At 41.3% G+C, this 144,179-nt stretch overlaps 1 protein-coding gene across 1 annotated transcript; it reads left to right on the top strand.

Annotated features, from left to right (window-relative positions):
• The first annotated feature begins 61,013 nt into the window (after window positions 1–61,013).
• UBE2E3 (ubiquitin conjugating enzyme E2 E3) lies at window positions 61,014–119,690 on the top strand. The gene is made up of 6 exons (XM_062640728.1): window positions 61,014–61,150; window positions 62,343–62,545; window positions 64,697–64,747; window positions 114,134–114,266; window positions 116,038–116,185; window positions 117,187–119,690. The coding sequence occupies exons 2-6, from the start codon at window positions 62,352–62,354 to the stop codon at window positions 117,282–117,284; spliced, it is 624 nt and encodes a 207-aa protein (XP_062496712.1). The 5' UTR covers window positions 61,014–61,150; window positions 62,343–62,351; the 3' UTR covers window positions 117,285–119,690.
• Window positions 119,691–144,179: the final 24,489 nt, after the last annotated feature.

Here is a 144,179-nt window from a genome sequence, read left to right as displayed (position 1 = left end):
ATTCTCCAGCTCCTTCAGGACGCACGGATGGATCTCATCAGGTCCCATGGACTTGTGCACATTCAGATTTTTAAGATGGTCTCGAACCAGTTCCTCTCCTACAGTGGGTGCAAGGTCTTTATTCTCACAGTCCCTGCATCTGCCTTCCAAGACTTGGGTGGTTTGGTCAGAGCCTTTGCCAGTGAAGACTGAGGCAAAGAAGTCATTCAGAACCTCAGCCTTCTCCAAAACCTGTGTAGCCAGTTCTCCCAAGAGCTTCCTGAGGGGGCCTACATTCTCCCTAGTCTGTTTTCTATTTGCTGTGTACCTGTAGAATCCCTTCCTGTTATTTTTAATACCTCTAGCTAAGTTTAATTCTAACTGAGCCTTAGCTTTCCTAACCTGGTCCCTAGTTTCTCGGACAACATCCCCGTACTCTTCCCATGCCACCTGTCCTTGCTTCCACTTATTATAAGCCTCTTTTTTCAATTGAATTTTCCTCAGGAGCTCCTTATCCATCCAAGGAGGTCTCCTGGCCCTCCTGCTGCACTTCCTTCTAGTTGGGATGCAACACTCCTGAGCTTGTAGCAGGTGATCCTTGAATATCAACCAGGCCTATTACAGATTTGAGACAATCATCGCCTGAATTTTTGCTGATGTTGAGACAAATTTGTTTTGTTCCCAAAAAATACTGGGCAGATTCAGTTTCACAGTATCACAGTATGCTGGAGATTGGAAGGGACCTCAAAAGATCATCTAGTCGAATCCCCCTGCCAGAGCAGGAACACCTAGATAATGTTACACAGGAATGTGTCCAGGCGGGCTTTGAATGTCTCCAGGGAAGGAGACTCCACAACCTCCCTGGGCAGCCTGTTCCAGTGTTCCGTCACCCTCACTGAGAACAGCTGCCATGATGCCAACTGAGGAGATTCAGCACACACTGAGTTGCATTTATATTTTAACTAATGTCCTCTATTCAGACTTCAATTTTTGATATGATTTCTAAAGGTCCTCTTTAGCAACCTTTCTAACCCAAATCCTTCTATGATAAACTCTAGTGCTTTGTAGTAAATCGATACTTTCAAATGTAATTAAACCCCCTCAATCTGGAGTTGTGAAATCCAGGTGTGCAACTACATACTTAGAGAACAAAGGATAAATACTGTGCCCCATTTTATAATTCACACTTTAAGCTTCCAGTTAGTAATAATTCAACATAGCTAAATGGTTCTCCAAGGAGCTTTGCAGATTACAAGGAAACAACGCAAAACAGTAGCCAAGTATCGAGATTGTGTATATAATAACTAATTTTACGTGTTCTGCTACTTCTAATGGCTCTCTTAGCCATGTGAAGGCTTGGGGTTTTTTTTGCCTGGGAGATCCAAGTAACCTATAACATTTAGCATAAATGTGTAAAGCAACCTGAGACAGAGTTGATCTGTCATGTAATCTGAAGCCATAAAACAGCTACTTGGTAAAGCTTGTGCAGAGATGAACTCAGCCTCAGAGAATAATCTAGCAGCAATAACATGTACTATAGTGAATGAGCACAATTTTAAACCAATTAGTATTATGACAGTTTGGCAAGTATATTGTGCAAACACTTATAATATTGCAGAGTGTTGCTTTAAACAGAGTGAAGGAAAGGGAGATAAAGCTGTCAGGTTTTGCACACATAGTCCATGAGAATCATAGAATCAACTCATTTGGAAAAGACCTTCAAGATCATCAAATCCAACCATTGCCCCAGCACTGCCAAATCCACCAGTAACCCATGTCACTAAGGGCCTCATCTACACACTTTTTAATTTAACATCTCCATGGATGCGATTCCACCACTGCCCTGGGCAGCCTGTCCCAGTGCCTGAGCACCCTTTGGGGGAAGAAATTTTTCTTAATATCCAATCTAAACCTCCCCTGTGGAGCTTGAGTCTGTTACCTCTTGTCCTATTGCTTGTTACTTGGAAGAAAAAAAAACAGCCATCTCCTGATCCCATCCCTCCTTTCAGGTAATTGTAGAGAGTGATAGAATCCTGCCTGAGTCTTCTCTTCTCCAGACTAGACACTCCCAGTTCCCTCAGCCTAACCCCCAGAAGGTTAGCAGAAGTAGGTGGCACAGCATTCTTTATTTCAAGTAATTTCAGCTTTGTGCTGAAGAGGTCCATCCCATGGTTTCCTTTTTGTCTCCAGAGCTGCTTAACAACTCCTAATTCTATTTGGAACTGGTCAGCCTTGCACTGAACATAGTGATCAAAGCAGTGATTTGGCCTCAAAAAAAAACCAGTAATTTCCCATTTTTGAATTCAGTAGTGCAGAAACAATACCTACTGCGAGACAAAGCAATGTTGTATGCAACCTTTTCAAAGAAGAGCTCTTTCTACCTCATACGGTAAACACATAAAAGTAGAAAAGCATTTTATGGCCCACAAATAGCACACTAGTGACCAGAAACTAACGAGTCATCTATAAAATTTACAAAAAAAGTTATTCAAGAACTGAATTCAACATACACTGAAGAGTACTTAGATTTTATTTAAAATAGGACAATAATAACTCACTCCACGAATTACATACAATTCAGTTCACATATCCATTGCAGAATGCACTGCAAGCCTCCTGCCAGCTGCTGCAGGGATCCCACATAAAGCCAGACTGAAGACCTGTGGTGCCTGCCTCAAAGAGCTTCAATACATCTCCACTCAAAGACAGAGACTGAACAAGAAAACGTTTCATATTGTAATCCAGAAGGTGGTAACAGTACCTTTGCAAAGCATGTAGAAAGGATAAATTCTTTGCATTGCTTCTGAATATCTCTTAAGGCATTTTTCAAGCATTTTATGAAGATTTTCAATTTAATTCTCTATAAATCAGGCACTCCCAACTGTGAGTAAACAAACACTGCTGTTATTTTCTGTTCCTCGAGCTAATTTTTATCTAGTAACATTCAACTTCAGAATAAAGTAATATTAGAATTAAATACACTTAGTACATCCATTTCAAAATTCTGCGATAATTAGTATTTGTAAGGTTTTATTTCAACATTTTTGCAGGTAACTTTTTCTGCCAGAAAGGATCAGATTTAGCTGTACTATATATAGGGAATATTGATATAATTTTCAGAGGCAAACAAGTCAGTCCTTGTAAAAGAAACAGTCATACAGAGCAGTAACACAAAAGTTAACCCTTTCAATGGAGGGTTACAATTTTGCAACTGATTAGTCTTTCAGAAATAAAAACTAAACAAAATATTAAATCCTGTGACAACTGAATTGAATCAAATCCAGTATTTAAATGGGAAAAAAAAAACAGGTTTTGACTTAGCCAAGCCCCTTCTCAAATGAGATGCATCTCCTTAAATAAGTATGGCTAATTTTTGCTTCAGATAATGCTGAATCAGATTTGTTGTCACCTTTATTTCAGTCAGCCGAGGGCTAAATTGCATTTATTCCATCTAAATGGAACATAGGATTTGACTATATACTTTTCTGCATATCAAGTGTCATGCACTGTTTGTTTCATAAAATACTGCTCGTCTTGGAACAATACTGATCAATATATTTTTCCCCCCAAAAGGAAAAATGTGTACAAATGAGAAGCTGCAGGCTGGACACAGCCTAGACTCAGGGTCAGAGCACACACATTTGCATGCACATGTGGAAGATGCAAAGGTATCTGCACAGCTCTTGGCACTGCACAGATTAATTCTCATTCTCAACCAGACTACAGACATACATTAATGCTTTCATTGCTGTACCCATAAGCACCAGTAAGGAGGGTCATTATGCCTAACCCCCTATGCCAGCCTTAGCTTAGCACAGTTATTTGTCAGATATATTCTGGGTTAGCACCATCCTGTTTATTCAGCCACACTATAATAAGTGGTATCTTCAATACAGCTGATTGGGCATTTCTTTTGGACATACCATGTCTCGTGTGTCTAAATGAATATGACTAATCACTGAAACCATTAAAGCTGCACAAACGCTCTTGAGTATTTGTATCATTGCATGCAATTGCTTTTGACTGCATTTTTAAGAACCAGGGTAGGCAATTTCCTGGTGTATCAGATGCTGGGATGGCAGCTCCCCAGGAACACCTTTTTAGCTTTCAGTGGGAAGCTCTTATTTCTCCCCACAAGCAGAACATCAAGACAGACAAACAAGATGCCTGGGACCTTGCATGCAACCTTGGGGCTGATACCACAGGGATTTTAATTGCTCCTGGTGTCATATTTGCTTACCAAGAACTCTTATAATAATTTTAACTTGCTCCTTTAATGCGATACCCTACTCACTGTGGCATGCAGTTAAAAACTAGTAATATTTCTAGACAGAGATAAGAAAGAGCTTCCATCTTTCCACATCCCACTTCGTTTCTATGGCTTTGCCTACTGGTGGAAGCAGGGAAACCTTGCAAACAACACAGATGCTCAACTGTCCCTCCTTCCCTCTGCACTGACCTTTCTGCAATACCACGTACAAGGCAGCCAGGCTACAGATTTGTCATTCTGCCACAGAGCACCAGGAACTGCTGCAGGGACTGAAACTGAAAATCCAATTCAGACTTACAGGCATGTAAGATATGGAAGAACCAGCACAGAGCTTTCGCTTTTTATTTGCCCTGACTTTTCCACCCCTGGGTCCTCAGACAAATTCTGATGGCACTGACCTATTTCAATAGCTACTTTTACCCTGCACTTGACTGTCACCCTCATCACAGGCTCACAAATTGATCTACAATTCCCCTTTTCTCCTGATAGACAGTAGCAGATTGTCCACACATCTCCCCAGCGAGGCAGGAAATTCTATAGTTTGACAGAAGGACAGGGGTATCCACACTGAACACCTTCCCATATTAAGCTTCCTTTATCTATACAGAGGATCCAGGTTTTCCCCCACTATTTCAGCAGATCTAGCCCATCAAGTTTCTCAGCGTGGTGCACTGTTATAGCTTTGTGGAAGTACACATACATTTTAGGCAGAGTAATCCTCACAACTCCTCTAACACGGGAAAATGTTATTCATGCTTCTCTTATTCATACTCAGGAAAATAACTTCTCTAACATAATGCTACACAAACCTGGTAAGAACAAAGCCCAATTACAGAACAACCTGTTCAGAACTTGAGAGCAAGGCTGATAAGCAGCCAAATAGCAGACTAATGGGTAAAATGCCTGCAGTCTGTTAAACGGCTAATGAAGGTATCCGAGACACTTGTAACATTTTAGAGGAAAATATAAAAAGGTGCTATTATGGCTTTAAAAAAATACACCATAAACTTATGGCATACTAATTTGTTCACTTAGATTGTGGATAAACATGTTGGCAGAAAATGATCTTATAGTACAAGTCTTACCTGGTTATATAGAACAACATATATAGAATGGAAACCAGTAAGCATGTAAGCACAGGAGAGGCAACAAGTCCAGGCTGCTGAACATTCAGATGCTGCTGCATGCATAACCATTTGTTCACTAAAATAGGTTACCATACTTGACCTTTAACCCATCCTGAATAAACAAGTAGACCTGCATAGTGGGGCAAGGCTGAGCATTGGGAAAGAAAGTGTGGAGAGACTCTGGAGCAGCATCTGTGGCCATAGGCAAACACCTCCTCCCAAAATTGTATTTTTAGGTGCCCTGGGCCTCAAATATTTAATCCAGAGGGAGACAGAAACCCTGGAGAAAATAACTGATATTAGCATTACAGCTGTTTTGATTCCCCAGCAGGACTAATTTTGGCATGAGCACAGTGCACAGTCTATCATGGTAAACACAGACCAAAGCTGAGGTATGTACATCACAAAAAACAGCGACATAAAAAGCAGCTGTTCACCACTTACTGACATTACTAACATTATTCACCTTAAATGATAAATATCCTAAGGGTTATAAAGCCTTCATTTGTAGCTTCTAGCCTGAAGCAGTGTTTCTCTACTTAATAGTGATAATTGTGCTCATTTTTTCCTGCTTGTTAGACAAACAAGTAGCAGCAGTGGAGGAAAAGTCACCACTACAAACCTTACAAAAAGCCTTGTGATAAACGGCACCAGTTAAGGTCATCAGCAAAATAACTCTGCATGCAGTGATGTTCTCTAGCTCCCCATCCAGTTCACTCCTATGAGATGTGTTGAAAACCATCTGTCCCATAGCAGTAGATATGAGGAAAGAAGAGCTGTGTTTTTTCCCTAAAACAAGGCAGAATGCACAATAGGCAGAGCACAAGTACGCCCCCTTTCCCTGATTTTTCTTGTGTGACCACAGGAACATCACTTAATTTGATCCTCAGTTTCCCCTCAGCAAAAATGGAGATAATTACAGAGGACCACTGTAGAATCCACTACTCTTGAAGACTGTCAAGCACTAAGCTGAACCAGCAGCAAGTACATAAGCCAAAGACTTTCGTGTTAACGTACATATAACACAGAGCCTGTTGTGACAGGACAAGGAGTAATGATTTTAAACTAAGGGACAGTAGTTTTAGACTAGATAGAATTTCTTTGCAGTGAGGGTGGTGAGACACTGGAACAGGTTACCCAGAGAGATGGCAGATGTCCCATCCCTGGAAACATTCATGGTCAGGCTGGTCAAGGATGATATTGCAGGGAAGTTGGACTAGGTGATCTTTAAAGGTCCTTTCCAACCCAAACTAGTCTATGATAATTTAAGTTGCAGTTTCACTGCCCTTGGCGTTTTTCCTTCCCTACAAGATAAACCACTTGGAAAAGGAAAATCAATTTAATACCTTGAAAGAGCTCAAATAAAGACTTCCCAATAATCAGCCCTTGCTTAGGGTCTAGTAACCCAGTCCTTTGATGTGAATAGGGTAAATGGAAAATGAGGCTGCTACATGCTGGCTTTGACATTAATTTGTTCACCCATTCAAAGGTCTGCATTTAGACCTCAAATAGAAAGATGACATATTTCTGTTACAAAATATAATTGAGTATTACAATTTTAGATATACCAAGTTGAAATTCCCATGCCTATAGATGTTACATACAAAAATAATTGTTAAAGACAACCGCTGCTGCAAGAATAAGTCACTAGAGGTTTGCTCCATCTACAGCATGTTACCCCTCCACCTGCTGGCAACCTCCAGCTTTGCCCATGACAGCCCATAGCATGGCACAACCCACAGACCCTGCAGGAATGGCAACACCAGTAAGGCAGTGAGGGCTGTTCAAAGCTGTTCTTGGAGCAACAAGCAAAATCCCAGCCTCACTGGAGTCAATGGGAAAACGTGTCATCGACTCCCACGAGGCTAAGTTTCACCCTTTGCTGAGGCTATGAAATGTAAACAGCCTTGACTTCTTTCCAACACCATATTGATATTTGCAAGCTGCAGGAACATGCACACATTCTGTACCCTGTGTCACTCAAACTGCATGAATTCTCACTGTTCTTTCAGAACAATTTCCAGAAGCACGGTGATATTTCTAGGTTCCAGTTCATATTGAAAAATTCTTTAAAATAAAATCTGATTTTACATTTATTATTCACGTTATTTCATGACATAGGTCAGTGATAACACTTAATACAACACATCATTGTACCAAGTCATGTCACAAGCTTTATAATCATAATGATATGTCAGATTAAGGCACACCTGAAACACGCTATTTTTAGAAGCTTTAAGGGTGACTGCTGCTACTTAGTACTCCTTGAAACTTCTTACCTCGTTTTCTAGATCAAAATATTTCCTTTCTCCTCTAATGAGACACATCATTAGTTTCCAGATCAAAGTATTAAAGTTTATTTCTAAACAGAAGAGCAGCTGCTTTCAATATCTTCGAGCTTCTAGTATTAAAACAGCCTTTCTGACTATGGGGCCTGTCAGGGACTACAGTTACTCAGTACCTAACCAGAAATAATGCAAAATATAGCAAGTTAACCATGTTAACCAGCTCCAGGTCTCAGCTGAGACACTGAGAAGTGGAAGAAGCAGAAAGGATCCAGTTCATTAGAAAATGATACCTTAAAGTTTTATTTAATAACCTGGAACTGGTCGCAGTAATTGTTCATCATTTTCACTCCACAGCAGAGAAGTAATTACAAGTCATGGGTTTCTATGTGACTGCTCTTCCAACACTTCCAGGGTTTGATTTATTTATTATTATCCAAGAACAAACTTGTAATATCAGATTTATGGGTAATGGTGCTGCAACCATTAGCAGGGACATCTTGCAGCAGACAGTCAGAGACCGACATGGTACCGGGCAGAGACCAGGAGTACCTGCTCAGATCACAGCCACACTCTGGCCACAGAAGTTTCCCCTGAGCAAAGGAGTTTCCAGTGCAAATAAGCTTCTCAGTGCACCTACATTTTCTGCCACAGCAGGCTACCATTTTCTTTCCATAACACAGGTCATCATTCTCAGCACTGTATGTCATTCTGTAACCATTCAGTTTACCATCTGAGATACTGGCATAGATTTATATGCTCAGAGTTTCACTGTAACACAACATATACACCTCTGCCCTGGTGTTCCCAGGAAATGAGCTCCCTTGGGAACGGGAATTGACAAAAAACTGAACTTAGTTCCTTTATCCATTGTAGGCTGTGAGGTCTCTTGGGTGTCTTTTGGCTTGTTCCCACAGTACCAAAATGAGGATAAATAATTCCTAACTTGTAAACTGAGCTACTTGAAGCACTGTATTTTGAATAAGTAGAAGTGCACAAGCCGTCCTCTGGCCTCTAAAGCCGCAAAACACTCTTTGTAGAAGAGTGAAAAAGTCATTCAGGCTAAACAGTGAAAAATCATTATGCTTTTGTGAGCAAGATCACGCATACAGAGGAAGTATATGCAGCAGGGCATGGCTTCAACTGGGACTGGTGCTTCTCTCATTGTCTGGGAGGACCCACAGCCACCAGGGCCCACAGGCAGGACAGCCCCACTGTGGGTCAGCTGGGAGGAACACCCTGCAGCTCCCAACACCCAGCCCCAGGGGACAGCAGCCACACTGCTCCCAAACACACTCTGTAAGCGGTCACGGTGACCTCCGTGCCACCTAGCCTGCAGTAAATCCTCATCAGCATTTACTCTGAGGAATTAAGGGATTACTTCACTGTAACTGCCCGAAATAAATACCCTGGAGAACACTTCTTTAATAGTTTACTAAAGAACAAGCCCAGTTTAGTTGATGCATCCCTAAGAGCTGCACAAGATTAACTAGTGGCCTCTTATTGCCCGCTCCCCCTGCAGAGGCCAGAGCAGGCATCAGCCTCCTCCTGCACCACATCCCATGTTCTCAGCCAGCCTCCTCACCAGCCTTCCCATGACAGCAAGCCTCCTCTGCATATGGGCACCAAGAGTTTCCTTTTGCTTTAGCCAGCAATCAGCCGCAAGAGCCAGGCTGTGCACATCTTTGTGTTAGTGCACTAAAGGGATAATCCCATAACCCTGAACAAGATTTAATTTATGCCAGAAGCCTGACAGCCCAGAACCACAAGAGATCAGAGAAGCGTGTGAGCAGGCATGGAAAAGGTTGGGTTCTTGCTGTCCAACTGCTTCTATGAATAGGCAACAAATTTACATGGCTGATCTTCCAAAGATAACCCTCTTTACTAAATAAATCCCATCATCTCAATCCCTGAATAAATCTAAACACCATCCCAATTTGCAAGACTATAGCATACTAAATTCTGGAGTACATTTACACATGTACAGAGAAGAAAGAAATAAGTGACAGTAGCTGCGCCCAGCAAACTGGGCAGCTGGGCACAGGGAAGCATTGGAAAGCACATGGAAATAGCACTGAGTTTGTCCAATCTGACACCATAACAAAGGGCTGCACATCCTGCTTCAGGTTCTACTGCAAGCGGGGAATTTTTGGACCAGCTTAGCTCAATTTGTCATGGAATTACCTAGTTCTCAATGTCCAGGTGGAGATCAGACAAGGGGTGTCCCTCAGGGATCCATACTGGGACCAGTACTGCTTAATATCTTAATGACAGACAGCAGGATCAAGTGCACACTCAGCAAGCTTGCAGATGACAAGTTGAGCAGTGCAGTTGAGGGACAGGATATCATCCAGAGGGACCTAGACAAGCTCAAGAAGTAGGCTTGTGTGAACCTCACAAGGTTCAACAAGTCTGAGTGCAGGGTCCTGAAACCAGGTCAGGGCAACCCCAGTATCAGTACAGGCTGGGGGCTGCAGGGATTGAGAGCAGCGCTACTGAGGACTTGGGGGTACTGGTGGGTGAAAAACTGGACATGAGCCAACCATATGCACTCTCAGACCAGAAGGTCAACTGTATCCTGAGCTGCAGCAAAACCCTCTGCAAGTCAAGGGAGGCGATTCTGCCCTTCTACTCTGGTGAGACCCCACCTGGAGTACAGTGTCCTGCTCTAGAGTTCTCAGCACAGGAAATACACAGACCCATTGAAGCAGATCCAGACAAGAGCCACAGAAATTATTAGAGGGCTGGAGCACCTCTCCTGTGAGGACAGGCTGAGAGTTGGGGTTGTTCAGGCTGAGGGAGAAAAGGCTCTGGGAGATCTTATTGCAGCCCTTGAATACTTAAAGAGGGGTTTTAAGAGTCATTGGGGCAAACCTTTTAGCAGGGCCTGTTGCAATTGGACAAGGGGTAATGGTTTTAAACTGGAAGAGGGGAGATTTGGACTAGATATAAGGAAGAAATTTCTTTTATGATGAGGGTGTTGAAACACTGGCACAGGTGTAACCTTACATCTTAAACTAACAGGAGTGTGTGTGCCTTTAACATAGTAGTATACACTAAACTGTTCTAACTTACTAACACGTAGATTGAAAGGAATGTTCAGCTGATGGGAAAAAGCACATCACGGGACTGATTACTAGGAAGACAGTAAATAAGACCAAGGATGCCAGCCTTCAAGATAGCAGAGTGGTGCTCAGCATGGAGCGAGACTGGAATAGAACAGAAGCAAAGACATACCAACTGCTAACGGCAAGTGTGTGCAAGCACTGAGGTCATTCAGTAAACACAGTGAGGAAGACTATCAATGACCACAAAAGACCCCCACTAAGCAAGAAAGTGCATGCGTAATTAGGATGCAAAATATTATAATTAGTTCCTAGAAGGGCTATGAATATTCATGAGCAGGCTAAATATAGAGCTGCTGTCAGCAAGTATCGGGTACACTCACCTTTGTGAAATGATCCTTGTGTGTGCCCAGCACTGCAACAAAGAATGCTGCTTTCTAAAACTCCAAATTGAGTCTTAAAGAGTTTCTCTGACCAACTTTTAAGTAACACAGGTTGCCCAGAGAGATGCCCCATCTCGGGAAACATCCAAGGTCAGGCTGAATGGGGCTACAAGCAACATGGTCTAGTTGAAGATGTCCCTGCTCATTGCAGGAGAGTTGGACCAGATGACCTTTAAAAGGTCCCTTCCAATCCAAGCCATCCTATGATTTTATGCTCACCACTCCACATTTCCATATACTGAAGGTACTGGCAACTTTAGGAAATGTTATCTTTGCTTATCTGGTTTGTTTGCTTGTTTTTTTCATCCAAACCAACATCACATGAAGCCTGAAAAAGTTCTAAGTATTGATTTTTTTTTCGTTTCCAAATCAAACACAGCTTACACCCAAGTGCTCGCAGAGCATCAGCTGAAAGCCCCAACCAAACAACCTCTAGACTGTAGAAATTCCACATTTATTACACAGATTCAGCACTTCATAAATTCCCCATTCTATATCACATTCAAGAAACATGAAAGAGGAACACAGTGAGGACACCTTGTAAATTTTCTTTGAGAAAATAATCTAGCCACCCTCTTGCTAGCTTTTCTGTCATCCCAGAGGTACTTGTCCAGAAAGAGCAAACAAAGCACGCAGTGGAGATACTTCAGCTGTGAATTCAGAATTAAAATTCAGTTATGAGTACTTCCCTATCATAGAATCATAGAATCGTCAAGGGTTGGAAAGGACCTTAAGATCATCTAGTTCCAACCTCCCTGCCATGGGCAGGGACATCTCACACTAAACCTTGTCACCCAAGGCTCTGTCCAACCTGGCCTTGGACACTGCCAGGGATGGAGCATTCACAACCTCCCTGGGCAACCCATTCCAGTGCCTCACCACCCCCACAGTATAGAACTTACTCCTGATGTCCAATCTAAGCTTCCCCTGTTTAAGTTTTAACCCATTACCCCTTGTCCTATCACTACAGTCTCTAATGAAGAGTCTCTCCCCAGCATCCCTATAGGCCCCCTTCAGATACTGGAAGGCTGCTATGAGGTCTCCACGCAGCCTTCTCTTCTCCAGGCTGAACAGCTCCAACTTCCTCAGCCTGTCTTCATACAGGAGGTGCTCCAGTCCCCTGATCATCCTCGTGGCCCTCCTCTGGACTTGTTCCAACAGTTCCGTGTCCTTTTTATGTTGAGGACACCAGAACTGCACACAATACTCCAAGTGAGGTCTCACAAGAGCAGAGTAAAGGGGCAGGATCACCTCCTTCAACCTGCTGGTCACGCTCCTTTTGATGCAGCCCAGGATACGTTTGGCTTTCTGGGCTGCAAGCGCACACTGAAGCCAGCTCATGTTCATTTTCTCATCAACCAACACCCCCAAGTCCTTCTCCTCAGGGCTGCTCTGAATCTCTTCTCTGCCCAGCCTGTAGCTGTGCCTGGGATTGCTCCGACCCAGGTGTAGGACCTTGCACTTGCCATGGTTAAACTTCTTAAGGTTGGCATGAGCCCACCTTACAAGCGTGTCTAGGTCCCTCTGGATGTCAGCATCCTCTGGATCCTTTAAATCAACATTTTCTCCATTTCAAGACAAACTTCAAACCAGAACAAAGTAACTCAATTGACCACTTAATGTCAGTCAAATGCCTTAAGGCATTGCCAGATTATTGCAGAAGCTGAAGGAGGCAGAGAAAAAGAACGCTTTTCACAAGGGGTTTTCTGTATGGCTAACCATGGAGAAAACCCTCATCTCCCCCACCTACTGCCCTTGCAGGGGAGGCCAGAAGTTCCATACTCATGCTTATTCCAGACCAGGTACCAGCAGAGGTGCACCTAAAGTTAAATCTCCAATTTCAAATTAAGGCTACTTAATCTGTCACTAATGGAAATACACAGCAGGCACGCAAACCTCCCAGCTGTTGCAATTTAACATGGAAAAGTTGAGACTTGCTGCTTGAATTTATGCCAGCAACCAAGGACATATGCAGGCTCTCTTGAGAGTCCATTTTAGCTCCTTCAGACAAATGATCAAGTCCTTGGCTAAACCCCATGCCAGCTGTTACTAACTATAACCATCAGCCAAGCCACAACCACATGAAACATCTCAACCAAAACCCAACAGTAACACAAGCAGAAGCCCAAGCACTCTCCCAGTACTAGGCAAGTGGATCTGCAGAGCCTTAAAAAAGGCAAAGGAGCTCAGCTGAATTTAGTGTTACCCTACCATATATGCACATAATTGTAATGTCAATACCCACACAAATATAAATAAACATTAAAAGACTGTGGCCAATTTGCTTCTTTCCACAATCATCAGGACATGCGTTGTGGTAAGGAACTTAGAATACAGCATAATAAAAACAGAAGTTTAACATCATGACTACAGATACTTTTTTGTGCAACTACAGTCTCTTCTGGTATTCACTCTTGGGAAGCTCCTGTGATATAACTTCCAGCCAGTGCAACATACCTGCCTGGTTTCCATAAAAATTAAGAAAAAAAGGAAAAAGGAAAAAGTCATTCCAAACCATTTAGGATAAGGGGAGGAAGCATTACACATCACTAACCAGGCTTCACACAGACCACATGGAAGCAAAAGCTCCAAGGTGCCCATTTCATCTACTTTGATGGCAGTCTTGAAACAAGAGAAGTTTAGGAATCTGCTGTTAACAGCCTCATTCACAACCATTTGCTGTGCCCCTTGAGAAGTGGCAAGCAAGTAGCTACAAACACCTTCTGTGGGATCTCAGAGTTCAGTACGGGTTACACATCTGTATTTTCATCGCTTTTCATGAAGTGCTTTAAGTGTTAATAATGAAATCGGCCAGAGACTATTAAATACTGACTGAAGTGACAGCCCTGCTGTAGTATTACAGTGTTCACACAGCAATCATTCTGCAGGTTAAGTTATTTTAGGATGAGTGGTGTTTAAATTAAATATAGTCCCCTGTGTTCTTGTTTCATTTAAAGTCAACCACAGAGTGCATGCCTGAACAATGTGCAGAGTCAGTAAGTTTAGCAGTCTCCTTTGTTTTGTTTTTACCTCTTGTGCTTTTGCCAGGCAAGATGAGGAATCTGAAAGAATCCTGCTGCAATACTTCACAGGCTTTCGTACCATGAACTAATACAGAGCATAAATGACACTAACTAACTTGGGAAAATCAGGCTTATGTAATTTAACCCAAATAACACACACAAACTGCACACCATCTTAACCATCAGCACTAGGCTTCAACTGAAGAAAATCTCAATCTAACCTTCAAACTTGTTTTCTGCAAAAATCTATTGCACTCTGAGTCAAAGTAAATAAAGACAGAAAATACCAGGTCTGCTCTACCCAGACATTTCTCTACAAGCACAGATAACAAAGTTATTGTATTTAAATAAGAAAGAAAAGCTTCAGCCTTTGCTATGCTGTTAATATGGTTGGACACAATTGTTTACCTACCAAAAAGCATTTTTCACACAAGTTATGCTATTAATGAGATACAACTACCTCTTTCCTGGAAAGCAAGCACACTGCAGTACTTGTAATCTAGCTATTTTTTAAGAGGGAACTATTTCAAGTTGCAGTTTACACTCCACTTTCCCCAGTGGCTTGAAAACCCAGAGCAAACATTAGCATTATATCCATTATTAATACTTATTCAAGTACATTTTAATAAACACTACATACATATGCATATAAGTACATGCTCTTTCATCAGCCTTTGAACTGCTCATAGCAAGACGTTTCCCAGAGTGTTTACTGTTCCTGCTATGCCACCAAGTGCATTTACTGTTAGCTGAGAGACAGCCTGGTCTGTAGGACTAGAAAGAGTAAAGAGAACAGTGCTGCAAGGCAGCAGGGAAATTGAGTGGGAAAATAAACCAGCAAGTTAGATGGAGACCTGCAGGATAGCCTCTTCACAAGGGCACTGACAGAATAAGCACAGCCTGCAGTGAGTGCAGAGGTCACATGCAGTTAGGGTTTATCTCAATTTAACATGAAATAGCAACACTCAGGATGGGGTGGGTAAGAGAAGCAGCATACTTAATAGTAATTTTTATTACCATGAGGACTAGTAACAAGACTAGCCTCCACACAAACAGTAAAAAGGATAAAAAAACCTCTCTAACATCTAAAGATATGCCAGCAGTGCAAGGACTGGTGCATTCAACTCAGACGAACTTCAAATTAGCCAATCCCCAGCGCCAGCAGTCTTCAGAGAAAAAACAGACCACAACAAAAAACCTTAACTCACACTCAGCTCAATACTACCAAATTCATACAGCTATAAGAAATCAAGCCAACAAACTTAAAACCAAGCACTTCAAAAGATATTTGCTTAGGAAACAGTAGTGGTATCTTAACATATTTCAAGTTGCCACTTCCTCTCATCATCCAGAGCCTGACAACCTCAGCAACATCAAACCTCAATAATTTCCCCTCCTAATCCTGTAGGAATGGGCCTACACGAAGTTGACAACAGCCCATGTGCTCTACCAGCTCCTGTGCTGCAGCCCAAGCCCAAGCCCCAAGCAGAAAGAAAAGCCATACGTGGCTCATCCCCTCCCGAATCAAGCAGCCTCCACACACTCATTGCAAACAGCTGAGAGGCAATAACAACCCCAGCAGCTCCAGCTACGAACCCAGGGTCAAGCCCCACTGAAGGCAGGCACACAGCAGGTACCAGAGTTATATCAATTTAATGGGGACATAAACATCAGACAACTGAGAACAAGAGAACTGCAAGCGAATGGTAGCCAAGCTAGGCAGATCAAAACTCTGTGTCACAAGTTTTACTAATGGAACAGTTTTACTGCACATTCTGATATTTTTTTCTTTTCCATCAAACTGAAGTGTGTGGGTTTGGATAACAGAACATATGTGACACTGCCGCTAGAAGGTACACAGGTCTTTAAAGTCTTTAAAGAAAGGGGCATTTGCATGTTCCCTGAAGGACAGAAGACAGTGAGTAAGTGAGTGGCCCAGGAGGTGCCAGGTGAGGGGTACTAAACACAGACAGGGAGCTGAGAAGTTTGTGGCATCTGAACACATATTAAATCACCTGTTTCATGAAAAAGGCCAGTCCCCCAACTCAACACAATTGACAAACTTTTACTCACCACCTTTTCTAAACACTGAACCATGGAAAGCTGGGCTTTGGACAATTAGGGAAGAAGGACATGAGATGATCCAAACAGCTACTTCACATTTACATGAACTTGTGTTTACAGAATATTAAAGCCTTTGGACATCATCTTTAGAAAAGATTTGTTTTCTGGATGCCCAATGTAACACCTTAGAAGGATCCTGCAGTTCTTAACAGACAAGCTTATCACTTCTAAAGCTAGACTTCTTTTAGCTGTTGTAAGCTGGAGGTCCCAAATCCACAGACAATTGTAAATCTTGATACACACCACATGTTACTGGAGGTTGCTGCACTACGAACACGGTCTTGTTGAATGCAATAGGTCTCCTCAGCTAAGGGCTGTTTAATTCATGCATAGACATTTGCAGGGTCAGGGGCCTGAGAGCTAAAGAACTCATGGGATATAGTATAAGAAAAACTGGAACTAGCAAATTCTTGCTTGAGTAGCATTTATGAAGATTTATACGTAATCATTAAGTAATAAGTGTTGTAAAATATTAGATTGTTACATGCTTTAGCTGCTCTGTATGAGAACATTTTACCTAAGATAGCTTTTAAAGTAGTCCATGAATATCCATGCTTTGCCATCTGCTTTCGAATTGAATGATCCCTCGAAAGCAGCACCATAAATATTTCCACAAATGAGTGATCTGTTCACATTACATCCACTAATGCTATCTTATGGCAGAGCAAACAAATAACTCGGATGTCACATCACTGCACACAGCAACAATAAGGTGCACTTTGACTGGGTTTTAGCACATTACTAAGAACTGCATCACTAGTTGTCTCTGAGGATCTAACCTGGCTTTTTAGAGACATATTTCTTGACAGCCTGTCAGGAAAGGCTGGAGATGCACACTGAAGGAGGAATACCTTTAGCATCTCATTTTTTCAGAGATGATGAATTCTAATCTGGGCTAACTCTCAAAAAGATCTGAACAAAAGGATGAATAGGAAGTAGCAAAAGAGGATTTATAAAACGAAGTCTTAAAGGCAGAATATACAGAAGAAATTTTTCATGCAGTGGTTATACAATCTGCAAGTCTAGTCAATATTTTAAAATATAAGAAATAAAATTTCCATGTGTATACAATTGTTAGCTATTTCAAAATGCTCTCATCAGCTTCTTGGAAGACAATGAGAATTATACCAGCCAAGCAGATGCACACACAGGGTTTGCTGAAGTTCATCGACTGAGGAAAACAGCTCTTCACTGATGTTATTACACTCCAGATCCCTGACTGATCTTCCCAGCAGTGTTCAGGCTGAAAAGGGGGCTTTGGCACAGGAGATTCCTTTATATTTGTTTTCTGCCCAGCACTGTGCATATCAGTGTGTCCAGAGGAGAGGGGTGCTGAGCCATGTGGGGAGCATGCCCACCTTCCACCACAGCTCCTGCTCTGCAAAGCCCCTCTGCCGTTTGGGCTTGATGAAATTAGTAGCTTTGCCCTAGAAATGGGCTTGTTCGGGTGACTACACACCCGAAAATAGATCTTGTCTCTGAGGCGGCAAGGCTGGGGAGGCTTTCCAAGGCCCCCAGTGCTGTGATGCTTTGCTGTGTCCACCTGATGTCTGCTGTTCCCCAGTGGGAAGCTCTGTGGAAACCCCTCTGTTGCTCCTTTCATTTTAAAGTAACCACTGAAGAAAACCACAGGGTGGGTGAATGATGTCACATACTTAAAGGCAGCTGAACAAAAACCAGTCTGGTCTACACTTGACATCCCATCACTTACTGAGTTTTTATTTCAAAAATGAATGAAGCAAACCACTGCTTTAATAAGTCTCTTTTGTTTGTCAGAAATAAAACATGAAGCAGTCGGAGCCGCAAGTGAGAAAATTATGAAGGAAGATGAGTTAAAGTGCAGTTAATGCAGTTTTTCTTATAGATGCTGCTCTTGTGACAGATGGCCAGGTCTTCCTTCCCTCTTAACAGGAAAGAAATGGCCCTGCGGGAGGAAAGTAAACAAAATTTCTAATAGATCTATAGTTTCAGCAGACAGGAGAGACACCATACACTCAAGTAACTAACAGCTCTGGCTGACTAACCTTAAAGCTGGTCTTTCATACAAGGATAGACCTTTTCTTCTATGCTGCTTCTTGAGAGTATCCTCTAGGGCTAGCCACACTTGGGAATTAGGAAGCTGGCTTCAACATCACAGCATCCAATGTTGTATCTAATTTTGCCCTTGGGTTCACTGGTAGCATCAAGGACATTACCTGTTGGAGAACAAACAGGAAAAATTAGGCACAGTGGTAGAAATAATAATACTCACATGATGGCACAAAGATCTATAGCTCCTAAAAAAATGAAGAATACCAGATGTTACTGTTCTTTCTAGTTGCCATGCAACCACAGCTACCCTGCTATGCCTCACCTTCCTAATCTCCTTAACAGCTAACTCTAAAACAAGTACAATTAATTCCCTGCTGAACAAGCCAGGACATCACCCAGTCCTGTGGTTACAGAAGTACTTTGACTGTTGGTATCTAACACTAAACAGACACAGCACCAGCACACAGCATGACACAGAGCTGTGCTTTTGTAAGACTAACACAAGTCATTGCAAACTATGGTCTTTCCTGTATCACAGGTTTTCACAACAGCTCCTAACAGATACTGCTTACGCAGCTTAGGAAACAGACCTTGCCAGTCCTCTGGTGATCCAGGCAGCCTCTTACCCTAGAAACCCAGATAGAAATGAACGTGCTGTGCTTCAGCTGAGCAGCATGTAGAGGCATTAGGACACATAGAGTATTAAGTTTCCTCTCTGTGCCCACTTACACCCTTTGACAATAACTGTATGAATAATGATCATATTTTCTCTTTCATGCGCAATGTCTTGGCTGATCTGCTTTGTTGTGGTTTTTAAACAAACAGCTTCTGGACCATACATGTGAAAGCACAATCATTATAGCTGTGCTAAATCAGATCACTTCTATTATAAAATGGATGGTGAACGGTAGCGTTTACTTCTAATAAATATTTGTATATATTATTTTATTTTTATTCTGAAAAGGTCTCATTTACACCAGGCACAACCCCATACTACTATCATTTCTGCATAGCTTCCTGACCACAGTGAAGAGCTGGTGAGCAGCCACAGAAATTACTGGAATTAGCACTGAATATGAAAGTGCTCCCAGAGTTTCTGATTCACCAATGAAGATTTTATTGTAATGACTATAGATTGCTCAGGTGACATGCCAGTTTTGTACAATATGGAAAAAGAAAAAAACCATGAAAGAGGAAAAAAGCTGTTCCATTTCATTTCCCTTGAATTCAAGCTCCAGGGAATAGCATGTATTTGCATATAAACTGTGTAGGAACAATAATGATGACATTTAGTATTTCAATAATTATGGCTTTCTGATATTTTTAAAGGTTTTCTTAAATGATAGATACTTCAGTTAAGCACATGATATATATGCTTTCAAGCATTTACAAGTGGTGATAGTTCTCCATTCATCTGCTGTAGTGAATATTGCATTGGAAAGAGAAGACACACTTGGCTGTGAAATCAGGTGGTATTAAAACCTTTCTTTTTCAGACCTCCTGTGACTGGCCTGCTCCCTTGTCAAACTTCTCATGGGTGGATTGCTACTCCTGCCTTCAGCCCACTGTCAGAAGTCACCACATCCCTCCAACATAACTGAATTTCTGAGGATGAGCTGTCCACTTTTGATATAGTGACCTTGACAATATGGTGAAAACCAAGAAAGAATTAAACAGCTGGGTTTGACAGGGCCAGGTCTTCAGATTAAGAAAAGTATATGTTGGCTGTGGTGCCAAGTACAGACCCATCTTTGGACCATGCTTCCAAAGATTTCGGACACATGGTTTGGAAACGCAGTACTGTGGCCAGCTGCGTCTGGTGGATGAAGAGGAGAGCAGGACTGACTGGTTACTCCCAAAAGATGTCAGTAACTGGATGTTAGGTACCTATTCACCTGTCAGTATGGGGCTTTTAAGGTGAGGCTGATAGGAAGCGAGTTAGCTTGGGCATGGAGTGTTAAAAGAATTTTAGCAGTCTGACAGGGAGCAGCCTCTCATCTATGCTGTGTGTAAGTCAAATAGATCCTACCCTTGGCTTCATGGCACAAGTGTGTACTTGTCCAAATTATGCTTTCATGAGTTAATCAGGTTTTTAGGATCTGCCAGTCTTGGTGCACTGTTATTCAAAGAAAGGTTCACAGAAAAAATCACATGCTGCCTGCATAAAAAGGTTTGCGTAGCTGTGCTCTAGAGCCAACTCACATTTCAAAGACAGAAAAGATCACATTAGGCTATAACTTGTCAAAGCCATGATTTCCCATTTAACGTTTCTCAGGCACATGGAAATGCACAAAAGATTTTTCCAGTGTTGTAAAAACTAATACACAAATCAGTTAAAATATTTTAACATTCTGATTATATACTTAGGTTATTAATTGCTAGTCCAGCCCTTCTCAGATCTTGCCCTCTTCTCATTATCTTGTTTTTGCAGTCGATGATAAGGGAGAAAGACAGACAAACCTGAATGGCATTGTAGCCAGGGGGACATTTAAAATATTGCCCTGCACCTGGGAATCAGGTTTAATTACTGCCGCTGTCAAAATGGTTTAATGTAAACAGGATTCCTGATGGATCACATTTCCTTACTGTGAACTATCACCCCCCAAACACAGTTCACTTTATGGTAGGGCTTAAAATGCAGGTATCATAAATTAGAGCAATGAAGCTTTAATGATTAAAGATGCTTCATCTGCTTTTAATGCCTCAAATTATAGAAACTATAACAAGCCTTCACATTAAAATTTAAATGGAATTAAGAGTCTGAAACTCTCTGTAAAGCAGGTATCATAGGCCTGATTTGTTCTGAGATGGTGCAGAGCTGAGCACAGACATAGGAGGGAGTCAGCTCCTACTTCCTTTCTTTTGGGCAGCTTGGAATTGGTCTGTTGGCATACACTAAAAAGGGACTGCAACTGCCCTAACCTGTATATCAGAGACAGGCTTTGATGTATCAAGGGAATAATGTGATTCCCTCAATTGTGCTTTCCCTCTCATATAATGCTGCTCTCTCTGGACACCTTCCTAACACAGAGCTAGAGAGCCTGCTCCGTGCTTGCACTTACTACTCTAATCCTCAGGGGTACCTTGAGTCCTTTAAAATAGCCAGCATACCTCCTGTATGTCTACCGCAAGAGGGTTCACTATAAAAATACCTGCACATGAACTTAGAGATTATTCTGATTACTCTGTTGGTTTTGATTTATGTAATCATCTTATCTTATTCACATTACTCGTGGTAATAACTTCTGAGAGCATATTTCATATTAAGCAGTGTTTGTCAAAAGCTGATTTAAAATTTGTAATTAAAACATTTGCTTCTACAACATATTTATATTCTGCTTATCCATTCAAGGTACAGAAACATGGATCTTACTTGACCAGGCACCAACAGGTAGGTAAGCTCAGCTTTCAGATGTGCAGATTACCTCAGAATTAAAAAAAAAAAAAAAAAAGGAAAAAAGAAAGAAAAGTAAAATTAATGAAATTATTTCATGTAGGTGGTACATGAAAGAAGAACCTCAATTCACTTTATAAATTATTCATGCAAATTATTCATTTGACTCATACAGAGAGAAGGTGCTTTTTTATACTATAAAATCTACTCAGACTTGAAACATGTATTAATAAGAAATAGTGCATGATTATAGTTGGAGATGTACTTTTAAATCATCTTTGTGAAATCTGAGTTTAACTGAAGACACTAAGTATACACTCTATTCCCTGATACAAGTAGTCACATGGAGAGTATGCAAGTGAAATGCGAATTCAACAGAAAACAAAGGCTGGCCAACTCCATAGATCACAAGTTTGCTCATTCTTTGAGAGAATGAGGCTAATACGAGAAAGCTAAAACACTCTAAGAGCATTCCTTGAGATTTCTGATTTGTGTTGTAGGACCACAGCCTTCTCTGCATGTACCACAGCAGGCTTTGCAAACTGTTTGTATTTCTATAATACCAGCTTGAACTCGTAAAACCTTTTGCTAAATCATGAAAAGTTGAAGTTCTGATCCTCCTAGTCTTTCTCCACGGTAACAATGGTACTGTGAACATTCCCACTGATTTATTGCCATAGTCCAGATGAGTGAAATTACATGTACACCTGCATGTCAGCAGCTTTACAAACACAGGAAGGAAACTCTTAGTTAATCAAGGTCAGTCTTCCAACACTGAAACATGACTATAAATAAACACCCTACAGAAACAGAGTCCCATATTCAAAACAGTCATTTTATTAGTGGAAAACTCTTCCAGAATTCATTACTATGAGAGTTAGGAATATTTTCCCCTAATTCCTGTTCTACATTCATTCATGTTTGTACCATTTTGTCCTGCTTCAGCATGTTAGGGTCAGGACATAACTTGAAGATGCTCCAAGTTTGACCATACCCCACTTTCCTATCTGAGATCCAACATAACACATCTCACACTTGACTAAACACCACTCTATCTCATAAAAAGTCATCTTCTATAACTAACATCCTTGCCTGATCAAAAAACTGTGCTAAATGAGAGAAACTGAAGTATTCAGCAGATCCAGAAACCTGTTCACATGTAACAGCATGGAGCAGAGAGCTGTAATAACCATGTTACTTCTATACTATGCACACTAACTAGTTTCCATGGTGATCTCCTATTTCAGAGAGCACACAAACACTAGACAAACTGAATAGCTGGCAAAGATGCCTAGATGGTGGCATGGTATTGGACATCCAACCTTTCTCTAGCGATGACAGGAGTAAACCCTTCAGACTTACAAGATCCATGTTAGACTTGGTCTTGCCCAGGGAGCTCCTGGTCCACTGTCTCAGCCATCAGAAATCAGTACTTTAAGTTCCCTGCTCCAGTGAACACGGATGTCAATGTAACATTGCTGTGCCTATTATGGGCTCCACTTGGACCAGTTTACTAGAACACCTATAGCTAGCCCTGGCAGCTACCTTGTGATTACACCACACCATGCACAATATTACCCATGGTCTGTTGACAGACCTTTGTGCTAACAGAGTCCACATTTCCTTTAGAAACAGAAATTTAAGTCGAATTTTTTATGAAGGTGAAAAGCAGGTGCAGTTTACCCTTTAAAATCAAAGCTGTATGTGAAATAAACTTAAAAAAAAAAAAAAATGTGGTTAAATTGAGATGCCAGAGTAACCTGAAATCACTCAGTGATTTTTTTCTGTATATTTGTTAAGATGGCTGATTTATTTGTTTTAAGCAGTGTCTTTTCTGTTGTGGCTCCTTTGCACTGGTGAGATTAAGGCCAGTATGAACTTTAAGTTTAAAGTCAGGCTCCATTCCAATAACATGACTGTCATTAAGAAGATTGATAAATTGATACAAAAAGAATGATATGCACAAAGATGTGTCCAGACTGCATCAGTAGGATGGCTGATATTTCATTCAGTTCCCTGGATTTTGTTTGCAGATACATATTTTGTTCAGAAGATATTGTTTTTACTTCAACTTATGAATAACTGCAAAATATGAAACTATCATTCAGAGAATTTAAAGCACTCATTATTTTCAAGTAAACTGTATAAATCAGTATGATAATAATCGTTCAGTTGTGATGCTATTGTATTATTTTATTACACTACCCAATACTAGCAAAAACATAGTTCAAAATCAGAATCTCACCAAAAAGTTTCTATTTTGAGCTCTAACCAGACTCTAACCAGATGACCCCCTGTCTTTGAACAATTTTTTTTCTTAAAAATATGCTTTTGCATATAGACATGGTAGTTGGAACATTTAATTATAATGCACATTATTAGCATAATTTACCCCACCTCACCTTTTTCTTTCTGTCAAGAAATCCCCCCTTCTTCCCTCTCAGATACATATCTATGAATTGCATGTCTTTTGTGTTTTACCTTTAAACTTTTAATCTCAAGTATTCAATGCATATATAAAATGCAGCTATGAAATCTGCAACTGACATCTCCCCAACCAAACAGGGTAGAGCAGAAAGAGGGAAGTTCTGTACCTCCGCTCCTTCCCTGCAGCTAAGCAGCCACCCTGCTCTTCCTTAAAGCAATGAAAAGGGATTTGGACATTGCTAGGGGACAAACATAGAGCTGTCATCACAAAATTAAAACACATAAAATAAATGTAGAACAATCTGAGAAAGCCTAGCCTTGACAAATAAGCTTTTACCCTTCAGTTAATTAACTCTGGGGGAAATCTTTGATCAACTCTTGTTTCTAAGCTTGCTGTCAGGTGGTGCATCTGCCTGTTTTCCTGAAGCGGGTGCGGGCTGATAGCAATATCTTGGGTCACACATCTCCAAAGACTTCTATTTTTTAAAAGAAGGCTCACATTGGGAAGGGACAGGAGGTCTTCTGAGACTAATGTACACTGTGTATATTTAAGTTGACTTGTAAGATTTTGCAAGACATATGTGTGCCCAGCAATGTGCTTCTCATCAAAGGTGTTTTGATTTATCACTGAAGCAAACATTTCGATGTCCTTTTCAGAAATAGAAACAACTGCTATAAAGCTTTTCCTAGAGCAAATTATTTCATGAATACCAAGCCAAGTAATTATTTTTGTGTTTTTAACTCAAAACTTCTATTCTGGGGGCGGGGGAGGGAAGAGAAATACTGGTTAGCAAACACTTATTACTTAAAAGAAGGATAATTGCTTTTCCTGCTGTGAGAGGGACTGGATACTTATATCTGGAAAATAGTTATTGCATCTACTTTCTCAAATGCTTCATAATTACACAGCAAATAAATGCAAACAACACTGCACACTGTGGAGTTGTTTCCATGCCAAAAAAAAAGTTTGGACATGCTCAAATTTTACCAGAGTAAAACAAGTCTGTATTTTTCCCTAGAGGACTCTGTTGTGGGAACATTCATATTACAAATCTGACACATAAATTCATATAATCTGAGTGCCTTCTGGAAACTGATCTGTATCCTAGGTTTGGAATTTATTACATATTAATTACAGCTGTGTGTTAACATACAGAATAGCAGGCTATCTGGTACTTTAAATTTAGTTAAGAAAAATCTTGTATGAAACATCAAAACATTTGGTTACTCCTTTACCAAGAGCCAGAAATGTAACAAAACACATATAATTTTTATCTGCATTTGAGCTCTGTCAGATGTTGGATTGACTGTTAAATGTCCATGATGCTTACCCAACTGCTATTTTGGGTAAGGGAAGAACAGAACAACAGTGCAAAAATATTACACAAAATCCAAAGTTAGCAACTTCTTGCAGCTAAAGAGAAGTCTTTGGAAGACCTTCCTAACCATTTTACAGGGAAAATACAGACAACTACAGCAATGTGTGGATAACTAATCCTAACTAAAGTCTTTGCACTATTGTTAAGTGAGGATATTTTCTCATGGTTCTACAGACCCTTGTTGAGAACAGAAGCTTTACACAGGGGTTTCATACTGAAAGTTACTTTTATAGGAGGCAAACCTGGTCAACTCTCACTTTAACAAAGAAAAATTCAGTTCTGGACATAGTATACATATATATATATCCATATACATACACAAATAGCTGGTGCAGACTACCTCTGGCTGTGACTGCTCAACAACAGAAACTTAAAACACCATATACCAATTCCAGAATAGATATTTTCATAACCAAAATTAGTACAGGAGCCAGATTTCTTGTATTTTTTGTGAGTGCTGAATATGACCCTTTCTACGGTCAGGCTATATGCTATAGGCTGCGTGGAGACCTCATAGCAGCCTTCCAGTATCTGAAGGGGGGCTATAAGGATGCTGGGGAGAGATTCTTCACTATGGACTGTAGTGATAGGACAAGGGGTAAGGGGTTAAAACTTAAACAGAGGAAGTTTAGATTGGGTATAAGGAAGAAGTTCTTTACTGTAAAGGTGGCGTGGCACTGGAATGGGTTGCCCAAGGAAGCTGTGAATGCTCCATCCCTGGCGGTGTTCAGGGCCAGGTTGGACAGAGCCTTGGGTGACACGATTTAGTGTGAGGTGTCCCTGTCCATGGCAGGGGGGTTGGAACTAGATGATATTTAGGTCCCTTCCAACCCTAACTATTCTATGATTCTATGGTCCTTGCTGTCAAACAGCAGTATAGTTAAAACACCATTAAAGAACACAGTTATCCATCCCCATTATATTTGCTGCATTACTACCACCTACCTACCCTTCCAGTTAAACTTAGGAAGTCATTTACAGAATAAACTTATTTAAAAAAATCCATAAGTTGTATTCTAATTAAAGATCAAAACTTATTTGTTGTGTAAATAAAATACAGCATCTTAAAGGCTATTTCTGAGTGACTGCTGAAAATCCATTATCTGTAACATGTGCAGCAGAAATTTCACATTCACGCTCCTCGTAGCACTAGAGGTCTGAGAAAAGTCCATTCAGTTCAGTGATCTATTATCCATGTTATTTGATTAGATGCAGCCAATGTTCTTTTATTTGGATACAACTCTGCTTAAAACATTTTTAAGCTTTCTTTGCCCTTTTAAGGAAAATATGAAAGATACATTGTAGCACAGTTGTTTATCATCCTAAAAAGGTATAGTATGAATCATTCAAGCTGAATTGCAAAAAAAACCCAACTGTTCACCACACATGAAGGGAATCAGTACTTCAGAATTAGAACTGTGAAATAATGGAACTTGCAAAGTACTTTAGCACCTGAAATGGAAACAGTAAGGGCCACAGTTCTGAGACACAGCAACACCTGAAAATACAGAAAGGCACCTTGTGGAATTTCAGAAGTCCCCAAGCATGCATTCAACACACACATTTCTGTCAGTATGGATGTCGTGCTGGACACATCTGCCTGCATCTTTAACTTCTGGTCCCTCTATTCCTTTGTTTCTGACATAATATATCTGCACAGAAATAGCTAATACAGAAAACAGGGCAACTTTTTACACCCTCCAACTCTGCAGTTTCTGCATCCTGGAGCTGAGCAGGCTCAGCCACAGACTGCTTTGAGGGAGCAGAGGGGCGCCAGCTGTGCAAAACACTCTTCCTCTGGCAGCATTACTTGCTGATCTGTGTACAGCACTGGCTCCTCCTCTCACAGCTAGCAACTCCGCAGGTTTTGCTGACTGTGGCTGCAGGGAAAACAATCACCCGAAACAGTGACTGTTTTGGCTGCAGTAATGTGGGAAGGAGCCCATTTATTCCTTCCACTAGGCCTAGTAATATGCACCTTAGAAAGGTACCGTCCCTATACAATGGATGCGAGCTTATTAGTATTTATTAGGCAGAATACAGAACAGAAGTTTGTTGGCAGTGTGCTATATTAAATATGGATGAAGTACAATGTTATCAATGAAGTTGCCTTCACTTCTGACTGCTTTCCATTGCATAGGACCATTTGCAGTTAAAAGCTATTTCTTCATCTGCCTTTGGAAGCCAGGATTGTGGACGCACTTATACACCCACTAAAATCAAATGGGATTTATGTAAAAAATTTTTTCACACTCAGGCTATTGATGACCACTGTGCTCACAAGAGGTGTACTTCATTTTATATGTAGTGCTTTATGACAGCATATAACAATAAGATAATATTTGCACCACTCAGACGTCAGACTTTAAGGCACAGTCCTCAAATAATATAACTCATAGATAAATTTGTCGGTGGCTGGGAGAATACTCAAGGACAGATTAATGAGGAAAAGAGTAAAACAGGTTGCAAAGGGATTTAAGGGAGAAGAATCTCAACAGTGATACGGAACCATAGACACTCCTTTAAAATTTCCTTTCAAAATGTTAATAAAGGGTATTAAGTACAGAAGTGCTCTAAGGAAACAAGGGAGATGCAAATATTAAGAACAAAGTAGCAGCTAACCTTCAGGTTTTGGATTAACGTGTTAACATTCAACAAATGTGAAAGTCCATCAACTTCAATCTCTATTCCTTTCCTTTCTCTAGGTCCACAGGGCATAGGACAATTTAATACTCAGACTAAGAGGCTTAAGCAATGGCTTTTACACAATTTTACTGCTTTTCTGTCATCAGGGCTACAGCTACAACTATTGCTACTACTGCTGAAGAAATATAAGTTCAGACTTTGCTGAGTGCTTTAAAGTACTGAGTACTTAGGCAGACAATGGAATCAAAAAATAATCATCAGTTTCTCCCAGGCAATGTAATAGAAAACTCTGACAAAATTCATCAAAGGGCAAGGTTTTATAAACAGATTAAATAAGATTTGATGGATATGACACAAGTGGACTGATAAAGCAGGAAGTCTGTAAATAGAAAGAATATCAAGTGAGAGCTATAGGATATCTGTTCAGTTAAAAAACATTTCTGATGGGAAAACAGACAGCACTGGAATGGAATTATTCTTAATTTTGTCAAAATAGAAGAATAAATATTTTTAAAGAAAAGTAAGTTCAGCAAAAAAAAGAGCAAAGTTAATTGTCTACTGATGGTATTTAAAGCTTTTTGGCAACTAAATTTCAAAGCACTGTTTACAGAGAGTTCCTCACTCTCATCTTCATTTTATAGGCAAGGAAATTGAAATACATGATCAGAACAAGTAGATTACAAAAAAAAAAATGTATCCAAGAAATCGCAAACACTGAAGAACAGATTGTAGAACCAGCAGGCAAATGGATATAAAGAAGACAGTGCACATGAAAGCCATACTAAGTAGCCCACATGGCTGCTATTCATCTATTATCCTCCGTACACATAATGAACTCCCTCAGAGCAAAAAGTTAGCCATACAAGTCTGTATCTGTTTCTCCTACTGCATGTAATTATTTTCCTTTATTTGATATAACAGATTTAAATTACTGCTGCATTGTCAGATTATGTTTTTCTGGCCTATTTTATCAAATGCATTGGCTAAATCTGTGTTGGCAACACTTTTGCCTGCTTGCATTTGATGTAACTGTCAGACATATAGGCCATTTCACCAGTGCATCCATAAGTATGTAACACCATTGCAAATTCCCAAATAGCTGCCAAGTGCACAAAAGATGTATTTTCAGTTCAGCAAACTTGCTACCATCACTTCTGCTTTTAGTTTATTATGCAAACCCAACGGCATTCAGTATTTCTGTACAGTTGATAATTGCTAATTATGGAAGGAAAAGTTATCTGATTGTCAACCATGGAATCAAATGAATTGAAAATATTCCATCGAGCATTTAACGAAAGCGTAGGAAAAAGACTGCCTAAAAATAACAATGAACATGTTCTTTGCGTTGAAAGATCATTGGCAGAAGTACATCACACAAAATTCAGATCCTTATTGCTTAATCATCTCACATTTCATTAGCCACAGCTGCCAATTGTCTTGTGCAATGTGAATTGCTTTTCATAATAATAAAAAAAAGAGAAAGAAAAAATGTTTCTTAGTCTGGAAATCGTTTTCACTAAGATGCAGTGTTGGAATGCAAATATTCATTTCTGAATTAATTCATGACAGAGGGCTTGGCCAACCTGAGCTAATCACACCCCTGGGGTCCTCTAATGCTCTGAAGCTGATTATCTCATGATTGTCACGCCCACTGGGAGTTCCCTTTGTTATTAGCAAATTCAAACTGTAGTTTAAAAAAAAATTAGAAATTGTTTTGATGCTAAGGTTGGGGAGTGAATAGCAGCTCTGGCTCTAATCCTTTGGCTGGCTGACAGGAGGAAATGCACTCTAGTATGTCTCATTGCTCCCTAAGAATTATCAGGATTCAGACAGAACCAAGAGCTAGCAAATCAGATAGCAAGACTGTATACTGATAAGACAGCATTGTCCATCCAAACTCAAAGCAGACATCAGTAATAAATACATGCAAATATCTTTTTTATGCTTTTTATTTAGCGTGTCTGTTTTGATGGCAGATTTGTATCAAGTCATAAAGAACTGTGTGCAACACAAATTGCAAATATGTAATATAACATATTTCACAGTGCCCTCTTCAAAATCAGTCTTCTATCAAGACTGTAGAAGCTGCAGAAGGAGCAGACAAGTTCACAGCATGCATGTGAAAAAGCTGGAAGTGAACCGGTGACATCCATCTCCAGCAGGTACTTCTCAATGCTACTTACTAGATTATATCAATAGAGAACTAAAGACAAAGTTTAAAGCCCATGGCTGGAGCTATTACACATGCAAGCCCTGCAAAACACAGTTCGCACATTCAGCCACATTCAGTATAAATTCTCCATGTGAGATAATTTTCATTTATGGAATATGAGTTTTGCATGCTCTGAAACCTGTGTTGTACAAACACTATAAAATTTGAATTTGTGTCAAGCTAGAAAATTGTGCAGGGAAGCTTGCACTGAGGGTATGCATTGAATTATTCATCCCTGTTGTTGAATTTGCATTGTTTTTTACCAGCATTTCCAAGCTGCTGAAATTCACTTGATACATTAGCTGTCTAACCACTGTGTTTAAGTGTACCACAGTGGCTTTTTACTTCCTAATCCAAAAACTACTCGTCTGTCATATGTGTAGGTTTCTAATAATGACTCTGTACCTTGGGTTTTGGTTTGGGTTTTTTCTCTTTTTTTTGTTTGGGTATTTTTTTTTGCTTTAAATAAAAAAGCAATTGCAGGTGGGCAGACACACAGGTATGGGATATGCAAGACTGTAAACTCCATGCATTTTGCAGCTAGTATATGAGAAAATGGCTGGTACTTGTTGGGTGTTCTTAGAAATATTAGTGTGACATATTCTCATGTAATCAATTTTGAATACATATATACATTTAAGGTTTCACTCAGCTGTAGAGTGTCCAATCTATATTACAATATGAAGCTTGTCATGCTGATCCCCTGAAGTTTATATTATGAGATTTAACACTCCTTCTGCATGAAAGCTTTTAAGATATAATACAATGTGTATTTTGTGAGAATGTCTACCGTGATGTGGAATTAATATAACCTGGCTCATAATGTTCCGGCAACATAAAGAAGCGTGAGATCTGCTGTAAAAGTTTAATCATGTGTGGTTTGCAATTAATTTTGCATGCAACATGAATATTATGCTATTAAATATATGTTCTTTCTTGAATGGACTGAGAAATTTTTATCAGGCAAGTTAAAATTTATTACACTTTGCATACTGAATACCTGTTCTCTGTCTCTTGTGAAGTTGGGACTGCATGCATGCTGCAATTCATATGAATATTTGCACTTCCTTCAGTGTGCTCTGGGTACTGTATTAAATGCTCCAAATCATATATGCATGTTAAGAAATGCTACAGAAATGCTACAGAATGAGAAATTTGCTCTGAGTTTACTATGAGGGTACCACTTATCTCTCCCATAAGACATTTGAAACCTGTGTATTCAATGAAATTTTCACTGTATACAGGAGATCAGATATTAGCAAGGAAAGGAAGGTAGCAATGGAGCAAAATCATTTGCTCAGTTCACGAACACAGAGACACAGATGCACACTCCATAAGATCTTGAAGATATTACAGACTTAACCAAAACTCTACCTACCTACCATTATAGCAAGATTTTTTCTTCAAATCCTCGTATGATTCTGCATTAAATTCTATATGGAAAAGTTGTTTTACGTAAGAGAATTTAAGTATACTTCTGTGAGAAGTTTTTAATGGGCTTGACAATCACAATGAAAGATTTATAAACTGATCCCTTCTGGAAATGTGTAGTATGTGCAATTATATTCTCAAGCCCAATGCTGCCAATCCTCAACATTAACAGGTCTTAATGTACATGGTATCTTCATACAGCCCCAGAACCCTATAGCAGACACTCATGGAAGACTTTAAGCTTTATTTTAAACAAATTACTCAAGAATTGAAAATGCAAGACCTTATGCACATAGATCAAATAAAAATCAACCACCACTACAGAAAACTTATTTATTTAGATCACTTTAAAATAACAGCAAAGCTTCTACACTGGAAATGATGGAGAAATATGAAATACTAAAGCCACTGAGTTAAAAGTCATGTATGTCAAGCAAGTTATCCAGCTATTCAAAATGATGATTTTAAGAGGCTATTTTTCCTATCAAAAGTTTGAGTTAAAAAGCTGGAAAAGCTAAACTTCTATGGTCAAGTAAGAAACTGGTAACAGAATACATGAATAATCAGAATTAAAAACAATATGTGTTTTACCTTAAGTAGCAGTTTGTTGTTTATTTTTTAAGAAGTTACACACCTGAAGCAAAGCAAACTATTTTTTAATCATATCTGTTAATACAGTGTGAAATTCCCATGGGGAATGATAACATCTAAACTACTGTCATATGACAGAGAAAACAATTGAACTGAAAGAACTGAATTTACAGTTGCAAATTGTAAGTCTTCCTGTGTACTTGCCAGTGTTTTAACTCTTCAGCTTTTATTGCAAAAAACGTTATTTTCCCTATTGCTTTAGAATCTGAATCTTCAAACTGTTTTGATCATTGAAGCTTGTAAATCACTCAGGAACTTTTCAAAATATTGTGATGCAAGCTCAGTTTCCTAGAGTATAGATGTGTAGAATATGTGTGTGTGCATACAGGCATGCACGTGTGTGAAAATACCTTCCTCACTGTGTCACCAACAAAATGAACTGTTGGTCTTACAAAGTATAACTGAGCTTTTCCTAATGTGACTATAGAGTAGAAAAGAGAAATGAGATTTTAACACACCACCACCCCCCCACCCCCCCACCCCCCCCCACTTCTTTTGAAAGCTATGTATAAACCAGTAATCTAGCATGGAGTGAGGAAGGAATTTTGATAGATTTGGGCAAAATACTTTTTTTTTGTTCAGATCTTTTGGAAAAACTTTGCTTAGCATCACTGAGCACTCAGTGTCACCAGTTTTGTATCCAAGACAACTGACCTGGAATCATCTCTAACAGCTCGTGAGTGAGCATGAAGAGATGCATATGATGTTCAGCCATGACATGTCACATTTCCTCACAACATGCCACATGTAGGGAAAAGTCTTGTGACAAAATTGAAACATGTCAAAACTGTAGCAGACTGCATGAGTCAAATGGAAATTGGGTGGTAAAAATGCCTTCTTAACCCTGCAAAAGCACTAGTCACATTTACCTGTATTTATTGAGGTAAAACAGAGGCCTTATAAATCAGGCCCCCTCTGTGTCAGAAATATGCTTTTTGACACTAAAGGAGAGGGAGAGCTTGATAGCTTATATTGCATATTCTGTAGGCAGTTATGTGGACCCTCTTGGCTTCTATAATATTTTGAAAATGCATTCACAATAATATTCTATTTCCACGCTAGTAGTGTCAGCGGGAGTCCTGGTAGTGTGCTATTTAGGCACATTGAGAAAATAATAGGATTTACAATAGCTGGCAATTTGTTTTCTACTGCCACAATGTCTGCTTTTGTTACAGTCTTTGTAGCTGTAAGAAATTTCTTTCTGGCTATTCTGTTCATCTTTTCCACAGAAATATTTCTTCAGTGTGAACTGCTTCAGTATGAATTGGAGTGGTTTTGCTGCCATAAGTTTTCATTATTAGACTAAATATAAATAGTGCAAATGTTTTTCCAGGAATAGTCATTCCCATTTTTAATGTTTACTAGTTCTGTTTGTGGACCTGATGGATGGTCTTACCAGCAGTACTAGCATACTACCTCAGAAGGCAGAAACTATTGCCAAATACTGGTAGCAATTTGGGGGGGGGGGGTATAATCTAAAAAAAAGAGAATAGATCTAAAAATCAGTTTTTATACACTTTTTTATACTTTTTATTTTTTGGGGGGTAACACTATCTGGACTAGAATGTTTGCTCTGTGAAGTATGCTTATTCAGTCAGGCAAAGTGATGAAGTTTAAGCCTCATCAAAACTAAGCAACAAACGTTCATATTAAGCACTTGCAATCGCAGGTTAGCTGGTTACACCACTTGCATAATTCAGTGAAAAAGAATACTGCCAATAGCGAACATATTAAATACAAGGAACAGAATCTGACATGTTAAAGATCTAAAAAATTTCCTCCAGTCAAATTCAGTGTACAAACTGTACAGTCAAATTCAGTGTAACATCCCCAAGAAAGACAATGTGAGATCTGGGTTTTTCAGTCGAATGTTTGTTGTGTTGTTATATGTTGTATGCCACAAGTGTATTTCTCTGCTGTGCTCAGGTTTGCACAACTGTTCATGTTTATACTAAATGTTAAACTCACTTCAGATATGTCAAACTCTATTGTAAATAACATCAGACTCAGGAAAATAATATGCTATATACTTTAAACATCCATAATAGAAAAACCTGTGAATTTCCTGCAGATGAAAAAGTCCACATTCAATTATGGAAAGAGATACACACAAATACTTTAAAGCTGTTATGAATTATGTGTTGCACATTGAATTAAATTAGGTTACACAGGGAGTAGGAAAATTAAAACATAGTAAACTCCCAAGATAAAAACAATTGAGTTCTTACTTCAGACTTTTGATATTTAGACAGTAATGTCCCACTGCCGTGTAAATGTCGCATTCGTATATAGTTACTTATATTAATATGTTGGTTAGAAATTATTAGTTTGTTGTTGTTATTATTGGTTTTATTTTTTTTTATCTAACCAACATATCCTAATATCCAACATATCCTAATATGTTGGTTAGAAAGTGGTTATTGTTTTTAAAAAACTTGCCAAGAAGAGCATTGCCTGATATTTGCTGTGTACCTGTGATGTAGTTCTCCTACCTGCCTCACACTGTCTGGATTGTCAACCTGCTGCATTGCCCTAGGCACGTAAATACACGAAAATAGGAATAACATGACCTATTAAGCTGCAACATTGCTACTTTAACTTACACAGCAACCATCTGGCAGATATTGAAAGGTGAAGGTTGTCCTTATCACTTCCAAATATTGGAGGGAGCCAAGCCTCCAGGTCTTCCTTCACGTGTTGCCAGACCATTTTGGGGACCTTTTCTTTCTGTGTATTTTAAAAGATTGAGGGAGTGGAAGGAATAAATAGTATCTGTCACATCTTGAATGGAGAACTATAGTCTGAAACTTTTTTGAAAGTACATTCAAATCCCATAGTAATTTGAGTGCTGCTCTAGTCACCTACCACACAAGGATAATAGTAATTAACTTTTTAATTGCTAACCACTTTCTTCAGGTTAGTCACTCAGAGTTGTGTTCCCACATAAGTACCCAGCAGAACTTAGTCCAATGCTTGGATCCACAGACCTAGTCTCAAACAGATCAAACTCCATCTACCGACTAAAAGACACTTGCAGCTAGTGCCTGACCCCTAAAGGTGTGTTTCATTTGTGGCCTTATCATTTGACTCATTGGTCAATTTTTCCATCTGGGGAGAGATGAATCCAGAAGAAGCCAAACAACTAAGTGTAAGGCTAAATTCAGGGACAGTCTAGTTAGATGAAGTTTAGAAGCTGCCTGATCTAACACCGAGGGACACAGCATTTGGTCCCAAGGCTGGGGTCCCAAAGGCACAAGAGTCTCAGAAGTACCCTCTGTGGACTAAGGTTAATGCACTTAAATATTCTGTCTTTCCATACTCAAATCAGGAGATACAAACACAGTTAGTAAAATATGATTATTAGAGGTTAATTTGCTGTAATTTTTTCTGCCAAATTACCAATTAATGTAGCTGGAAAGAAATATTTTACAGATCTATAATCAAGCCCAGAAAGAAATCGGAGCTTCAACTGGAGCCTCTAACTATTAATGTATTAAATTATCCTGATATATCTTCAGCTGATTATATCAAGCACTCTTCTAGAATTTGAGAAAGTAGTAATAAATTAAATGATAAATGACTATTGATTATTTTTAACTTGTTATCATCCTCTAGATTTTTATATGGATATTTCCAACTGATGCTGAGACATAGCGAATAGAGGCAGCAGTTTCAAACAAATACTTAACATTTGCATAATAACTGTCTATCAGGGTTGCATTTTTTTTCTTTATGGTCTGTTGCTAGGTAATGACACACTACGGCTATTCTCTTTAAGCATATATGTATGCATATGTATGTAATAGCAAGTTTCCTTCAAATGCAGAAAGACTGCCAACTGAAATGTTTTTCTTATTCTGTCAAGGATGTTCAGTGGGAGGTACAGAGAAGGAGGAGGAGTAGAAACTTACAGTTTTTAATGTTTCATTGCTCCTGTGGAGCACCAGACCCTACGCAGCTATTGTCAGAGGAACTCTTTTAATTTTTTAAGATAATTAATACTTAAATTAAAAGTTTTAAAAAGGGACCATTTTCCACCTTCTATTCCCTCCTTTTCACCTTCTGATACCCACAGAACAAGTGAGTATAAAAGGCAGCAGGTATGTTATTTCCCTTAGGAGAGAAGCAGTTGCTTCAAAGGGTATGAAAGTTTCTAGGTTTGCCTGTTTCGTTTAAAAACAAAAAATCACCTACATAGAATAGTGTTTGATCAACATGAATGTTAAACAGGGCACTCCTGAGTACATGGTTATAGAAGCACCACAAAACAGTTGCAAGGACTGTGTTTGTCAATGTTTAAATATCTGGAACTCAGAAATGCCATTGCAAACACTTTCTGTAAAGCTTGATTGCAAAGAAGTCTTGAAAATGCTACTATTGGCATACGAGCCATGGCAGTAACATTATCCTATACAAAGAAATATTGTTCTAATCAGCAACTTTCAAGGGGCTTTTGTGGTTGCAAAAGCATTTTGTCTATCTGTGCAAAACTGCTATCAATAGTAGGTTTCTTTAATGCAAAAAAAAATTACTAGTATAGATAATACCTTCTATGAAACCTAAAAAGTAATATTCATATTAGTACAGTAATTCTGATAAATATATAACGTCTTAATAATTTGTGGCATAGTATATTTAGTCATTTTACAGTATATTAGAGTGTTTTATTGGCTATTGCAAAGTTCCATTTCCTTCCAGATAATGCCCTGCAGTTTTTTCTCCCAATTACAGAAATATCCTTGAATGCATTCTTGGAGAGTCATAGGCCAAGCTACATAAAAAGACAGCTGCAGACCAGCTAAAAACTGACTTTTGAAAGTGGCCAGCTATCTGATCCAGTTTTCCTTAGCAAATCTGGCCCAGCAACGCAATCACAACTTTTAAGTCCCACAGGTTGGTGGAAAAATATCTTTATCTCCTAATTGTCGCTTGCTGTCCCCATAATCACCTTCCAGCAGGGAGGGAGAAGCAGGTGCAGAACATTACCCTCCCTTGAGAGAGATCTATGTGGGTCCAGGTGGCCATGTGGCATCAGAACATTTTTGTGCTGCCGTGGAGAGCAACTACAGTTGTGACACCAACAGCAAACAAATACAGAGCCCTCCTACACAGACATTACACTATTCTGCTGTCCTTGGCACAGCCCAAGCACATAGTTTTGGCTGTGTTAGGTCCTTGCATATAATCAGCTGGAGGACATAGATGTGTAATGACAGAAAATGAAAATGCAGAGGATTCTGAAATAACAGTGAATGAGTTAATTATATTAAAGGACAGGAATTACATACACTGTGAGTGAAGAACATGTAGGATGTAGCTGGATAAAGCAGTCATCCAGTTAAAATGGAAACAGTTTATGAAGGTTGATCTCTAAAATAAAATCCATTTTGCTGTCATTACAGCAAGCTGGGATGTCAAATCTGACAAAAAGATTAAGCAACATCAACTGAAATTTGATTTCATGTATAACAGGTCAAACTGCACATTGCAAATAGGATTTACTATAAGTTTAGTGTTCATGAATCATTTGTGAACAGATTTTCTTTATTCGTAGGCATACACCAAATCGCTTCTATGTAAGCATGCCACAATCTTCTGCATTGTTTGCAAATAGCTCATATTGACTATTCATAGCAAGTAATTGATCATTTATCTCACCAGCCAAAATTTCCATTTTTGAAGGAGGACTTACTTAGAATGTCCAAATAAAACAGAGAGAAAATAACAAAGCCAAAAACCAAACAAATACACTTTTGATATGGATGTCTGGATGAACACTTGTATTCTCTGAAATCTGTGACATTTTAGTAAATATTCATCAAGTGTGCAAATACAAAAACTGGACAGAAAAGTGAAAGTGAATGCACTCCAGTGTTCATTGATTAAGTCAATAATTAAGGACTGTTTTTTAGCTCTAATCCTAAGAATTTCACAGAAAATTCTGGTAGAATTATTAAAATTTTCCCAAAGGAAGAAAAAAATAGCATTGAATGTAATGAGCAGCCTCTGGATTAAAAATTAACTGTAATCTCACTTCATTCCATGGGGAAAACAGCACCATAAAAAAGCTTCATGAAAAAAATAAAATACACAAGGCAGCAGAATGTAACTCTGACAAACTCAGGCAAATCAAGAGACTCACAGAACCACAGAATGGTTTAGGTTGGAAGGGACCTTAAAGATCAGCCGGTTCCACTCCCCCTGCCATGGGCAGGGACACCTGAAAATTAACTTCACTGCAAGGTAAAATAATTTAGGCTCCATAGTGTAAATTGCATAGTTCATAGAAATGAAGATATAACCGGCATCTCTATGAAAATGGCCAGCCTCCTACAGGGCAACTACAGAGATTAGAGAAAGAGGTTGCAGAAAACCAACTGAACAAAGATCTAGGAAAACATGAAAGCAACTCCATGAGCAAAAGGAACTTTATCTGAACCAGAATCTACTGATAATCTGGGAATGATTAATTTGGAGAAAGCTTATCAGGCAAATCTAAAGAGTGTCAAAAATAGGCATAAAAGAGGTTTGGGTTTTTTGCCCTAAATCCTTTCTTCTTTCCCCATCTCGGTCCTCAGTCACAAAGATACATCACCTTAATGTTCTTAATTATGGGTCAACATTATTTGGAATCTTAACCTGAAAGCCATGAAAATGAAAACAATTATTCTACATATCAGCATACTTTTATTGTAATGTGTGATCAGCACCTTCAGAAATCGTGTGAAAAGACTCCCTCCAGACAAAAAAAAATTAAGCAAAATGATTAAATGTTAACAAAAATACTGAGAAAAGTACTAAAATGAAAAGAATGGCAACGTTTAATAAGTCTGATCAGTCAGAAGAACATTCCTGAAAAGGTGTCTTATTCTACAGAAGAGATTTAAATATGTTCTGGTTATGTGTAAAATCTCGCAAGACAAAATTAAATACATTTATCTTATTCAGTAGTTGTTAACTTTTTAAATAATAAGTAGACTCAATGAACCTATCATCAAACTATATTCTGACTGCACGCTTCCAGTACAGAAGAAGGTATATTTCTCTTTACCAAAGAGCTTTATGAATCTGGATAAATCAGTAAGTCATGACAATAACAGTTCTTGTCATTTTTTCCTACTTTTACCTGTTTGTTTTACTCTCTTACAGGTGAAATGCAGAGTACAAAACAGTAGAAGCACTGGAAAATTTGGAAAAGTAGCCTGGCTCACAAAACATGATATTCTAATGTCCACAACAGCAAAAATTACAATAGCTCCTATGAATAAAAGCCTTATGGACGATGGAGTTAACTCCTTCCAAGGGCTCAGGAAAAACTGTTTTTCTGGTCACTGTGCCCTTTTTCCTCCCTAAAGGACACAACCTCAAAGCTACGCTAGGCATTCAAAAGGTTTTTGTTAAGAGCATGAAAAATGTATTAACTTCTCATGCAGTGTGACATCTAAACTGCTGTTATTCATTATTATATTCAATAACAAGAATAGGAAATGCTACGCACTCCCCCTTGCCCAAACAGATCCTTCATCCGGAATTAGTGAACTGTTGTGTTCAATGGTTTGGTTCAATTCAATTCCAGGGGCTTATATAGGCACTAACACTCTGGGAGGAATAAGAATCAAAAGAAGAAAAAACCAGCACACGGCATAGAGGTAATAGATCATTTTGCAATTGACATTCTAACAGGGGGATGACATAGCCAGGCACTATTTAAAGCAACAAAACTATTTAGGGAACACTGTGCACAGAAGAGGATGTACAGAACTGAGTATGTAGCTGGTGCATGTAAATAGGAACCAAAGATAGAACCACGCTTTTCTGTTATCTATAAAACTCAGATAATCATTTTGCTTAGATAAAGCAAAGCAGTTAGATAAAAACAGGATACTCATCCTGCCTTAAAGCAGGCCAAAACAAAGGTGCCAGTGTCTTCAGACTCTGAAACTTCTTAAAAGCACAGACATCGAAGAATATTGCAAAAATTTGTACAGATTTTTTAAGGCATATTTATGTAGTTTTCTATTAATAAGGCACTATTATAACATTGCTATAGCAACCCTAGAGTTACGCTTGAGAAGACGCTTTCTAAGTCTTTCTACCCAGGTGCTTCTAACTTTTAAGCCTTTTGAAAATTCTTTAAAATGATCACTGATTCAGCTTAATTATTTCAAGTCTGTTGTTAACTCCGTAGCAAACACTTTAGTAAAGTTTCTTGGAGGGGAAATGTCATGCTTGGCGAATCACCATATATAAATTTTACACGTACATTAGGAGATACGTTCGGAAGATGGGGCAGTATTCAATGAAAAGGAAATGACAGGCAAAAGATGTTGAGACGATGAGTAAGGCTCTATATAAATTAAACATTATGACATCCTCAACACCTGTAGTGCTTCCTTGAGCAGAGATTAACGTACTAAGCAGTGCACACAGGTAAAAAATTAATGTAGGAAGCATACACAGCAATACAATGCAATACTAAGCACTATGTAAGCACAAGCTTAGGTTATTTTCGGAGATAATTTCTCCATTTGTGCGTACAAAACCTTATGCTAACATGGGACCAGATTTACTCTTTGGCAGAAATGCAGCAGAGATGAGACGAAAGCCCTTAAGCCTGTCACTGGATTCTTCCCTTCAACAGGTTGTTTCCACTCAAAAGTAACAACAGTTTTCATCTACAGCCCTAGATGCAGGGCCAGTGGATCAGCTCTGCAGCTCTTCTTGGCCACTAAGTGAAGCAGGTCTGCTTTGGCTCTCTGCTATTAAAAGCTAGACTGCTCTTAGAGGAAGGTGGACCTGAGGAGAGATTTCTTCTATTCCTCTAACTTTGAGAGGACCTTCTAGGCAAGGTGTAGTACTCTAGGAAGACCGCAATTTTTCCTTTCTGTATGTTTCGCCTGAAGACTGTGAACAAATCAGACAATCTCACAGCTGACGTTTTCATTTCTGGTAAAAAGAGAAAAATCAGATTTCCTCTCAAAAGTAAAACGCTTCATTTTTTTTTTCATTTTTTGAGCCAGTACTGGATCATCCTGTTCTGGTCACAATGAGACAATCATATCTGCAATCACAGGAATATATCTCCCTACTTCAGAACAGGATTAAGCTATTTCTGATAGATATTTTCCTCTAGCACTTCCTCAGAAATCCTCAGTGATTCCACAGTCTCACAAGACAACATGCCGTACTGTTGTACCACACTTCAGATTAGGAAGTTTTTCTTGATGTCAAACATAAATCTCTCTTCCTTCAATTATGTTGAATTTATCTCTTTGAGATAAAACACCATGTTCAGCAGGAGATGATGTGTGAATGATGATGTGGTGACTTGTAAAGCTACATCATCACTCCTCAAGTGTGATATTCTTACAGGACAGGTGGCTTATATTTTCACTAGAGATGATTTGGTTGAAAAAGACACATTCACCCAGGGAAAATAAGGTCCAGATTTTAGTGAAATCTAATTTGCTACTACTATTTTTTTCCCTCTTTTCCACAGGACTCAATATACAATATTGTATATGATACAAATATACAACCTTGTGAAGGGTTATTTCATTGCATGTTTTATGTTTTCATGTAATATAAATTAGACCTTGAAGGAAACAGTTTTTATTTTCATATTTAAAACCTTTTTTCCATGTGCTAAACAGCCTACAAAAAAATCTTTTCTAAGTAACAGATACACGTACTAGTAAAGAGCAGAATATTGTCAAATGTCTCTTTGAGAAAATCAAATGGCACGAGTTCCTTAGTTCCTGCAGAATACACCTAACAAAGACACTGCTTTCATAGCAATTACTGACAGAAAATGATGATCTCCTATTTTAGATAAGTTACAGATTTTATGTTTTGTAAGGTTAAAGGTTCCTAAACACAGCTGTTTCTGCATAATCAGAGAAGAAATACATATGGAAAAGACACCTACTGAAAGATTATGTTTCTTCCCTGCTAATTGAATGGTTTATAAAAACACACACTCTTCAGAAAGAAATGACCACATTTACTTGGTCAAATGCCTATTGTACAGCTCTTACTTGCTGTATTTTATAGTTCTGAATATTGATTAAATGGATGAGAATGGATGAGAAATGTAGAGAAGAATATACAGGCCAGAACCACTCAGTTGAGGACCAGAAAAGGATTTCAAATTTAGGGGACTAAGACTAAAGTCAGTTTTTACATCAGAAACAGGGAGTTCAATTTGCACATCGGTCCTCAAAGAAAAGAGTAACATAGGTTTGGCTGGGGCAGAGAAGATGTGATCAAACACAACAATGTGGAATGAATGTAGGATGTAGTGATCACAACCTCATTTTTAACAAGGGTACTGAAGTTGCTGTTGCTGAAGGTCTAAATTCATTAATTGTCTCAGCAGTTCAAAGGGATGACAACTGCATGCAACACTGCGAATGCAGTTAGGAGAAATAAAGAGGCTGGAACATCCCAGAAGCAGAGCTACGTTTCTGCATTGAGGCAATTTGGCAATTTAGTGACACCAAAAGCTGACAAAGCAGAAGAGACAGCTGACACACAGTGCCGCCGAGAACCCTCGGCAGTACAACAGCTCCTGGCAGGGAAATTGTAGCCAGATCCAGACCTGCTGCAGTGTAATTGCAACTCCATGGAAAACAACTGTTAAAAGTGTGTAAACTGTGTCTGAATTGAATCTTTTGAGTTTTATACCAGTTTCAGATGAGCCTTCTCATTTTTTTTCCACAACAACAGTTGATGTAAGTGCTATCAACAACATGGAAAGATGACAGGTAGTAACAGCCACTTTGGGATTCTTAAAAATTCTTCTGTGTTGCTCATGGAGACGCTGAATTGGTGACAGCATTATCTTTACATATGTTTCCTGGCTAAAATAAAAAGTGCTAGGGATTCAACTCTCACTGTAGTCTACCAGGAGCTCCATAACACAGTAATTTGCTGTGGGTTAATTTTCCACATGGAACATTTCATACAGCTCTTTCCATAGAAAAGGAATCCTCAAATGAAAAGCAAACTACTGAATAAAGATGGGGTCTGACGAGGTGGTAGGTGTGTATAAACAAATTGGCTGTATTTGTAAACATCTATATTCACCACTTAATTAACACTAAATCAGAATATATTTTTTCCACTCCTAGGATTAGTCAGGCCTTTTTCGTTGCAAACCTGCCCATGAAATTCTATGGTGTTCAAGAAGTTTTGCAGAGTCAAGCAGTTAACAATTAAATTTGATAACTATCCCCTTATTGTAAAGGATATATGGAAATATGTTTGCTGTCAAAAGCGCTCATTTATTATTTAAATGACAACCAGGGGACACAAGTATGCTGAAGCATGAAAACAGTGCACTGGAGTTAAAACACTCTGTTTCTTCCTCTTCTTCACACCTTCAAGTAAGACATAGGATGTTGCTATCGAAAACCCCTTCATACTTGAAACCAAGTCAGGTCTGAAACATGTTTAACATATTCTAGGTGAGGGAAAAGATAATAAGTAAATAAGGAAAGCCATTTATTTACCAAACCCCTGCAGCTACTGTATTACCTCAGTGCAAAATGCTTCCAAATAAGAATTGTGACATTCCACAAAGGTGTAAATGATTAATTACCCACAGGACACAGAGTGTCCAGCAGACTGCACAGGATACAAAATTCTTCCCATTTTTACTCAGATTCACTTTTAATTTTCACTAAATCCACCTAAGTACAATTTCCAACATTTTTTCATATCCTTGGTTTTGTTTTCTTGAGTACGTGAAAATCTCCCTCTCTCCTCATTAGTCTTACGTAATTCAGGATAAAATAGGGTGAGTTACACAGGTCCATCGAGATTCCTCCAGGAATAATTGCATAAAATTATCCCTACATAAAACAGGTATTTTTTAAACATGTTTTCTGACGTCGTCTGGTCAGGTATTTCTGGCCAGGAGTGATCGATCCCCTGCCACTTCTGTCGGACCTGTGCTCACTCACTGTAAGACGAGTCCATTCTACTATAGATCACAGTCACTTCTCATCACTATACCCTGCATGGCTACTTCACTGTAATTAATCTCTTTCCAAATAATTTAGGTATTTTATGGATTTCAACTGGAATGCTATTACTTATCTTTGCTCATTATTTCTTGCAAATGTTTTACACTTGTAAGTTCTGTATTTCTGAGAAATGCCAATATTAAGAATTCCATAGCACCGTGTTAAGACTGAAACACTTCATGTGTGAGTAAAGGAAGATTCGGCCTACCACTGTCAAAAGGCAACTAAAAGCATGCATTTTTTTCAAACATCCTAAAATACACTTTACGCACAGAAATGTTTAAAAACTATGAAAACCGTTTTTCTAACTATAACCATTGCCTACTATTCCAACACAATGTAGTGGTCAAAACCAGAGAAAATTCCTATCTCCAGTATTTATAGCCAAACAATACACACAGAGTAGATTCAGAAACAAGCATCACAAAATAGCAGTTCTGCCTATATCAGTATCCATGAGATCATCTGTCTGTTAGAGCTGTACATTTTAACTGATTGATTTTGTTACTGAATAATATTAACAATATACCATGACTTCACTTGTTATCGGACAGCAAAGAACACAGGCACAAGAGAAACAATTTAAAGGTTGGAACTGTTGGAAAAGCCAAAATCAAATATTGCATTTGGAAAGTCCACAGAGGAGAGCAGCCCAGATTGAAGCTCTAACAATACCACCTCTAACAATGTAATACCTAATGCAACAAGAGTACCACAGTGTTGATTTTCTACTGTCTAGTAAGAATGAGCACAATCTGCTTTCTTTCTTTTCAGAGGAACACAAAATAAACTCCTTTTCTTCTGTGTGGCCATCTTGTCCAATAAAACTTAAAACCATTTTAAATCCCTTTATTCCTCTCCCAAGTTTTGCCAAAGGCTTAAAATTTTATTCACACTAAAGGGTAAATATATACATTCATATAGTATAATCACAGAAATTATGTTTTCCAAAGAATCCAGGCATAAAACTGAATGAAGGATGCACTAACAAGGAGCAGTTGTTTTATTACGGTGAGAGGTGACAAGGCTGGACAAGCAGACCTTCAAATGGGAAAAGCTAACCTGGAATGAAAGGTCAAGTGAGGCAGTGAGCTGGGGGGCCAACCTGCCAAATAAGAACTAAAGGGGATGAAAACAGGGAAAGGACACTTGAGGAAACACGAGAGAGAAAATCAGAGAAGAGAGGGAAGAATAAATGGAGGACAACAGGAGAATGGATGAGAAGATGGAGAATAAAACCTGGTCTGTTGGGGAGAAAAGATTGACACTACTTTACACCTCGTCCCTCTGGAGGACATTGTCTCAAATTATTTGCAAGCACAAATTTATTTACCTTCATGGAAATTATGCAGGGAAAAAGAGGAGAGAATCTCAGAGGAGACTCAGTCCTTCCACTTCTGAGCATTCGCTCAGTGCTTCCAAGGCAAGGAAGTGAAAACTAGCTTTATCTAACAGCTCCAGATGTAGACTGCCCAGAAGTCAAAGTAGTTTATTGCTCCTTCAAGAGTCTAAAAATCACAGCTTCTGGAATTCCACTGGAATTCCATTGGAATCCGTGAGGATGGAGGCACAGACCCAGAGGTAGAGTGCAAGCTGGATCGTTTATTGAACAGGTTACACGATATTTATATGCTTCCAAGCAATTAGCAAAGCACATCTGTGTTTGCCTTACAGTTACATCAGGTGAAAGGTCTATCTGATTTTCTTATCAACATCCTCTTTCCAGTTCCAATGTCCTTGTTCCTTGCCAGTTCCAACATCTTCCAAGTACCAGTCAGGGACAGGTCACTCTTAATTGCCTACTAAAGTTCCTCCTTCCCATGGTCACTCTTAATTGCCAGCTTTGATACATTCCAACCCCCACAATTCCCCCTTCTTGTTTTTGCAATGTAGTATACACATCTTTCAAAAGCTCAAGATAACATTCACTGCATACATTGTAGTAAGCAAGGTAGAACGCATATAAGGGCAAAGAGAGCAAGCAAAATGATCATTCCTCCCTCAACCAAAGTCAATAGCCACCCAGTTATGCCCCAATCAGAGAAGAGTGATGATAACCAGTCTTTATCATCCTCCCTTAACTTCATTACACTGTCTTTTAATTTAAGGATACTTTCATGCATAGATTCTGAATGGCCTGACAAATTCATGCAACACATTCCTTCCAAAATTTTGCACCCATGTCCATGAGCTAAGAGGAGAAAATCGATTGCTGCTCTATTTTGCAAAGTCGCATGTCTTATAGAGTCAACATCAGTGAGCAATGCAGAGAGAGCAGATGCTGTAGCATTAGTTTGCTTAGCAAGCCAACATCCTAACTTATTCAATGTTGCCAAAGCTTGAGCACTAGCTACTCCGGGAGCTAAAAATGAAGCAGCTATTGTTTCACCTGGGTTCCAAAAATTTACTTTGTCATCGCAGCTTGGCTGAAAAGCGTGCTTTGACCTTCGGGAACACAATCCTGGTTTATTTATTATCATAGTGTTATTAGGGATAAAAATGCCTAAGGTCCCTACTGCACACAGGCCATCCTTTATATGGGATAGCACCCTTTGCCAGGCCTGATCTTGTGGCAACTGAGGCACGGACTCTGTTTCTGGCTACAAACGAAACCCCTTATTGAGTGAGCTTACAGGATTTTATGGTATTCTGCTTAGCGGTTAGTAGCAGTTAGTTCTTTTGCTACTTTTCCATCACAAAACAATTTTATTGATCACGCACTCTTTCAGCCAACCACATTACTGTCCACACACCTTTGCTTGAATAATTATTTCTAAACATAGTTCTTTGCTATCACTACTCGTTACAATATCACTTCCACTTCCCCTTGACTACACATTCTTTATCTTGTCTTAAGCATCCTCCTGTTTCCAAATTTACAGTCTTCAGAAATTATCTTGATGCTCTTTCTTCGGTTCCACCCAATGTTCTTTCTCCAGTTCTTCCCGACTTGTCCCGTTCACTTCTCCCAAGGTTTGTGGCTGATAAGAGTCCAGATGTCCGGGCTCTTGTCCAGGTCTGCTAGCGCAGCTTCTTGTGCAGCATTCCCTCCATCTCTCCCTTCTTTATAAACTAACAAAACATTGTTAATAGACTTAGCAACAAACGATTTATATAAGCAATTAAACAAGGAAGTTTGATTAAAATACACAGAGATTTTTACACAGGTTAATGCGATGTTAATAATGTTTTTCAAGCATGCACTGATGCCCTATTCTGATAGCAAACTTTCTAGCCAATTCCAGCTACTCTCCACTAACAACATCTGAACTCCGTCCTTTAGGTTTTGAATTGCATCACGGACAGACTCAGAATGATTAGACAGGTTCATGTAACACATTCTATCAAAGTCTTTACAACCACGTCCTTGAGCTAATAGCAAAAAAATCTATGGCAGCTCTATTTTGAAGGGTAGCGTGTTTGACTGAATCGTTCTCTGTTAAGAGACCATTGCTGTGGGTGAAAGACCTGCGGGGCAGAAGCTGGGTTTCTTCCCGCTTCTCACCGGGAGTGGACCCCGCACCGCCCCGCAGCGCGCATCTTGGCGGGCGCAGCGCGTACCCGCGACTGCCGGAGCACACAGAGGCGAGGGGCGGGCGAGTATCACAGCCCTCTGCCCGCGGGCAGCAATGGGGGGAGCCCGCCGGAGCCTGCTGCTGCTGCTGCCGCCGCCGGCGGGCGAGTGAGTGAGGTCGCGGCAACGGGGAGGTGGAGGCGGCGCGCCCGTGCTCCGCAGCTCCTTGTCCCGCCGCTGTCACCAGGCGCAGCCCCTCTGCCGGAGGGGAGCCCCCGCCGCAGCCTCCACCCGGCTCCTGCCGCAGCGCCGTTTAATCCCCGCCGTCCAGCCCGCGGTTCGCGTCGTGACGGACGGGATGCGGAGCATTCAGGTTGTGGGGCAGGCTCACAGCACCTTGATTTTCTGCTTCTTTTTTAATGTTTTTCCACATATCATGCGGGTCAGGGGCGTAGAGGTAGGGGTCTCTGTCAGGGTCGATTACTCTGGGATCAAAAGGGTCGTCTTTGCCTGCCTCAGTTGCTGTTGCAGCCCGCCGGCGGATATGTTCCCACAGATCGATAAGCACGGGAGGGTGTGTGAGCACCGGCAAAGCTTGTACCTCATGACAGCCAATGCCAGGATAAGGCGGGAATAGATCTGGCTCAGTTTCTGGGTCTACTGGCCCCGGGTCGAGAGGATCCGGAGTGTTCTCATAGACTGAGTGCCATATGGCCAGCAATTTGGGTGCTGCCGCATCATCTCTTGTGGCTGCATCCCAAAGGTAGACCCCAATCTTGTCCCATACTCCCTTCTGATAAATAGTAGTTGATGTCGCCTCTGGGGCATGGGCCGAGGCCCATATTAATAAGTCTTTCAGTTTATCTACATTTACAGTAACCCCTTTCATCACTAAGAATTTTACTAGTACTCTGTACACCGATTTGTGCTCAGGGGATACTGAGTTTCCTTCCCATGTTCCCGTTCCCAGCCGCTTACCTCAGTCAGAGGTATCGGTTAATTGCTGCAGCCTTTCGGAGTTCAGCTGGGCTCCTCACCGGTAGCCAAGTCATGGCTCTGTCTTGTCCCTGCTCGGGCGCCATTTGTGAGGGTGGAGGCACAGACCCAGAGGTAGAGTGCAAGCTGGATCGTTTATTGAACAGATTACACGATATTTATATGCTTCCAAGCAATTAGCAAAGCACATCTGTGTTTGCCTTGCGGTTACATCAGGTGAAAGGTCTATCTGATTTTCTTATTGACATCCTCTTTCCAGTTCCGATGTCCTTGTTCCTTGACAGTTCCAACATCTTCCAAATACCAGTCAGGGACAGGTCACTCTTAATTGCCTACTAAAGTTCCTCCTTCTCATGGTCACTCTTAATTGCCACCTTTGATACATTCCAACCCCCACAGGAATCCACTGAATTCCACTGAAAATCCACTGGAAGCTTATTGAGGTCTGTAACAAAAAGTGTGAAGGACTCTCCTGCGGAGTACATCCGATGTGGGAGCACAGAGGAATGATGTAACCAATGGAACCTGCAAAAGGAATAAAACCTATATATTTCAGGTGACACGTAGATAGCAGTGATCAGAGGCTCCGGTTGTCATTGATACTCCAAGGTGGAGAAGATGGAGCAAAAGAAGAATGTTGCCTAATGCAACTGCAAGAATGAGAAGCTGTTCAGCATAGATATTTGAATTATATTTGAAAATAAACTTCAGTAACAGAAGGTTCATGCTCCAGGATTGCCTTGTGAAAGGGGTCATAGTAAGAGTAGGTACAGAGCTCTGTGACAGCTAAGGAATATGTAATAATGAGTATGTAACCACTGACATGACAACTGGTTTGGAAACGTTATAGAAATGGGGATAATTTTAAAGATTAAAATTAACCTGATCTGAAGATAAACAGGTCTTTGGCTTTATTTAGTGATTTATTGTGGGATTAATGTTAATTCAAAACCTAGAAATGTAAGTGAATGATTATAATCCTTTCCTGACATTGGCTTAATGAACTCAAGCAGTCTCTGAGGCTTGGCTGTGCCTGGTGGGAATGGGGGGTGGGGGGGTAAGCACCACCACAGACAGGAGAGAGCGTTAGCAGTGCGCCTCTGCTTTAAAATTAGACATGTGCTTCCCAACAACTCTTCCTTCTCATTTTTAAAGTTGATTATTTTCCAAGAGACTCTGAACTGACAGTACCTGTTTTTTAAATTAACTTGGCTAGAATACAGGGAGGTAGAAAAGACAGCCCAGAAGGCACAGGTTATTCTGTATTTCCAATGGGTGGAAACAACAAGCCTTAACAATAAGCACTGATTAATGGTTCCGAGGACTCTGAAATATAAGTAAGAACAATTCTCATTTTACAGATGAGGAAACTCAGACACAGAACAGTTCTATGACTGCTGGGGTCAGAGTGTACCAATGCTATCTCATCTGTCAATCTCTGCTGCCCTTTCCCACAGTTATATGATCTTCGCTCAAGAATTAATAACCAATATTACAACAGGCTACAAGTCTAAATTCGCTCTTTCCTTTCCCCAGACAGGGTTTATCTAACATATTTCCTCTTCTCAATCTCCATTCTGACCTTTTCTGCTTTCCTCTTTTCTTCATTGCTGTTTTAAGCTGTGTACATGGTGGGGACAGCAGGACTAAAATAGCAAGTTACACTTTACTCGGAAGGCTGTGGAAGTTGTGATCATTCTTACCTGCTTCAGCAAGGGGTTCGAAAGTCTTCTATGTCTTCTACTATCATGAGACTTACCCTTGAGGTTAGGAGAACCTGTTCCTGAAGTAGAGGGCAGTAGAGAAGATTGTCTGAAAATAAGCTGCTCTAGCTAGTGACTTAGAAAACAAAGCTTTTAAATTTAATGATATTCTGAAACTGACCCAAATTCTGTGGAAGGCCAGCCTACAGAGGGAAGCAAACCTCAAAGATTCCAGACAGCAGGGTAACTATTAGAGAACAGGTACACCTGAAGACAGAATAGAAATTTCCCCTTTCTAGCGCCTGGTGGAAAAAGACTACTTATTCATTAGTTGGAAGTTCTGTTGTATGTGGAAATGTCAGGAAAATGGTCTAATGAACACAGTGCTGAACAAAATACAAGTCTGCTTCTTCAAATATGATCTTGACAATCTCGTTGCTCCTTTGTAAGGTGCTGAAGCATCCTGCAGCAAAGGGGGCTAGGCATCACCTAAAATTGTAAGTAGGCACATTGCACATTTCTAGGGAGTGCCTTTTCCCAGAAACCTGCCAATGTCTTTGCAGGATATTAAGTCTTGTGCCTGCTACATGATTACTGCCTGCCAAAGAAGGTTGACCTCTTCCAGTAAGTATGCTCACATCTCTCTACAGTACAGACTGTCCACAGTTCACTGCGTTCAGCCCAGTTTGAGTAAATTAATCCACAGCCTCAAGATACTACCGAGAGCCAAATTTCAGACTGAGGAAACCTCACTGACAGAGTTTTTCTGCAAGTTTATGTGAAAGTATTACATGACCTACAAACTATGCTACAAATTGGATTTGCTTTATTCCTGATATATCTGACAACACTGTTAAGGAAATGGAAGAAGAGACTGGAAGAAAAGTGAAATATTTTTACAAGTGGGGTTCACCTGTGGGAAGCCCCATGTTCTCAGAAAATAAAGCCCTGGATTTTTTCTTTAACGGATGCGTTAAAGTACCTGAGTTGAGACATTTTCAGTTTGAGGGCAGACACACCAGGGTAGGTAAGCAATTTCATTTTTCAGGCCACACCTATGTTTGTAACTGAGTTTGCAACCAACATATGCAAAGGTGGTTAGCTGAATGACAATCATGTGACTGATTGGATAGACAGTTTGGGAGTGTCTGAGTACAGTCTGTGTGGATACCAAAGTGCTGTAGGAAACGAGCTTCACCACCATGTAAAACCTATGAGCACCAACCTTGGGAATCCTCTCCTGTGGGGTGATCTGAGAGCTGGCTTGAAGTTAGATAAATTCAAATGATACCACTACCACTTGTGGCTAAATAGCATAGCATACTTTCTCTCCTTGCTGTTTAGAACAGCCCAGCGGATTGACTTTGGCTATTTGATCTGACCTGGTGCTATTAATGAAGGTCAGGGTGGAGCTGTAGATGAGCTCTGAGGTGTAAATTCAACAGTTCTGGACCTTACGCTCAATAGCATGAGTTTTCTGTCAGTAAGGTACAAAAAGAAACAGACACAATAATTTCACCTATACTTATTCAAGAGAATGGTGCATTTATTCGCCTCTTTAGGTTTTTTTTGCATCAACGTGTAGTAAAGGTCAATGCTAATGGAGATCTATATATCCAAATATTGTGGAGTGGTAGATAGGTGCTTTCTCCAAGCAGTTTCTCATTTTCCTTTTTTTTTTTTTCTGGGAGCTTATCACCTGGTATAAGAAACCAACAAAAATATTGTATCATTAAAAAAAACTTTGTTTGCTTCAGGATTTCACACATTCTGAGTCACTTTTCCCTGTCACCAGAGTTTTATAGTTATTAATTTGATAAAGTGAATCTTAATGTCACCGTATTTCTTTACTGAAAGACGTACCAAACAAGAGTTTCTGCCAGAAATAAATTAGCACCATACTATTTCAAAGTTAAGGTTGAGAGAGATAATTAAATAGGAAAAATGTGCTCTGGAGACTTAAAATGCACACTGCAAAATGTCCATTATTAAATGGATATGCTTTAATCAATTTCGACTAATGAACCATTGTGGTTCTACATCTCCTTTATCTTTGTTTTGATGCTGAGACAGGAAAGTACCACACCAGTATGTCAGGTATTTATACTGGATATTAGAAGGTGTCTTAAGTAACATATTGATGGGAGTTACTGACTTCTTTTTTTAAACAATCTGTTTATGTGCTGGCATTTAAACATTTAACTTTAAATGCCCGTATCCCAGTTCAACACTAAATTAGATAAATTTGATTCCATTGACCAAAATATTCCCTATCTTAATATTTCCACTAGTAGCATTAATACAGTCTACTATCATTACTATTTAAAAGCATGATCAGCCTGACAAAAGCCAAAAGTTCATTCTCAGACATAGCTGAAGCAGGGACAAAAATAAGCAGATCTCAGGAATGATGACCTCCATTTAGCTAATTAATTAAAACAATGTAAGGTAACTTAGGAATAAGAACACCCCTGAGAGATTTTTTCATGGCTTTAAAGATCATGGATACAGTACAAAGTAAAGTAATCTTTTGATGTTAGATGAGTGGAAGCAGCTTCATTGGCATATTTTTTCTGCTGTTTTGAAGTTAGCACCATGGTCTTATTTGTTCTGGCACAGCAGTGTTCTCTATTTTTATTTAACCAAAAAGCACTCTAAAAACATAGCATGTTAATATTCACATTAAATATTAGTGAGAACATAGCAAAGTGGTAATAAAAGATAACTTAGAAATTCAAGTATGAACAGGAAAAGCTATAGTCAGACTGATCCAAGCAGAGCTGGCATGAATTGAGCTTACATTTCCTGGTCTTCCCCACCAGTGTTGCGCAGAGACAGGCGCATCATTTCAGCTTAACTCTGGTTGGAAACGCTAAAACTGTTTAAATTTAGGCTTTAATTGACTTTCATTGTGCTAATTATACTGCAAACTTTCACCTCAAGCTCCTGCTCCTCCACACAGTGCCATAGATAGCATATACAATGATATACAGCATATAGTGCTCATGAATAGCATATACAGTGATATACAAGTGCAGTCATACACCCCTTCTACCTGAAGAGATAGAGTAGGTTGATTTACATATTTATTAAACATTGTAAGTAGAAGCACGCACTGCAGTGCCACATTGCATTGTGAAGGAGGGCTCCAGTAGCAGCTGGGATTACTGCACTGGAAAACACACAACAGTCAGTCTGTTGACATACATGTGAATAAAGGTAGGGAAGTGACACAATGGGTATTTAAGACAAAAGCAACTTGAGAAATAACCGCATTCAGCAGTGCAGCTGCACTCTGCAGGGGCACGGAGAACATCCTTGATCTCTCATACTCTGCTGGGAGTGGAGTAGAGACAGTACACGTGGCTGGCCAGGAAGGACACTCATCTATCTTCTGCTACCCCGCCAGCCTAGCAGTAATGAGGAACTCCAGAGGGAGCCTGGTTCAGTTCTCACTTGGAAGGAGGATGTTGCTCAGAAGCATAAAATGGAAATGCTTGTTATAAAAAGAATCAAAAGCTGAAAGAAGAGTTTACTGTTGAAACCATAGGATGAGACTAAAATCAGACTGGTCTCACACCTGCTAATCATAATTTCTTTCCTGAACAAAGATTTTTGACTAGCAATACTAAAAGAGATACTTGGAAGATAGTCACATCTTGACATCACACAGATAGGGGTGATAAAAATGCCTGTAACACTAAAAGCACCTCATTTCTAAGTCTGCATCACTTCACCTCTCAGACACTTCTGAGTATTTCAACATGCTCAATGACAAACATAAACCCTCCACACAGCCTGCAGGATTAAACCCGTTCTTGCCCTTCAGTTTTTGCAGTGTATCTCCAGGGCCTGACTTTCCATCTCAGATGGCTTTAGCTGCAATTATTTAAAACACCACCACCCAGGCTCACCACCTCTCTCTCCAGCAGGGAGGCAACAGGGCAAATATGTGGAAGCTCTTCAGCCAGGGCTGATCTCCCCTCTCAGCCCTCATCACCACCGTGGAGATCCAGTCCTGACACACGTTACTCCTGCTGCGTCTGCTATGGGAACTCCCACTGACCAGGGCACAAGGGAGACTGCTGGGAGTTGCAACACCTACTCCTATAGCAGAGACTGCCCAGCAAGCTCAGGAGTCCAGGCTGTGGAAGATCAGCCCTGCCCAGTTATTTGCAGCAGTGATTTATCATGATCAGGCCCTGACTTGTCTTTCCTGTCCCTTTGTGGGAGGTTAGGACTCCTACAGACAGAAGGGAGTGGATAAATGCAGACAGTGATGTTCCTAGGCAAAAAGCAAGATGCCACAAAGCTACGCCACAGGAGTCTTTGGTAATCCTGATGTCGGTATGCTAAAAAAGGTATTGCTTCTTTATTGTAGAACAGGCGATCAGCCAAGCTGGCCTTTTATCCAGTGCAGACATGATAATGGGAAATATGTATGGGCCTTACCCTATAATTAGGGCGCATTCAGAAGTGTCCCAGGCTTTCCAGGCAGGCAAATGTAAAGCACTGTGACTCATCACTACAGGGTGTGACTGCTCTTAGGGATTTGTAAGGTTTTCTTTAAATGCTGATCGGTTCCTTCCTCTTTGATGGGATGTCAGAAACCAGAATCTGAAAAGCCTGTTGGGGGCCTACCTGTCAAACTGCTGATAAGCTACATAAAGCTGTTTGTGCCAACAGTCACCAGCTGTAAAGGTGAAGAGAATCTCTTACCCAGCTAACCCCAGGGAAATAGGTCAGCCAAGCTGAAGCAGGGAGGAGCAGTCCAGGATCTTTTTTGTGTTTTCAGTAACACCCTCAGGATGGACCCATTCAGTAATGCAAATATAATTTTTTTTTTTTTTTGTGAAAAAAACTTCATTCTGCTTATAAATAATGCCTGCCCCATGTGCATGTTTCTTTTTGACCTCAACTCAGCCAAGTGAGTTTGACTTCATAATCTTGCCGCCTTCTGGCTGGCATGAATGAGGATATTAGCTCTATTACCAGCAGCCTATTAACCTTCTGCTTTCATTCAAACTTTAGTCTTAAAAGGAACCAAATGGTTCAATTTAAGCAGTCTGCAGAACGCATGAAGATACCCGCTTGTGTATGTACTTACAGATAATTCAATCTGAGACGGTTTAGGGGTGGAATACCTCTTAACTGTAACAGTGAAATGAGAAGTTTACTAGGCCTTCAACGTTATTCCCTGCAACAGCTACTAATTTCACAGCAGAATATCACACTCTGAAAATGACAGCATTATTTTACTATGCCCCATGTGCAGAAAAGCAGCAGATTCTCACACTGAAAATTTTTTGAGAATGCTGGTCTGCCAGGGTTGTATCCGTACAGACAAGTTCTCCCTAACTTATGATTTACACATTATACTGTCGGATATACACCACAAAGTCATTTTATGGAGTTTATGAAGCTGCTTAGAGACCTACTGTTCTCACACTTTGCTAGGGGTAAAAGTCTGCCAGTATCTGCATTAACTATAGTCATTGACTATAGTCAAATACTCATCATACTGTGCTAAAAATTAAATCTGTCAAAGCAAGCTGGAACTACCCATATACATACATCAAGGATATTTTTTCAATTAACATTTCAATTAAAATTTCAAGGGAAAAAATTATTTTAATGACATCACTTGCAGATGAATACTCACTGAAATAATGCTTATTTATAGAGGGAAATCCCCTTACAAAATATAAATTACTACTGTCCTGTAGACAGACAGACCCCAAACCAATTTTCCCTATTTAATTTTTCTCACTTTTCCTGTAGATTTCCAAGTAAAATGAAAATCTAAAAGGTTAAAAATAGATTAATAAAAGCTACTTTAAACAAAAAAGTATGGATTTTTTAAAGCACTGATACTTACTTGACACTGGATTCTTCTGAATGACTACAGGAACTCCAAAGGAGCCACTGTGCTTTCTTTTCTTGCATCAATAATCCATACACAGGGAAAGAATTTAAACAACAGAATACAAGGACTCCAGGAGAACACTGAAATAAGACCATTTTCACATGACTTTGTGCTTCAAAACCACACTTTTACCTGTTATGGTATTTAAGTGCTTAACATTAATCTATTAAAAACTAGTGCCCAACTGATCACTTAGCCTTTTAGTGTATAAAAACCAACCAGCAAATACAATGTATACTATACAGCAGAACATTCTATATACTTCACAGAATTACTATGAAAACTAATTAACATCTGCAGTGCTTTAAGTATATTTTTATGGATTTAGACACAGTAGTGCTCATCATGATAGGGAACCCTGGCTAACTAGCTAACTCGTGTGTTAAAATGGAGCTGGTAACTCCTCCTGGGTCCAGAGAAAGTAAAGATATCCTGAAAACTCCTCTAAGCATCCTGATTCCCAGGCCTCATGACAGTCTGCATTACAGCAGTCTCAGGACTATTGCTAAGCTACAACAGTGTCCAAGAAGTCATTCCTCAAACAAGCACAACTGAAGCACAGCAGCATTCTGGCTCTTGCCTTCATCTCTGCACTCCAACTCCCTGTCCTCGCCTTCATCTCTGCCCCCAACTCCCTGTCCTCCTTCCTCCACCATATTCCCGTGCCAGGATTTGTAAGGTGGCCATACAAAACCAATAGATGGCCTAAACACCAGCTAACAAAGGGACCAGGAGGTGGCTTCCTGCAGCTGATTCTTGCCCATTCCCACCTTTACTTTACTTCTCAGTTTGAGGACAAAATAATTACCTCTGCTTTTCTTGTGAATTCTTGAGGACACCAATTAACCGAAATGTAGTAGGAACATTGTTCTTTAGGGATAATTTTCCATTCATAAACCCAAATGAACCTATAGCATCACAATGTGAAAATAATCCTATTTATGGCAGTGATTTTTAAGGCATAACAGGATGAGCTGCAATTACTGACCTGTAGCAGGCTTCCTGCACTTGCTTCTGTAAGTCACTACACCTCTTCCTGGCCCAAAGCTTTTGACTAATCTACTTTCCCAGCTCTTTCTGTTAAAGTTGTTAATTATCCTGGGAAAAGGCAGGCTGGATATTTGTACTGGATCTACCTTATAAGGATGACTGGCTGCTACTATGACACTAGTTGCTAAGAAAAACACAATCTGAATTTTACCCCACCTACTTTAAAACAAAATAAATCTGTTCATTTCCTGGTTCTGCAGTTTGGGCCCGTCTAGCTGTGGTGTTGCAGCAGAGCTCCAACAGGTGCTTTAACACCACAATTCCCACAGTATGGGTACACACATAGAATAGAAAGACACATTGCCAGGGGAAGATATATTTACTGTCAGGAAACAGTGATTTTGTGATAAAGAAGATGGAGTACATGACTGTAAACATTAAGTAGTATTTTCAGTTGAGCTGCTCTTAATAATGAAAAAAGTATGCTGGCCTTATTTTACCATCTGTACACCCTTAAAATGGTAGGGGCAAGAAGATCAAGCAGTGATTTTTCCATCCCTCATAGTTTTCCTGTCAGAAGCAGAAAATGCCTTTCACCCTAGTGCTGGTGCCAGGCATCGAGCTGTTTGCTATCACAGAATTTCATGTCAGATGGAGGAGACTGAACTGTGAATTCCTAAACCTAGAAAAATATTCTATGTCTGTGAAGCTCAAAGCAGCTGCTAAACCTCCACATGCTGAGAGTAACTTCATACCTGTGCTCTGACAGAACAGGGATGGAGACGTACCCAGAAAGACACTGGGCTTCTGAAAAAAAAACATCAACCACCTTTGGGAGCAAGGCTTGTAAAAAAAACCCAAACAAAGGCAACTGACTGGGGAACAAATGCAGGCCTCACCCACTACTGAGTGTCCAGGACAAGTCTGGAAGGTCCTTAGGAAGGCCCTGCACTTCACAGTACCAGCTACACTTTGACCATTCAAGTACCCAGTAAACTGAAAAAGTAAAGCATGGGTGCATGGTGGATGCATCAGTTAAAATTAACCAATGTCAAATCACAAGGGATATGAAAAGCCAGAGATATCATGATATGTAGCTTTGCAACACTGGCTATTAAAATCAGCATTTCTCCTTCTACCAGTACTGTACCCCTCAGCGCATTACTTTACTTTTTCTACGGTTTACAACGTAACAAACATACCCAAGGAAAATACCACCTCACAAAAAGAAAGTGTTATCCTTTGAGACGTGATGTCAAATGAATGAATATTCATTCAAATAAACACCTGTTATATCCACACACTGCCGTAGTAAATCTGTTCTAATAAGGTACAAAAGGCTGAGAATAAATAAAATCTAGGCTGGTTTTTCAATTAGTCTCTGTTAAAGAGGCTTGCTTTATTTTCACTTGGTATCCTGAAAGCCACAGAAGCCACACAACACGTAGCAGCTGACATGGTGTGCAAACCTTAACCAATCTACTCACTTTCGTTCTGTAGACGCACACTCTCTTAGTATGTTTTGGTTTAGGACACCTGTGTTAACTTTCACCTGAAATGAAAAGAAAAATTTAAACACTTAATCCTGACTTTCAAGACAGGCTCATCTTGAGCACCATCAATGGAACGGGGCAGGTGAGGGAATGAAAAAGGTTCTCAGTGCTGACTGATAGGTTTTTGATATTGCCATGCTTCCCTTTTACTAATTATGCCCAGATTGCTCATCATGCCAGATACTGTTTATGCTAGGAATTTTCTGCAGCATACCTCAGGGGCAAATTGCCTGTAGTGGTGATCTGGGAATTCTCTCTAGCCTACTATAACAAACAAACCTCCAGTATTCTCCACATCACATCATTCAACTCTCTCTCCAAATCTCCAGCAGCATACTTTTCAACTGAGCTAACTTCAGCTGCCCAGAGAAGGGTATTCCCTGACACGCCAGTTGTTTATTCCCTCTAGAGCATGATATATACTCTCTGACCCCTTGATCCTGCACAAGCTAAAAAAACAGAGTAGCTTTAAGTCATTAGACTGTTGGTAGTGAAAGCCCTCGAGGTAAAAACCATCCAGGCGAAAGCCCTTGTGCTGGACAGCAACATTAGCCTGAGATTTCATGCAAATTGCACAAATATTTACAGTAATTGTTAATTCCTTCACTGCTGAAGCCAGCTCCACACTACCTCATCCATGTTTTGCAGACAGAATGAATCCTTTTTGCAAACGCATTTTATTGCCAGCTCCAAGTTTGGAGTATTTACATTATTTTAATTGGTGCATTGCTTTTACTGCACAACACAGTAGAGGTGTACAGCATGTAAAGCTGTTCATGAACACACTGGAACGGCACATGCATGATGGGCCAGAAAAGAAACTTTATCTCCACGTACACCACCTTCCGCACAGTTGTGACACCTACCACAACTGCTAATACTGCTTTTCCTCCATAAAGCATTCAGAGCACTGGCTGCCCAAGGAACAACAACTAGTTGTGTTTTAAACCCTGATTCCCATGAGGGCAACTCTCCTGCAGGGTCCCCTCAACCCACACGGGCCATGGCTGGTGGGATCCCCATGGCCGCCACTTCATGCCTTGGGCTCCCGCAGGGACGCCGCGCCAGACACCGGTTTCTCCAGCTCCCACATGTGAAGATGTGCCAGGAACGGAGACGTTTTGGAGGTGACTGTGAGAGGGCAGCCATGGCGGGTGCAGAACCACCACAGGTCCCACACCTCTGCGGGTGGCCCGTGCCTGTCCCTACCCCTACACGGGCGTAAGGCACGAGGCGAGGTGCGAGGCCAGCAGCTCCGGAGGCCGCACGGCGCCCAACGGGTGCAGCCAGCGGCAGGTACCGGCCCGGTGCTGCCCCGCAGGGCCGGCGGGCTGGAGGCAGGCGCCCACCGGGACTCGGAGCAGTGCCCGGGCACCAGCTGCGGCGGAGGGGGGCAGAGCAGGCGGGCACGGACCGCTCCGAGCGGCCGTCGAGGCCCGCCCCCCCCCACGCGCCGCGGCTTTGTCCTTGCCTGGCCCGGAGCACGCGCGCCCCGTGCCGCGGCGGGAGAGCGCCTGCGCGCGCTCCGGCGGCCGCGCGCGCCCCCCCCCCCCCCCCCCCCCCCCCCCCCGCATCCCCGCGCCCGGAGCTCCGCCGCCGGCTCCGCGGCTGGCGGGGGCGGGAGGAGGCCGGAGGCGGCCGGCGCCCCCTCCCCCGCCCCCGCAGGCGCGCGCCCGCCGCCCCCCGCCCCGGCCCCCCGGCCCGCCGCGGGAGCCCGCGCCGCAGAGCGGGGCCCGCCAGCGCCACCCGCCGGCCGCGGGGCCGCACCGCGCCTCCCCCCGTCCCCCCCTGCTCCGGCTCTCAATGTTCCACACTGCCCGGCCACAGAGCCGCCGCCGCCGCCGTATAGCCCCCCGGCCGCCTCCGTCCCCCTCCTCGGGCGCCGCGGGCCCGGCCCGGCCCCCCGCCATCCCGCCTCTCCGACCCAGCAGCGGGACAGGACGCCGGCGAAGGTAAGGGAGAGGCGGGCGAGGCGGCTGCCGCGGCGGCTGGGCGAGCGCGGTGGGGGGAGGCGGGGAGGAGGCGGGGGGGCTGGTAGAGGAGCTTTGTTCTTGTTTTCGGCGCTCGCTGCCTGGCGGCGGCCGGGGGCGCGGAGCCGGCCCGAGTTCACGCCTCACTTGGTGCACACGCACGGTGCGGTGCGGGGCCGGGCGAGCCGCCGCCGCCCGCCGCGCCGAGCCCAGCCGAGCCGCGCCGCGGCTCTCCCCACAAAGCGCGGCCGGGTGGCCGCCTCCAGCCCTGCCGCAGCTCCCCGCCGCGCTCCTCCTCGGCCCCCCCCCGGCCGCCGGGGCAGCCCCCTCCTCCCCCACCCCGCTCCTTCCCCCCCCCCCCCCCCCCCCCTCCCCATCGGCGGAAAAATGTCGGTCTGCCTGGCGGAGCTGCGCGGGGAGCGGCGGCGGGGAGAGCTGTGCAGAAGGTGCAGTTTGAATTATGCTTCTTCCCCCTCCGGCAGCTCGGCGGTGGCCAGTTCTCGCTGCTGGCCATGTAAATAACCGGGGCTGCTGCTGCCCGGCTTGTTCTGAATGCAGCTTGGGGTTTTTCTCTTAAAAAAAACAACCAACCCAACAACAACAGCGAAAACCCTGAGTCGTGTGTACTCTCCCCTCCGCAGCCCAGCCCTTTAAATGCCCAGAGCAAGTGTACATTTCCATCTGAAATCAACCCAAGTGTTGCTGGCAATATATTTTCTCGGGGAGAGGGGGAGAGAGAAGGGGGATCTGGCGTTTGGACCCAATAAAATGCTCTGCTCCAGTGTAAATATTTACAGGGTATTAGTGACTTTTTAAAAAACATTTTCAGCGAGGTCTGTTATTTACCATGTGTCATAAGTTATTAATGTGCATTGCCTAAGTACCCTGCTAAATCTGTCTCATGCCTTAGAACAAAGTCGACAATTGGCATATTGTTTAAAGTATGAGAAAAATGCGAGTGGGCTTAAAAATTGGAAATATCAGTATTTTCGGAAGTGTAAATATCACTCAGTAGCTGTCAAACTGCAGCCCCGGGGGATGAGACAAAGAAGTGTATTTCTCTAGTCAAACAGAGTTGTCACCAATTCAGGTGTTCTCTGGAACTTGGGGAATGGCAAGAGGGAGTCCTGCCTTTGTATTAACTCTGCCTCTTTGCTTCTCCTTCCCCAAAAAGCTCCCCACGATGTCCAGCGATAGGCAGAGGTCAGACGATGAAAGTCCCAGTACCAGCAGCGGTAGTTCGGATGCAGATCAAAGGGATCCACCGGCACCTGAACCGGAGGAGCAAGAAGAGCGAAAACCATCTGCCACCCAGCAGAAGAAGAACACCAAACTGTCCAGCAAAACTACTGCTAAGCTGTCTACTAGTGCTAAAAGGTAAAGGGAATGCTCTGTACAACAATCCGTAGGACTTTTTACGTGGTGTTTTGGGACGCGGCACTTGCGTTGCACTTCTCAAGGTGAAGGGGTTCTTGTAAAGCTGTGCGGGAAAGAGCAAAGTACCGACTTCTTGTAGTACAGGAGCCTGCCAGGTGATATCTTCATTAATCCAAGTCTTACTGGGGTAGTAAAATTACATGGACTTGTCATACGTCTTTGGAGGAGTTGTTTGAGAACTTGGTAACTTACAGGCTGGCTGGGGGGGCACCTAAGTATGTCTTGTACTGGCAAAAATGTGGGAAAGAGCATCAGCTTCGGCTATCTTTTTCGGAGTAAGGTTTCCATGCCTGATTGGTGTTGGGTGGATTTCTCCTGGTGTATTTTATTATGGTCTGTAGACTGATGTCAAACAATGCTCTTTAATTAAAGAAGTCACAAAAGCCCAGTGGCTCCTGTGGGCTGCATGACTGGCTTTTCATGTCAGTCCACGGGAGAGCCTTCTACGCCTTGAAGTTTGTTCTGCAGTTCTTTCAGGATAAACTTTGGCAAGTTTTCTCCCTTAGGATCTGTACCTTCAGACTATGGCGTTCTACAGGTAGCCTCTACCTTTAAATATCAAAATATTCAGAAACCTTGTTTAAATATATCTGTTGCATTTTTATTTGCGTATAAGGTCACTGGCAGTCCAGCTCTCAAGACACACACTGATAATTTTCTGTAAGTAAGTTCAGCCATGTGAAATAGGCAAACTTTAAATCCCTTGATTCCAGTGCTCTTTGGAGATGAAAGATAACTTTGCAGTCCTTTCTCTGGAGTTGCTTTCCTTTACAAACGTCCACAAATATTCGATAGCAAGAAAAGCTGTAGAGTGGCCATGGTAGCTTTAAGTTTTGCTTATTTCATGTGAAGACTGTGGTTCAAACTTTTAGAAACACTTTAGTAATTATTTATTGGACTAAAATTCAGTAAATAGTTTTTTAATGTGTTAAAATTGCTGCAGAGTATGGCTGGGTGGCTTTGATGACTTTTGAGATTGTTAAAGAAACCCTTTGAAAACAGGACTGGCTAAAGAAAGAGCTGCTATGTAGGCTTTGTAATTTGTTAGTACTTACCTTTTTTGAAAAGCATGAGATGCAGGATTTCCAGACTGAGTTTTTCCCTCTTGCCTTTTTTTCACTGAATTGTTGCAAGTCTAATTCTGTACATCTCAAATAGTTTGGTAGTCTGACTGAATTTACTGGTAGTAGGGCAAGGGTGTGCAAAGCAGTTATGTTAGCTTGTATTTTAACACTTGCTATTCACACAGAATTTGTGGTCTTGCTCATATAGCTCCTTTGCTGAAGAGAAGTCCTGTCTGATTTTTTAAGAGGAATTTACCATGTGTCTTTTGAAATTGCACCTCTTATATACCTGAATAAACTGTCAAATTGACAAAAAGTTTTCCATATTCCTCTTCTGGATTAACAGCTTGGGAGTGGTTTTAATAAAGTAAAGCTAAGCACAGATTATGTCAAGTTATTATTTCACTTTTAGTCATGTAAATACAGCTACTGTATAAGGTTGGGGGAAGAAAGGCAGCAGAAGGTGTGGCGAGCAGCAAAGTTGATCCAGAGGAGATGACTCCAGTAACAGAGACAGCTGGCAGATCTGGAAATCCTCTGTTTTAAACACACTGCAGAGTAGTAGGTAAAATAGTGTGCAAAGTGTGTGCCTGGTGGCAGCGCGGTTCACGTCCTGAGCCGCAGTCACAGGTCTGTAGCGCTGGCTTAAAGTCATTGTCAAATCTGCCTGTGCAGTTTCCCCCCTCGCCTCATTTGCATATTAGCTTGAAAAGAAAATCTCCCTGGCAAAAAGTGCTCGGATGAGGAAAAGAGTTACTTTTCTGGATACTTGTGGGAGATTCCTACCCAGCTCAGTTGGAAGCGTTCTGTTTACGCACAGCGTGGAGCAGGAAAAAAGCTGCAAAGTTTCTCAGCTGTGGGATTTGGGTTATGCCTCTGAGAACAAAGAGGAAGCAGCCATGTTAGCATTACTGAAGGCAAAGCCAATCTTGCATTTAACTGCATGGTGGTAGAGGGCAGTGTAATTCCCTGATTTATTCTATAGACTATCTCAACTGCTTTGTGTCTGTTCTCATTTCACCAACAGAATCCAGAAGGAGCTAGCTGAAATAACCCTTGATCCTCCTCCTAACTGCAGGTATGTAACAGCTTCTTAAATTGTGGACGGTGGTAGGAGATTAATGTGCTCAGGCTAGCAAATGGGAAACTTAGTGTTCACGGCCAGTGGCTGTTAGACAAAAAATTGTGTGCAGCAGATGGAACAAGCATAGGGAACCTTTGATACTGAAGTTTGCTATTTTGTTTGCGTGTTGGAGGTGTAATGGTTAGTGATTGATGTACACAGTAAAGTGTATTCACTTTGGTTTTTGTAGCTTGTCACTGCCTTTGTGAAACATTAATTTATATGAACTTCAGAATACCCTGAAGCTTCAACTTAATGCCTGCATGTAGTTTGAACTGGCTTTTTGAGTGCCAGGTTTATAGAGTTATCACTTCGTTCTGAAGTAAGGGTAAAGAACCATATGTGATTTTTATACACTTAAGTGTGTTGCTTAGCAGTTAGATAAAGCATTGCCTTTAAATTTACATGTCTGTTGGTCAAAGGGGTAGTCTCTTAATAGAGACTATTTTTAAGGAAGTTCCCAACTTGGGAGATGTTTCTGTTAGGTTTTAGGAAATGAAATTGTAAGCTTGGAAGATTGAGTGTTTGAGTGCTAGATAAAGTGTCGGTAACCAGAGCTCGTGATCTGTAGGAAAGTTAAATGGTAGCATAGCTAGCTAATTTCTTTAAATCTTTTGCATGTTTTACTGTTGTTTAAAGGATGCATAAAAGTTCTCATTAGCTGTGAGCATCCGGTGTTCAGATTTGCAGTAAAGCTGTTTTGATTTGATGCATCTTGGTAAGATTTCTGACTGCAAGGTATCTTGAGATTAATAGCTCCTGTGTAACAGCAAGCCTTGTACATGTGTGAAAAATGCTGGAAGTGCTTTCTGATTTTATGTCGGAATAATTTGGCTTTCCGAATAGTTGGAAAAGTTTGCTGCAGGTTTTACAGCAAGAATTGAGTGAGATGTGAGTTGTTCTTGTGTCTGACTAGTCCGTGGAAGCAGGGACTAACCAGAGCTTATTGAATTTGTGGTAAAGATGTCTTACCCTGAGGTCTGTGCTGTAGATTGCCTGTGGCTGTCTGATGTATTTGCATGCAGGGTCAGGGGCTCTACCTCTTCAATAGAGCCAAATGCCTGTTGGGTTTATTTGCTGATTTTTCTCCTTGGGGAAGTGGGAGGTATTTTGTTTTTAAATAGCTGTTTTAATGACTTTTAATAAGTTAATGGAATCTAGTTCTGTATTGGTCATGCACTTTATACTTGGACCCTCAAAGAGGGGGCATGGTAGGAGAGAAAATATTTAAATGAAATAGAACACCAACACTTTGCCTTATAGTTGCTAAAAAGGTTAATTATAGCAGTTTTGGATACAGCAAGTTGCAGCTCGGTTTTTAGAAAGAGAAGCCACCCCTCTCAAACTCTCCATTACCATCTGATATTTAGCTCTCTAGGAAAGTATGTTCCTCTCATCACAAGAGTATTGCAGGGAGTTTTTCTTGTGAGCTGGTACTACCAGATGCCCAGAGATGCTGTTGAGAATGATGAAAACCCCCCAATGTGCCTAAAATTACTCACATTTCTCTCCTACAGAGCGTAGGGGAAAAGATTATTTTTTTGCCAGTGAGGAAGTCAGTGCTACTGTTCCCATAAGTATTTTTTTAAGAGGAGTTTAGTCCTTTTACTCAGTAACAACTGTATGATGAATGCATTTTTACTTTTTGAAAAATAAAAGGTATTTACGATACCTGTTGGCTTCTGTAACAGAAATTCTGGGTTCTCACGATGAGCAGTTTAAAGAGAGTTTCAGTGCCTGAAGGATTACTGTTACATTGGAACTGACTTGTTAGAAGGAGCCTTTCTGGTATCAGGAGGTAAATGCAGCTGTGTGTTATGTGCAGAGCAGTTGAAGGTTGTAACACACTTTCTTACAGGGTGTAGTAGCACAGATAGGGAACAGACTGACACAGCAGGCATATGACACCTCTTCATTGCTCATCATGCAACAAGCAGCAGAACGCTACGTCTTAGATTTCTTGTAAAAGAAAAAGAACTTGTAAAAAAATATTTAAAAGCCTGCATAACTTGGACACATTCATGTGTGCTTTAGCAATAAAAACCCTTGTGTCGTAAGTTCTCCCAAAGAGATTTCTTCTTGTGGGCTTGTTGCTCCTCCAGTTCTAGAGCACAGCCTTATCATTTGCAGTCCACATTTGCAGGCTTCACAAGAATACAACTGCCAACTGATGCTCTTGGAGGTTGATGGTCCTTCTGGTTACTCAGTTACATAAGTGAAAAAAAAATTACCAATATTTAAAATATGATAATGGCACATGTAAGACATTAAATGTTACTTTAACAGGATACAGTGCAAATACTGAATACTGTTGGACTCTCTCATATCATGTTAAACACTGATGGCTGCTGCCAGTTCTCACCTGCCGGTGTAACTGCATGTAGAGTTGCTCTGTTGGAGTGATCTGAGGCTGATTTAGCTATTTAAAAATGACACCGACTGGTTGCACTGTGGTTCTCATGCAGAAGAGGTGTAGGTTTCCGCAGCACTTACATTTCCCACAATTGCATGTGTTGCTATAACATTTGTGTTATAAAAATGCCAGAGCCCCAAGAAAGCCCCGTTTCTGGGTGTGTTGAGCAGACCTGGGCTGCACATTAGCTTGTATTTTAGGCACTGGGGGAGCAGAATGACAGGCACAGTGGAAATGTGTAAAAAGCAGGTTTTTGCTTGCTTGTCTCAACAGTTGAGATTAATTTCGGATTCTGTTAACTGGACAATGAACTGTTAGAAAAATCGTGTTGTCATGCATCATGTTGTCATGTTTGTGAGCCGTGAATACAAGCTGCATCTTTGGGGTACTGAGTATAAAACGTAGTAACTTTACGCGGGTATCTGTCCTCTTTAACATACAGTAATTCCTGTGACTTTTATATGATTTCAAAAATAGAACACTGAAAGCAATAAAATTGTATTTGATCTTAAGCCACTAAGGATGTTGAAAGGAAATTACGTATTGCTTGTGCCTCACGTTTTCTTCTGTCCAAGAGAAGAGCTTGAAACGAGTCAGTTACTGTCCAACACGCACGGTAGCACTAGGACAGATAGGTAAACTGAGGATGCAGGTATCTGATCCTGTTTTTTCTTGCTTTTGCTGGCTTAACTCAAAGCGTGCTACTCGGTGCAGTGTGCTGTATTTAATTTCTTTTGTGCTTTTAATAGCATAAAGCAAAGCTAAAAAGGTCTTGGCCCTATTGCTCCTAGGCAGCTCAGTTTCAAACCATGGCCAAGCACACATACTTCAAGGTATGGAAGTGTGCCAAACCCCACCGTTACACATTCTCAGGAAAATGCTGCAGAAGTCTTGCACGTAATGCATGGTAAATCTGGACTGCAGAGATGCTGTTAAGTAGGCTTGATATATCTGAAATAACCATTTTCAGTTCACGGTGTAAATCTGTTCAGATCAGAGATCACTGTTCCGTAGTTAAGGTTATATCTGAGGCTGGTGTTCTGACCTGCCCGACCTGGAGGCTGCAGCTCAGGTGGAGCAGGGCAGAGCCAGCTCCGATGCTCCTTGTGTTTCCTGGCTTTTAGGGCTGGCACGAATGAGGCCGTTCCCAGGGGTACAGTGATTTATAGCAGCTTCCTTTAGCTGTTCTTGGCTGCCCTGCTGATCCACAATAGCAAAAAAATGTATTCCCAGTCTTCTTTTGCTCACCACTCCTCATTTCCATTCCAAAATTAATCATTGTTCATCTTCATGGGAAAGTTTTTAAAGTTCAACGCAGTATTAAGTAAATTTAGTAACACCCATGCCAGCTTAGTTTATAGTTTACAACCCATTTTACAACAAATCCAGTTTGGTATAAACTGTGTAGGAAATCAAAGCAAACACCAGAATCAGTGTATCCACTCAGAGCTTAATTCATGTGGTTTAAAAAGAGGTGAGCTCAGATAGTGCATCTTTCCCATACAAGTGGGAGGATTTAAGCACTTTGTAATCTGTTCTGTCTGCTTTAATCTTTTCTGTTTGTTAAATTAAAGATCAGACATCAGAAAGCAACTGGTTAAAAAAAAAAGAAATAAGGAAAAGGAAAAGAAGAAAGGCCAGATGAAACACGTGCCTTAGAGCACTGGTCAGAGAGGCAGCTTTCCTCCTTCACAGCTGCTGGGAAATGGGAATTCTTACCAAGGGAGAGCTGCTTGGATCGTCCCAGAGGCTCCCTGCTCTGCCTCATGCTCTAGCTAGTGGGTGCCTGACCTGATAGCTCTGTTGAAAAGATTTTCCTTAACAGGGATTACTGTCTCGATTACTGTTTATTTTCAGGCCTTGTATGCTAATATATACTAATGTGATTCCTTGAGCAGTACTACAGAAGGAAGCAGTTGATGGTTTTGCTGTTTGTAGCATTTCCTAGGCTCACAAGTAGGTCGATAATTTATGAGTGGTTCATTTTAAAATTACTTATTTTAAAATAACACTCTGAAGTATGTGTACTGAGTACAATGGGAGCAAGACATGTAGGGGGTTTGTTTTAACACAGGATTCTTCTGGTTCCTAAGGACTGCATTTGTCCCTTTCATTACTGCCACATCTTGGGCTAATTCTATGCTGTAGAGTGTTGCCAGCCCAACCCCACAGTCTGGAGTTTAACACGAAGAAAAATGCCTGCAAAACCCTGGCAGACGAATGCTATTACTGGTTTAGTTATGGACCCATGAATCCAGATGTTTGTAACTGTCTCACTGTGGTTATTACCCTATCAGTGGGGAAGCACTGCGGCATGTATTTAAAGCAATATTGCGAAGGTGTTCTTCACACCAGCAATTTAAGCTCTTTCAGTTGAACTGTCTGAAACAATGAGGAGCAACGAACAATTGTGCCAGTGGTGCAGGCTCTTCCACGTGCAGAGGTAGCGCTGGGTTTGAGCTAATGCAGCCTTATGTTAGCAAGGAGGGTGCCACAGCTAAGCTGGTGGAAGCCTTCCTTTTGTTAACATACTCTGTCTACAGTAAGGTTATAGGCAAATGTTTACTCTGCAAACAGTTGTGCCTGTTGAAGATGTTACTGCACAGCTGTGGTTTGCTCCAGTTCTGCTGTAGAGGTGACTACTCCAGTCAGTAAGTGAAGCAGATTCATATGATTACTCCATAGTGCTCCCCGGGGGGGGGGGAGGGGGGGTGGAGGGAAGGGGGAGAGAAATAATAATAATAATAAAAAAAAAAAAAATCATCCAAGTTTGCTTAAACGGTTTAAATAGGTGATTCAAAAGAGCTCTGCTGGCTTTTTCCTCCCTCCCTTCAGAGTAGGCATTGTTCACACAAAGCATTTTGTCAGGCACACCAGGATATGAATAAGTCAATCCATTCCTTTGTCTCTCAAATGTAATAAGTTTCCATCTCTCCTTTGTCAAAGCCAGGCATTAGTTCTGTTGCTTTTCTGAAATCAGTAGGAGGAAGAATATTCTGAATGCAGTCGAATACCAGGCCCCTATACTGTAGCAAACACATGTGCCTGAGTCTTCACATGTACCGTTTTTTTTTTCCCACTCAAGCTGTTGACTTTTCCGATCAATGGCAGTCCCCCAGTTCTGTGTTTATTCTGTTAATTTCTCATTGGGCAAACCTCTTCAGATTGCTAAATACCGAGTCTCACTGAGAGAAAAAAAAAAGATGTCAGTTTTGCTTGTTTTCACCTCCGTGGTGAAAACACCAACTGTGAATGCTAAATATTTCCCTATAGAAGGAGAAGTTGATTAAGGTATGTAAGAGACAGTGTATTAAGAGTTACGTGTAAAAGTGCCTCTGCTGAAGCTGTATGAGCAAAATCTAAAAAGCCTCACCCAAACTCCACTGGATAGTGTATCTTCTGATAGTTACATTGTACTTTTTGTTGTCTGCCCAGCACTATCTCACCGCCGGGTGCAATGCAAGAAAGCTGAAGCTTGCAGGATGGTTTTGAGAACACAAACCCACACAATTATTTCTCATACTTCCTTCCCTCTACATAAGTATGCAGTTACAAAAATATGATGAAGAAGGTTCTCCACTCCTGTAAGAACATGTTTGAAGTAGCTCTTAAGGGAGTATTGAAATACTACTTTTTAGTATTGTCCAGCTCCAAACATCATCCTGTGCTTCTTTCTAAAGCAGTTCCTTCGTTGTTAGTTGCTGAATTAGTGGCTCGCAGTGATGTAAAGACATGTTTAGCTAGTGATAGCCTTGATGTGTCTAGAATTATTTCTACTAAGCATTTTCTTCCATTCTGTTTTTTCACTCCCTCTTTCCTACCAGAAGAGTATAGTCTAGGTCAGAGTAGGAAGGAGTGGTATAACTGAGCACAGCAATCCAAAGTCTGGTATTTCTGTATTTCTGTCCATTTGTAGTAACAGCCTGATTGTGCCATCTTTATGTGTGCAGAATGGCTTTTACCTTATTTGCCACTTATTTGCCAATGTGTCGCTTAAGGAGGAGGAATGAAACAAATTTAGAAAGGCATTTCAGTAAAACATTGAAGTGTTAAGTAGAGCTCGAGCGCACTGTTATTTAACATGTTTTTATTACAAAAGAAAAATGCAACAGTGGCAGATTGTGTAATTCCTGAATGTTTTGAATTGGGAGAATATTTAAATTGCTTTCTTTTCAGTTGAGACTAGATGGCACATCCACTAACTCAAAATGCCTGAAGTGTGGGGGGGGGGGTTGTTTGTTGTGTTTTTACCTGCGCTAGTGTCAACCTCTTGCAAGCTAGAAACCAAGCTTTTTTTAACCAAACCCCACACAGTGAATTTCTTATGCAAGTAATCTTAGTAACATAATTAAGACAGGGTTATGCAACACAAATCGCCACCTCTACTCACAGGAGTAAGTTTTCATGCCTGCAGATTTGCAGGTTAGGCACTTGTGTAAGCAGTATTCACAGTGCTGTTAGACATGCTTTTAAATATCTCTGTTAGTCAAAAGGTTGTGTAAGTCTTACACTAGCTCTCTTCAGCATTATTGTCAAAGAGCAAAAACAAAATCATGGCTGTCTGTCTACCATACCGTTGTAGAAATAGTTCATACACTTTTCACTCTGCTACTGATGGTAGAGAACTGACCCTCATTGTGTCTGTGTGGAAGCAACAGAAGAGCCCAAGCAGGACCAGGTTCTTAAACAGTTCTTTTAAGTGGTGTTGTTCAAAAAAGTGTGAAACTGCAAAGCCATGTGTCCTTAGATTTAAGGACAGATCTGCTTTTCAAATATGCATTTGTATAACCGCACAAAGGCCCCTCAGGCTCTGTAGTAAACTGATTAAAATGTACCATGTGTGTATATATATATATATATATTTCTTTTTATACTCAGACTCTGCACTGCTTACCACTGCCAGCCTGTCATACTTAGTTTGAGATAAACAGTATGTGTGTCAAGGTCTTAGCACACTGAATGCTTCCCCCTCAGACTGATTTGTCTGTGTGTATCGGTTACTCTTCTTTGATTTTATCTTTACTTTTACAGAGTTGGGACACCTAGTTTTAGTTCAAATTAAGAAAGTGCAAGTTTAAGAGAATTAGCTAAACTACATTAAACCCTTTATTTAAAATGAGTCAACTACTTCATACAAAACTGATGTGTGGAGATTTCCTGGAGCTGGTGTAACTAGGATTTGCATAGATATGGAACATTTCAAAACAGGTAGTACAGACATCATGAAAAAATACCTTAAGCATGTTTTCTGAGTTCAGAGCTAAGGCAGGAGCAAGGGTATCCACCTGCCATCTAGATCAGGATCAGGCATACCACTAAGTTAGCCAGGAACGATGCTGTAACCTTAAAGTGATGCCTTACTTTGAGCCAGTAACTGCTAGTGATAAACGAGTCCTAGCCTGCTTGCATTAATTTGGATTAATTCTCCCTGTGCAGAGAGTGCGCTATACTCTTATCTAGTTCAGAACTGTGGTTGGAGCAGTTGTTAATTTTATAGCACTTACTGTGAAACAGACTGGCCAGATCTGTCAGGAGCTCAGATACAGGTTTAGTCGACAGTGTTGAAACTATTGTTGTAAGCATCACTTTCAGAAACTAAATGAGGGGAGAGATTGCCTCGAAACACCGCAGTGATCTGTAGTTACCAGTGGGTCACTTTCAGCTTGGAAGAACTTGTATAGAGGGCATGTAGAGGACCATCCTGCAGTCGTTAGTAATTGATGTTTTCATTATTGACATGGTCATTGGGCTAGAGCATATAAATATTGCATTTGCAGGTAACAACAGGGAGGAAGGGGTTGTAGGCACACTGGAGGACAGGACGAGAGTGCAAAGTGAGATGGGCAAATATAGGAAATTACCTTAAAAATAGCATGTTATTTAATAATGAGAACTGATAGGCACGGCACTTTAGTAGCATAATCAGCTGTACATGTCCATGGGAAAAAAAAAGAAGACTGGATGAGAAACAGTTCTTCAGAAAAGGGGTAGCCACTCTGAGGATCATGTGCTTTCCAGGAGTATACAGTATAAAGCTGCAGCAAGAGAAATAAATAGAGCAGCAGTCACGATAGGGGGATGCATTAAAAAAAAAAATAGAAAAGAAATGCTGGGGACATGGTATGTAAAGCCATCCCATTCTGTTCAGCACTAGAAAAGGCCAGCTGGAGTACCTCATCCAGTGTTAGGCACAACACTACAAAGCAGTGTGGGGTAGCAGGAAACAATACAGGTTAGAGGAAAGAAAAGAAAGAAGGAAAGAAAGAAAGAGAGAAAGAGAGAGAGAAAGAAAGAAAGTAATCTTTGTGTATAGAGTTGAAGAAAGTTGTTGCAAAGCAGAACAGGCAATTGTTGCTTGTCTTGCCAGGTGGTTATGGAGAGCAACTTTATCATAACGAAGACCTAATTTAGATGTGAGGAGTACCTAGCTATAAAGACAGTATGCATAAGGAGGTTGTGGATCTGCATCACCATTGTTTTTTAAGAACAGAGTTTAGACAAATGACTGGTAGATGCTTATGATACTTAGGTACTGTTATTTCTGTCTTTAAGCAGGAAATGGACTAAGTGATCTCTTGGGGACCAGTTTGATCAAGCTATCTGTGATACCAGATTTAAATGACAATATTAAAGGAAAGCTTATCAGGAAGTGATTTTCCCCTCATTTAAAAACTATTTTAATCAGGGTTTTGTAGTATAATCATCTGGGAAAAGACACAGTTTCTATGATTACAGGCAACAACAGTAACAGCAGTTACTGGGAAAGTCACTGGAAGTGCACAGGTTGTGTGCTGCTATCAATTAAAAAAAGCAAATTACTAATGATTTTTATTTTTTTTTCTGCTGATTCCCCTCCTCCTCATTTTATCTTTGTTTTCCTTTTGGGTCCAATCCTACTTTCCTTGCACAAAGTTGTCACGTGCTGCTAACTAGAAATAAGCTAGCAAATGTCATAAATTCTCCAGAGGTATATCAACTTTGTGAGAAAGTAATAGCGCAGGTTGTGCTATAGATCCTGTTTTTTTATACTTCATGTACTCTGTGCTCGGATTCTCTGCTTTTGTTCCACAGTCACCTCTAACACTGAGAGAAACAAAAGCAAGGGACATTTTTTTTCCTGCTTCATTGAGGCAGTTTGTAGTACATACGCGAGCCCTCATGCATCTGTGCACAACACCCAGACGGATCCAAGCACATCAGAAAAGAGTTGTATAGCATACTGCCTCTGACCATGGATCCTGTCTCTAAGCACCTTCTGGAGTCAGGCCTCAGAAGATGGTAGTGAAAATGTAAGCAGCCTGGCAGGTTTCCAGCTGATGAGTTAATGCTGCTATAAACTTCAGTAGTTCCTCTCTGAGGCATGCAGAAGGGTGCCGTCTCTGGGAACGCAGCCAACGAAGGCAAAGAACAGACGGCAAAGCTAAAGGCCAGCCTCAGGGAGTCACAACACGATTGTCTTTGAGGTGAGTTCCTCCCTGGCCAGAAACCCTGCATGTAGCTGCAGCGGCTGGGCAGGAAATCAGTAAGCACATTAAGGTACATGTTCAGTGTGAGGTCAGTGTGACTTGTGGATGCGTGATTAGCATAGCTTGAGCAAAGGTGGTGATGTCCAGCACTCATGCAACTGCTCATACTACTGGGGGTTCTCAGCAGTGCCAGGTCAGTTCATTGAGCTTGAAGCTGCAGTGAGGCAGTTTAAGTTTGAACTCGAGTTATCACTTCACCCTAAAGCCTAGGCATGGAAATCACCAAAATATTGAAGACAGAGTAAATCAGTAGAGTGTCAGGTCAGGTCACATTTTATGGGACAAACGGAAGGCAAACATCAAAGAGAAATACTGGTGTTTTCCTTTCCATAAGGGAAGGTTAGCAGCAGATCAGTAGCTATGAAATAGGAGGTATGTTCAGCTGATGGTGATTCTAGCTGTGAAGCTCCAGCTATTGTAGCAGACAATGGGCAGCCAGATTCCTCCCGCACACAGGCACCTCTTCTGACAAACAAAGGACTTGTCTACTGTGCAGTCACTGCCTGGGGTGTTCATGCTTTAACTAGCTTTTGTCCTTCCCCCTGGTATCTCAGTATCAGACCTCATCCAGGCTGGAGGATCCACGGGACAAAGTGAAGTGGTGCAGGGATGGTTAGTTGACATTGAGCTCTGTGTTATTGTTGTACATTGATGCATATCCTAACTTGTTTGTAGGTACCTAAGGCACATCTGTATCTAATTAATTAATATCAAGGGCAGAAGCATCACAGATTAAGTGACACCCCCTTTTGCAGACACCTTGATGGCCCAGTGGACCAAACCCATTATGCCAAACCCCAGTTTTGGTTTAGAGTTTCGAACTTCAACATCTTTAAGGGTGGGGGGGAAGGGGTGGAAGTTAAAAATTTGGTTTAATTTCTAGCCTTTAAAGCAAAAGCAAAGAGAGGTCTTAAGAGACTAAGGTCAACTTGTAATGAAATCTGAAACCATCACTGTATTCCTATGGAAGCAAATTTAAGTGACCTAAGTTATTCAGCACAGCCTACTGCATATTAAGCATAGTCTGAATGATTAAACAAATTTCTTATGCAAAAGGTAGAAATACTACACAACCTAAAATTCTACAAGTGTGATTAAGCAGTAATCACATCTGAGAGAGTGATCTTCACATAATAAACTGAAGCACAGTCTGTGGCTGTGAAAATGTTTGCTTCTCTGGAGTAGATATTTTGTATGATACCCATATGAATTTTATGCAGCCAGGTAGTGCCTAGCTTCACATTCTTCTTCCTCCACAGAGTGCTGGGATTCCTGGGGTAGTCTGAAGCCAGAATTCCAGCTGATATACTTACTTATACCAGAGCAAACACACCATAAGTTAGTTTTTTAAAAAAGGAACCAGTTACTAAAAAAAAAGACATCACCAAAACAGAGCAGTAAAGAGAGCAGTGATTTGTTTGATAATATACAGTACCAGATTTTAAATGGATCAATAGATGCAGAAATCAGTTACTTTCTACATGATCTGAGAACAAATACAGTGAAAGCATTTTTCTTTCGGGTGTTTTTTTTGACTCTTTATTTTTCATGGTAATACCCCAGACTAGCTTTTTTTTTTAAAGTCTTTGGTTTTTGTTAAGCCTTCTTGGGTATTTTTTTGTCTTAGGAATAGAAGAAGCAAAGTAATTTCTTATCAGTTGGAAGGCAAGCTAACAGTTAGGATCATGGGTACTAAAGCAACCACTGTAGGCTGAGTTGTTCTCTTAGATATAAAGGTCATTCTGGGCAAAGTTCCCCTAAGTGTGCTTTCCTAGAAATTAGTGAAGGTGGGGTCAGGGATGGAGTAAATAGAGATGTGAGCTGCAGTGATCAGGTAAATCTTTTGTTACCAATTTATCTTCTTTCTGTACAAAAACCAAGCTCTGTAAGAATATGCCATGAGTTAGACTTTGGTACTTCTCATCTGGGCAGAAGGAACTGGGAACTCTTACTTCCTGTGAATTGCAGTTGTCTTGTGTGATTTTTCTGTGCTTTGCATACAGTGTCTAAATAAAGATAGAAATAGCTATTTGTTGAAGGTCTAATAAACTTAATTTGGCCTGGCATTGTGTGATGGTGATCCTTAGATGGTGATCTGTCATGCTTTAATGGAAATGGAAAGGAGGAGCTGGTTCTGCAAGTTGATGCCGAGGTATAAAAGCACCCGTGAGAAGTTTTGAGCTTTTTGTGTGGAACTATGAGATTACTACAGCTTCAGTGCTATTACCAAATATGTAAAGCTGTTTTCAGTAGTAGGTTCTTTTAATAGGTGTTAGAAAGCTGAGAGTTAAAAACCCAGTTTGGGTTTTGTTTTTTGTTTTTCTTTTAACAGTTAAAAGGGTTGCTTTGCTGCTTTATGCACTTTCTGTAGGTGGTTGCTGGCTAGAGAGATGGAAAAGGTGTCTTCTGCTTTAGCTAACCTTCATCTTTAGCTTCTATCCCGTCAGACACAACCAGTGAGAAATCACATTACTGTTGGTTTGTTAATACAGTTCTCCAGTGTTTTCAGATTCTCCTTAAAGTTTCTTTCTATCCCTTTCCCAAGGGGAATTGGTGGTTGCAACAAACTGTCTGGTGTATGGGTTGTGGAGGTTTTCTGGGTCAGTGCTTTATTTCACGTGGTGGGTGCAGAGAAGCCTTGTGGCGCACATTGGTGCTGTGTACCAGCCACATCCCAGTCTCCGTGGCCAGGTGTGTCACTGCTCTCCAGCCTAATTCAAATGCTGGAGAAGACAGTCAAAATGTGAATTTTTTTGTTAAATCTTCACAGCAGCACCTTCTGCTTTGCATGGAATGGCGTTAATTTTGTACCTGGTATGCTCGTATCTGGACTGATGCTTGATGACAGAGTGGAAGCACATGAAGGATTGAGTTGGGGGGGAGGGTTGTGGAATGAGTCAAACGTGTTTGCTGGCTCCTTCTGTTAGGTGTTCACTAGTGAACAGGTATGTGCTGACGTTTTAAGTCCACACTGTGCTTTTACTAGAAAAATAAAAATTCCTTGGATCCTTGTCCAATCTAAGCATGGAGGGGGGGAGTTCTGTAGTCTGAGGCAGACAAAGCTTTGCTAGTCTAGAAATCATAAGCCAGAATTAATCTGTCCTTGCAAATAGTTAAGCTGTATGTAACATTGGAAAAATACGTCTTTGAACTTGGGATGCAGCTTTCTGGATTTCTTGGCTGCTTGGTTTACATGGCTGTGAGCATGTCATATTGTTGAGCTCCCTGGCAAGGCACTGCCAGCTGAAATAGCCCCAGTCCCAACAGGGTGGTAAGGCTGTGCACTGGCAGCTCCTTCCCCTCTGAAGGGTACCAGTACCTTCTGCAGGCAGCCTAAGCACAGGACTGAGCCATTCAGTGAATGAATGTGACTCCTCATTCTGCTGGATGCTCTTTAGGCCATTTGCATCTCTGAATTGCTCTTGTGTACTGCTCTGTGTTGTTAGCTGAGGAGCAGGCTGTGCTTGATACTTGTGCTGTAAATGGCTACGACCCACTTTTGAATCAACCAGAACTGTAAGAGAGATTTTGGTAACTCTCTGTTTTCTGGCAAATGCAAATTTGTTGTGTTTAACTTTTCTTTACTCCTGTATTCAGATTCTGACCTTTGAAGAGTAAATGCAAATAAAGTCTCTTATCTGAATCGTCAAACTCAGCTGTGCTTGCACTCTTCTTTTGTTATTAAACATGGGAGCAAGGAGACAGGAGGGACATCGAATGTACCTCTTCCTACACCTGAGATAAGCTGGATACCTCCCTTCTAAAATCCTCCATCCAGGCTGGGCAGCTTTTTAGTAAAGATGAGACGTGCTCACCAGCGTGATAGCAGCTGGTTTCAGGAAGTGGGAAGAGGAGTGCTGTTTGAAAAATGCTGCTGCACCAATAGAAATACCACTTTGGTTGTCCACTTCTTGAAAGTGTGTGAAGAAGAACAGGTAGTTACGAGAGACTATTGCCCTAGGTCTTAGTGCAAATCCATTTATACCCAGAAGCGTTCCAGGTTTGTTAACTGTGGAAGACCAATTGACTTTTGAAGCCTGAAGCATAAAGAAAGGCAACACTGAATTGTGCAGTGAGCAGTCCATGCAGTGCACTGAATGTTATTTCTGAAAGTAATTCTGTTGATCTGAAGTCAGTTGCTGATCACAAAATGGAGGGATTTTCTGGTTGGTTTTGCAGTAGATGCATGTTATTAGCAAAGTATGCCTGACAAGCGGCATCCGTGAGATGCTGTGCTGCATTTGCTTGTGCTTTCCGTATGCAACATCTCTGGTTGGTACAAAGTCAGCTGGCAGAGTGCAAAGCACCATGAGTCATCCTGGCACTGCTGGAGTGTGTCACTACAGTCTCTAAGCTGGGTGCAGCCAGGACCTTGACTTTTATCAGGTCTGTATGCAGAACAGAACAGAGGAACACATCTTTGTGCTCTTCTCTCCTAGGCTAGGTGTATAAACTGGAGTACCTTGAGTGTTTGAAATTCCACCAGCTACACATGGTCCCAAGAAGCTGAAACCTCTGTTAGGAGCAAATGTGCGTTTGGGGCAGTCCAGCTCTGCTCCAGAGCCAGCAGCACCAGCCAAGGGCACCTCTTTCTTCCAGCGAGGAGCAGTGGTTGCCCAGCATACTAGTGGTGTAGCCATGCTTTGCTTGTAGCAATGACTCACAATGACTGTACTAATGAGTACTGTCCCTCTTGGTCTGTCAGTTAGTAGTTTCTTGCTTTTTTTTTCTAACCTCTGAAGTTTTAGTATTGGAATCTGGATTGCCACTGGAATAGAAATTTGGGGAAAAATATCTTCTCAAGTGAAGTTTGAAAGATACAAGCTTTCCTGTAAAACCTTCATGTCCTCATTTTTGGTATCTCAGTGAGTTGTTCCTGGTTTTATTAATTCTTCTGGCAGGTGGAGTTAATTTATTTGCGTATTAGTCTTCATGCTGCTGGATGAATTATAGATTTAATTATGGTCCAGGTGCTCAGAGCTTTGTTGTTCTTCTAAATGTGAAATATAAAGAAAAAATAAGTCTGAGTAATTTTTTGGCTTGTTGAGTAAATGTAAACATCAGAAAACTGTGCCAGAGTATAAATAAAGAGAGGATTTACTCTGCAGAGAATGTTATTATCTCTACTCCAGGGTACTCTGCTTTGTGGGGACGATTAGTGCACTGCATTATAGTGGGACTCACCTTTTTACAGCTACTACTTGTGCAGCAGAAGATAAAAAGCTTTTACCTACAATTCCTTGTATTTTCAGACAAAGTTTCTTTTGCAATTGCAACTGATTACTAGTGGCCAAAGGTTGAATGGAGTTAACATAGCCATAACAAGAAACACTCCCTGATTCCCTGGTAGGTGTAAGTAAGCTACCTACTTGTAGTGTTCCTCTTCATCTGTGCTACTAGATCTTTCCTTTTCTGTCTGGCACAGTGTTTTTCACAGTCCTCAAACAGTCTCATGCTGCAAAGCTATTTATTTATGTTTGTTTGTTTCTTGTCCTAAAACAATTTTCCATCATACTTCCCCTTAATCTATATAAATATTTACTTTTTGGATTACATTTAATTCCATGAGAACTCTTTTCATAACTGGCTGTTCACGGTCAGGCTCAAATAAAAAACCCATGAAAAAAATTCTTTTCTTTAGTGAAGTGTCATAGGATAGTTAGGGAAGGGGCAAGTGTATGAGCTATGTTAATTAACTGGGACTTACTTCTCTTCATTCCTCTTTGTTTTCTACATTCTTAATTAGTGCCTTTCTGCTTTGTGGCCCTGAGTCAGAGAAAGCACACCATACCTTTCCCACCTTTTCCAGGAAAATGTGTGTATGTTTAAATGGTTTTCTGAAGGGAGTGTGAATTAGCTGGCACTAAACATCACTTGGCAGAGCCTGTGGAATAATGTGCCTGTGTGTCTGCTACAATACTGGGGACAAAAAAATACAAAGACTAGGCTTCTTTAATATATTTTATTATTATAATATGCCATTTCTACATGCAGTAGTATGAAGTTTTTAGATGAAAATTGACTAATTTATTCTTGAAATTGTCCCCCTTTGCTCCTTTTAATTTGGGGGTCAAAAAAATTCATACCGTGATTTCATTTTTCTTCTTAGGGTTCATAACAGCTACCCTCAGGAGTCTGCTGTTCCTCTCCTCAGACAGAAGTAACGTATTTGATGCATCTCCTGAGGAAGCAGCCAAAAGTTCATGTTCCGTCCTCATCTTTAAGCTTTTTCATTTCCTTTACTGACACTTAAATGAAGTTACTAGCACAGCCATTAAGGATAATTCTGTAGAAGTAGATTATGTAATTATTACAGTTGTACTGGGTTTAGTATGAAGTCAAGTCTTGATGCTGATTCTTCAATTTGGCCCAGTACGGCAATGCCAGTTTGCCCTGGTTGTTAGCTATGAATGAAGTGTGTGCATGGTGTTGGAATCTGAGGTGGGTAAGGAATTTGCTTTGGGGAAATCAGCATGTTTTAGAGCACTTTGATAATTGATATGAGGTAAGAAATGAGATTAAATGGAATGAACCCCTTCTCAATATGTCTGTATTTTTTCCTTTTTCTTTGATGCTCAGTGCTGGGGATTGTTTCCAAAGGTTTTGATGGTATTACTTTATTTGATTCTGGTTCATTGGTGTTGATGTTATGAAGAGCTGTGTAACCGACTTCTTGGTATCACTGATGCTAGTGGGCCTAAAAGTGGATTCTTGTAATTTTTATAAGCTCTGTTGTACACTACAAGTTTTGGTTAGGGATGGTGCACATGCAATTTCTTTATTTGAATGCATCTTTAATGTGGCTAAATTTAGAATAAGATTAGGAAGTAAACTCTTGATAGGGATTTTCCTGCTACAGAGCCTAAATTTAGCTGCTCTTTTATATAAGCATAATTTTAGATCATGAAGTACCTGCACTTTGTGGGAGGTTAGTGAATGAATGGACTGGGGGCTGACGATGTATAGGCTTTCAAGTCCTTTATTCAAGAAGGAAATGCAGCTGGTGTCAGCATACTAATTTGGTGGCATGCGTTTATAGGAGGCTTTGTGTAGCTGCTGGGTGTTGTGTTAAAACCATGTCTTCATTTGGTACATTTGTTCGTTTGTTGTGTCCTTAGGTTATTTAATAAAACATGTAGTGAAACACTAGAAAAGCTCCCGGACTTTGTCTTCCAAACAGCTATTGCTGTAAGTGTTAAGATTCTTCATATCTTAAACAAAACAGTCTTCTTTACAGCAGAAGTGTGATTCTGCGGGGTTATTTACTCATCATGTCTTGCTGTATGTTTTTATCTTGAAACTGAATAATATAGATTAGGGCTTTTCCCAGTGTTGAAAGTCAAATCGAGTGCACTGTAATTTCTGGAGATAAGAATGCTACTATATAGAAACCTTATTAATGTGAAAAACATGCAGGAAACAATTCAAGACAGTGCCTCAGATTCCCCTTGTGTCTAAAACTGACAGCCTTTGTGGGCTTCGCTCATGTATTTTTGTGTCTGGTTCTATATAACTGCTTATAGTGGCACAGCGCATTAAACAAGGTTGGCTTTGCACCACTGAATTGTAATCAGTCTGATCTCATTATTACTCCTAAATCTTGGTTTGCTGTAAGCACACTGTAGATGCTCCCTGCTTAGTGCTCAGGAACTCTTTCCTTGGAAATTGTGTGCCTTTTTAATGTGTCATGGCTCAATTATCACATTTGGTTTTGGCTGCCAAAATAGCCATATATATTGTCTAGCAAGTGACAGCCTGGGCCTTTATCTCTTCCTGGCTGTTTGCCAGCTGTTTAATTGCAGCCCTGTGTTTGCTGTGTGTCACATCTTATGGTGGTCTATTATACCCAGCTAAAACAATATTTTGAAAATGTTTCAAATGTAAACTAATTCTGTGAGACTTTACATCCTGTTATTTACATGATCTGCTGAGGATGTAATGGAGGTCATTTTTTCCCCTACAAATACGAACATTTGTACCTCCAGTCATCTCGTGAATTTCCAGGGCAGAGGGAAGACAAGACTGGGATGCATAAATGCTCTCTTGTCCCCTTGAGAGATGTAATTAAAGCTGTACACTTTTCATGCAATTTTTCATTTGTGTTTTCTAAGGCATTTTTAAGCCAAGTATTCTCTTTGTTTTGCCCTTCAGAAAAGAGCAAGCACACAGAAACTGGGCTGAGATCTCAATGGGAGTAGCAAAGCCTATGGGCCATATTTCTGCTCAAGCAGATACTTGGGGTGAAGACAGTGTTGGGTTTTGAGTGAATGGTGTCTTAGAGAGGCAGAGAATGATGCAGGCAGCACATTTGGTTTTGCAGCCGCCTGCTTTCTATCACGAAAGACTTAAGGCTCCTGTTCTTCATGGCAGAGCTGAACTGCTGATTTGTGTCCTACAGCCCCACACCGCCCAGGGGATGGATAGAGCTATGCAGTGTGAAACCAGAATATTAGAGGGCTAACCACTCCGCTGTGCTTCAGTGTGCAGAGAATCCTTGGACTAAGTATGAATCCAGTTTTCCCTGCTCCTCTTTGTACAGCTTTTAATCTCTTGCTCACTCTCTCTGAAGAGCGTATGTCTTGGAGAGTTTCAGCTCCTGGGTGAGATTCCTATCTGGTGCAAATTCTTTTAGCTTTGAAAGCAGTTAATGTACACTAGCTAACATTCCTGGCTATGTAGACTTTTTTGGCAGAAGCTTTGCTTTTCCACTGCTTAAAGAGGAAGTCGGGATTTGGTCTATTGCTTGTTTAATAGGAGGAATAACATTAACAAGAATGACATGATAAAAGTCTTGGGAAACGGCTTTACAGTTTTAGGTCAGAGGAATACAGAGCAGAAGAGAGCTTAAGAAAGATCCAATTTTTGTGCAAAACACTAGATTCATAATTAAGTAGTAAGTGTTGGCTTTTAAAAAAGGAAAGAAAAAGCTAGCCTATAGGCAGGATTAAATCTACAGGATTTTTTTCTTCTTAAGTAGAAGGGAAAATATCCCATCTATCTTAAGCCATGTAGCATGGTTGAAGAGGCTTGATACTAAAACGGGCATTTTTTAAAAGGAAATAAAATTGTTAAGAGCACTCTTAAACCTGCTTTCTGGAAAGTTTAGCTAGGAAATTTGTGGTAAACAGCCCCCCCTCATGCACACCTTTTTCAGAAGCTGACCTATTTAAGTAAGTTTACAAAGTGGGTATTAAAAGATACTTAGGAGAGAGCTGTGCATATATACAGCTGGAGTGTGAGTGATTGTGGCAGTTCTGCTGTGCTGTCACTGTGTATCTTTTCAGGAAGTGCATCAAAATAGTGGCTAGCATTGCTTTGTTGTAGCCGATCCACATAATTACAGGAGTTTACAATGTGACTAGTCTATCTAGTGTCAAAAAAGGCCACTTTGTCGTGCCTGACTTTCTGCTTGACTGAACTCCTCCCTGGTCCATTAAGCTTTTGTGTAAGTGCTGTATTGAGTGTATTTTGCATATGAGTTTCTTATGTATCTCAAATCACTGGTGAATCTGAAGACACCATCGACATAAGTTTTGTGGTCTACAGATAAAGTGGGTGCTATGTATGTGCTGCCTGGTTTGATAAGACAGGTGTACTTGAGTGCTGTTGACATGTAGACTCTAGGCAGCCTCTTGGTGTAGGTGTTTACAGGACTTGTTAAGAAGTTGTTAACTTCTGAAGAGTAGTTATAACACTCAGTTATAGATACTGTCTCATTGAAAATGATGGCTTATGTGTTAGACATGTTCACTGCTAGTTAATGGTGGCTTTGGGAAAGTGAAGTGCTTTTTTACCATCTGAGGTCCTCAGGTAGCACTGGGAGTTAGATACAAGGAAGTTAAATCCCAGCAACACTTACACAAAGCCCAGCACTGGCAAGGCAATGATGTCACTTACTCATCATGGCTGAACATTGGGTAAAGGAGGACAGGATCAATAAAGGTCACAAGAATGCACAGCCCATACTCCACTACAGACTGATGAAGCCCTGAATGCTGAAATAATGAAGTATTGATCAAAGAAATTGGTGGCAAAGGGAGGTGAGAAAAGGTACCTGTGCCACAGTGGCACTATTGAAAGGCACAATGCGGTGCAGCCAAAACACAGAGCCCAGTGGCACCTGGGATGAGTGTAAACTACCTGCAAGTGCTGGGGCTAGAGGGTTTTGTTTGGCTTTCCACACACTGGATTCCTCTTCCTTCTGCAAGTCCTGTTTCACAGGCTGCTTTTATTCTCAGTTTCTGACTTTCTGCATCTTGTCTTTTTCTCTCCCATCTTCACAGCTGTGAAGTGAAAATAACTGGGGCTGAACGCTGGCTTTTTTTCAGTGGGATATTTGTTGTATATTTGTAATGACTTCCTTTGGTGATTCAAAAAGAAGAAAAATGAGATCCTCTCCAGGAATGTGCAGCATGTGCATGGTTAAAGCAGGCCTTGAAAAGGGACGCTTCCCTTTCTTGTCAAATTGGCTTTGGTTTCTCAGATCCATCACGCTGGAATGCAGCCCTGAAATGCCAATTTTCTTCTAAGGAGGAAGCAGAGCCAATTGATTTAAACTTCTAGTGTGTCTGCTGGCAATTTCCACCAGAAGCTAATTACAGCTAGCAGCTATTGCCAGCAGACAACTGAGTGAGTGGTTCCACCTCTTAAAGAAGAAAGTTCAAACCTGCACAGGGTTTCTTTCCAGTTGAGGTTGTAAGGTCCGGGGTACAATTTTTCAAGCAGGTATGTTACACACACCAATGGAAGTCTTCAAAAATTCGGTAAATTATTTTATCATACAGCAACCATCTGCAGCTGTTACCCAAACTGGAAGGTAATTTATTAGGCTTTTCACTGTATCCCTGTGTCATTGGAAGACTACGTGGTGTGCATGTTTAAATTCTGATGTGATACGAACCCAGCTTGCTTTCTGTATTGTCAGTTCTGTGAATTACTTCAGGGTAAATAAAATGGTCCGGACTTTTTTGCTAAATTAGTCCTGTGGGTTTCAAAGTGCTCAGAGGTGCTGAGAATTTTGTACCTCCTGAAGCTGTAGTCCCACTAACAGAATTTTGCAAGAGGAAACCTTTTTAACACAGAATGGAGCATGGTTTTTGTTTCAGCTGGCATCACTAGATGGCGTCGCCTGGTAGTCTAACAGTTGAGAGCTGGAAAATAGCTGGAATTTATGTAAATCGATGGAGTAATTAAAAAATGCTTCAATCTTTCAGTGTGTATGCCTTAGTTATTTTTTTCTTTGGAATCATGCTTCTAATTGTTCAAGAGAGGGCGTCTCACTGAAGTGTTACTGCTTCATGTATAGCTCTTAGGCAAGCAGTCTGCTGTAGTTTCTGCTGTGGTTCTGCCCTCGTCCTTGGCTTGCTTGAAAACTTCTTGAAGTCATTTGCTGAGGGACTGAGGCTCAGCCAGACCCCATGCTGCTGTTTCATGCATGGTTCTCTCTGTGCACAATTAGTCTCTTCTAATTGTTTGCTGAAATATTAGCGGAAGGACTGCTTGGAGGATGCTAGATCAGACAGCAACAAAAAGCCATGCCAGCATTACTTCGTGGAAAGCTCCTGGGATTCATATTTATCTAAAGTATGATGTCCACTGTTATTACACTCAATGTGAAGTCAACAGAAGTGTTGTTTAGGGGTTATTGTGTTTGTTTATTTTGTGTTTCAAACCATGTTAGTTTTTTTTCTGTCTGGTTTCCTCTGTTCTGTTAATGGTCAGTCATGCTCCTGGCTGCAGCACTGGCATGATACCACAATGCCTGCACACTGGTCTCTGACACACTTTTTCCCAGGCAAGGCAAGAGGAAGCCTGTTTTTCATGTCAGCAGCATATTTATCTGAGTGCAGAAAGACATCAGGTTTCTTCAGGGAGGATGGTAAGGAGAAAGATGAACTCAAGCAGTTTTCAGTTTAACTCCATCATCTGCCTCTTCTAAAAAGCAAGTGTGAATTTGGCATAACCTACTCCCTTTTCTTGGTTCACCAGCACTTTTAATTTAAAATCTCTTGCTTAAAATTATAGTTATTTTAAAATTCTTTCTTAACCCATTGCAGGTGTCTTTGTCAGTCTACTGAAAACTAAAGAATTGTTGGCAGGCATTGGTCTAACTCACTTGTTTGGTTTCTTAGTTTAAAATAATGTTTCTTGTTAATGTCAATAAATTTGCCTGAAATTCTACATTTAGATGTAGCGAGTGTGCATACCTCTTGTTGATTGTACACTTGTACTTACAAAGCAGTGGTTTTGAAGATTTTATAGTAGGGTTTTAGTTGCAGGATAATGTGGCTGATTTACATTAAGAGTTTGAACACCTATAAAGCAGTATCAGATTTTGCAAAAGAATGAGAAATAAAAAAAAAAACAAAATTAAATAAACCAAAAACTAGTAAGCATGTACCAGAACAGATTTAGGTGGCACTACCTGAGTGTTTAGCTAAGAGATTTGAAACTACGTGCTATACCTTATTTGAATCTCTTTCTGAACACCACTGCAATGTATTTCTGTAGGTTAATGTGGTGCTGGGTGAAGCCTCACTTTAGAGAAATGGCAGATAAGAACTTGGGGGAGAGTAAGGTTGTTTGAGAACTGCAGCAGGATGCTTAGCAGCCTCCTCTTGTCTGCCCTGGGGGGAGTAGTATAAGAATACCACAACAGAAACCCCCTTAATCTTCTTCTACATGTCCATATGATTTTAAGTCAAAATGAATTGGAGTACCTATGAAGTAATCAGATCACTTAGGGCTAATTTTTCATCACTTTATACAGGGTAATTGATAATAAAGATACAAAATTTGGTACAAAAGAGCACTGGTGGGAGAGGTCTACATTGATTTCAGCACTCCAGTGAGTGAAGTGTGGAAGCATGTTCTTACCTCCCATTAAAGTCAAGGGGTTTTAAGCACATGCAGAAACAGTTTCCCGAGCTGGGTCCAAGGGAAGGGAGTCAGATAAGAGGGGTCAAATGCAGAAGGAAAAGGGGAAAGTAGCATAGTGGTGGCGAGTCAGAAATCACTATTGTGTTCAATATTTTCACAGGAGAAAGCTCTACTTATTGCTGTGCAATGCACTGCTACTATTTTTAACACATCTCAAATCCTCATCTTTAAAGATGTCTGATCCACCAGTGGCTCCACTGTCAGGTCAGTGTATTTGGAAAGCGTAGCCTTTGGTGCCCAAGCAGGGTGAGGAGAGAGAAAGCGGGGGAAGTGGGACCTACCTGCTGTCCCCTCACCTTTGCCAGCTTTCTTTTGGCAGTTTCAGGGATATGCCACTACAAGGAGCAGTATTTCTGCCACACCTCCATGCCAGTATGCTATTTGTAAGCAGCAAGAGGCAGAAGTGTGAAGCCAGTAGTTGTCAGGAACTGCTCACTGCATTGCTGTTAGGTAGGACTCATGTTTCATGAGCAAAAAATCAAAGTACACATTCAGTGCCAGGGCTTTTTTTGCCTAATTTTTACCTGAGGGCTGAATGCTCATCTGATCCTGTTTATTTGGGGGTATTCAGCACATAATACTAAATGTGCTTGATTTTTTTTTTTATTTGCAGGTCACCTTTTAATGGAGCTGTAAAAGTAAGTGTAAACTGCACCTTCTTTTGTCATCAGTAAGTGCTGAAGGGCATAATGCTCAGGGCAGGAGTGTCTCTGGGCTCACAGGTGGGAGAAGGGTGGGCAACCCCTAGCACTACCCAGTAAGAGGGCTGAAAGGTAACATGGGCTTATGGTCATTTGCACTGTTTGTACAGGCCTCCTGAGCACTGCAAATACCTTTTACTTTTCTTTTTTTGGGATGCTTGTAAAGGGGACCCTGTTGTGCTAATCCTAACACAGCCTAACACAAAACACATTCACAAGGACAGGTTTTGTTCTAAAGAGTTTACTCACTATAGCTAATGGTTCTCCTGCTTGGTTGAAAAAGAGAGCTGGATGGCTTGATAACCTTAAAGTCAGCCATAATTAGGAAATACAGCTCAGGCTGTTATCCCACATACAGAGGTAGCACTTACCCCTTTCACAGTGTCTTACAGGAGATCTTGGTCCTTGGTAGAAACTGGTTAAGTACATTTTCCACATGGTGTGGGCAACTCCTGGTTGCCCTGGTCCCTATCTGTGATAAAAAAGTGTGATCTGTGTGGACTTCGCACATATACCAGAGATGCAGGTGTAAGCCAGATGAAGCAGTCAGAGATCTCAAAACTCTTTTCTTGATTTGCAGCTGTGGAATTCATTAGCAATGCACATAAATGGGCAATGACCCAGATACAGGGGAGCAGTACCCTGCAAAGACTTTGGGCTGTAATCTGAGAGGGAGGTGGAATAAAAAGTCAGATCAGGAATCAGTGTCTTTCTGAGCTGTCCTGTTGCAGGAGTAGTTTATAACCGTTAGCGACTGCTGCTGCAGATCCTCCTCATTCACTCCCTTCCTTGGCAGTTCCTGTTTGAATAGGCGATGTCTGCATATCCGTGGTGACAGGAGATGAGCCTTGGGGTGCTTCACCCCAGAAGATCGGTCCCTTTCAGCCCCCAGGCAGGAATGGGCAGTGTGTGGAGATGGCCGCCCAGTGGCAGTACTCTGTGTGTCTGTCTGCCTGTCAACGAGACGCCTGCTGGGTGCTCAGCAGCGCCGTCCTCTACAGTTGTGATCTGAAATCAGGATTTCTCATTTTCACAAGAAACTTTGTATGTTTATTTTAAGCCACCACTTTTTTGGGAAAACCCCCCAGCTGTTTGACTGTGGTGTTTCCAGGAGGATAGGAAAAGTCCCAAATAGAAACAAACTTAGTTTTAGTGGTTGTGAGGAGCAGGTTTGAGGATCTGTGTTACAAGTGGCTGCCATTACTGCAGAAGTTGTCTTTCTCTATGCAGAGCTGAGCTGTCCAGTGTAATATTGCAGGACATCATCTGGAGTGGATCTGATGTCTTACCTCAGTGCCAGGCATGTGAATTTTTCTGTTTGCTTTGAATCAGTTAAAAAGAAACAAGCAACAAGCAACTTTGGTTTGCACGCAGGGCCTGAAGGAGAACTTTATGAGATTGCAGATGATTTCATCCCACTTCTGTTGTTCCATAACAAACATGGGTTACATTTGTTGGGTCTATTCAATGAATACAAAGTCAGATGAAGTGCAGCATCTGGGAGCTCAGAAGGGCCTCAGCCATTTTGTGGGCTGGGCTGTGGTGAGCAGCGAACTCTTACATGGACTTCTGTGTGTATTGTAAAAGCATAGACCAGGCCTGTGGGTCTGTCTGGATTTGCTGTCTCCTCTGGGAGCTGATCTCCATGTGCACTGGGGTGTGTGTCTGGCAGCTTAGGAAATGCATAGTGGGGCTGAGCATCAGCAGCGAGCTCCCTTTCCCGTGGTGAGGAGTGTGAAGTGCCGGTCCTGAGAATCCATGCTGCAGAGTCTGCAGAAGGCAGAGCTTCACATAGGGGTGAATGCTGTAAGGGAAAACCAGCTGGCCAGGCTTCATCTCAGAGGCTGTCACGGAAACGTCACTGGATTCTGCAATGAGCTGTATGAATACACCAGGGACCATTGCAGCCAAGGCAAGATGACCAGTGCCCCTGAGAGATGCCTTCCACGTCCTGCACTTGTGTGGCGAACACAACAGGAACCGCCTGCGGTGGGAAGGCTGTTCTCTTGCCTTGTATGTTCTAGTGCAAAGAAAAATGTTCTTTTTTTGCATAAAAAGAAAGCGTTAGAAAAACCAGAAGGTTTGACTGAAGCTTGCTGGGAGGAAGCAGGAAACACTCATGATCGGTGTGGGGACAGAGTGGTTGGTGTGGGACATTTTGTGTGTAGGGCTGCCTAAAGAAGCTTGTGCGAGAGACTTTCCTCTGCCTGTCCTCAGCTTGGATGCACTGTGGCATAGGGGTTAGGATTTTTCAGGCACTGCTTGAATTAACTCCAAGCAGGAGGTTGAGGCAGCATGACAGCTGTTATCCCTCCCTTGGAGACCAGGAAGTATCAGCATGCCACCAGACCTGCTTATGTTACATGTACTAAACACACTTGGTTCCTTTCTTCTGTCTGTTTTTCATCAAAAGGTTAGAGCACAGGCTGGAAGAAGAGGGACTTTGAAGGGCAGGGCCCTCTGCCTAATTATGCATTAGGCACTTTATAATAAACAAATGAGCTGGAGACTGCCTCTTATGTGGTCTAATTCCTGTTGTACAAACCTACAAAGGAATATTGGTGTTCAGTTCCTGCTTTCGCTTGATGTTCATGGGTGCTCTGCTCCTGAGCAACTTCTTTGCCTGGAAGCCTGCTCTCAGCCAGGGGGGCACTCTCTCACCATATTGGATGTGAGAAAAGGAGCGGGAGGATGGCTGTTTCCAGGGAAAGTACATCTCCTTAGCAGTAAGGGTTTACCTGGGAGAGCCAGGTACAAGCTTGGGTGCCTGTCAGTCCATTCCAAAGCTGTGATTTTGCAAATGCAGGGCAGTAAGAGGGAGTGCAACCAGCAAGAAAAAGTGTGAAGAAGCACACCCAAAAGACCTGTTTGTTGAGATGTATCCGCTAGGAGTAGCTTGGGCTAGCTGGGGCCCAATCGTTTCTTTACATCTGCTGACAATAATACGAAGGCAGCAGTCTGCTGCAGAAGGGAAGAGTAGATTTGCAGCCTTCTCCTGCTTGGTCCCTGGCAAGGTGTGTGCTTTCAGGAATTGGAGAAATGCTTCCTTAGCAGTAGGCTTGACAGCTATTTCAGGACCAATCAGGACCAAATGAGCATGCTTTCACTTCCAGTTTTGTATGGTGAAAGGCACCCCACCCCTCCAGCAATCTTATCTTCTGTGTGTTCTTTCTGGCAGCTTACACCATGGTACCTCTTTTCCTTTAAACACGTATTGCAATCCTGCTTTTGGCTGGGTGGTAAAAGCAGGCGGGTGCGGGCAGCATGGCTCTGCTCTGCAGTTAGCTGTGATTGCAGACCATGTCCAGGAGTAGCTTGTGCTTCAACTTGTTTCTTGACCCATTCTCCAGACAACTTGTTTTTCTGCACCATCCCAGGGTTTCTGGGATCTCCTATAACCTGTGGCTTTCAGCAGGAGGCTTCACAATACTGTTTTCTTCTAAACACGCTTCTTTCCGAGTGTGTTTAGTACCAAATTGTCCAGAGGTACTGCTGGCATTTTTGGCTGGCTTCCCAGGTCAGGCATGAAAATAAGCTCAAATCATCACTCTCTTCCTTTTGCTGCTGGATGGTCAGGTTGTAGCTTGCCTGAAACTCTCGCTTCCCTAGAGAGACCTCTGGGGGATGATGGGAAAGGGCTGAGCAAGGACCTCTGTGTAAGTCGAACAGGAGATGGAGGTGTCCCCCCAGCTAATAACAGTGAAAAATACTGTGGGAGAAGCACCATCTATATTTGAATTAGGAGGACAAGGTGCCATTTAGAGAGAGAGGAGGAAAGCACAGTTTAAGCATATTTAATACGTATTTGAGTTTAAAAGCATGTCATGTTTATAATCAAGTAGGGAATTCAAATTTATTAAAGTATGCCTTCAACAAGGAAATGTTGCAAGCTGAGGGGTTTGTGATTACTTTGTTGGCAGAGGGTGGACTTTGGTGAGGCTAGTACAGGACTGACATGAAGAAGATGGATTTGCTAAAGGGTGGGTGATGCTGTGCGGTCTCAGACAAGGCACAAAAAGGTAAAAAAAAGAAATGAGGGAAGTTAAGAAACTATTGCCAGCTTGTGGCATCCGATGAGTAACCCCAAACAGCCATACTGATACTGTAGCTTTAAAGTTATATAAATATATGAGGTTGAAAAGGCAGATTTCATTCAGTAGACAGGATAATGGCAGTCAAGAGAAATAGTTTACATTTTTATTAGGCATTCTCATTAAGGGAATGGGAGAGCAGGATTTATACTCTTCCCATCTCATAAGGCTTGTATGGATGTTTCAGTACTCAGATGCTTAAACATCTCAAACTAATGAAAAGATCATTTCAGGGCTCTTGAACTGCTTTATAGCTTGTGATAATGGAAAAGATGTGTTTATTTCAGGAAAGATTGTTTAACTGGTAGAGAAATGTGTTCTTGAGCACTATTAGAGCAATATGCCAGTGGTTGTCATGCATATGTAACACGGTAGCTGCATCTGTGAATCTAATCTGTTTTACCAAGAAACCCAAATAATAAGATCATGGCTTTTGCCTTTACTCAAAAGAATAGTGAATTAACCTGGAGCAAATCTGTATTTCATGCTCAGAGATTGTATTTTATTCTAAGAGATTTTGTATCTCATTAGGAAAGATTGTAGAGGTTCTGAGATATTTTTCTGTAAAACAAATACGAAATCTGAAGAAATTATAAATCGATTTTTATCTAAAGCACTGGAGGTCTGTTTCATTTTCAGTTTTATTGCCTCTTTTTACGCTATTTATTAATTCATTAGCTATACTAATTCATTAGCTATACATTATTAATATTAATTATTTCTAATTGTTAAATATTAATTATTAATGTTAATTCATTAGCTATACATTGAAGTATTCTTTATACTTTTACTGTATGTTTGTAGATAAAAGCACAAGTTGTTGTCCTTTCATGAATTTTAAATTAAGTAGATTAGTTCTTACTAGCATTTTTGCTGGCTAAAATTAATATAGTGTACTGGTATGTAACAGATCCATTAACATCAGTGACATTAGTCAGGCGAAGCTGATGGAGAACAGAATTTCGTCAAAGGGACTGGGTACACTTGTTCATTTTAATAATGCTCTGCATAGCTAGTGCCAGCAAAATTTTTCCTCTACCAACTATATATACTAACCAGTACATACCCTGCGTAAGTCCTGTAAAAAGCTACAGATTTAAATAGGTTTCCTGAAATCTTTTCTACCTCCTCCATTAAATTGGGTAGGAGCAGCTATCCAGAAAGTATTTAAATAGAAAAATGTTCTGAGTTCTGGGTCTTCATTGGTCAGCAATTAACAGCTCAAGAGCTAAATCTACTCATCAGATTGACAAAGGCAGTGGCTACTTGTAAGAAACCAGTTCTTCCGCTAAATCACCCTGGTTCCCTAAGAACTAGTCTAGGTTTCCAGTAAATCCTCAGGAAAAGGGAGAATAGAAAATGCTCCTGTAATATGGTCTGCACGGGATGTTTCTAAAATTGTTCCAGACAACATAAACTCTATCACCTTAGGACCAGAAGGTAATACTGTGTATTACGCTGATCCCATTTAGCATTTTGAGGCTCCTTTTGGTTGACCCCTCGCTGCTGGCAATTGTGACGTTTCCCAGATAATAAAACCAAGCCACTGTCTGGCTTTCCATAACCACCGGGAAAGCGGTCCTCTCCTCTCCACCGCTTCCCATGGACCCCTGCTGACAGCTCTTCAGCAGTCATGAGAATTCCCCCTCCCGAGTTTGGGCCTGGGCACACAGATTTTTGTTCATTTTTGACATGCTTTGAACACTGCTTTCCTAAGTAAGAATCCAGATTGCATCCAGCTGCTCCGCACTATTTTTTTCTGTATATGCGTTTGTTCTGGAACAGCCCTACTGAAAGGAACAGAGGAGTGGGACATGCCAAATGTATCTTTGGTGACTGAACAAATCCCTGCCTGATAACATGTTTCAGTTTGTTGTTCAACAGTGGAGTGCGTCTCTTGACATTTCAATGATCATAATTAGGCTTCAAAAGTTAATGTTGTGTCAGCGTGCAGAAGAGAAGTTGAATGTTGTGGAGTCAAATTTAAGACTTGGTATTTGTCATTGCTGTGTGCGTGGTACTTTGTCCGTGCCAGGACAAAGACATCTGTAACCTCTCCTCCAACAGGTATTCCCATCTAAGATCAATAATGGGTCTACTGTAGAGCACCTTGTCCATCCTTTCGGTGCAGGATATACAGGGCAGGTCCCCAGAGATGAGGAAACAGTACTGACCCCTTTCCAGACAGACTTCTCTTTAAAATACCATGTGAGCACCTTCATTTGATGACAGTTCCTTGAGATGCAGTGAGTCTGCTGACACAGTCTGGTTTACTTTGTCAAGTAAGCAAATTACTTCCTACCTCAGCAGAGTTTATTTTTGGTGTTTCTGATAAAGGACTTTTCTTTGTCTGTCAGGGAGAGCTGGTTTAGGGTTAGATGCACCACTGCTGGGATCACATTTTTGTCTTTTTCAGTAATACTGAAAAGTTTTGAGTCTGGGTCCTCAGCTAAAGTAAAAATAAAGTGTTTGAGACAGCTGAATCCAAAGACGGCAAATGTCTCTGTTGTTTATGTGTTCCAAATAGTAATAATAAAGACAGTTTTATTTATTGAGATAGAGGGAAGATGAAGTGATTTCTTTACAGATGAAAGTCATTCTCACTCTTGGGGGTCTGCAGAATAAATTCTTCAATCCTGTGTCTTTTTAATGAATTGACGTATAGTGTCTCAAGCCCTGCTTTAGCTACAAGTTGCAGAAAAATAACAAACAGCAGTGTCATGTAGCTAAAAGAAAGGATGAGCAGGGAAGCAGTCTTATGCTTGGCAAGTGTATAAAATGTAACGGTGAGGGGACTGAGAGCAAGCAAGCAAACAAACTCAGAGTGGTTGGTTGAGAATTTACTGTGAAGAAGTCAGAGGTTTTTTATGTCTTACCTATTTTTTTGGGGTTTCTTACAAAAAGAGGATTCAGAGTACGAAACCCCAAAGGAATGAAGCTGCTGCTGCTTGGATAGTTTTACAGATGCCCAAGTGTAAAAGTTGCAAACCTGGATGTTTATACATCTGCAGATTTTTGTCAAGTGGACTTCTTGCAGTGTCTCTAAAATTGTACATACAATTGCCTTCTACTTTACAGTCCCTTTAAATTAGTTTGTTTCTCAAATTGCATCCCAACCAGAAGGAAGTGCAGCAGGAGGGCCAGGAGACCTCCTTGGATGGATAAGGAGCTCCTGAGGAAAATTCAATTGAAAAAAGAGGCTTATAATAAGTGGAAGCAAGGACAGGTGGCATGGGAAGAGTACAGGGATGTTGTCCTAGAAGCTAGGGACCAAGTTAGGAAAGCTAAGGCTCAGTTAGAATTAAACTTAGCTAGAGGTATTAAAGATAACAGGAAGGGATTCTACAGGTACATAGCAAATAAAAAACAGACTAGGGAGAATGTAGGCCCCTCAGGAAGCTCTCAGGAGAACTGGCTACACAGGACTTGGAGAAGGCTGAGGTTCTGAATGACTTCTTTGCTTCGGTCTTCACTGCCAAAGGCTCTGACTGCACCACCCAAGTCTTGGAAGGCAGATGCAGGGACTGTGAGAATGAAGACCTTGCACCCACTGTAGGAGAGGAACTGGTTCGAGACCATCTTAAAAATCTGAATGTGCACAAGTCCATGGGTCCTGATGAGATCCATCCGTGCGTCCTGAAGGAGCTGGAGAATGAAGTTGCGAAGCCGCTGGCCATCATATTTGAGAAATCATGGCAGTCAGGTGAAGTTCCCAACAACTGGAAAAAGGGAAATATAACCCCCATTTTCAAGAAGGGGAAAATGGATGACCCAGGGAATTACAGAGCAGTCAGTCTCACCTCTGTGCCTGGCAAAATCTTGGAGCAGATTCTCCTGGAAGACATGCTAAGGCATGTGAAAATCAACAAGGTGCTTGGTGACAGCCAGCATGGCTTCACTAAGGGGAAATCCTGCCTGACCAATTTGGTGGCCTTCTGTGATGGGGCTAGGGAGCTGATGGACAGGGGTAGAGCAGTTGATGTCATCTACCTGGACTTGTGTAAAGCATTCGACACTGTCCCACACGACATCCTTGTCTCTAAATTGGAGCGACATCAATTTGATGGATGGACCACTCGGTGGATAAAGAACTGGCTGGGTGGCTGCACGCAAAGAGTTGTGGTCAATGGCTCAGTGTCCGGCTGGAGACCAGTAATGAGTGGTGTCCCTCAGGGATCGGTGTTGGGACCGGCCTTGTTTAACATCTTTGTCGCTGACATGGGCAGTGGGATTGAGTGCACCCTCAGCAAGTTTGCTGATGACACCAAGCTGTGTGGTTCGGTTGATACCCTGGAGGGAAGGAATGTCATCCAGAGGGACCTTGACACACTTGTGAGGTGGGCTGATGCCAACCTTATGAAGTTTAACCATGCCAAGTGCAAGGTCCTACACGTGGGTCGGAGCAATCCCGGGCACAGCTGCAGGTTGGGCAGAGAAGAGATTCAGAGCAGCCCTGAGGAGAAGGACTTGGGGGTGTTGGTTGATGAGAAAATGAACATGAAGGCAGTGTGCGCTTGCAGCCCAGAAAGTCAACCGTATCCTGGGCTGCATCAAAAGGAGCATGACCAGCAGGTCGAAGGAGGTGATCCTGCCCCTCTACTCTGCTCTTGTGAGACCTCACCTGGAGTATTGTGTGTAGTTCTGGTGTCCTCAACACAAAAAGGACATGGAACTGTTGGAAGAAGTCCAGAAGAGGGCCATGAGGATGATCAGGGGACTGGAGCACCTCCTGTATGAAGACAGGCTGAGAAAGTTGGGGCTGTTCAGCCTGGAGAAGAGAAGGCTGCGTGGGGACCTCATAGCAGCCTTACAGTATCTGAAGGGGGCCTATAGGGATGCTGGGGAGGGACTCTTCATTAGGGACTGTAGTGATAGGACAAGGGGTAACGGGTTAAAACTTAAGCGGGGGAAGTTTAGGTTGGATATAAGAAGGAAATTCTTTCCTGTTAGGGTGGTGAGGCACTGGAATAGGTTGCCCAGGGAGGTTGTGAATGCTCCATCCCTGGCAGTGTTCAAGGCCAGGTTGGACGAGGCCTTGGGTGATACGATTTAGCGTGATATGATTTAGCGTTGGGTGTCCCTGCCCACGGCAGGGGGTTGGAACTAGATGATCTTAAGGTCCTTTCCAACCCTAACGATTCTATTATTCTATGATTCTAAATTGGTGGTCCTATTTTTGCCTATGTTTTCATGTGGTCTTAATACATCCTGTAATATTTTCTTCCATATATATCTGCATCATTCTTATAGTACTGGCATTAGTTTGATGCCTTTGCTAGGAAAAAAAACTACTATTCTCCAAGACTTTTTCTTTCCTATGAAGGTTAATGATCATATAACATGTAATTCGCTGTACCAGTGGAACTGCTTCCTCATAGCCATTTCAGGGGCTATGCTAGTGGTGAACATGGCTCAGTGCGTAAGCCCTTGCTGTTCTCTGGTATTTAGTTATTTTTGACTGGCAGAAAGCTGGGTATAGGCAATTTGCTCTATACGTTATAGATACGAAATACTTGTCTTTCTAAAAGGTGATGTCTCTAAAGTTGTGAAAAATTATTTAAGTTAGAGTGCATAGTCAGGTAGTTAAAGGGAACTTTAGGAACTTGTAGGAGAGTTTAGAATTAACGTTGTCATGTGTTATTTAGTGTTTCTTAGTTTATGAATATTTAATCAATCTGCTCCAATATTTCCTTGTCATTTTCTTTTTCTACTTCTATTCTTATTGAAATACTTCTAGACTAAAAAGAAATATTTCTAAGGAGAAATATATGTTGAAATAGGTACTGTTAACAGATCAAAGTATTGCAGGTAACTAGCAGATTTGCATTGATATAGTTGTTTGAGATTAACATGCAAACAGCTAGAGGCATGTCTTATCCTCTTCAGACTTATAGTAAAAACATGATAGGTTATTTCTACATCGTTATGAAACAAGCAGAAACCAATTAAGTATTTTGCCATTCAGAAGGAGGATCATTGCATTCATTTGACTAAAAATCCAGGAAGAAAAAAACACTCTAGTTTTCAGTAGTTTCTGTTTGTTAGTGTTTATCTCAGGCACACTCAGAAGAAAAGTCCGATAAATAAAACTTCAGTTTTAATGTAAGTCTAAAGTGAATAATACAATCTGTGTTGGAATCAGTGATGATGAAAGATATTTAGGCATTGCTGTCTGTCTACCTGTTTAATATTTTCAACAGGTATGAAGATTAACTGTGTCATTTATAACTAATATTTCTTCCTTGAGTTAGATTGTCAAGGAAAACAAATTTTGTTTTCATGAGATGAAGATTGTCTTCATTGTAAGAAGAGTTGCAGTTTGAAGGAGCACCAGGGGCGTATTCAAGGGAAGAGGAAGAAGATCTCTTTGGGACCGGATGGGAGGCATTTGGCTGAGCCAGCTGGAGGGAAGGAGGTAGAGCAAATGTAGGCACATTCTGGGAGAGACATGGCCAGTCTCTGCTGGCTGAGATTTTAGCAGAAGATATACATGAAACCTGCTTTTCTGAAGGCAGGTTGAGAAGGCTGTGAATGGAGTGGGAAGCTGTAGAACAGCTTGCAAATTTGAACTATGAGGAGGCTGGAAACGTACAGTCTGCAGAAGTAGTACGTTAATTTTGTGGACCTAACTTGTTGAAATTAATCAAACAGCAAGTAGATAAAGATGGGGAGAAGTCAGTGTTTGAAAGTTGGGATTTATTTTCCTGTTGGATGCTTTCTGATGCCAGATAGACATCTGTGTTTAATATATGTGCGCTTGGCATTTGGAGTTTACCATGTTGTTTTGAATGCTGCCCTTACCCGTATCTACTTCACCTTGGGCCTTGACTCCAAGCTACCATGGTTGGAGCAGTGCCTGGAGACCATTCAGAAGCTCAAAGCCAGCCTGTGTCTGTTAGGCAGCACTTTGTTGGGAATGCCAGCAAAACTGCCTCCTAGCTGTTAGATGGATTTGTGGTGGAGCTCGACCTTCAGAGCATTAGAGATTTTCAAGGCCCAGGTGTTCAAGAGATGCTTCTCTCTGCTCTATACCTGCTGTCTGGAGAGGATGCTCAGGTGTCTGAGGTGCATCCCAATGGCACCCACTCCGCAGAGTGCAGTGAGTTCACCCTTTTTTGTGCTCCTCCACAAAGTTCTCCTAGATCAGACTGGGGGTCTGGTCAAGATTTGTAACTGTGATATGATTGAGCTGAGTAGATTAGTTCATGACTATTTTGATGGTTAAGTGACTGATGTAATTCTTTGTAGGAAGGCTTGGCATAGCCACTTTGTTGATCTGAGAAGCACAGAAATGCCAATCTGTAGAGTAGATAAAAAGCTTTAAAAATTGAAAGAAGAAAGCTTAGAAGCATTGTCAAGAATGTATCATAATGATATGCTCCACATCATGTTGCTAATCACTGTCTTTATGCCTTCAGTGGTTTAGTGCCTTGTGTTTTTAGTGCCTTGTGTTAAAGGTGGACTGCTGCTTCTTCCATGCCTCAGATTGGTCAGCGGTTAATGAGGTCGTGCCTGGTGCTGGAGGTCTTTCCAGGGCAGCTCTTTAAAGGAGGTGCCTGCTCTGAACTGTTTGAGAGGTGCATGAAAGTGTTGTAGATTGACTGTTTCAGACCATATTAGGAGATTTATCTTTTCACAAAGCTATGCTCATAAAATTACTGCAATAATGACTGGAATTTTTTAACATTTGAAGAAAAGAAGCACTTGTGTTTAAGGAATTCAAGATCTCATGGGAAGCAAAGGGCCGTCAAGGAAAACAGTGTAAATCTTTTTTTTCTTTTTAACAGAAACTTAGGGTGGGCTTCTTTAGAGCTGACAAGAGTGACTGTTCCCACTGAATGCAGGAAAAGCATATGGAAAGAGTCAGAAATTATTGGTGTCATCACTTCAGCATCGACTCTCAGCACAAGAATAGGGCCAGATTTTGCAGCATTTCCCTTCCTAGAATATATTATAAACAATTTATTGCTTTTAGGCTGGTTGGAAAAAAAGAACCCACTGTTGCTGCCTTAGCATTATACATTTGGCTCTGACATGGCATACCCTCTTGGGCCTCGAGCTCATCACAGTTGTGTATTTGAAGAGCTGCAGTCTTTCAGGTACTGCAGCTGCACCTCTGTAAATGGGGGCAACTCTTCTACTCTGTTGTCCTGAATTCTTTTGAATGAATGAGGCCTCTTGCTTCCTTTTCTCCGAAGGCACAAAGGATGTAACTAACCTGTGCTAGAAGGATCCAGTCCTCTCTCTGATTTTTGCTGCTTGGGAGCTGTAGAAGGATCATGCCATTCTGTGCCTGCCAAAACGAGGGGTTCATGTAACCATAATCCTCCTGGATAGTTGTCCGCATGTGAACACAGCCACAAATTCTATGTTTGCCACTTCTCTTTTTAGCAACAGAGGTTTTGTAGTTAATACTAGTGTTTGCTTGCAACAGCAGCTCAAATGAAGATTGTGATTTAAGTGTCACTTGGTTTGGGGCATAGCTGCTCCTTCTATAGTGACAGTTCCTATAAACTTGATGCTTCCTGGGTGCTTTTGTAAGTATAATCTGCTAAGAACAGTATTTTAGCTACTTACGTTAGTATTTTGGAGGGGGGAAAAGATGCTACTTGTAGCAGATGATCTTCAACTACCAAGAAATACAGTGCATTTTAGGCTTATTATTCAAAATGCATACATCTAAATACATTTAATACTGAGTGCTGAAAAAGGTTATTTATTTTTACACCACATAATCTGCAGCATCTACAGGGTAGGATTTGTACAAAATAGAAGTGAAGGTATTGCTTCCAGTTTTAGTCACGATGGAGTCTTTCAAGCGCAGGTAGCATCCAGCAGCCTGGGTGTTTTGCGCAAGGTGAAAGTTCTTGTTTTGTTTCTTTTGGTCAAAGGGGTTTAAATAAAGCAACTTTGATGTTAAACAGGACATTACCACTATAAAGCTAGAAAAAAAGCTGTGTGTCTCCTACTCCTCTTGGCCTTGGGCATAGGACAGGTTTCCCAGGTGGTTCAGAGTCATCTTTCCTTCCGTAGTATAGTCAGCGCACCGTCAGGCATTCGCTGTGCCATCAGCTGCACCTATGGAGATGATACAGCTGCCCTCTGTGGTGATTCAAACCCCTTCCAACTCTGCCAGCTGGAGGATTCATGTGAGTGGGGTCTATATTCCTGCTTTATACCGAACTCATATAGTTACTTGTTATGGATCCTACTGATACATGTTAGAGAGAACTGTCAGTCTCCTGTGTCAGTATTGCTGCAGGAACAAAAAGAGTCAACTGATTAGATCTTCACTCTTTATCTTTTTGACTATTTCTCCCAAGAGGAGGCAATCGAAAATCATTTCCATTAAATTGTAGACTTGAATGCTCAATGTTCTGCAGAATATCTCTGCATTGCCTCTAGCAGTTACTCGAAGTAAAATATTGTGGACAGAGCAGTTGCATCAGAGCAAATGTCTGACTTGGTGCACTTCTCTTTTCAGCCCCCTTTTAGATTTTCTTTTAAGTTGTCCTCAATAAGAGCAGCATTTGAGTGGCCATACGTTTGACAAAACACATAAATAATTACGACTGTTACTTGTATTCATTTTTGTAGTTCCAAAGCTATTTTAAAGAAACAGCTCAAAGGACTTCTTCCAGAATTAGTAAATTTTCACATAAGTCTGGAAATGTCTGTAATTTTGCTCAGATCTCCAGAAAAGTGCATTTAGTTCATTAGTTTCACGCTGAACTGTTAACGTTTTAGGTTGTTTTATTAGGAGAGAACAAAGAACTCCTGGCTTGTTGAAAATTTGTTACACAAAAATAAGGATGAAAAGGTTCCAAAAGAGCTGATGTTAAGCATTGCAAACTGGATGAAGTTGTGCAGATTGGAAAGATTTACAAGACATCTGGTAATTAGCTCCCCCTGCCCTGCGAAAGCTGCTGCTGCTTGCGGTGGAAGGGGAGCAGGAGGGAGGTGAAGCGTATTCCTGAGAAGCGAGATCTTTGTGTTCGCAGATTATCAGTGGGCTCTTGAAAAGTCTCCAGATACCTCTTTGGAAAACTACCTCCTACAAAAGATACGCCTGGCACCTCTCCCTCTGCAGGGTTGTCTCCCCTGCCGGCGCTTGCCTGCTGCAGTGGGGGAGGGTGAACAAGCTATCAAAGAGCTCATTATGGCTTTCCCCGCCTGAGCCAATCTGTCAGCCGGCCCGAAACCAGCTTTGCTGTGCTCCCCAAGAGACGGCGCGGCAGCTGGGAGTTGCTGGAGTGCGACCGGCTGGAGTCACCTCCCTCTGCCTGTCCCAGAGTGCCGGTGATGCTTGGGACTGCTGCTGGAGCGGGGCACCTGGTGAGTAACCTTTTCCAGGGAGGTGCAGCAGCAATCTCGGCTAACGGGCCCAGAGTTTGATTCTTTCCTTATTATTATCTTTATTGTTGTTACAGTTATTAATTATTGCTATTACTACTGCCACCATTATTTTCCAGTACTATTTGTTAAATTTCATTAAGGGAGATTTAAACAAGAAAACAAAACTCTCCATTTGGATTCATTTTGTAAGTTGTCTCTTGGGAGCATCCCTTTTTCTATAGAATAAAGTGTGGTGTGTGATTTCTGAAGTTCAGATTTATGAACCTGCAAGCATTCAATGGGAATTGTTGAGACCTGGTGCGTTGCTTACTTGAGTCTTGGGAGCCTTTGCTTCAGTACCCTGTTCTCTACCCATAGAATCACTTTCAGCAAGTCGTTGCCCCGTCACATTTAGTATTCTGTCTGTAAAACAGAATATTGATCTTATTTTAGACACCTGCGGTAAAAATGGCTACAATTACATATTTACTATATTTTTAACAAATACTTAATCGTTACCAAAATTACATACTTACTATGATTTTTGTCTTTTTACAAATATTTAATCATTTAAACATCTGTAATCAATCCCAGCAGGCTGACTGCTAGTAAAAATGTTTATCTGTTCAGCTCTGAATGTTAAGTACAATGAGCAGGCAGCCTGTCTTAAGTTAATTTTTCTAGCAGCGCCTTACTTTAAAATTAGGCATTTGCAGCAAAGGAAGAGCTTTATTGAGATTAGTTGTCAGAAAGAACATTATTTTTCCTAGATTGCAGATGTAAGCAAATGTGTGGTTAATAGTGTTCACTAAATTACAACTGACTGAGAATATGAAGGAAGTAGAATTATGTACCAGTATAGTGTATTAGGACATGTTGGAAGAGATTATACTTAATTTGTATATAACCCAATGAATTTTGCAGCAGTAGTCATTAAGCATATTCTTTCCGCTGATAATTCATGCTTATAGTCTCAAATAGAGTCATACAAGCCTGAGCCTTTTCTTCTTGAGATTACAGCTATTCTGTGTCCAGGTTGTAGCAATAGTACAAGTGGTGCTGCAACCTGATCTGTTGGAAAGAAGGATTTAGCGCCTGGGAAGAGGTCAGTGCTGTCCATGTGCTTTGCTTTGCCCAGGGGGTGAGTTGCTGTATCCTACTGCAGGCAGTAAACTATCAATTCCCTGGCAGCTGCCCTGAATCTGGGCTGTGGGGGAAAGATACGTTTCTTTTTAATCATAGTTCTGAACAGACAGATGTGTAAAAAGGTGGAATGAAGTTGCAGTGTATCTTGGTCCACTGGTACCCATGGTCCAAGCTCTATAGCAAAGCTCTGTGCAGGTCAAAGATTTGTTGGTTCAACCTGAGCAGTGGCAATCTTCTTAGAGGGCTACAAAGCCCTGCTGCCAAGGCTAACCCAGACAGCTTCTGCTCCATACACTACAGCTGCCTCTGTAAAGAATGTTCATTTGGAAAAGTTACTCCTTAAATTAACATTGTTAGAGGGAGCAGTAGTTGGGTTGGAGCTGGCTTTTCAATAAACAGATTTTACAGAGTGAGACTTGATTTGCTTGATGTTTATTGACTTTTTTTTTCCCCTGGAATGATTATTTTCACATCTTTCTTCAGTGTAGTATGCTTTTGTGGAGTCAAATGAACTCATATCAGACATTGATTTCTGTGTGTTTGTATGCATGATGTTTTTCCCATTCCTTTGAATTGCTCTGCTTTTGGAGCTAAAGCTGGTATTCACAGGGTTTTTAATGCTTTTAATACAGAAGTGACACTTATATCTACTCTCTACCGAATATTGCTTCAGCTGTCTCCAGTTCTGCATTATAGAAAACAGATGCCTATTTGCAACTGCTTTTGTTTTGAAACTCTCTGGATATTCATATTTGACTAGTGAAATGTATATTGTTGATGGTTTAGCACCAACCAAATCTGCCTTATGCTGCTCATCATGTTGAGTCACTCTACAGCTTACATACTAAATGGACAGAGGGGAATGGTGGGAAGACAGACGGCATCCTGCGCCTCTACTTTGATGAACAGGGTTCTTGATTTTTGGCTAACCAGATTCACACCCCGTCAGAACTGCTAACTTCTTTTAATTGAGATGACATGACGTAGCTAGGGACAAAAGCCACATAGTGACCCTGACCATGTTTGGAAAGGACTCAGACTTGAGAAGTCATCGTTATTGTGTAGAAGGTGGGGAAGGTCTTTGTGAATGAACAGACAAAGCTCAGTGTTATTTTGGGAAATGCAGCCCTTTGTTAGTTGCCGAGATTTCCATCAGAGTTTTATGGCTTCAAGTTAGGCATTCAGTGCAGGGAGCTGTGGCACAGCATTTCCGCCTGGAGAAGAGAAGGCTGCGTGGAGACCTCATAGCAGCCTTCTGGTATCTGAAGGGGGCCTACAAGGATGCTGGAGAGGGACTCTTCAGTATGGACTGTAGTGATAGGACAAGGGGTAATGGGTTAAAATTTAAACAGGGGAAGTTTAGATTGGATATAAGGAGGAAATTCTTTACTATAAGGGTGTTGAGCAACTGGAATGGGTTGCCCAGGGAAGCTGTGAATGCTCCATCCCTGGCGGTGTTCAGGGCCAGGTTGGACAGAGCCTTGGGTGACATGGTTTAGTGAGAGGTGTCCCTGCCCACGGCAGGGGGGTTGGAACTAGATGATCTTAAGGTCCTTTCCAACCCTAACTATTCTGTGATTCTATGATTAGGCTGTAAGTCTGATGTGGAAATGGAGGGAGGCAAGGGGGAGGAAGTGTTTAAAAGTAATCATGAAATTATGTTTGGAAGAAAGCCTATGCTAGAAGGTTTGGAAGTCTGAACCAAGAACTGACTTAGATCATGAAAATACAGACTTCTTGTGAGGGAAAATAGTGCTTGCTACAAGGCAAGATTCAGGAAGTTAGTATGAAATAACTTAAAGTTATGAAACTAATATGCATGTATTAAAGGTCATTAAATCCCTAAATAGGTGCTTCTTATTCAGAGTGTTAATGTGATTTAATGGCAACAGGCTGTCTGACTGAGTGGTTTTGTCTTTCCTCCATCTCTGTGTGGGCAAGCTGTAACTTTGTTGTTGAAGTTGAAAGCTGAATTTTTAGAGGTGGGAAGAAGTGGGGAGAGCGCCTTCTAGCTATATTGATGTGAAGTGCTGGAAAAGCCACATCCTGGACATGCCAGAAGAGAAGGTTCCTCTCTGGTAGCATGACACACGTTGGATGTACACCTTCTTGACAAGAATGCGGGTGAATATGCCCGCATTTCAGTGAAGGTGACTTCCCAGCAATTGTGTCTGTCTTGGTCCTTCATGAGGTACCTGAATAAATCATGTTCACTACGTTGCACTTTCTCCTTTTATGATATTACAGAAAAGTTTTTCCACAACATTAACACCATTCACAAGTTTAGTCATGGAGTCTGCCTTTAGGCTTGGATTGTCAGACTGTGGTCATTCTCTAATTCACTAATGTTCTTTCTGTCTCAAAAAGCACTGTTTATAGTGGAGCTCATTTCAGGTTTTGGCTGAAGATACATTCTTTCAAAATCTAATCCACAGAACAGTGGAAGGTGGTTTTTTTTAGTACATTAGTCTGTATTTGAAATTGGCTAATGTGTAGGCATTTGGGGTAGATAGATTGAAAGCCGGGGATTTCATTTGAACAGCTCTAGTTGACTGGTAGGCATAGTCTGTTGAAAATTGCCCAGTTGACATTAAAAATGTCATTGAAAACATCAGTAGGAAATCCTAAACTGGATGTCTCAGTGTCACTTAGCTTTTTGCATGAAGATTTTGCGGTGAATGGTGGTGGTGACTGATGTCTAAAATACATGGATGACACAGAACTGTTGAATGAGCTCCTGATAGTGTCCTCTCAGTCCAGTGGGTAAGGTGACAGCCTGGGGTCTGGGAGATTTACATTGCAGTCATACTCCACAGCACATGTTTTCTGCATGACATTAATCTAACGATTTTGTGTCTGACTGCTTCCATTTTGTGCATTTGTGGGCAGACGCCTTAAACTAAGGCCGCGTGATTTCTCAGGTACTGTGTGATTCTTTCAGGATGGATTGCTAGCATCAGTATGGAGGCTATAACATACATAAGAATAAAATATGCATGCATCCCAAATGAGGTTTGTTTGTGTTAGGGAATCGCGAAGGACCCTCTCTCATGAAAGAAGAGCCAATTTGCCATGTTTCATAAATACAGGCTCATCAGTAGTTATGATTGGAAGGAAAATGTGAACTGTATACGTGGCGGATAAATTTCATTGACAAAGTAATTTGGCCTTAGTACAAATTGAGTGTTATACCAACAGCAAGAAAATAGCACACGTTTTGCCACTAGTACTACTGGTGTTTCAACACTGATGACAGGGAGCTAGCCTTTTATTTTATGCTAAATTACGGATTTGTTATTGTGAACACATGGTCAAGTAGCAGGAAACATTTCCCTTTAATGCCTGTCCTGGTCTCTGTTTTAATAGGAAGCGTGGATAATTTCTCTAGCATAGGCATGTGAGAGGGACTTCTATGCATATGCCAAGATATTTAAAATGAACCAGATGTTCAGCACAAACTTTCTTCATGCCTGCGAGTACTGTGATTTCTCCATTTTCAAATATAACTCATGTTTGGTAACATCTTATGTATTGCTTGAGTAGCTTATAGCTCCTCTCTCAAGAGCATAGATAGAAACAATCTGATGTGTTTTGTTACCTGGATTAAAGTCAGTATTTCTGCTGTAATTTAACAAACTACATTCTGGGGTTGGTTATTTTTCAAAATAAAAATTACAGGAATTCTGCCTCCATAATCGCCTATGCTTGTTCTGGAAGATAAAGGGAACCTGAGTAGGCTTTTAACAGCAGCAAGAAAGGTCCTAGGAACTAGCAGAAGTACAAAGAGGAAAGGTAAAGTTCAGCTATTGCAGCAATGAAGTAATTTAACAGGGGTTTTGGCAGTGGAAAAGCTATCAGGTCTCTAAAATACGTTACTTGGGTTATCTACATTTTACAGCTTTGATGGCATTATCAAATGATTTGTTACTCAGCTTCCTTTAGTAACAACAGTGTATATTCTTCTACTAATGGCAAGATTAGCACTGGAGGTTTTAATTGTCTAAAACGCTGCAGTGTGGTGTCTTGCCCTGTAGTTTGATTAATAGCAGATCTGCCCTCAGTTAGACTCCCCTAATGGTACAATTTGATTTGAACCGAATACGGCCACATGATTGCATTCCTAAGCTGGACCATGCAACCTTGAGTTTGTGCCCTCTTTACGCTGGCTGCAGGAGGGCAAATGATACCTGATTAGGCGTAAAGCCTGGTGTTACAGAGCTAATCCACTGACATTTTTGGAATGTGTACAGTTTGGCCGAGTTTATGTTGGATCAGCACTTTGCTTTGAGTAGCCATGCTGCTTTTGATCTGGTAGGAGGAGCTCTCAAGTTGGATTTACTGTTGCATCAAACCGTGGCCTCAGGCACAAGTTCTGTACTCTTTTACAACCAGCTGAATTAGCAGGGGATCCAGGAGTTAAAAAAGGGGGGGGGGGGGATTTATGCAGTAATTTCTAGCTTTCAGTCTTAAGGGCATGATAGACTTTAAGGAAGTGACAGAAGCAAAGGTTTGTACAGTGAATGAGGCTCCGTGCATCCTCAGTTACACAGAGCCTCAGTGGATCTGCTAGAAGCAGCAAATAACCTTTTTCAGCAAACAGATGTAGCAAGTAGTTCAGTGGCAGGTAAAATAAGCACAGTTGTCACTATGTAAAGAGCCCAATAGACTGAAACCTTTTCTTTGTCAGATTTGCACATAACCTGGAAAATATTAATAATATTAAACTTAATAGAAATTAATATAGTTTACATTTACTATTAAATGTAAATATTAATAATAGTGAGTACCTTACCAAAAAGTGTTTTGAACATGGATTTGATATATTGCTGTAGACAACCCGCATGTATACAACTGTAGAAAAATGCTGTAATCCAAAAATTAGGGCTTGAAGCTCTTGCCAGTGAAATCAGTATGCTTTCTGTGTGTAGGGGATGAAGTGCCCAGATTCTGTAAGTAGAGGTGCACCTCTGAAAATAGGAATGCTGAGAATAATGCTGAGTGCCTTTCTTACAGCAGGATTCGCAAAACTCTGTTTCTGAAGCTGTCTTGTGGATATTGCAAAATCTATCACTATGTAGCTTTATGAAATGGATTTTTCAAGCACAGGGTTGTGGAACATACTTAAAGGCATTGATTCTTCCTTTCCTGAGTACTTTCAGTTGAATTAAGAAAAATTAAACCAGATCTTTTACTCCTGTCTTAAAGCCCTTGACTTCACTTACATTGCTGTAAAAATTGTAAGTCATTGTGGTTGAGCAGTCTGTGAATTGCTTCAGAAGTTTTACTTTTGCTGAGTCTCATCTGAGATGGAAGTTTGGGGAAGATGGAGGGGGCTCTTCCCTTGCCTCTCACACCAGGTTCCCATTTGCTTTGCTAGCTGCTGCCTTTGGGATACCTGCCTGGCTATCGGACCTAAGGGTGGAGCCTTTGAAAGGAAAATGTAGGATGATATTCCACCTCTTAATCATGTGATGGGTGTCTTGGGTTGTAGGCCAGTACCTTTAGTTTTATGGTACCAATGACATTTCTTATAAGGCTGTTTTAGAGCCTGACAGACTTCACTGCTGGGAAGCTTCCTAAAACACATATTACTTTCTCCTTTTCCCCTAGTTTCATCCTATTACAGACCCAAATTGTTTCTCATAATAAAGCATAACGCAGAGTTAACATGAAATCTAGCTAAATTACTCTTTTTTCCCACCCTTTTTCTTCTTAATTATCACAGTCTCAGTACCATGAAGTTGCATTCTGTCGTGAAATTTAGAGCCCCCATGTTTCAGAGGATTGCTGTTGACAGGAGAAGCGAATTTAGCAAGAACAGAAAGCAGCATGCTACTAGCATCATGTAGATTGGAAATTTCTTGTCCTAGTTTCTCATCCTGCAGCTAGCTCCATATGGGCAGCTGTAATGAATTTTGATTTAGTGAATTGTAACAAATGCTGAATTCTGATTTCTGTAACCACTGTGTCAGGGGTCTAACAGGCTTCTTGTTGGTGTAAATGCTGCTGTATCCATGTGAATGCTCACAACAGTATTCTGGAGAAGCTGTTGTACATCTTCATGAAACCTGACAGCCAGGGTTCAGCAGTTAGGTTTAAAGGCTCTGACGTGAGCCCATGAGCCCCTAGAGTTTAACCTCACATCTTGCCAAATTCACCATCTGAAGGTACACTTGTAAATTAAATCTGTTCAGTGGACTAGCTTGGATAGAGCATGTTTATAAATCCTTTGTCTTATCTAGATCAGGTATATATATCCCTCAGTGAAGTGGCATAATGAATATTTACTTAGGAAGCAGATATAGCCAGTTAATTTTATAGAATTTATTGTAAGAAAATCAGTCCAGCTTTTGCGCATGAAGTAAACCCCCCTTAATTTTGCAAAGAGTATTTTGTAATTTCAATTAATTTGCTTTGTTATTTTGTGTGAGATTTTTTTAGCCCATATTTAAAAAAATTAGTTAAGTGGCTCTTGTATTGAGAACATACTGTTGGTGCCTTTACTGAATTTGTGATGCTCTGTAAGCTAATTCAGGAGGGCAGCAGGTTGGTAGCAATGAACTGCACATACATGCTGTGTAGCCAAAACACTGCAGCAGTTGTCAGATCCATTGCTCCATCAAGATCTTGTATTTTAAAGGACACAATGGAGGAGGAATTTTTTTGTCCATATGGATTCCATGGGGGAGGTCAGAAGGAGCTGGATTTTTCAGTGATGAAGAAGGGGAAGAAAACCATGGCAGTTCCTCATGGCAGCACTCTGCATGGGGTATTCTGTCCCGTGTAGGAGGCAGCAAGATTCCTTGGTTGTCAGTCACCATAATTCTCGGGGTTTAAGGTGAGATGCTTGAAGGCTGTGCTTGCTGTGGGAGAGTGAGTCTTTTGAGTAGCAGGAAAACTTCTGGGACTAAAGAGCTCAAGTACAACCCCTAGAATCACCTCCTGTGCCAGCCTCTTTAGTGCCTAACAGAAAGAGGAGAGTATTTCTTCCAGGTGTATCAATGAAATGGAAAATTGTTGACAGGGTTAAGCTTCCTTATTCCCAGTTTTCAGCCCGGGTTTTTTGCTGTCCTTTGTGGGCACGGAGAAGTTAGATTTACACCAGAGAGTGGTGGTTCCCTCCTTGTGGCTTTCTGCAGCATCAAGACAGCGCTCTTCAGTGACAGAGACTCCAGCACTCGCTTGCAGCTCAGTACACAGCCGAGGTGTTGCCTGAGGCAGGACTGCACTTCCTGCTCTTCCTGCAGGCATCCAAGTGGGTGAAACCCCAATGCACTGTCCTTGTGGAAGTCATTGCAGAGGCCGAGACTGCTGTGAGTAGGTCTTGTGTGTTCTGCTGAGCCTTAGAAAGTGTGGGTTTGTTCGCTTCAAAAGAAGATTACCTTGGTATGTATACGAAAGACATAGTAGGGTATGGCTGACTGAGGATGATCCCCAGGGAATACACAGGTGGTAGAAGCCCAGTGTGATGTCTTGTCTCTGCTGTTTAATCTCGTGTCTCCTCACACGAATAACATAGTAATTGTGGGGATTTTCAGGTTGCTAATGAAGCAGAGGTATCTTTTACAGCACTGGAAGTGAGACAGCACTTCAGCTGTTAAATAGGAATTTCACAAACCTCAATCAGTTATAACCCAATTGTTAGATTTAACAATTTTCTCCTGTGAGTGGCTGTTGTTACAGTTTTGTGTTACTTTTGACATTGCAGCAATCTCTTCTCAGCAGCAGAACAGGCTTGAACACAGCGTTTTGTTCCTCTTACAAGGTTAGGAATTCCCCTTCTCACATTATACCTGGATCCTTTTGTATATTCCTAGCGGTGGCATAGAAGGGGATAGCAGATAGTAGTAAGTGGAGAATTACTGCACTTAGCTTCTGGCAACTAGCTGATAGATGCCTTTGCGCTGACTTGGTGAGTGATTACCAGATAGTTTGGCACCAGGCTGATACCATACTTAATTGTGACTGATTCACTGGGCTGAAATATGTCACTAATTTAATTCAGCTATTTCATTAATCTGATTGAATTGCATCCAGCTGTTAGAGGTGTATGAAAGAAAGGCACCTGACACACGAGGCAAGAGCAGTAACCTCTGCATTAAATTATAAAACAGTCATTAGGACATCTAATGCTGAAATTGAATTGCTCCATAGAAATTTGGTTTCCAAGCGCAATAGTAATTAGCTGTAAGCTTGATGAATGTCAAGAATTAATTAAAACATTTCAGTGGCCTGTGTGGATTTTAAATATTGTCATTATTGCCCCAATATTTTCAGTTCTTACACTAATTGCTTTCTAGAGAGCATGAATAGAATTATCTTCTGGAGTGACTGAGGGTACAAATGGTTCATTACATCATCGAAAATGGACCTCCTTGCCTCTGGATTTCCCTTTTTTTCCCTAAAATTTATCTACTGTTTTTCTTTCACTTTTGTGCATGCATTACAAATAGAATGATAAGATCAGTGATTTTAGACCCAGACTTTAACTTGACAGCACTTGTAGTTTTTGTTTCCTACCTGTACCCTGGAGGCCAGCAAGCCGTTGTTACCTACTTTCTTTTTGGCAACAGGAAAATAGCTCCAGCTCCATCAAATAATTTTTTTTTGTTTTAATTAAATAGGATGTGAGCCAAAATCTGTGATTGTTTGGTCCTGTTAATGAAAGGCCTCCATCAGTTTAAACATTGCATACATGAAACATCCACAAGATAAAAAACATGCTGGAAAATTACAAATTGAAATGGAATTCATAATCAAAGTCAGCTTTTGGTTGTTTCTTGAATATGATCTTAATGTAAAAATAGTTAAATTTTCGGTGTGGGAATTGCAGATGCAGAGTGCAGACTGCTCATATTCCTTGTCTCTGATGAGTGTCTCCACATGTTTGGCTACATAGTAAAGATGAGTGTCCAACATGCCGTGTTACAGACTGCAGACATATGTATGACAAATACATGAGGTGACACAACAAGGGAAGAGCTTTAAGACTTGGAGGGCTCGTAAGGAGTCTCCTCGGTGTGTCGAGCAGTGCCAGAAACCACAGACTCCCAGGCTACAGCTTGATGTCGTGCCTTGCTGCTTGCTTCATGTGCGATCACATATGACAGTCCTCTGTGCCTCTTCCTGGGGACTGCAGAGGGATAAGGAGGGGGACGTTTCACCATGTGTCTGTAAGATGTAGGTGGTGTCTGAGAGGCTGCCGAGGTGGGGAGAATTGAATGGATCTTTTACAGTGCCGCGTTGTTGGCTTGTCATCTGCATAGATGTGACAAATCCACGGTGCCTGCCTGAGCTCAGCAGAGGTGTTTTCTACAGCAGTCAGTTTGGATCTCAGTGGATCAGATTCAGGACCTTTTGTGGAAGGTTGGGTTAGTGTTTGCTGACAGAAGTAAGATTGTGCTTGGGTTGCTTTTTCCTGAGGAGGTTAGATGGTTACTGTGTGATAATAGGATTAAGTGTGATGGCTCAGAAGTCGAGAAAATGCTTGTTAATTATCCCTTCTTTCAAAGCTTTAATAATCAATTATGCAATAACCTTTCCCCTAATGAGAAATGCATTCAGTATGGTACTTCTTAAAATAAACTGTTTTGGGCTAGTATGCTTAATGCTGATTGCCTGGAGGCATAACACAAATATATCCTGAATAAAACGGTTATTTAGATTTGACAGTGCTCAGTTCCAGGTTACTGCCTCTCCCATCCCCACTTTTCCTGCCCAGGGGTATAACATTTCACTGTAGCCTGTGAAACAAGTGGCAATAAATGTGTGTCAATATGTCAATATTCTTTTTATGAAGGTATGGTCTGTTTAATGCCTGGAGAAGTTGCATGTGGTCAAGATATACAATTCCTTTTGTGTATGGATATGATGTCATTGGAAGAGCGTGATGTAGAAGCTCAGAGCAATGACATACTTGAGAAAGCAGACCTGGGGGTTTGTTTCAGGTAATGACAGTCAGTAGTTCATGGTCGATCTGTTTCAGTGTTGCATCTCCAAAGGGGCAGCGAAGCACCCAGCTTTCGTGCCTGTTTAAAACATTGAGCCCACTGAAATTGGTGGGAAATTAGGCAGATGTTAAGCATAGGCAAGTGGCTTGTATTAAACAAAATAAAGGTAGAAGGAAATCCATAAAATGCCTCTCTCGACAGTACATCCGACTCTTTGTTTCTCCCTGTTATTTTATGCAGTGCCGGTCCTAAAGGAGACAACATTTATGAATGGAGATCTACTATTCTTGGACCTCCAGGTTCTGTATATGAAGGAGGTGTTTTTTTCCTGGATATCACATTTTCATCTGACTATCCATTCAAGCCACCAAAGGTAAGGGTAAGGTTTTTATTGTATCATATTTTCACTTGTGAGAAGAATGTAACATGCAGTGAGTGAGTACTCATTGCCTTGTGAATATCAAATTTGTTTATGGTTTTTTGAAAACCTCAAGGTTCAAAATCTTTGCTTGTAGTTTCAGAAAAATCCTTTCTATTTTATTTCCCGATTACCACAGTCAATACTGATTTCCAAGCTTTACCAGGTTATAAATGAGATGATAATTCTGGTCAAGAGTTAAGATTCAAGGAATTTTAATAGAAGACTGTGCAACACCTTCTTATGTTTCCTTCCTCTCATTCCAGCTACTAAAATACATGTATAGTGAGCTTTTTCTGTTATGAACAAGATTCTATATTATATATTCTCACTAAAAATACATATTATTATTTTTAACAAAATAACAGAAAGCTAAAATAAGTTTAGATAGACAACTGGAGTGTTGTATTGTGACTTCAAATTGGGTAAATTACTCTGATGATTTCCATTATTGTAAACTGTCAATCTGTTTACTACAGGTAAGAGCAGCAACCTTGTTTGATAGTGTTTTTTGAGCAAAAACTCTTTTTATTAAATTAAACTAGTCTTGATTTAAACTAAAATTTAATTTCCTTGCTCAAAAATAGTTTGGACGCTTAAGAAATTATAATTTACTAATGGATATCAAAGAAGTTAAAGGTTATTCCCTTCAACCCTTCCTTAATGTCAAAGTATAACTTGTCACGAAGTCACCAGAAAGGACACTGCTGACATTAGCACAGGCTAAATACATCCTACCACACATTTCTGCAACTTATGGCTCTTGTGGCTACAATGCTGTTGTTACAAATCAAATACCGCTTCTCATTCCCAGAAGGATTACAGCCTAAAGAGTAATATATTTTCTGTGTATTTCACAGTTCTCTAAAATCCACAAAATTTAATATTCCCTGACTTAATATTGTTATAATGAAGTGATGCAGAATTTTAGACAAATTCCTTATGAAAATCTCATAGATAGGGGTTTCCTTAGAGCATGATCATTTTTTTAATTTTCAGAAAACATCATGGATTTTTCCCCTCCTGCATCAGTATGAAAAGGAGAATATTCCTCATCTTGCTCGTTATGTAATTAAAGCTATTAAATATTTCTAACTTATTATTTGTGCAGAATAACGCTTACATGCTGTACTGATACTAGTCTGAAATAATTTAAAAACAAAGGTGATGGTAGTGTGAGGGCACTGTTTTGGTGGTATATTTTGTCCTGCCTCATGAAGGGTGAGGCAAAGATTTCATTGCTAATTTGAACAAGAATAACACAAAATTCCAATTTTAAATATTAATTTTCATGGTCTATATTTAGGCTTTTGAAAGCAAGGAAAAGAACAACTAATGCTGCAGGTGCAGCCATCTTCTGTCTAATTCCTCACTTTGAGAAACCACAGTAAAGTTACACGTGTGATTAGATTGGTTTTGACATGCAGCATGTTCATTAAATTGTGCACAGTACTACAGAGTAGGTCCTAATTTTTGTGGATACCAGACAAAAGGTCTGTGTGAAAGCAGTTTATGCACCAAAGATCTCCATGGTAGGTAGCCATGACTACAGTAAATACTCTTATGTTAAATAATTGTATTTTAGAAAGCCAGAGAAGAGCTGCCTCCGTGGAAGCTCTGATGAACTGAGAACACCCCAGGCACTGCTGCGGCTCAGAGACAAGGGGCAGCATCGCTGGGCAGCACCGACTTGACTCTCTTTCTGTTTCTTATACTGTGATTCTAGGTTACTTTCCGTACCAGAATCTATCACTGCAACATCAACAGTCAGGGAGTCATCTGTCTGGATATCCTGAAAGACAACTGGAGCCCTGCTTTGACTATTTCAAAGGTTCTGCTGTCTATTTGTTCTCTTCTGACAGACTGCAACCCAGGTAAGGAGCTGATACTTCATTGAGCATCCACTCTTAGTCATTTGACTTAGTTGCGGTGGCACGTAATTTGTATATTTGATTGTACACAGATTAAATAAAAAGTAACATTTTAGAAATTGGGGATGCAACCCTCCTGCTCAGATGTGGTCTGACATTTCATGGCACCTTTCACTCCTGTGATGCAACACAAAGTAAATAACATTAAGCTCCTTTTTTCCCAAGTTATGGTGCAGAAAATAAGCTGATGTCACAGAAGTTTTGTATAGTAGCAGCTCCAGCGAGTGGTCCGTCCAGGAAAGGATCAAAGTTCTCTTGAGTTAGAAACTCAGAAATCCTGCAGGTTGGAAGGGGTAGCAGGAAGTCCCTTCTTTAAGATGGAAAGTGAAATGTTTAATCTTACAAATGTGAGGGGGACGATGTTCAGAGAGAGTTCCTTGTTCCTTTTGGGAGGGGAGAAACTCCTGGAAGCAGTACCATTTCTCAGCAGCTGTGTGACCAGTGTCATTGTCAATGAATGCTAATTGCCTGCCATCAGGGCAGGAACTGAGCAATGGTGCTAGGATGGCAGCTCATATACAGAACACTGGCAACGATCAGGGAGAGATGAATTAGCCTCTGTGATACAAACAAAAGTTTGAAAACTCTTGAAGCAGACAGGATCTCCTCGGTGTGTCCCCTACAGTTCAAATACCCTGATGTACACCAGTCTTATGACCCAAATGTGCGAGGCTGTGCTCACTGAATGTCCCCTGCACTCAGCAGCCCTTCCTGAGGGTTGAAAGCAGGGCCCCTGGCTGGAGCAGGATGCATTCATATGCAAATAACCACAACAGATACTCCTGTTTTCTTTTCCTGTTCATTGTGCCTTGTGTGCTTTCTCTTGTATGATAAGAGCCCCCCTGAATCTCACAGCATTTTTTGGCCTAACAAAGACTGTATTATGAAATAGATTCTGTATTTTAAATCATGTGTTCAGTTTTGTGTTCTCCTGCCTTTTGCAGCTGACCCTCTGGTTGGAAGCATAGCCACTCAGTACCTGACGAACAGAGCAGAACATGACAGGATAGCCAGACAGTGGACCAAGAGATATGCAACATAAATGATAAACTACTTGTGCAGTGTGAAGGTGCAGAAGGCAACTTTGCAGTGTGCAACAAATCTTTATAGCCTTTACAATACGGACTTCTGTGTATATGTTATACTGATTCTACTCTGCTTTATCCTTTTGAAGACTGGGATACTGCCCTCAAAAAAGGTAAATGCTATTAAGAGTAGAAATTTGTAGCTGTAGATTAGTTATGTTTAAAATGCCTACTTGCAAGTCTTGCTTCTTTGGGATATCAAAATGTATTTTGTGATGTACTAAGGATACTGTTCCTGAAGTCAACCAAATATTATAGTGCATTTTAGCCTAATTCATTATCTGTATGAAGTTATTAAAGGTAGCTGTAGATTACTAGGAATTATGTCATTTGTATTAAACCCAGATCTATTTCCAATATGTGGTACATGCTGTTGTGAAAACTGTTTTAACTTTTACCTTTGTCAGTTTGTAATGAAAGGATTTCCTTTTTCCCTTTGTAGCTCAGAGAGCACCCAGTGTATCATCTCAAACACAATAAACATGTTCCCCAAGGAGTAGTTTCTTTGTTTTCCTATTTTAAATTAATATTTGAATAAATTTAATTATAGTAACAAGGCAGGGCCAATGTATCACAGATCCCTGTGGATAATCTTTAAATTAATATACATAAGCAAAGGCTTGCTATTAAATGTTTGATGCACACCTGTGGATTGTTTTAAGTTTTCCCTGCTTTGTTTTTTTTTAACAGAACAAATGTCCTTTCTACAGTTTCCTTAAATTTAACACTGTTGGGCTCTTTCTGAAGTTGGAATGAGAGCATTGCATATGCTTACTCCAGAAGCCCATGTAGCTGGTTGCTTCAGGGCCAGTCCTGCTGTCCTAACAGACTGCCTAAATCTTGCTACCATTTTTCTTTTGCAGGACAAGGGCCAAGTTAGAGATAGTCTCGGTGCTTTTGTTTTTGAGTAAAGCAAGTCGGACTTGCTGGTCTAGAGAACTGCAGTTACCCATTGAAAGTGGTCTTCCAAAGCATGATTGAACACTCTTATCATCTGTCCAGAAAAGAGAGGAGTAGAATAAATGTAGTCAGGTTTTTATGACAGCTGTGGGGGAAATGAACCTTTGTCAGTGAAAATGTAATCTGTAAAACTTTTAGACTATGTTTTCCCCCCTTCGCCTTCTGGCTTGGAAGTTTTGTAACATCTGTAAGTAACAAAGATACAGATTTATAGTACATACAGTTTAAGAAGTAGAGTCACTAATAGTTTTATAATTTAAGCTTTTATAGGTTGCCAGTCACAATATTGATTATAAAAAAAAAGAGACTTGATCCCTTTAAATGATTTTTAAAATTACATTTCATTTTAAACTTTACAGTCTCCCTTACTGCCTGGTGTTTTTGGAGATAATGTAGCACTTCCATCAGTAAGATGCTCTGCTCATTTAAACCGAATGTTAATTTTAAATACTAAAGCAATAGAAAAAGCATTAAAGATTTAGATCTAAAGTTAGCCATCACTATACAGGTCCCAGGTTTTTGTATCACATAAGCTTTGACCATAAATTGTCCACCCTACTTTAAATATTTCTACAGATTCCTGAAGGTGGCTTGAAGAACTGTGTATCCCAAATATCTCAACCTAGAAGCCAGTCTCTTTTGGTAGCTACAAGATAGCTTTAGAGTTCAGGTTATAAAGTGCAAAAGGGAATGAGAAACAGGGGATCTGGCAGGTGGATATGCCTAAATCAGGTAACAGACTAATGCCAGGAGATGAAGTGCTGGAAATCACTGCTGAAGGTGACCAGAGTTTCTCATTATGTCATTGGACGTGTGAGAAATAGCACAGATTGGCAAAGAAACAAGGGGCTATCACATCCAGGCTGGACACCTAACGTCTGCTCGCTGCTGACCATGAGCACACCCATGGGTGACCCAGTGCTCGTACACCACTCCAGTGACTTTCCAGTGAAGAGCAAACTGTATATCACACACTGACTGTGTTGCTCACAGAATTTACAGGTATTTATATCATAAAATATTATGGTATACAAATACAGGTTTTAATCCTAATTTTAATGTATTTTGGTTTTGTATTGTACCTACATCTTCAGATACCTAGGTGTACAAGTGGGATGCCTTGTTAGTGTTGCCCCATCTTGCCTTCCTTGCAATTGGATCCTTTACACTGAATTCCCATCATTTTTATTTTTTTTTTTCTGTTGGTTTGTCATGATTCTGTTCTTTTTTAATGTAGTTTTTTTGTGTGTAAATTTTATATTTACTGAAGTAAAGGTTGGTTTTGTGTAAACATTTAAACTTTAAAGAAAGAAAAGAAGCTAATTTTGTTTCTCAAGTTCTCTCTGCTAAACCATGCAGTAGAAAGAAATTTGTATTGTTAAATAAATCAATTAGTTGTTAAATGAGAATGCGTGTCTGTTTTCGTGGGGAGGGCAGAAATCCCTGCTGGATATATATCCAAAATACCAGTTGCAAAGAGCATCTGGTGTTTTCAAACTATTTCCTTCCTGGCTGTGCTGGGGTGAATACTGGATGCTGTTCTATTTTACAGTTTTAATTTTCAGTTCCATCTTCTTGTCGCCAATCGCTGAGCTGTCTATTTGGGGAAAAAAATGAAATGGCACTTTTGTGAAAAGAACAGCTAAAGTTATTGCACATCCTCTCTTCCTCTCCCTTTTGGATTGGCTTTTGTTGTTCTCTTGTCTCTGGGATTTGAGTGTGGAAGACTCAGCTGGGTGGGAGCTGGGTGCCCAAAGTGGTGTCTGTGATCTGCTGGCACAAGGAGCACTCGCGTGGGAACCAGCTCTCCCAGCCTTTGAGCTGTGACATTGCTGAGGAACAGGGAGTGATGGTCTTGCTTACAGATCTGTGTTGACTAGAGATTGTTTGTAGCCAGGAAGGGAAGAGTCCTATAGGGCTAGAAGGCAAGACTGCAGAGTAGTCTTGAGCCATGTGCCAGGCTTGCTCAGCCTCATAGGGAGAGCAAGAACTGAACCAGGTCTGGTTCATGCTCTGCTTCCTCCCTATCTCTTGACGGAAAAGGAAACTGCCATGCTTAGCTGCACACCAGCTCCTGCTCCACCAGCTTATTTGTGGCCATGGGTACTGCAGAAAGTGAGACCCAAGCTTCTCCCTTTCTTCACCTTCATGTGTGGGAACCAGATTTGTGGTTTCACAGCAGTGTACCCACTTGCCTGCACCATGACAAGAGCAGGGCTTGGGCCAAGGGGCTTCAAGCCGGCTGGGTGCAGCACAAAGCCCACCACACAGCCAAGCTGCCCTTTTGCCACTGGTGCCACAGCTTCCCCGTGGCCCTGCTCGGGTCACCACAGGGCTGTGCGGAGGAAGCTGGAGACTGCAGCAGCTTCTACACTGATCTCAGGTCTTCTGCCCCTGGGGTTCCATCTGCATGGGCACAGGTGACAAAGGAAGGACTCCAGACTCCAGGCTGAAGAGTGAATTTCATCTTTCCTGCATAATTTCTTAAACTCAGCACTGGCTATTTATGTGAAAAAGGAAGGCCTGTGCAGGCATCCTGAACTAAAACAGCTTCAAAGGACAGTGACAATAGTGTGACTAAAATGAGATTTGATTCAGCCACAGACCAGCATTGTACTTCTGCAGTCGGGGCTGTAGCCAGGGAATCAGATGCATTATGAACTCAGCATTGCTGCGTCTACAGTGAACCCTGCGTGGTGGCACTGGTTGCATGATAACTATTCCAAGGGTGAATCACCACTCCCTTTCCCTCACTAACCACCCTGACTGGAAGTGGCTTGCAAGGATCCCAAGACAACAGGAAAGATCGTGTAATAGAGCACATGTTTTAAAGGGAGAAGTGAGACAACGGCACAGCTGCTTGTACTGCTTGCCTGACCTTGCTGTGATGTCAATGATAATTAGACATGTTCAACCATAGCTTAGGTGGAAGAGCAGATAATGTGCTTGGAAGCTAATTGCTTGAACATTTGCAGCACATAGGGGCTTTCACTTTTTTATCCTTAAAGAGGGAAACCTGCTTCAGCTTGTCCTCTCCCCCTCTGTGTGTGCGTGTCTCTGGAACGCAGTTACAGCTACCACTGTTGCTGGGTAAAACAAAAAGGATCCAACATGCCACCAACAATTTGGGGGATCCTTAAAAACTGCCAGGAATATATGGAGTAAAACGTGTAGTATGATAAATACACATCATTCCCTCATGGTGGCTACATCTGAGCACAGGCTCTGCATCTATAGGGGTGTAAGATGTGGTGGGACGATGTGCATGGATAACAAATGCATCTAGTCATCTCTTTCTGCAGGTAACATGTGGACAGCCCTATCTGTTCATGTAGTGTTTCCAGTTATTAGGAAGCACTGCTGTCCAAGATAAACATCTCTCTGAACCATCGTAAATTATTACTATCCACAACATCCTTTTCCAGCAAATGCTACAGTTTAAATACAGACTTGTGTAAAAAATACTTTGCTATGTGATTATCCCATATAACCTGCTAATTGAACTCTTCATTTTTTGTCTCCTAGTTCTGTACTATGAGTACGATTGCATCTGTTGTCTTCCTTGATTCCATTGATGACTGTATGTATCGTCATTATTATCAGCCCCTAGTAACCTCTTTTTCTAGGCTGGAAAAAGTCCTCAATTACTTAATCTCTCTCTGTATGGAGAGTCACCTTTTTGACTGGAAAGAGCTGCATGCTGTATGCAAAAGGTGAACTCACAATTCACCTGAAATAATGTTTTCTGGTTTGGTCTGCTTGCTAGGAATTGTTTTGAATGCTTTTTTGACCATTGCTTATTGCTTAGCTGATGTTTTCATTAAGCTGTGTTCAGAGATGCTGGAATCTCCTTTCTGAGCAATAGCTAATTTAACCTTTTATGTAGGTCTAACAAATTTGTCTTTCCCCATGTTCCACTGATTTGTATTAATCATCCCCAAATTCACCTGTGATCTTACCTCCTAATTCTCAGTATCATGAAATCCTTTATGACTCTTGGCAGTCAGTTTTAGTTTGAGGCTGCCTTGAGTATTGGCTCTGTGTGTTCTGCATGCACCAGGGGTGGGAGGTAACAGCAAAAGTAATAGCAAAGTGCACTGGACAGGTCTGTCTGCCAAGAAGTGATGGGTCCCTGAGGACAAATTATCATCTGGCTTCTGAATGGCACAAATGAAAGCAACTGCCAAGTGTTTTCATCAGTCTGGGCTTTGTCTCCCTCTACAGAACAAATGTCAGGTCATTATTGAAAGAGGAGCTCAGCATGGGTACATTTTCCAGCTCTGAATGAGCTGCCATCCCGGAGATTAGTTTTCTGGGATATCATACAGGTAGACGGGGAATCACAAATCCTGTGGGAGACCATTCCTCTGAACACAGCAACTGGATGTATCTCTGAAGGGTATGGCTGGGATGAGAATCTGCAGTCTAGCATCCGTTCATCGAGCCAGGCAGCAAGGTTGGGTCTGGGAACACAGAAGTGGTAAACGGAAGCAGACTGAGGCTACTGTTAAATGTATAATGGTGCCTGATAGCATTTCTTACACCGGGGAAGGCAGCTTCCTGCAAGCACAGAAATCTATGATTGTGTTATGTGTTCCAGCATTTAAATCTGTGTACACTTGTGAAAACTGGAACCAAGCTGGGTCTCTCTTCACTGCGTGCTAAATAAAGGGGTTACCAGGGCTTACAGTCCCGATTTATAGAAAGTGGAGTTAAACCGACAAGTTGTTTTAAACTTGTTGCCAGTTTCTGAAGGGAAATATTAATATGCTCTATACTTTTCTGCCATTGCCTGGGTTTCCCTGTTAGCTGGGAAGCTGATGTGCTGTCTTTTCATTGCTGGAATGGTTAGTTATTGTGTACAAGCAACAATTTTCATCCTGTTCACTTCTGAGTGTTGCTGTTTCCAGATGATTTTTTTTCATAAGTATGGATTTAATGGAAAACTAAAAACATTAATGTATCATTTAAGCTTCATTCATTTATTTAGTGGATTATTGACTGTAGAATGACCTGAATTATCTTTCTTAAATGAAGAGAGTAAGAATTAAATTACACAGCAGTTCTTCAGGAAGGTTATGCTCTTTGTTAGAAGGATATTACCTACTTCAGTACATTGTATAGGTAAATCAGGTGAAGCTTTGCTTCACCTACTGTGCAATATTTGATCCAAGCATTTATAAATGAAATAAATCGAGTTTTCTTGGCGTGCAGGGGAAGGAAAATGAGAACTGTCAGATATATAAAAAACATGAAACTTTGCAGTTGAATTAAAACTGAACTTAGGACAAACCAACCCAAAAGCTAGCCTGCCTGGCTCAGCTAGTTTTCCACAGCACCATGAGGCGATGCAGAAGATAGTACGAAACAAGCAGCCACATAAATACCGAGGCCAAGAAGCAGTCACACAAAACTCGAGAGGTTTTCGCTACACCTTTGACCCCGCTGCAGCCGCCGTGGCTCCTACGAGATGCTGCCTCGGCCTCCGCCCCCCCCTCCCGGCTGCGGGGCGGGATCAGCGCCGCTAGGTGTCGCTGCCGCACCGGGTACCGCTGCGGCGCGTCCCGCCGAGGGAGGCGCTCACGGGGGGGGGAGACAGACAGACGGACGGACACGCAGCCCACGGCCGGCAGCAGTCGCTAGCCCAGCAACCCGAGCTCTCTCTCCCAGGTTCATTAAGCTACCTTAAGCTCCACAACGCCAAACAGCACTTAGACAAAGCAAACAGCCCTAGGGGAGCGAGAAAGCATCGTGCAGTGCCCCCAGCCTGCTTCTCCATCCGCTCTGTCTCTGTTTTATCGTCAGAAAGAGAGGCTGTTTATTTAGAATCCTGGTGCTCCACTCAAGATGCCTCTGCTTCCAAAGAAGAGGCAGTTAAAGAAAATAAACATGCAAGTTTGTAACTAGGGGATCTTTAAGTTCCCTTCCAACCCTAACCACTCTATGAAGTTAAGAAGAAAGGTTTTTGACTATCTTTCAAAGTTAAATCTTTGCAGATGGGTAGATTTAGTCCAGATGGACTAAAATATCATGCTCGGTTTCTACTTTCTTTATTAAATTAAATATTAGGCTCCTGGCATCAGAAAGCTCTTTTTCCTTTCCTTATAAGTCATACTAATTTCTACACTTCGCTCTGAAAACTGGCTTTGCAGTCAGCTGGTTTTCTTTCAGTAACCAAAGACTCCGATGGCCCTGCTTCCCCATCTCCTTTGAACAGTCTGGTGGTGGAGTTTACCCAAACCCAAGGCAGCTGTGGGAGACCACTGCTCTGCAAGCCAGCAGGGCTTTTCAAGGCCCTTGACTTGTATTTTGCAGCTTGAAAGGTGCCCTCTGCTAAACACTGTAAATCAGGTAAAGCTGACAGAGGTGACTCCCGACTTCCTTAGCCTTTCAGCTTCTGTGGCGCACTTCCCTGCTCAGCCACAGTGCAGTATCGCTGTTCCTTTTACCCCTGCCGCGGCAGTTCTCTGGTGTAAGAGTTGTGCTGGTCTAGCACTCCCTGCTTAAAAATGACGTATGGATAAATATTTTAAATTCATCAAATTTCTAATGATTTTCAAAGTCTTTAATTGAGTGATTAAAGCAGCCATTAATTTTTCAGGCCTCAACCTATGCTGTAATTCAGATACTCTGCAAAGGAAATCACACACAGTTGGATTTAGACATCATTCAAAGTGAGGCCTGTGCAATTATCATCGTAAATGTCAGGTATTCTGTTTAGCTTATTGACTTACATAAGGGACCTGTAGTGATGCTGTGAAGCAGCAGTTGTCTTAAGACATTTCTTGTGGTAGGGTTTTTATTAAAGACATTTACAGAGCCATAAACTGCAAAGAGGTATGGTTCATGCACATTGCTGAGATTTATGCCTTGAACATGAAGGTCTGCAAAAGTGCTGGAAATCCTACATACTACTGCCAGGTCCCACAGACTGCATTGGGAGGAACCAATGTTTCTGGCTATGGACTGCTTAAACATTGAACAATTTAACCAGTCAGCAGCAGTGCTTGGAAATCTGGTTATAAAAGGACTAGGCTTTCCCAATCGGGCCAGGATTCAGGTTGAGAGTTTGGCATAGGGCAGCATTGTGGGGAGCTCCCATGGCACTAAGCCCACACCCCAGACACTTCAGGACCCATCTGCCCCATCCATCACAGTCATGCTCCCTATATGCAGTTGCTACTTCATGAGGGACTTTTTTGCCCACTCCCGTGGGGTGGTGTACCTTCTAGCTGCTGTTCAGTCCGGAGGCCTTTGGGAACTTTCAAAATCCATTTAGAAGGGGAACTGCAAAGAGAGGAGGTACCTTTCATGATGCAGCCTTATTTATTTGTATAGTAGCTGTCATCCAGAGCTGAGGAACTTTTGCCACACAGTAAAATAAAAGCACTCACACAGCAAGAATCAACTGAGAAGCTTATTTGAGAGCAATTCGAAGTGTAGGGACAAACTAGTTCTTGGTATTCAACCCCCAGCTCTTCAGAAGAAGGGAGTGGATAAGGTCTTTGCAATGCCCTGAGACTCAAGCATCTGAGAAACATGAAGCTCTAGAGAAGGGAAGGTTTAATAGTCCCTCCAGATACTGCCTGCTCCAACCTGCTAGAGCTGACTTCTGCTGTGAGGATCTGGCTGTCTCTTGGAACCTAAAATTTAAGACTTTATTGTTTTTATTGCAGATAACTGAGGGTACTGACTTAGCTTTGGGAGCTGCTTTTGCTGGTTTAAGAACAACCGAGTTACTGCAGCAAATGCCACACGAGCTGCAAGCACTGGATGAGTACACCTTCCTCCTGGTGTTTATGCTGTGCATAAGTACAAAAGATTTTTCTCACAAGACTATACTTCCAAACTTTGTTACTGCTTTCTTTTCCTTCCACTTTTAAGGGTTTTGAAAAATGAAGTCATTTCCTTCAATTTGTTATTATGAAAAACTGACTAATGTGAATCTAGGGGTTCAGTCTTGAATAAATACAAGGTTAACACTCATGGCAGCTGAGTGATGGGGAAGCAGAAGTGGCTCTGGCTTATGCTGGCCTGCAGAAGGTCCCTGGAGGCGATCACACTGGCAAGAATTATTGCCTGAAGGGCAATTACATTGGCAAGCATCAGCTGGAGCACTGCGCACCCTACTTTCTCACCTCATCATGCCAATTCATGCCGCCAGCTTTGTTCTGACACCCATCCTCTATCACAGGAGCAGGTGGCAGGGAGCCAGCTAACTCAGCGTGGGGTCTCTGCTCCTCAGAGAGCCAGTAACTGAGGGCCAGATCAGCCTGCCACTGTGGCTGCAAAAATCCAACACAATGCAAAGGGCACAAATAAAGCCTGCCTGAATAAAACCCAAAAGCTTGGACCCGAAAGGACTTATTTGGTAATCAAGAGAAGCAAGGCAGAGGGAGTGAAGAAAATAAGACTGACGTGCTGGAGCTAGGCCTGACTGGTGGCAAATGAACAGATGGACGGCTTTACTCATCCTCCTCCTAGGGAGAGGGATGGTAATTCAACTGTGAGACAAAAGACGTGGATGGGAAGGTGCAGATTTCCCCATCCTGGCTGCCGTGCCCGCTGCCTTCTGAGACGGCTGTGTTCCCACTGGGCCTTCACTGCTCTTGTCCTCAGGGATGGGGTTGGGTGACAGACAAAGCTTGGCACTGGGTTGGAGTGCTGCTGGATGGAAGCCACAAGGGAGAGGTTGCAGTGCCCAAAGACTGGTCCCCAGATGAGTTTATCCTATGGATCATTGCCGGGAGGTCCTAGGCTCAGCCTCAGCCCCAGACAAGAAAGAGAATTAGGGATGAAGGTGGTTCTGGAACTGTAGGTCTATTGCACTTTTTATTTAACAAAGAAGACTAGAAAGACTGGGAAAGTCTGGAAGGGCAAGGTTAAGAAAGCACCCATAAGTGAAAAAGAGAAGCACCACAGCCCTACTTACTGCAGACAGATGCTACTTTTGCAGAGCTACCCCTGTAACAGGCCCCAAAATATACTTCTATTCAACATCCATACTGAAGCTCCAGAAACCAAGACATATTTGGAAAAAAAAAAACCAAAACCAACCAAACAAAAAAACTACATGAAAATGTGGAAGCCTGTTAACAATACACTAGAGTACATTCAAAGGCATAAAATCATTATAAGCAGACTAAAATGTATCTAAAGAAGCCTGTTACTGTTGAGAAAGCATTAGGGTCTCAGAGCAAAGCTCTTATCAGGAAAGACTTTTAAAAATATGAAAAAGATGCTAGCTACAGGATAAGGGAAACTATTAAAAGCAAGTAAGCAATAGAGGACTGAATATTAATGGGACAAAAATTGCTGCCAGTGTATGGTTCTTCAAAGTGGTTAAGAGAATATCCAACTGTGAAGAACTATCAAAGTAATCTACAGTGACCAGGATTTAATACAGCCAGTAAAATTCAGTATAGTTGAATGTAAAGGGATAGGAAGAAGAGTCTGACTTGATGTACATGATGGGAGCTGAGCTGCAGCTCGCCATCCAAGATCGGTGTCTGGGACTGGTTGCTCACTGTCCCTTCCAATGCCAGGATGAAGCAAGGACAGCCCAGTTTCAAAACAGGCTAAAGACAATACACATTCCTCAAAACACTGAGGAAATATGGTAAGAAGCTCCCTTCCTCAGGGACGTTGTTGGGAGTGCTGCAAGTCTATGTTGGGTTAGAAAAGGTAAAAGACTGACAACAAAAAAATACTCCCTGAGATGTACCTCTGGTTATGGCAGCTTTGAACCAGAGACTTGAGCTGCTGATGTTAATGGTAGCTCAAGTGTTTTGGGACAGGAGCTATTACATAGGTGGGAATGACACTTAACGAACTCAAGTTAATAAGTATGTTGCTCAACACCAGAGTTTCTAACTGTCCGCATAAAGAGCACTCTTGTACCCATACAAAATTAGGGACAGCAATAGGTTACTCCTTCTCTGTCTTATGTTGAAACCCAGGTCCTGTCTTTTGCCTGAATTCAGTTACGCATTCCTGCTCCTTCTTTCCATGCTGGAGAGCATCCCATCAAGTTACACGCTGCCATGTGTCAAAACCACACAAATCCAAGGCACTCCATCCTACATAAGCTGCCAGGTAAGTCCTTGCACTCACTCGAGCTGCTGATGCTACCAGGAACAGCTTACATTATTTCCTATCCTTTCCTGTTCTCCTCTTCTAAGTGCAACAGCTGACAATGACCTGCACATAAAGCAGAAAAAGGAGTATTTCCGGGAAGAAGAGCTGCTAGCAGAGAAAAAGTCTCCTGAAATCTGCAGATTTCCAGAACATGCCTCAAGACTCTTTCTAGTAGCTGAAATCAGGGGGTTGCAATAGCAATTAGAAAGGAACAAAGAAGTCAATTAGCTAAATCCTTGGAGTCTCAAACCAGCAAAGAAACACTCCATTTAATGACCACACAGTACATAGTTTCATAGTGAATCTAAAAACTGACAAATAAGGTGATATAGTTTGGAATTGAAGAGATGTGTGTTTCTGAAGTTGTACGTGGTATGCATCTGCTGCCAGGCAAGAAAAGACAATGACCTCCACAAACAGCATCTTCCCAAAGGCCAAGTCAGCATGATAGAGGTGAAGTTGTGATTCCTGACATCCAGCACCAGGCAGGGTTGCTTTGCCCTGCCCCTGAAAAGGGAAATGAGAAAAAACGAAACAACAACAACAACAACAAAAAAAAAAACCCAGAAAAAGATCTTTCAGTGGGGGAAGCTGCCAGCAGCTGCAGGCAGATGTGAAAAGTGACTTAGGGGCAGCAGTTGCAGCAAGCAGGCTCTGGTTCCCAAAAGCAGTTCCCAAGAGACTGAGAGTAGAAAAGCATGTCACAGCTTCAGTGGCTCTGTGGGAAACACAAAGAGCAGAGCAGCACAGTGCCCAAACATTTCTCCTTGCACAAGAACGTGCAGACAGCCCCCACCTCACTGCGCCTGCAGTGTGGGTGCCACACAGCAAGGTGGGCTCTCTGAGAGATGGGCAGGGACAAACGAGCCCTGCGGAGAGACTGACTGCACAAAGCAGAGCCCCACTGTGGCCCTGCACAGTTGTTTCTCTGGGTTTCTTTCATGTGTTTGCATGTCTGTTTCTTTTCTTTCTCTCTTTCCTTCCTTTTCCTTCTTCTTCTTTCCTTCCTTTTCTTTCCTTCATTTTCTTTTCCTCTTTTTCCTTTCTTCTTTCCCTTTCTTTCCTTCCCTTTCTTTCCTTTTCCTTCTTTCCCCTTCCTTCCTACCTGCCTGCCTGCCTGCCTGCCTCCCTCCCTCCTTCCCTCCTTCCCTCCCTCCCTCCCCCCGCTGAAGATTTTGAGTGCAGTCTTTCCCGAAGTTCACAGTGTTATTTTGTTTTCTCAGTTCTGCATAATTTAGCCCCAAAACAAAACAGTGATTTTAGATGAGGCCCTGCTCCAGCCAGCTTGGGGAATGGTCTCCTTAGTTTGGGTTTTTTAAACAAACCTCTGAAAATCCTCCTGAGCATGTCTTCTAGCCCAGAGCCAACTCATTGCTCATTAGCACCGATCACAGGAAAATACTGCTGATGCACTGTGCATTTCCAAACAGTATTCAGCATTACAATGTGATTTGTAGAGAACATTGTTATAAACACTCATGCACAAGAGAAGCATGGCTAAGCAGAAAACCTTATCTAATCCTGTTTTATGCCACATGCCATCTTTAATGTATTAACTGCTATCATACAGGATCCAGATGTAAACACGTTGTTGGCTTTAATCATTTATTAATTTTATATATAAATACAAACCCTATGGCTCAAATGTCTTTTTAGTTTTCTCTTCCCCATGCTGGATTAACACATCACAGCTGTAAAAGAATGCTTTCTACCATGACGTGGAATCTTCTTATTAAAAAATTGTCCAGACATAATGTCCAACAGAAAAGAATTTTAAGCCTTCATCACTCTCTGCCTCTGGTGCTCCAATGTGAACAAACAACAGACTTAACAGTTCAGAATTCCCTTTCATCCCAAAACAGAATAAGGAATTGAAATTTTGAAAGTCAAATAATGGAAAAAAACCATGCACTTTGGGAACACCAGAGGGAATTTATTGGAGCATTATGCTGAGATAAGATCAGAGTGCTTCCTTTTGATGTTATCATTTGCGTGTTTGCTTTCCAGAACATCCCAACCAGCATCTGAATGAGCAGCCAGCAGCAAATCGGCTTCATCTGACCAAAAACACAGAGGGATTTTCAATAATTTCCATGAAAGATAATACTCATGAGGCTCATGTGCTCTTGCAAACCTTATGATTATATCAAACCTCAATTTCCTCAACGAGGAAACAAAAGTTAAGTTTTCTTCAGAGAAATAAGACAGGGATCGGTTCATTGTGCAGGGATGGTTAGAGGCAAAAGGTTTTGCAGATCTTGTAAACAATGCAAAATGAGACCCATAAACCCCATTGCCCTACTATTTTTATCAGTAAATGTGTATGTCACTTTGTAGGGTGTTTCCCTCCAACAGTGTTTTGTTCTCATCCACACTTATGTGAAACTAGTCACTTCCCACAAGTGGTTCTGCCTTAGATATTTTCATTTTTCTGTGCATGAATTTCTGATTTCCTCTCTTTACGTTTTACATTTATCTGCTTCTTTAATCCCATTTAGAGAGTCCTCCTCTCAGTCCTGCTTCAGTTGCACTGGAGATTTTCACATCCTGCTATTTCAGTGGGAAAAAAATTGCCCTTCTCTTATTCTATTAATGTTCAATTTTCACCTACACTTTGGAGTAAGATGTTTTTCATGGTTCTTTTTAGCCAAAAGGGAGAGATCATTTCCATGAGTAAGCAGTGGCAGGCCTGCTCTGCTGTTCATTTGAGGGAGGGCTAAATTTGCTGAGGAAAAAAACCCTCACCGTCTCTACCAAATCAAACATGCAAAGAGTTTTCTTCTCTTTATAGGCTTTTCATGTCCAACCCACGTCTTCACTCATCAGATGATGGCTGGCGCTGCAGTGAACTGTCAATCACAGTCTCTGCTCTGCCTTTCCTTACAAGCAGAGCTCAGTCCCAGCAAACAGCTCCAGGTCATCTCCTGAGCTCTCCCTGTGCACGAAGCTCCCTGGGGAGATCCACAAGCATCCCTCGTCCTTCAGCTCAGCATTTACCAACATGCTGCTGCCCACAAGGACTAATGAGCATTCAGAGAGTTAAGGGCTGTCTCCTACCTACTTTGTGCTTTTTTGTTGGATCCCCTTTTCATGGTGCAGCTCCCATTTTCAATATAAGCTCTTTCAACTTTTGGAGACAGCTTTTGGGGAGAGGTGCATTTATTTTTTTAACTGTATGTATAAAAAATAAATGTGCACAGCCCTTTGCAGGTAAAGCCTTGTGCCATTCAGTGACCTACTTCTTTAACTCCTCTCTTTCCATGATGGCTTTCATGGCTATTTGTACTGTGCCAAAGTCCTGTTCTAATCTAGAGGAAAAAGGATGCGGCATGTAAAAGCAAACTATTGACAGCAACATATTTGAAAATAAAGCTGCTCCTGGTTCTGTGTGTAGGCATATATATCACCATTCTTCTCCATTCTAGTAAGCAAAGAGATTTCTTACCTACTGAATAATTAGGACTGAGGCACATTGGCATTTGTGGCAGTCATCTGTATAATGTCAAAAAAGTCTATGTACTGTCTTAGCCAGTATGGATATGAATGGGTGCTGCGTATCAGTCAGTGGGTGGTGAGCAATTGCATTGTGCATCACTTGTGTTTACTGGGTTTTTTTTCCTCTTCCCTTACCCCTTTTAGTTTTATATTCTTTCCCCTTGTTATTTCTGTGATTGTTATTAGCATTAGTAGTAGTATTATATTGTACTTTAGCTATTGAACTGTTCATATTGAACATTTACATTCTTTCAATTCTCCTCCCCATCCTGACTGGGGGGGTTGGGGGGGGTGGGGGGTGGGGCCTGGGAGGGAGGTGAATATGTACTTTGGAAAAGAAACATCCTAAAGTACATGAAGCAAGAGCAGTGTGGTTTGAAGCACAGACTGTAGTCACAAATTGCCATCTCTGAATTTGCAGTCTAAGATGAAAAATACTCACCAAATGCCCTTCTTGAAGACCTATCTGGAGATTTGTTTACAGGTGACACAAGGCAGATTTCTGTGTAGCCCTCCATGCCCTTTTCCCTTGTCATCCTTAGTTTTACATCCTTAGTCTCCCCAAAAGGAAAACTGTAACTCCACTTAGCCATGCGTAGGTCCCCCTTCCTGCCCCCACCTCACGCAGCTCCAGTATCGCTAGCCCTTTTCAAAGCCAGAAAGAAGGAAAAGCCAGGAAGGCCGTCCTGGTGACCCTGTCATGGGCACCGGGCAGGCGGCGATATGGAAGTGCTGAGTAGAGGTTTGCAATAGAAACAGGGTGGCGGGGTGCGGTGAGATGCGGGCGAGCACAGGCCGGGCGCTTCTGCGCGGACACGGTTTCGGGGGGTATTTTAACCCGTTCAGGTTACTAACGACAGGCGCCCGCTAGGTGGGGCTGCCGCGGCGCCGCGCTCTCGGCGGAGGCAGGGGGGACCGGGGCCGGAGCCGGGCAGCCGGAGGACACACAGGGGAGATGCAGGTGGCCAGAGCCATGCGTGGACGCTGTGGCGCTCACCTGTGCACCGTCAGAAATCACTCCCTTGCTGTGCTGGGCGCACTGACCGGGTAGTTTGGGTTTAGCTGGAAACCAGGGAATTGATAATAATCCTGCTGCTTCGTGTTTGGATATTGCTTGTCTGTATTTACATATATATCCCTAGGTGTTAAAAGTGCATCCCTGTGATCAGAGAGAGAACATGCCTTTCTTTTTAAATTAATTCTGTCTTTCTTTTAAAATCGTTTTATGGATGGATAATAATTTTTATAGTAGATGATAATTTGAATAGACTTACGGACACACCAAACCGTTGGAGCTGGAAGGGACCTCTGGAGCTGGGTCAGCTGGAGCTGGATGCTCACTGCCTGCCTCGTCCAGCTTTGTGTATATCCAGGGATGGCAACCTGTGCCAGTGTTGGACCACTTTCGCAGGGGGAAGGTTTTTATTTATGCTTAAAGGGAATTTCTTGAGTTGAAGTATTTCAGATAACGTTCCTGAAACATGTTGCTTTCAGACATCAGAAGAGTGTCAGGTGGAAGAGGACACTCATACCCTGAAAAGCACAGTCTTAACACTGAGTAATATATAAAAGCTGTACTACCAAGAGCTTTTAAAATTGGATGTGGTACATTAATTCAACAGTTCTTTATGTACGTGAATCAAGTGGCGGATAGTTTACTTTTCTATCCTTTCTACAACTCCTGATGCTTCCCAGGAGCTCAAAATGATCTTTAGGTGTGATTCTGTTTCTGCTGGTTGTCAGGCCATTAGCCTGTCATTCTGTCACTGTGGTAACTGGGTAACTTCAATGTGCCCTGTACAGCGCTAGAAATATGAAGATAATACTTCATAACATCAGTGTCAACTCCTGTAGGCTCACGAATTGCATGACATTCCATTTCTTTTTTCCACTAGCGATTTAATAAAAATTTGATATAAAAATGACATTATTTCCCTCAACCAAACTGGCAGAAGTCACCTGGTCTGCCACTCAATAAAGGTAAACAAATAACTCTCAGTTAGTTCAAAAGTTCTTAATTTTCTTATTTGATTCGTTTTACACCATTTTATCTCTGGGGCATCTGCTCCTGATGTAGACCAACAGCCCAGCAGGAGGATCAGATGCACTAATTCCATAGGAGTGGCTGTGGTGTGGCTGTGTCCAGCCACAGCTGCCCTAACACACAGAGTCAAGTGCATCCGATGGCTTTGTTTTTCTGGGCAGGATAATAAAGGTTTCCTGAACAGCAGTATTTAAAGCAAGTGAACTATGCAAAATCTCCCCCCTTCACTGCTATTACCCAGCTTGCAACCTTTCGTTCAGGAGATTAAGTTTGCATCTCTTCGAATTATCTCTTCGTAATTGGAAAACTTTCGTTTTGACAGAGACAATGTGGCAGCCTCCCTGCGAGCCTCGCTACAAGCCAGTGCTGAGTGCCATCTGGAGAACGGATGCCGAAGTCAAGCAGCAACATCCTGTCATATTTTATCTGGAACTTTGCAAGGCAACAACTAATAGCATCTTAGGCTTCATTTGTCTGGCTCTCTCATGCTCTTGGCAGAGGTCATAACCAGTAGTGGCTTTGCTGATTTGCTGCATCAAAACTAATTAGGTTACAGTGCTCACTGGCAGAGCCTCTTGTAATGGCATAAAAGCCTCCGGCTTTAGCTTCAGTCAGTATGTCAAAGTAAAGTTTAAAACTCATAAAACTTGCACCTATAACAGCTTCCCAGTCGTAAACTTCAACATCTATTAATGGTGCTTATTCAGCTTGCTGGAGCTATCAGACCCTTTACTTTTTCCCTTCGTTCTTTAAAAGTACTGCTGGTGAGAAGTAGTGTTTATGGCATGAAAACACGTGCCTGGTGTTGCAGACACAGATTTCCAAGTCTAGCCTCTTTGTTTTTTGCATCCTTTACAGAAAGGGGAATGCCCTGAACTCACCCAATGTGCTTTACAAGTGAGTGCACTGAAGCTGCTTTCCACCCGCCTCTGAAGAAAACTTGATGTAGGTGACCTTTTCACCATGCTTATTGGAAATCTATTTTTTTACCAGACACTTTCACAGTTTCTCTTGCTGAATCAGTCAGTTTTAAAAGAATCTGAGTAAAATTAAGATAACCGTTGCAGAAGGTTAAAATTAGGGCAGTGCTCAGGGTAAAAGCCAGGGCACATCTTAACGGCTCTTAATTCAAGTGAGAAACCAGCAGGAAAGAAGTTTTCTGTATGCACAGAGGGGGGAAAAAAGAGAAGTAAGGTTTAACAGTTTCCTGCTTGAATGTTGTAAAACATGTCAGCAGGGGGCTGTGGCAGTAAGAATTGTGCTTTCTCACAGCAGGAAAGTGGCACTTCACTAGACTGGCTACATCATTGATTATCAAGATGAGGCCGTCTGAAAAAGCAAGTACAGCACTTAAATGTCTTAACAATGTGTGAAAAAATCACGATTAAAAAGACAGCACTGCGTATTTCCTCTAAGACTTCCTACTTGTTACTTCTTGCAGGGGCCTCAGCAGTGGAGAGAGCTCATGCAACTTGTTTTTTGCTCTTGTTCGATGCAAATAGCTGAATCCTAGGGATTGCTGTCAGCTCTGCACTGCATTTTGTAGAGAGACTGGATTTTGTTGGACATCAGTGTCATCACCTGTATTTGAGAAAGACATTAAAGACATTAGGAGTGTGTGTGAATGAGGATTAAATAAGTTTTTATTTATGTATTCAATTCTGCATGTGCTCAAAGTGGAAGTGATTGCCCTGCTGTTACTTAACATTCTTGCACTTCCAATTTATTTATTTATTCCTTACACTTTGGCATAAGGAAAACACCACAAAATTCTAGTGCTCTTTCTTGAGATAAAGGCTTTGAATTATATTAAATTATGAATTCCAGTTTAGAGCATTGTAAATAACACTGCTCCTTTAGACTTGCCTGATTCCTCTTGATAGATAATGCTCTACCAAATCTTCTTATACTCTTTCTGTCTCATTTAATATATTTTGTGTATTATAAAAAAATGTGTAAAATTTTGAGCAATGAACATCCATTCCAGTGTCATAAAATGGAACATATGCTGTTCACCCCCAGGAGCATTTCCAGTTGGGAGCTTTATCTTTCTGAACATGGATGTACATTAATGGTTGTGTCAAACTGTGTGAATGAGTCTTACATGATAATGGACAGATGTGAAGAAATCAGACCTGGAATATCATGCTTATATTGAGGGCCTTAATTAAATTAAGAGACTGCATATTTACCAGGGAAAAATGACTACACAATTAATGATCTGGATAGATTGCTTTTGGAAAGGAGACTAACCTAGGCAAAATATATAGGTTGACAGAGCAAGATTTAAGGACATGATAGCTGTCTGAGCCAACATGCACTTGAGGAGATTCAGATCTCCAGCACACTATGCATGTATACACATTTAGTGCTTTACCACCTTCATTTCGGATTCCTTGTGATAACAAAGTTAATTATGTGCATAAATAAGAGCAGGACTACAGCCTAATGATGGAGAGAAATTAGTTAGCATGTCATACACTACACCAATGAAGTAAAAAATCTAGGAAAGAAAATTAAGACTGAAAATTGAGACAGCTCTTGTCACAGAAGATGTTAGGCTATGGTCTGTTTTCTGTGGCTGGTGAATGAAGTTTCATTGTTGGGGTCTTAAAAGCAAAACAAAGAGGCCAAATCAGTAATAAAAACAGAACAGCAACCAAACCACACTCAGTGGGTTAGGCATTCACCTACTGTAACCTCTGCAGCCATGTGTGTGTCTCTAGACTGTTTTGCACCGATCAGAACAAAAGCAATGTTTTATTATATGCGCTTGATAGAAGCTACAAGCACAGATCATTCAAGCTTTTAGGAATATACCCAGGGTGGTATGTGGCCACAGGGCAGCACCGCAGCTAGCACTTCTGATTTTGGAAGTTAGCATGAACTAGTCATCCCCACTGTCCCTAGCTTGAAGTCTGTTTTTATTAACATTTGATTTAGGAAACTTAAGATTCTGAGACTGCTCTCTTGGGAAAGAAAAATGAGCTGAGAAAAAGCACCATGGGCAAATAAATATACCCTTATTTGCATACCCATGTTAATACCACTGAGCAGACAAAAAAAAAAAAAGAAAAGAAAAATAAAGCATTTTGGCTGTTGTATACTTATTTGGTGTATGTTTAAAACAGAGTTTTAAATGGAAATGATGTAACACAAGCCAAAACTGTGCATACAGCTCCAGCTCAAATTTTGAAAATATGCTCTCAGAAGATATGAGTATTTCATTTCCTATTTTTCTTACCCTGCTCAGCTGAAATACAAGCTTTAAAACTACCTACCTCAGGGTAAAAGGTGTTGCCTAAATTCTCTTACCACATTAGAGGGGTTTGTTGTGACAAAACATAACAGAGACTGGATGAGACTACTGCCCACTGCTCACGCCTGCTTCCAGTGTGAGAGTGCTGTGAGGACCATGTGTTACAGCTGCTTTGTCCTATGAGGTATCTTAAAGAGGGACATAAGCCAGCCATAAATCCGCAACAAAGAATCCCCTGCTGTAGAGGAACGCTGCTGGATATGAATGTGCCACAGTCAATCTGTGCAGAGACATAAAAGACTGTTGGAAAAGAAGGAGAGAAACTGAGGTGCAGTGGGATTAATCTGTGCCTCGTCTCCACTGCTGTGTGAGCACCAGGGTGGTGCTCCTGCTGCTGTGCATGTGGGACTGCACCTAACACATCCTGCCCAGAGCTGCCCTCTGCTCCCCAAGGGAGGACAGCAATGGCAGTCTGGGGAAACAGCCTTCTAAAAGACTACAGGTCTGGAAACTGAGAGACTCCTACTCCACCTGCCTTTTCCCTTGAGTTCTCATATTACACAGGAACAACTCTTTCCATTATTTATTCAGTATATACCAACAATGTGTGCCAAAACTCGCCTCTTCCAGTGATGTCTTTGTAACTCCCCAGTTTTCAGAAGCATGATCAGGAAAAGTGATTTAAGCCCTGTAAATCTGTAGTGAAGCCAAGTTCTTCAGATCCTTGTGCTTCATGGTTGAGGACTAGTTATTGATTCAGTTCTGATGTGCATCTTTAACCTCCCCCCCACATCAAACATTAAGAAGCTGACAGTGCTTACAATTTGGATACCACAAAGCAGATCTAGAGAGCAGTAGCTGCTATTGATAGAATAGAACAGGACGATCAAATTGGTACTGGGAAGTGGAGCTGTGATTTAGACTACAGGGTTTGTGAATGGTGATCATCAGTTTCCCTCCAAGATAGCTGTAGCCATCTTCAGTTTCTTATTTTGCTAAGTTGCTTCTCCCGGGTTGGAGATGGGTGATGAAGAGACATTGCTGATATCCAGCCTCTGTCAAAAGTGGAACGGTTGCCAGTGTTGTGCAAACTTGATTTGGCCTCTGAGCATGCTAAATCATGTTTGTTCTACTCTGATAATTTTCAGCATATTTATCTGCCTTCTAAAGTCTGCATGGATTGCATTTTGTTGAGGGACAGCTCTGAAAGAGGGTGTGACAGGGAATTACTGGACAGTACAGGGTTCAGTGCTGGAGCAAGGGAGGCCCTCGTGGTTGCTCCTGAGTTCATGGCATGCTCATACAAGCTAGATTAGTATCGGAGTTTCATGCTTCTCATAGCAGTTAGTTCTGACTGCAGTGAGTTTTCTAAACCTGCTCAAGCTGAAACCATTACACACTGAGGAACATATTAACAATCTATTTAATGTAACACATTTTGTTTGCAAATGTATTTGTTCCGTAGTCTGTTGATACGGTTTAGCATCTTGTCAGCAGTGTCCAGAGTTCAGCATTTTCTCACGCTCAGCAAGCACAATCTTTTCCTTTAGCAGCATGTAGCAGAGGTATGCTCTCTTAAAAAAAAAGGGCAATGCTCCTACAGCCTGAGCAAGAAGAGGCCATTCAGACTGCTAACGGTGCCAAAAGTACAGAGATATGTCTGCTGCATATCTTCTCCTGTAGGATTTTAGAGAGACCTGAAATAAGCATCAGCTAAGCAAACTGATCTCTGTTTCTTTGAGGGAATGTGATGTCTCCATCTGTTTTTATGTTCCAAACAGGGAGTGCTGCAGCCTGTAAAACTTATCTGACTCAGGCCCTGTGGCTATATAGGAGAGCCTGGCACTTGGTTAAGGGAGATGTTCTTTAGCTTCTGGCATTTCTAATAAAGACTCAACTGTTTCAAAACCTCTTGCAGAGGTTTTGGGTTTGGAGCAGAATTTTTGTTTACCTCTGCTGTAGATTAGCTGCCAGCCAACTTCTAGACCCGTGGAGAGGCAGAGTTCAGTTGGTCTGTTCATAATGTGGAAACTCATTGGCAAGATAGTGGCACCGAGGATTCTGTTGGGAACTGGAGCACAGCACTCCTCTCTGCCCATATAACCGTCACTCTTATCAGGTCCAAGCATTAGTTCCTACATTTTGCAGGGCAATACACTGCATTCACAAAGGCCTTTCTCTGAGCAGCAGGAAGGCAAAGGAAGGGCTTTTTCTCTTGGTTTCTGCCTCCTGATTAATTTAAAAAGTACCTTGCATTCTTTTTTTAACCTTCAGTTCCTTTTAGCTCCTCTTCCTCTCTGGAATTAGTTGACAAGTCCTTGAAGTAAAGGCCACTGTGAATTTTGCTGGTGGTCTTTCTGCCTGCACAGGAGGAGGCAGCAGAGAGAGGCAGGTCTGAAGCTTTCACTGTTTCTCGTTTGATTTTCACTGAGGAGGAAGATTCAGAAGACTAAACCAAATGAATGTGTCTTAGGGGTACACTGAAGAATTATGTCATAGGTAAATCTTTGCTAGACCCACTTAAATGCCCTTTACATTGAGAAATAAAGTTGCAGCCTGCTGCTTAAATCTTTATCTGCAATTGCCTTCATTCCCCTGTGTGTCCCCCCAACACAAGAACACACTCAGTAAAATATAGAAGGAAGCCATATATTTTGTTTTCAAAAGGAAGTGTAAATGTTGTCATAGCAACACAGGAAAGCAGAATGCTACTTTATAAAGGTGGTGGTGGTGATATGAGAGAGGGAGAGAGGGGTTTACAGAACACATGAAAAATGACAGTTCTAGAATGAGTAAATGAACAGAAATTTGCCATGTGCCACCTTCGGCTACTTGCAGAAAAGTTTGTTTGTGTCTGAAACACAAGCAATTTCAGTGAACTAGGTAACATATGTAAACAAATCATAATCTTTTCATCTCCTGTGTCTCATATGACAGAAAACCTGATAAACCCGGGGTCAGACAGACCCAGAGCTTACACCAGGTCTATTATTGGGAAAAGAGACTGATGACTCAGAATATCTTTCATTTTTACAAACAGCTTTTGACACCCTACAGCATCATCAAGATTTGAAAGATTACACTGAAACTGCTAGATACTAGATATTACAAAGAGAGAGAGCTGGGAAGGCAGATGTTGACATATGTATCTCACACTAAACCCTTTGGTTGTGAAGCCTTTTGTTTTGCTTGTGCCTTCCCTGGTGATGTAAAAGATGGCCCACTCTGGGCTGAGTTTTAGTAGTTTGACCAGGAACTAAACAGAAATGGTTTCAGTAAGAAAAAAGAAAACTGGGAAGGAACAATTAAATAAATACACTTGTAATGACATTAAAAATGTTCCTTGACCATTTTGTCCTCACCCAGTATGAAAAAGCCATGTTTATTTCAAAAATACAGCTCAAATTATCTTACTACTTGAAATGGTTTTGTACATCTGTTTGTGTAGGTGGAGCATCATGGCGCTGTGGACTTGAGAAGCTGTAGTCAACAAACCCAAGGAGACAAGAAAGAGCCCACGGCCCTTTGGTGATTGACAGATTCAGTCACTTAAATGCTGAGCCCAAGGCTGAAGCCTGAGCAGGGTCTGTTTCACAAAACTAAGTGAATGCCATTGGAAACATTTTTCATTTTGGCTTGTCATTTAAAAATGCCACTCATCTGAGGACGATTCATTCCCAGGACTTTATATAACATGCAAAATACTGTGAATGGAATATTTTTAATGTATCTGCAGTTTGCTTTAGTATTATACAGGAATAAAGTCTTAATTAGCTCACTTTCCCCCATTCCTGTAGCCTGTGCTATAGATAGAGATAATGCTGTTCAAGAGGAAACAGACGGTTTCGTTTTCATTTGGAGTTGGAAAGTGGCACGTCATCTCCAGATTTATGAAGGTGAAAAGCTGTATAAAGATAGAAAAATTTCTATCTATCTGCCATATTTACTAGACTAAAATGCTGTTGGTAAATGCTTTGAAAACAGAGAGAAAGAAATGTTTATGTAAAGAAATCTTTCAGGCAGCTTTTGTGTTCATGTGTATTTCTCTTTCTGATGGATCTGTGCAGGTCTTTGATCCTTTTAAAACAACAGTTGCAAAATGATCTGAAAGCCCCACAAGAATCTCTCTTGACCCTCCCCTTCTTGTCCTCTACAAAGGCTAGCCTCCCCCTAAGTAACAGGTAATCATAAAAGTAAGGAAACAAAGCTGCCAGCAGCCAGAGTACTGCAGGTGTTTTGGCCAGAACAACTTGCCATTTCCTCTTTCACTCTGCAAGTATTGGCTTAACATGGTGACGGCTGGAGATTAAAAAAGTAATACTGAAACAAAACTAGTACAAAGAAAGTCAAGTGCAAAAAAAGTAGTAAGAGCCCAGGGGTCTTCTCAGTCCCTTTCATAAACATGACAATGGTTGTAAAATGACACACTGTAAGAAGTTAGCAGCTCTGTTCACCTTGCAGGAAAGAACTGTCACCAGGTTTTGTACACAGTCAAGAATTCTTTTTTTTTTTTTCCCCTATATAAACACATCAGTTTTTCACTAGCAGTAAAATAGATTGAGGGATTTAACTTTTACTTAATTATTGTGTAGTGAGGCCAGATGCCAGTTTGCAAGCCTGTCCTGGGTCATAAATACAAGATAGGTGTGAGCATCACATCCATCCGATGTCTAGCCACAGCACCCTTCCAAGTGCCTCACTGTCACCTTCAGTGGTGCTGGATGCAAAAAAGCTGCTGTTTCCTGGGGGGCGTGCAGACTTGCTGATGGGACAGGAGCTGCAGCTTGAAGCCAGTTCGTGTAGCAGAGTACAGCCCTAGCAAAGCCGTCCTCACCTAACTCACCTATCACAGTAATGTTGATGGGTTTCCAGGTCAATCTTAATTGAACTCCTGTACACAGGAAAAGGCTGCCTGTCTCACCAGGACGCTTTCTGGTTCTGAGCTACTGATTTGTAGCTATTTCTTATGAGAAACCTTGCTTGCCAGCACCTTTGGGTAAGTGCAGATCTGGAATATCGTGGGTTGGCTCTGCTCAGGGAAAGTAGAAATGATGCCTCACAGCCATGGGGGGAAGTTTTGTGATGCTTTCACAGGTAGAAAGCACGCAAAACAACCAACTCAAGGAGAAGTGAAAAACGAAACAACCCCCTGCCACTCCCTCTTTTCTAACAGATCGTCTCACTTGGTTTCCATTTAAAAATCGAGCAAGGCTGTGGGCAATTTGTTTAATACGAAATATTTAGTTCCCCAGATTTTACAATATTGAACTTCGCAATTCTAAATTTCAACCAGGGTTTGTATCATTTTATTCTTACTTCTGAATCTTGCGCAGGGAAGTTGATTATTTTAACGACTCATTAAAACAAAGAAGGAATTTCTTTCAAGATCACTGGAAATGAAATCATCCAATCTAAGGGTTTTTTAAAGAATGTCACCTTGGGTTCCCAGCCTACAGCCACACACAGAGGGGTCTCTGTGGCAGGTAGGTAAGGGCTGTTATCAGAAGACATGGCTATATGTGCATGTGTTGATGACTTTGGAAACATGATCATGTCAAGGGAATGTGTCTCTTCAAGAAACTAATTTTAAAAATGTTTCTGAAATTGCTAAGAAAACTTACTTTAGAACCAAATCTGTGAAGCTGAAGCAGAGAAAGAAGACTGTTATATACAGCCCCCTATGGAGGGGGAAATTCCCAGGCAATGTAAAGCAAACACATTTTAATGCTGCTTCGTGTCTGTGGCAAATGAGTGCTGTGGCCACTTGAGCAGACTATGCTGTTTGTGCTCCTAGCTGCCACGTGCTCCCACCGTCCGTCTGGAGTACCAGCACATACAGAGGAGCACAAGACCATTGGCAGCCTTGTATGAATCACAGGGACAGAGCACTGGGGGAACTGCAACCGTGTTTGCAGCTCAGCAGCGCCCAGGCTTGCTGGGCATAATGAGTGAGAGAAAATCCACTGCTGTCCCATTAGTTACATGAGTAACTTGCTTTCGTTTGTAGAGATACCAAATATCTTTGTAAGCAGCGTGTTCGGATAGTTACATGCAAACGTACATGTGATACGTTTATGAAACACGCAAACTATGATGCACTGGGCTATGATCTGATCTGCATGTGTATTTGAAACACGCTTTCCATGAAACAACCTTTCCATGCTTTGGTTCTGGTGCTGAACATTTCTGACAGTTTGTTTGAGGTAAACAGAGCCAATCTGTCAGCATGATTCACTACCAGCACGCCTGAAAAGTATGACTTAACTTGCAGCAGGCTTGTATGTTTTTAAAGCACTTGCCTGCTTTGCAGTTAGCAAATTACTGCAGGGCAAAGCAAACACAAAAGGAGGTAACAAAAGGAATGATAGATTTGATCACATTACTGGGGACTTGGAATGATGAAGAGAATGCTTTACCTAGCTCAGACACCTGGAAATCAGAGTGTGTGTCTCAGCTGCGTCAGAAGTGTGATCCAGAAAGACCCATGCTGTGCATGGGCTCTGTAACAAGAGGCTGTCATCACATACTGTCCCACATTCCCTTTCATATGGATTTCCCTGATTAAGTTTCTGTTTTGACAGCTTTTGAACAGTAACACCTTTCTCTTTTTGCCTCTGAATTTTGTCCCTCAAAAGGTGCAAATTACAGCTTTACTGTGCCCTGTTAGAGGTGCAAATAAGCACAACATAGCCAAACTGGGACAGTCTTGAAGTAGTAAAATACTGGGGCTGAATCCTGTTGAAAGATAATATGTATATATTGATGAGCAGGGGCTAAATGCTGGGAAATATATGTGTGAATTTTTTCTGGTTAAGTTCTGTACTTGCACAGACTGGGGACTTGGTAATGCTGAGGATGGGAAAGGAATAAGCAACCCAAAGATGGTTAAGTTCTGGAAATGAAACCGCTTTTGGTGGCAATTGCTGCAAGCAAATAACGTTTCTGTCCTTGCTTCAC

Source organism: Pezoporus occidentalis, unplaced genomic scaffold (assembly GCF_034315485.1).
Source record: "Pezoporus occidentalis ecotype Australia unplaced genomic scaffold, CSIRO_AGI_Poc_V1 ctg66, whole genome shotgun sequence".
NCBI classification, from domain to species: domain Eukaryota; kingdom Metazoa; phylum Chordata; class Aves; order Psittaciformes; family Psittacidae; genus Pezoporus; species Pezoporus occidentalis.
Note: the sequence above shows the minus strand (reverse complement) of the source record. Positions and strands in the feature narration are given on the sequence as shown.

What these genes read in the sequence shown, in the direction of transcription:
- UBE2E3 (XM_062640728.1), top strand. Translation starts at nt 62,352, where the DNA reads ATGTCCAGCGATAGGCAGAGGTCAGACGATGAAAGTCCCAGTACCAGC. An exon ending in CTGTCTACTAGTGCTAAAAG is followed by an intron (nt 62,546 to 64,696) that starts GTAAAGGGAATG and finishes TTTCACCAACAG; the next exon opens with AATCCAGAAGGAGCTAGCTG. An exon ending in ATCCATTCAAGCCACCAAAG is followed by an intron (nt 114,267 to 116,037) that starts GTAAGGGTAAGG and finishes CTGTGATTCTAG; the next exon opens with GTTACTTTCCGTACCAGAAT.